At 37.4% G+C, this 144,179-nt stretch overlaps 4 protein-coding genes across 6 annotated transcripts in view; 1 reads left to right on the forward strand and 3 right to left on the reverse strand.

Moving 5' to 3' along the window:
* Positions 1-41,874: 41,874 nt before the first annotated feature.
* FOXL1 (forkhead box L1) lies at positions 41,875-47,694 on the reverse strand. Its single transcript, XM_031950172.1, has one exon. The coding sequence runs from the start codon at positions 44,258-44,260 to the stop codon at positions 43,016-43,018; it is 1,245 nt and encodes a 414-aa protein (XP_031806032.1). The 5' UTR covers positions 44,261-47,694; the 3' UTR covers positions 41,875-43,015.
* A 7,917-nt stretch (positions 47,695-55,611) lies between these two features.
* FOXC2 (forkhead box C2) lies at positions 55,612-58,873 on the reverse strand. Its single transcript, XM_031950173.1, has one exon. It carries the CDS (start codon positions 58,058-58,060, stop codon positions 56,534-56,536), a length of 1,527 nt encoding a protein of 508 aa, XP_031806033.1. The 5' UTR covers positions 58,061-58,873; the 3' UTR covers positions 55,612-56,533.
* A 9,396-nt stretch (positions 58,874-68,269) lies between these two features.
* Positions 68,270-116,824, forward strand: MTHFSD (methenyltetrahydrofolate synthetase domain containing). 3 transcript variants are annotated; one of them, XM_012540358.3, is made up of 8 exons: positions 68,270-68,354; positions 76,043-76,146; positions 86,781-86,894; positions 88,787-88,900; positions 98,718-98,808; positions 101,047-101,159; positions 101,620-101,745; positions 115,289-116,824. In XM_012540358.3, exons 1-8 carry the CDS (start codon positions 68,327-68,329, stop codon positions 115,754-115,756), a joined length of 1,158 nt encoding a protein of 385 aa, XP_012395812.1. In that variant the 5' UTR covers positions 68,270-68,326; the 3' UTR covers positions 115,757-116,824. The 3 variants fall into 3 exon arrangements, with proteins under 3 accessions (XP_012395812.1, XP_012395813.1, XP_023350859.1); XM_012540359.3 differs by lacking the exon at positions 86,781-86,894 and adding an exon at positions 86,632-86,745 and having other exon boundaries at positions 115,289-115,783; XM_023495091.2 differs by lacking the exon at positions 68,270-68,354 and adding an exon at positions 86,632-86,681 and having other exon boundaries at positions 76,132-76,146; positions 115,289-115,783.
* Positions 116,825-144,027: 27,203 nt separating this feature from the next.
* The window catches only part of FOXF1 (forkhead box F1), a 4,726-nt gene continuing 4,574 nt past the window's right edge, over positions 144,028-144,179 (reverse strand). The window contains exon 2 of the mRNA XM_003758471.3: positions 144,028-144,179. This exon is cut by the window's right edge and continues 1,402 nt beyond it. The gene's annotated coding sequence lies outside the window, so the exon portion shown is untranslated.

Below are 144,179 nucleotides of genomic sequence, written 5' to 3' on the forward strand. Positions count from 1 at the left end.
TGGCACAGAATGAGACATTCTCATTGGAATATATGTATATATGAAATGACATATATACTCATATTTATTAAAAACAATTTATTTTTCTTTTTCTCAATGAAGTAAAGCTGAGAAGGAAGTAAAACAGATTTCTGTAAATTAAAAAATTAGTTGGGGAGGTTCTAGCAGATATGGAATTATATACACTTTCTAATGAAATCACTGTTCTATTTGTTTGTGAGAGATCTCTTACAGAGTGGGGATAATCTGTAAAAGTCCATAAAAATATATATCAATACATTTTTTAATAAAGAAATATTGAAAAGATAACTTGTATACTTTTTTTTTCTTTTACATCAAGCCTTCACAACAGAAAATGATGCTGGGTCCCACCAGCTAATCTCTAAAATTCGGGCTATAAAGACAGTCAATCTAGATCATTTAGACAGACACCCCATTTATTTTCTATCTTTCTGTCAACACCATCCCACTGCCCCAGGTAATTGCTAGTCTTTAGCTTCATCTAATGTTGTTGTGCTGAGCTCAACTGAAAACATTAAGAGGAAACATTTTTCTCCCTGAGTCCATTATTAAATATTCACTGTGGATCCTGAAGGTTTGTATCTCTGGAGCTTTGAATTTTGCATTTCATTACATTAATAGACATTGGTACCGATCAACTAAATCATCTTCCCCCTATTTTTAAAAGATCTTAAAGGGTCTTTTAAAAGATCTTCCATTTTGTTTTGTTTCCATAAAAAGTCTTCGTTGAGGGGGGCAGCTCTTGATCACATAAAGAAATATAGAACAGACAAATCTGAAAGAAAGAAAGAAAGAAAAAGAAAGAAGGAAAGAAAGAAAAATAAGACAGAAACTAAAGCTCCAGAGTCAACTCTTAGAATATGGAATATGAGATGGGGCAAGGGAATAAGTCTAAATAGACAAACAGATGGGGGGGGGTGAAGGTGGGAAGGATGGGGGGAGGGAGGGATGGAGGGAAGGAAGGAAAAAGAGGGGAAGGGAGAGAGGGAGGTGAGGAAAGGAACAAGGGGTGGGAGGGAGGGAAGGAAGGAGGGAAAGGAGAGTGAAAGGGAGTAGAAGGAAGGCAGGCAGGAGGGAGAAAGAGAGGGAGGAAGGAAGGAAAGAAGGAAGGAAGGGAGGAAAGAAGGAAGGAAGGAAGGAAGGAAGGAAGGAAGGAAGGAAGGAAGGAAGGAGGGGAGGAAGGAGGGGAGGAAGGAAGAAAAGAGGGGAGGAAGGAGGGGAGGAAGGAAGAAAAGAGGGGAGGAAGAAAGGAAAGAGGGAGGAAAGAGGAAAGAGGGAAGAAAGGAAGGAAGGGAGGGAGGAATGAGGAAATAAATAAAATTTGAGAGATAAAAGCTTAATACCAGAAAGAGAGGAGACTTTAAGTTTTGCAGAGCAACCTTATAAGAATTTATTCTGAAGAAAGTCAACTTATTTGATGTTCACATCAACCCCATGAGAGAAATGCTATTATTTTCCCTCTTTCATAGATACTGAGGCTAAGAAGTTCAGTGATTTGACCAAGATCACACAGTTTAGTTCTTCCTGCCTCTACCACCTATTTATGCCTAATAAAGTTCTAGCTATTAGACCTTATTTTAAGAAAGAGCTTCTTGAATATTTCTTTGTGTCTTGGACCTTTTCTCATTTTGATGAGGCCTATGGACCCTTTCTCAGAATAATGTTTTAAATGGATATAATATATAGGGATTACAAAAGGAAACTAATTATATTGAGATAAAATTATCAAAATATTTTTAAAATAGGTCAAGAAATCCCAGATCTAGAAACTCCTGACAGATTTTAGAACTTTAATACATAAAATAAAATACGTGGAAAGTTTCCTCAGAGATAATCTAGCCCAATCATTCAATTGTGCTGGAGGGAAAACTGAGGCCTTTTGAGAATAAGCAATTTACCCCTGGGGGTCAACAAGTATTTATTAAGTACTCACTTTATGCCAGGCTCTAGAGATGCAAAAAAAAAAAAGGGATTTTAGAAGTCCCAGCCCTCAAAAAACTTACTTTCTAATAGAGACATGCACAAACAGCTGTGAGTGTCCAGAATATATGGTGTTAATGGAAGGTAATTGAGTGACAGGAGCCATGACTTGGGCCTCTAGAGACCGCCTGCCTTGGAGCCCAGAGCCTGCCCACTGCCTCTCAGGCATAATAAATGTGCATCAGTGCTCTCAGGCCCCTCCTTGGTCCCAGCCCCTGAGAAGTCAAAACCAATCCAGTCAGTCCAGAAGTCGGTTTGTTTTCCTTGGGTGCTCAGGATTGCATCAGTGCAGCATGAGCCGTGTTCCAGCATGTGAAATTCAGTTACCAGGTCTGACAGCTCCATCTGGCAGAAAGCAGCAACCAGCTCCATCGGCGCCAGGGACAGGAGAGAATAATTAAGTGCTGAAATCTGCATGAGACAGAGCTGGTTCTATCAGATTGTGTGGGTGCCAGCATTTGATTTCTCTTAACAACAAGGGCACCCTCAGAAACCAGATAGAGAGATAGGATGGCGTACATGACACCTATGAAGGGCTATGGCTCAGGGAGGAGTGTCCCCAGGGTAGGAGCCACCAATCAGGGCTGGTCCTTCCTTATTTTGCAACTTCACATCCTGCTGGTTAGAGGCTCTGGGTGGAGTTCCCCGGGAAAGCCAGCTCAACTGGAAAAAAGTCCTCTCTCTGAGAGGTGAGACAGTGTTGGATAGTGGAAAGTACCCTGGGTAAGGTTCCACTTCTGGCTCTGCCAGTAACTGTGTAGGTCACCTTATGCAAAACATTTTCCTCTCTTTGGGTCTCAGTTTCCCTTTTTGGTAAAATGAGAGGGTTGCTATCAGCAATGAACTGAAAACCCTTATCTTTTCCCAAAAAAATCATGCCCCTTGATTCAATAATTCCATTGTTAAAAACATAACATGTGGGATCAAAAAACAAAAACAAAAATCGAAGTCAGAAAGTCAGGTTCTAGTGTTACTATGGACATACCCAAGGTGTGTGACTATGGTTACTTGCCTCCTAGTCTTCCCTTGTGATTCTCTGAATCTTTATTATGAATATTTTTGTCTTTGTAATTAGATTGTGAGTTCATTAATAGCTTTTTTTTTTTTTGCTTTTGTTTTTGCTTTAATTTGTATAATCAGAATTAGCACAATGTCCTGGTACATAGTAAGTGCTCAATAAATACTAGCTGATTGATCAACATGTAAAATCGCAAAACATAAATCTAAATATCCAATAACTGTTATTCAGCATTTATTAAACACCTGCCTTGTGGCAGGAATACTGGTTATATAAATAGAGGTACATATGGAATAGAATTAAACCATCTAATTTGGTAAAGATGAGTTAGTACAAAGGATGCATCATGGGACAGTGGAAATAGCCTTGGATTTAAGGTTAAAAGGTGGGGGGTTGAGTATCAACTCTGAGAAATTCTACTTACTCTGTTGTGATCTGGGATATATCACATAGGCTTCAGTTTCCTGACCAGTCAAATGAGGAGGTTGCTCTAGAGGGCTCCTGAATTATCTTTCTGTTGTAAACCTGTGATCTATGAATGTAGAGAAATTTGGAAAGACTTTTATGCAACACTGCAAAGAATTGGAGCAACAGAGTTCACACTATATCCATGTAAAAAACGGAAGGAACAAGACTCAACATAATAAATAATCCCAAGAAGATTTAGAGAAAATCATTGGGAAAAAATCATTACACTCCTTTATTCACTGAAATCTGTAAGGTAGAGAGAAGCAGAGGGCATAGGTATAGAGGTCATAAGACCTGGATCCACATCCTGTCAAGCTCTACTATATACTGTGTGACGCTTTAAAAAAAAAAACTCTTAAAGCTCTAACATCTCTTAAGACCATAAATGACAGAGAAGGTGACAATCTGCACTGGCACAGCAATATTTCCTATTCTAATAAAATTTTATATCTAATGAAAATGCATGTGCAGATATGTTTACATGTGCTACATACACACAGAAAGAATTATTCAGAGAGTTTAAATTGGTTATATTGATGTCCAATGTTAAATTTTTAATTGAAAAAATAAACAGGATGGAATATTAGGATAGTGACTAGAGCCCTATTCATCAATTAGGGAAATTTCAGGGGTCAATACAAGTCTATCAATCAGATTAAAAAATAAAGTTGCATATTTTTCCTACCCAACTTCACTAAAATTTGTCCATAGATACTTTAAGGGTTTTGGTATGCTAGGTCAAGAATTCCTGAGCTACAAGATCTCTTCCTCATTCTGCCCTCTCATTGTTATCACAGAGAACATTAATAACCCTTCTATGGAACCATTCCTACCTACGATGCATAACAGCATGGACTCTAGACATGATAATACCCAGTCAAGTAGATGTGGCTACTCTGAGCTGGTCTTACCTTAAACCTTGTTGAATTAATCCAATCTGGAAAAATTTTCTTATTGGATTCTGTGAGATTTAACAACTCCCCATCCCCATAGGAGGACACAGCCCTTTCATGAAGCACCTAGACTACCAGTGAATTGGAATGTAAGCTTTTTCAGGGTAGGAACTATTTAGATTTTGTCTTTGTGTCCCAGTACCAGTGTAGAAGCTCCATACATGGTTGGTAAGACAATGCATGCTTGTTGAATTGACTAAATCTGGAATTAGATGAACAATTGATAGTGTTGGCAGTGCTTCCCATAATATGCTGACTTAACTCCAACCATCCTCATGTCAATCCCACTGAAACCCTAGACTCTGCCCTGGAAGCCAGACTTTTAGAAGGGAATTTTTGCCTCAACTCATCCTTAAGCTCTATTCCACCCTCAACCATCTCCACATGATGACACAATATGTGTTCATCCTCTCTTCTTTCCAGTTCCCTCTTTAGAATGGAAGCTCATTGAGGAGAAAGAATGTTTGGGCTTTGTCTTTGTAGGACTACATTTAGAACACACAAAATACTTATATCCCTCATCAGTTTGTTTAAAACAAGAAGTTTTTAACCTGAGAGGTCCATATTCAGACTTAAGGTGGTTCGTGAATTTAGGTCAGAATAAATTATTATTTCAATATAATGAGTAAATATATAAAAGTATTTTGTTTTATTTTAAAATATTCCAACAAATAATCCATAGACTTTGCCAGACTGCCAGAGAGGTTTATAATATACAAAAAAAAGTTATTATAGATATAAAGCTAGGCTTCTTTTCAAATGGGAAGTTAAAGAAACAAGCCAGAATTATTGACATAAAAATGTTGACCTTCTCCTCTACAAGATTTTTCCCCTGGTGCTTTCATCTTGTAGGAAGAGGTGCTTAGAAATTTAGGAGTTTCCAACCCACTAAAGCTTGCCCCTAGGATCCATTCCATGAGACTACCTCATAGAAGAAGCCATTTTATAACAAAGTCTTTTGGATGAAAGAAGACTAAGGGATCTCTGTCTTGAACTAAAACCCCAAAGACTATATAGGAAACAGAAGCTTAATGAGTTCCATGGATTCTTCTGGGATTCCAGCTTCACGCACAATTTGGCTCTCCTATTGACTCAGCCACAAGGCTCCATTCTCAGACACCCATTTTGTTGAGTTGGGTATACAAAGTATACTAGTGATGATATTCATTTACCTCTCCTAGTTTTAAACCCTAAATAGCTCTTTAATTGCCTCTCCCTCCCAACCCCACAGCCCCAATCATGGTTCACCACTAATGACTGAATGCCCTTGACCACCCTGCCTACACCAGCCTAATATCCACTGGATAGACCTTGCACCTCAATTGAGCTATTTTCTGTTGATGAGTCTGAATTCCAAATGAGTAACGACCAAACCATATCATTTGAGCTGTTTGGATCCTGGTTGGTTATAACAGAAAACCAAAAGGTAAATGTTCCTTCACTACCCTGCAATGAATCTTCAGCTGAAATGACACAGTGGGTGTTGAAAGTGACTTTTCCTTCTAGAGAAAGGAAGCTTATTTTGTTCAGTTTGGAATCTTATATTTGTTTCTAGTGCTTCAAATCCATTCAAAACTTTGGAGATTTGAATGTTTCTGCCCTCAGCAAACCATGGCTAAAATTTTGCCTTAAAGGAAGTTGGCAGACTGGATTGGAGCTAACAACATCAGCAATTGGTCATTAGTAAGAAAAAAATCATTGGAATCTTAGTAAAAATTTGAAAAAAGCTGTCCATCTGTACCTCCGTACTTGTTCTAGGTCTTCATTTATAAAATTAACATTCTACAAGCTTAATTTCTTCCTTGAAACAAGGTTTTAGCTTATTTTGTCTAAACCTGGAAGTAGAACTTATACACAGAGAAGCAGAGAAGCTGATTTATATTTGAAGCAAGGAAAATCTTCCTGACAAATAGAGCTAACCAAAAGTAGAATAAGCTGCTTCAGAACATAATGGGTTCTCTTTCACTGGATGACCATCTGGCAGGTGTATTCAAGAATATTCTTTCTCAAATATGAGGTGAATGGGTGATCAGTCATATCTCTAGCTTTAAAATTCTGCCAACTAATGATACAAGATGCATGAATGAATAAACATTGAAATTTCTGGCCAATTCAAAAGAGTAATCATGTGTGTGTATGTATATATATACATATATATATATATGTATATATATGGTATATATAACCTGTTGACAACAAAAGTGAACTGTTGTTTCTTCAGCTAATATTTTATCTATCCATGAGAATGATCCCAGGGGAAATTGAATAAGGCCTATCCTAGAGATAGGGATTATATATTATATGGTAGCAGTCCACTGTTGTTGTTAGTCCTTCATTTTTGAAGAGGACCAATGACATCATGGAGTAATGTCTTAACTTGTACATGAATTGTATTTAAGTGAGGGACAGATTGCTCATCATTGTCAACCTTAATCTCTTTTCCAGAGTCATAAGAATTCAGTGGCAAAACAAAAGTGGGAATGAATGTCCCAGGATGCAATGGATGACCTTGGAGTCTTCAATAGCTGAACAAGCTCTAAGTACTCCACAGAACTGTTTTAGCCTCCTTTGTGGCTACAAATTGTTCTCATCTGTTCATTCCAAGATGGTAATTCTTCACATGATTGGAGTAGACATGAGATCTATTAGTTCTGGTTTAGTTCATCTGCTGAGACAGTTTTTACCAAGGTGTGGCTGCTGCACATGTTGCAGTTTCTTGGAGATATAGGAGACAGGTGGACCCCAAGAGTAGATTGGCATTCTTGAAAAGAGTCTGGCAAGCAATCACACCAAAGGTGCTAGTTTTTCCTGAATGCCCCCTATATCCCAGTCTATAAGCTCCATTATATTCCCCAAAGAAGTCTATATATGACACAAAAAAGTTTTAAGAAGGAATGTTGTCCTGTGTGATATGATATTTTTCAATGACTTCACTTAAAACTAAAGACTTCGTAGATATACCAGGAACATTAGTTTTAGAAGGCCATATAAGCTATGAAGCTATCTAGAGTTCCACCCCCAACTCCTCATAGCTAACAACAACAAAGTACTTTGGAGATGGGATTCAAAAACAACGTTCAGCTGATACAATTGGGATAAACAGTGCCAAGAACAAATCTGATATCACAGCTATCAGCACTATGTCAATCGTATATGATATGTGGGAGTACTTTAGCAACCAAACCACATAGTCCCTTACAAAGACAAACACCTTGAAATACATAGAACCATGACAACAACACCTAGGAATGATACCCAAAGCAAATTCTACAGGGTCACTGCTGCTACATCCTAGAACTTGCCCCTCTGTTTCTCTCAGTCCTCTCCTGAATATAATGTACAGCTCACCCCAACTGCTCATTTTCCCACTACACTCTTTACACACCCTGGCTGAGTTCCACACCAACCATCTTTGACCATAATGTAGAAAATCTGCCTAGTTCCCAGTTATTCTGCAATAGTAGAAGGAATTTCCACCATGAACAATAGCACCCTGCACACATCTCTCATATAGCATCGCAATCTCTCTGATATTCAGTAAGTTACCCCTTCCAGTAAAATTAGTATTCCACTAGTCAGATAATTTACTATACTCATAAGAGTCAGGCTTTTCTCTCTGATAAATGAATGAATTAAAACACATTTATTAAGTGCTCACTATGTGTCAAGAACTCTGCTAAATACTGAGAATGCAAATTGACAAAAACATGCTTTCAAGTAGCTCATATTCTCAATGGGGGGAGACAACGCATAATAAGAGGTTCAGTTTCAGGGAAGAAGGAAAGATATGATGTTCCCTAGGGCTCACTGCCAAAGAAGATGTTAAGATCCATGGGTATATCAAAAGGTCAGATACAAGTCCAGAAATCTTTTAGGGCAGATGGCAAGGTCCAGTAGTACTATATCTTACCAGGAGGATTATAGTTGTTGTACTTGCTTACAGCTCATTTTTCCTGTATTCAGACAGCTTTTAATTATATGTTGAAGATTTAAGAGATAGCAATTAATGAATAAAATATGATATTAAGATTCCTGTAAAATATACATTTCAGGGAAATGTAAGTGACACATCATTGGCATCACTCATTTGGAAGCTTGAATTTCTAGAACAGTTGAATCAGCATATTAAATCAAGTTCTGGGTTGCTTCCTAAAGTTTGTCAAATTTGTTGACTGTAGGGAGGATATCTACCTATCAAAAAAATGAAATGTTCTTGCTGAAAGTCTTTCTGGCTTCTCTCAGATAGTTCTGTTTGTCATCACTTGACAATTAAAAGAAGATAAGCTATTTTCAGTCAATGAAAGAGTTTGGAATTTTATGAAATATGGGGAAATCCAAGATTAAGTCATACGTGCATTATAAGAAAAGCAATAGACTTTAAGATAAAGGTTTTGGATTCAAATCCTATTTCTGGAACTTGTATATATTATGTAGTATAATATATTATTATAATTATATTAAAATTTGGATGCAGCCAAAGCGGTAATCAGAGGAAATTTTATTTCTCTAAATGCTTATTTCAACAAAATAGAAAAGGAACACATCAGTGAACTGGGCATGCAATTAAAAACCAGAAAAAGAACGAATTAACAATCCCCATTTAAGTATAATATTAAAAATTCTGAAAATCAAAGGTGAAATTAATAAGATTGAAAGCAAAATTAATCAATAAAACTATTGAGATAATAAATAAACTAGGAACTGATTTTATGAAGGAAAAATCAATAGGATAAATAATCCATTGGTTAATTTGATTGAAAGAAAGAAAGAAAAAAAATCTAGCATCAGAAATGAATAGAATGAATTCATCACCAATAAAGAAGAAATTAAAACAATCATTAGGCAATATTTTGACCAATTTTATGCCAATAAATTTGACAATCTGAATTAAATCAATGAATAACTACAAAAAATATAAATCACCTAGGTTAATAGATCAATAAATAAAATGTCTCTAAATAATGCAATCATAGAAAAAGAAATTGAACAAGCCATTAATGACCATAAAAAAAAAGTCCTGAGGGTCAAGTTCCTAAATGAATTCTACCAAACCTTCAAAAACCAATTCATTCCAATATTATATAAACTATTTGGGAAAATAAGCAAAGAAGGAATACTACCAAACCCATTTTATGACACAAATATGGTGTAAATACCTAAACCAGGAAGATCTAAAGCAGAGAAAGAAAAGCATAAACCAATTTCCCTAATGAATATCAATACAAAATTTTGACTAAAATACTAGCAAGGTGATTAAGAAATATATCAGAAGGGTTATATATATGGGATTTATATGAAGAATGCAGGGCTGGTTCAATATTAGGGAAACTATCAGCCTAATTGATTAACCATATCAATAACAAAACCAACCAAAATCATATAATTATCTCAACAGATGCTGAAAAGCTTTTTTTAAATAAAATATTTCATCCATTCTTATTAAAAACAACAAAGAGCACAGGAATAAATGAAGTTTCCTTTTAAATGATAAATAGGATCTATCTAAGACCATCAGCAACCATTATAGTGTATAAGCTAGACGACTTCCCAATAAGATCAGGGATGAAGCAAGGATATCCATTATCATTATATTATTCAATAAAAATTCATAGCAATAGCAATGAGAAAGAGAAAAGAAATCTATGAAATAAATCTAGACAATGAGGAAACAAAACTCTCATTCTTTGTGGATAATATAATGGTATACTTCGAGAAAACCCTAAAGAACCAGTTAAGAAACTATTTGAAACAATCAACAAAATTGACAATTGCAGGATACAAGATAAGACCCCTATAAATCAACATTTCTTTACATGACCAACAAAGCCCATCAGAAAGAGATAGAAAGAAAAAATCCATTGGGAAAAAATAACTGTAAACAATATAATGTACTTAGGCATCTATTTACCAAGACAAACCCCAGAACAATATGAACACAATTACAAACACTTTTCACACAAATAAAGACAGAACAAAACAATTGGAAAAACAATCAATTGCTCATGGGTAAACTGAGTTAATATAATAAAAATGACAATTTTACCTTAACAAATTTACTTATTCAGTGCCTTACCAGTTAAACTATCAAAAAATTATTTTTAACAAATAACAAATTCATCTGGAAGAACAAAAAGTCAAGAACATTAAGGGAATTAATAGGGGAAAATGCAAAAAAAAAAAAAAGGTAGTCTAGCAATACTAGATCTCAAACTATATGATAAAGTAGTAATCATCAAAAAGCTCTGGTACTAAAAAAAATAGAGCAGTAGGTAAGATATAGTACTCAATGACCAAAGCAATCTGTTGTTTGATAAACCCAAAGACCCCAATCTTGGAGATAAGAACTCACTATTTGACAAAAACAGCTGGAAAAACTGGCAATCAATAAGACAAAACTAGTTATGGACCAAAAATCTCATACTGTATAAGTATGGGATTAAAGATACAAGATAAGGTCAAAATGGGTGCGTGATTTAGACAGACATAAAGGAAGATAACATAAGCAAGTTAGAAAAGCAAGGAATTGTCTATTTGCCAGATATTTGGAAAAGGAAAGAATCCATGACCAAACAAGAAATAGAGAGCATTATAAAATGTAAAATAAATAATTTTATTAGATTGAATTAAAAAGTAGATGTAATAGGCTTGATAGGAACAAGTATTTTTACTAAGCACCAATTATATATCAAGAATAAATAAAACACTTTGTAAATGTTTTTGACCTAGACCTGTTATTATACTATGCTTTATCAGAGATACTTGTAAAGATTGTTTCTCAGCTTTCTGTTTTCCTTCTAATGTTGATGGCATTGTTTATTCTCAAGGAGAAAACTCCTACCTACAGAGAAGCAGCTGCTTTATTACTTAGATGTTTATGGAATTGATCATGGCCTTGAGAGATTAAGTTACTTACCCAGAGTCACACTACTAGTTGTGGTTCAGAGGCAAATCTTGAACCCAGGTCTCGCTGACACTGAAATTTCTACCCCTCCTGACTCTTTTCCTGAATTTCAAAACTATGTCTCTACTGCTATTTCATCCTATAACTTCTCTCAGTATCTGAAATAATCACCCTCCTCAACCCCACCTTTTTTTTCTTCTTTTTCCATTGTCATGTTCTTCTTTAAATCCTCATTTTGTAGAGATGCCCAGGAAGATCTACTCCCATTCCCCTACCAATCCTTTTCTTGACTTTCAAGATGTTATAACCATTCTTGTGTGTCTACTACCTTCATTCCCAATCCTTTTCATGTACTTTCTCTCCTCACTTTTGAGTTTCTTTATTTGTATGTACTTCCCCCATTAAATATAAATCTCTTGAGGGAAAAGATCATTTTTCCCTTTTTTTTTCGCTTGAATTTGTATCTACAGTGATTAGCACTGTGCCTGACATGTGGTAAAAGCTCATTAGATACTTGTTTAGGTGTTAAGATCGTGTATTTTAAGATCAGCACGAGACAGGAATTCAGGTTAGGGGAAAATCGTCAGTCTTTATTCTCAGTGAAGAAGGATCGGAGGTGGAAGAGAATCGGCGATAGCAATGTGTGCAGCTGAGTCAAGAAGCTAGCTCGACCAGCAGCCACACAACCAGCAACTCGGAGTCTGGAACCCAGCCCAATCTCTCCCCACTTGTCTTCCTCACTCTCTCTCTGCCTCCACCCACCAAAATCGTCATTTCCTATACAACACATCAGGACTTGCACGGAGAGTGGGCAGGGACCATTCTTAATCCAATCATGTATAGCCCAATTACTATCTAGCCTCATGTACTTGGGACCTCAGTGCAACAGCTCAAACCTCAGCCCATTACATTTAGGAAGTTAAAAGAAGCAGTGAATAGAGCTCTGAATCCGGAGTCAGAAAGACCTGAGTTCAAATCCAGCCTATTAGCTGTGTGACTGTGAGTTTAACCACAATCTAAGTTCCCTCAACTGTAAAATGAGGATAATAATAAGATGTATCTCCTAGGCTTGTTGTGAGTATAAAATAGGATATTACTTACAGAGCACATGGTACAGAGTCTAGCACTTAGGAAAAACTTGTTTCCTGCTTCCTTTATCCACTATAGCAGATATTTCTCTTTAAAATGAAATAGGAATTTATTTCCCATTGGACTCTTTCAAATGGAGTCAACTATTAAATCCCCTTGAGCCCTATCTTTCTGGACTACTTTCTTAAATCTTCTGAATGAACTTTAGATGTGTTCCTCAGGACTTATAAGACTTCCTAGGAACAATTTTATTTATGTGGCAGCAAAAAGGACTTCAGAGAAAGCAGAAATCACTGTTGGATGGAGAAGAGATGTGATGGGGACTTGAAACAAAGGGGAAAAGGAGAGAGAAAGAGAAAGGGGAGAAAGAGAGAGAGAGAGGAGAGAGAGAGAGAGAGAGAGGTAATAAATGGTTAGATATAAATTATATTGATATATATTACCCTGTCCTTCATGTTCAAAAAGGACCAAATTGATATCACTACATTGGAGTCAAGTACTAGCTCATAAGGTTCTACCACAGTCAAAAACAAATAGTACACATGAACAAGTTGGACAGCTCAGTGGGAGCCAAGCATAGTCCAGATACAATACAAGAAGGCAGAGTCACAGTTTCACAAGCAAAGAAACTATTTTATACTGAGGAAAACTTCTTGAATTTCTCATTAAAAAGTGAAAGGGCTTTCAGAAACTTGGATGTGAGTCATCATCCATTTGCTACATGTACACACTTTGAGTCAACTTTACCCTGAACTCTTTGTGTACTTGTAGAAAATATGCTCAGATGAGATGTTTTATAATAATGGTTCTTACTATAATGGCTTTATAACTACTCCCTCTTCAAAAGTTAATTAAAGTCTGGCTGATAACAAAACCAAAATCATGATAGAATGCACACCAGTGGGGGCTCTTGAGCTCCATAGAATTAAAAAAGACACATTAAGCCAACCTTAGAGCCCTGAGGAGTGGTAACCGGTTCTGAGGATCTAGCTCAATGTAAATAGGTATTGGGACAGTCATATCATATCATGTGCTATATAACATTGCTAAAATGTGTGATACAAGCAAAGATTATTTAAAACTTGAGAGATAAATGATCATAAGTAGAGCTAGAAGAGACCCTCAAGATTATATACCCCAACTCTCTCATTTCACAAATAAGAAACTGAAGCTCAGAGAATAAGCAATCAAGATTCTGGATATCAGTCTCTTGAGGCAGTTCTGGGGGTTGGTATGTCATGAAAGAACTGAGCTATACAGTAAATGCATAAAGAAATAGGTCTTTGTTACATTTATGTTAACACAAAAAAGAAAACACAAAAAAGAACCTCAAAGTTTAATGCTAGCAATGAGAGAGCTGCCAAATTATACCTTCAGAGGGAGTATAGGAGGTGTTTAATCAGGATTTGTTGATCAATTAGTGGATGGCTGACACTTCAAAACAGAGCAGAGAAGGGATTACAATCAGACAACTCTAACCAGGACAGCTCAGTGATGTCTATAGCCACATGATGAAGGCTAGAGTCAGGAATTTTATGGGGAGGGGAGGCAGGATCTCATTTAAGTGCATCTAATCAATTCTCCATCTCTGATGTGATGAACAGGAGGAATGGGTCAATAAGTCTCTGGTTTTATAGGCAGGGGCATAGACATTTCAAGCATGGAAGATTCCAGGAAAGAATAGAAGGGAAATTGATACCAGGGCATGCCTAGAGCAGAGGCAGCCTGCAATATATTGGGACTAGTTCCCCAAAATCAAAATAATGTTTTGTACTTTAACAAACTCATTGAGAGCAGTTATGTGTTTTTGGTCTTAGATGCCCAATGTTTAACACTATGGTCCCTAACACAAGATAGGTGTTTAATATATGTTTGTTGCCTTATCTAGGGCCTAGGGACTTCCTATTATAACATATGAAAGACAGCAGATCAAATACCACCAAAGCAGGGAAAAAATAAACTGGCCTAAAATTGTCAGGAAAAAAGAGCATAGACAAGTCAGATTGAAGAATTAGAAGATTTAGAGACTTACAGAAGGATTCCCCTCACTCCCCAGAATAAACAAAATCACAGATCTGATTTTGTTTCATAAAATCTTTGGCAAATTTTTCTACATTTTGCGAAACCAAATATTTCCCTAAAATCTTTCCCCTCTCCAGTTCAGAAATGAGCATTTGATGGAGGAGAGTTAACTTCTTTTGCATCACCATACCAAAGGGAGCTATTAAGATTCCCCACAGCAAGGCTGGAGTTGTATTGCTAATGTGTGAAGGGACCTTTCCATGCTGAGCCCCAGAAGTGTTGGAAACTCTTGTTAGCAGATTAGGATTAATGGTGAGATCAAGAACACGTCAAATAAAACAAAGAGAGATTTAAGGAGCCTGCTTAGTGTAAAAATGGGTTACAGCAAGTTCTTAAGTAGCCAGCCCTTATTAAAACAGCTTTTGCTGTATTTGTTTGTGTGTCAGAAGATAGCTTCTCCCTGAGCTAGTCTCTCAGCATCAACACAAATGAGAAGTCTTAACAGAGTGTCAGATTGCCAAATATTTTGCTTGACCCGTCTCTCGAACTACATGTCAGTCAGGGAAGAAGAAAAAAAAAAAGCTACCAAGCTATGAGATAATGCAGCTTTCCTTATCCATGGGTTTGATCTAGAATAATAAACCAGGTGTTGTTATTATAAACACAGGACTATAGTTAGCTACTTGGACTTCTCAACATGTTGCCAATTAAACATAAGTCATAGGCTCTATTATCCTCCTGAGTATTTTAGACCCCTTAAAAAGAAAGAAAAAGGAGAAGAGGAAGCTTATTTAACATTGTCAATAATGTTGATTTAGGAGCTCTTTAAAAAGAGAGATAGTGAAGTCTACTAAGGTAATAAAAAGGGTTTTCCTTCCAGTTTTTGGAGACAGAGACTTCTTGTTTTTCCTCTCTAAAGGAGCTTCAGAGAGCTCCTTCTTTACTTAACTTTGAGTTTATTATGTGATTTGTAGATGGAAGAAATCTTAGAGGTTGTCTAATACAATGTCTTCATTTTACAGATGAGGAAACTGAGCCAAAAAGAAGTTCAGCATTTATCATTTAATGTCATAAAGTTTTTGAGCCCTGAACTGAAAGTTAGATTTGGGTCTGAGCACAGGTTCTGCCGCTTCCTAACCATGTGACCTCTGGTTAAGTAATTTAATGTCTCTGAGCTCATACTCTTTTTTATAAAACTTGGGGTAATAAAATTGTTCAGGCAGGGGGTAGGTGAGGGAAAGAAGGAGGGAGAAAATTTGGAACTCAATTTTTTAATAAATAAATTTTTCTTTACATCTAATTGGAAAGAATAAAATACTATTTTTTTAAAAATTAAGAATAATAAAAAAAATTAGGGATCTTCTAGGGATTTTCTCAAGGTCACACAGCTAATAAATGTCTGAGGCCAGATTTGAACTCAGGAAAATGATTCTTATGAACTGTAGGCCCAGTGTTCTATCTATTGCTCTACCTACTTGAAACCATGTTAGAACATAGTAGCACTTAATAAATGCTACTTGAATGACTGACTTATTGAATGAATGACCTTCATACAAATAAAATCAGATCTAAACAATTGGTTTATTATCAATTGCTGATGGGCAGGCTGAGCTAATATAATAAAAATGACAATTCTACCTAAATTAATCTACTTGTTCAGTTCCATACCAATCAAACTTCTATTTCCAACTGGTTCTGCTTCGGACTTTCAAGATTTTGCTACTACAGTTGCCCAGAAACCTTAGAATTTCCCTCTGCTCTAGGGACCTAGTCGTTCTGGAACATCCCTCTATTCTTCTGAGTCATTTCTGAGGCCTTCATTTTGGGGAGAGTTACAGTCACCTCTTGGCTCTGCTTCTGACTCTCAGGACTTTGTCACTGTCACTATTTGGGCACTCTCTCCCCCTCATCTTTTCTATGTGTTACATTAGATTTACTTGAAATCACAGGACGGAGAATATCAGAGCCTTATTATAATGTAAGCTCAGGGAAGCGATCCTCAGTGCTTAGCATAATACTTTACATAAAATAAGAATTTAAGATATACTTATTGCCTTCCTCCTTACTTATAAGACCTTCCTCGTGAAATCATAGAATCATAACTGGCCACAAAAATTTTTGGGATGTAAATAGTTACATCTGAAGATGTTTCCCCCTATAAATGGAGAGGAAAAATATAAGTGGTATAAAGTAATGTTAGATTTGGAGTTGAGAAATCTAGGTTCAAATCACATGCCTAATAATGGCCACCCAAATGTCCATGTGAAAATCCCCTCAATGAGTCCAGAGGCATGGTATTGTTTCTTGTTGTTTTGTCTTTTCAGTTACAACCAACTCTTCATGACCCTATTTGGGGTTTTCTTAGCAAAGATATAGGAGTGGTTTTCCATGTCCAAAGGGATTGATGAAAAAAATACAAAAGATTGAGGCCTAGCAGTATCAGACCTAAAGCTCTATTAAAAAGCAGAAGTCATCAAAAACGTATAGTACTGGCTAAAAATAGAGTGGTAAATCAGTGGAAAGGGTCAAATACACATGAGACAATAATCAATGACTATAGTAATCTAGTATTTGATAAACCCCAAAACTCCAGCTTCTGTGATAAGAACTCACTGTTTAACAAAAATTTCTGAGAAAACTGTAAAATAATATGTCAGCATTGATCTACAACTCACATACCATACCAAAATAATGTCAAAATGGGTATATGATTTAGGCATAAAAGGTGATACTATAAGCAAATTGGGAGAGCAAGGGATCATTTACCTATCAGATCTTTGGAGAAGGAAGGAACTCATGACCAAAGAAGAACTAAAGAACATTATGAAATACAAAATGGACAACTTTGATTACATTAAATTGAATAGATTTTGCATCAATAAAAGCAACACAGCCAATATTATAAGAGAAGCATAAAGGTGGAGGAAAATTTTATAGCCAGTGTTTCTGATAAAGGCCTCATTTTTAAAATATATAAAGAATTGTATCAAATGCATAAGAACACAAATGATTCCCCAATTGATAAATGGTCAAATGATATGAAGAGATAATTTTCAGATAAAGCAATCTATAGTTAGATAAATAAAAGCTCTAAATGCAAATTAAAACAACTCTGAGGTACCATCTCACACCTCTCAGTTTAGCTAAGATGACAGGAAAAGATATTGATAAATTTTGGAGAGGATGTGAGAAAACTGGGACCATCTGACCATTCTGGAGAGCAGTTTGGAATTATGCTCAAAAGGACTATAAAACTGCACCATGCCCTTTGATTTAGTAGTGCCACTACTAAGTCTGTATCCCCAAGAAATCATAAAAGAGGGGAAAGGACCCACATGTGCAAAAATGTTTTTTAGCAGCTCTTTTTATACTGGCAAGGAATTGGAAAATGAGTAGATCCCATCAATTGAGTAAGGACTGGATAAGTTATGGCATATGAAACTAATGGAATATTATTGTTCTATAAAAATTGATGAACAAGCTGGTTTTAGAAAGACCTGGAAATACTTACGTGAACTGATTCTGAACAAAATAAGCAGAACCAGGAATACATTGTACACTCTAACAGCAAGATTGTGCAATGATCAATTATGACAGATTTGGTTCTTCTCAGTGGTTCAATGATCCAAGGCAATCCCAATAAACTTTGGATGGAAAATGATATCTACATCAAGAGAGAAAACTATGGAAACTGAGTATAAATCAATGCATGCTATCTTCATTTTTATGTGTAACTGGGGAAAATAATTAAAAAAAAATGAATGATCTTTTGTTCTGTAATTTGTAAATGGAAATGATAATAACATTTGGATCTCATATCATTGTGATGAATACACCTCATTTACTTTGAAGTGATAAATAAAGGTATTTTATCTTAATCTTTGTTAGTGATAACTAATTCAGTTTCAGGATGGACCAGTTAGAAGAATTCCAATGGATGCAGGGTGGTATTGAAGCAGTAAAACAAGGCTCCATCAAAATAGACAAACTTTTCCCAAATGAAATATGTGCTGGATCACATATACTTGCAATAGAATCATAGAATTATATACCTAGGAGGATTCTTTAATTACAGACTCACAAATTTAGATCCGAAAGAGACCTTAGAAGTCATCAAATCTGAACTTCCCTCTTGTTTTCCAGATAGAAATTGAGACATGATCCAAAGTCATATGACTTACAAACTTATCTGAGGCTAGATTTTAACCAGTTCCTCCAAATTCCAGGCCTAACACCCAGTTACTACATCAACTATCATTTTGCAGAAGAGTAAGTTGACACCCTAAGGTCACATTACTTACTCAAGGTCTTGTTATTATTTGATGCTAACTCCCCAGGATTTCAGGACTTACAGCTAGAAGGGATATTGAATATCACCAATATAGTCATCTTTTGTTACAAGTGAGAAAAACAGAGCCCAGAGATAGGAAATGATTTACTCATCAATTTCAGAAGCAAGCTTGTGCTTCCCCAGTAAATGTTCAGAAAAGAAAGGATTGATTTCAGCCACCTCAATATAAAACCTCTTTGGACTTCCAAAAGATGTAAACAAATCTTTTTGAACAAATATCCCCATGAATGTGACCATGAGACAAAGATATTGCTTTTAATTCTTCCTACTGGTAGCACCCTTTTCCTTACAAACTCCCATATTGGTCAAACTATTAAAGAAAGAATTTGTGAGTTAAAATTTTGCTGACAGCAAGGCCAGGCTCCTATCCACTGTACCACACTGCCTTTCTCCTCTCTTTTATGAAGTACTCCAAAATTCTTATGTTAAGAGGCAAATTCATGGCAAATATTTCTACATATAGAATACATTTGAGGGGAGGAAAGAAAAGGTGAAATTTCCAGTTTGGAAGGCAATTTGGTAAAATAGAAAATATACTTAAAATCAGAAAACCTGACTTTCAATCCTGATTCTGACCCTCATTTATAAACTATATGACCACAGACAAGTCTCTTTTCTTTTTTATATTGTTTCTTCATGTGTAAAAATAAAGATAGCAATTAACTACTTAAACTCACAGCATTATTGTAAGATATTTTGTAAATCTTAAATAGTATTGTTGTCATAGTTCAGTCATTTTTCATTCATTTCCAACTCTTTGAGATCACATTTGGGATTTTCTTGACAAAGATACTAGAGCAGTTTGCCATTTCCTTTTCCCACTCATTTCACAGATAAGGAAACTGAGACAAACAGAGTTAAGTGACTTGCCCAGGTCCACACAACTAGGAAAAGTCTGATGGCATTAAAGAGTTACAGAAATACTTACTATAATTAACATAGTAGGGGAGAAGAGTATCTTATGAGTTGTTATGGCCAAAACAAATTCTTTCAGCTAGTAAGTAACCACTTGCTGATAAGCTTCATCTCTTAGTTGGGCTGGACTACAGATGACAGACACAATCTATTGCCAGACTCCTACAGAAAGAAAGCCTTTCCAGTTTTGTAACACTTGCCACAGTTTGAAATCTGCTGGCCTAGTCTTTGGGGCCATCCAAGGGAACATCAGAGGCATCAGATGATGGAAGATTTTAGAGGAGCAGATCATGGTATATATTTATAATAAGAATTTTTTTTTATTCTAGCTTACTTTTAACTTAAAAAATAACTTTAAACCTCTTCTCAGATGATCTACAGAACTTTATGCTTCTCTTATGTATATGTCACATTTTATCTTCAGATATGGACCAACTTCTCACAGAGAAAGATGCTCTGGATCCATGCATCCTGCTGCTCCACCCGTCCCCTTCTTCCTCTCTTCAGACCAAGTGTTTAAGCTTTTAGTCTCAAAAGCCCATGCTCTTCTCAGAATGGATTGCTTTTTTTTTTTTTTTTTTTTTTGGTTGAGGCAACTGAGGTTAAATGATTTGCCCAGGGTCATACAGCTAAGAAGTGTTAAGTGTCTGAGGTCAGATTTGAATTCAAGTCCTCTTGACTTCAGGGCTGGTGCTCTATTCACTACACCAACTAACTGCCCATTGAATGGATTGCTTTGAGAGAAAATGAGTTCTCTTTCTCTAGAGATGCTTGAACAGAGCTTCTAGAATCTTTTGTTGGCATATTCTAGAGGAGATTCCTTCTCAAGAACAATTTGGTCTGACTTCTCTCTTGGGTACTTCACAACATTGAAACTCTGAGTCAATGAAATGTCAACTCAGTGGGAGAGTACAGGAGAGACTCCTCATGACATTTACTGTCAGAGGTGACTGACAAGATCCTTATGATCCTAATTAAAGAAATACCTGCTTGGATTTCAAATCAGGGGTGGATGATATGCCATCCAAGACACATCCAACTCATTTCCTGGCTCCTGATATTCTTCTCTAACTGTTCTTTATGCCTGAAATTCTTGCCCTCTTGGTTTTATCTTCCGGATTCTCTGGCTTCCTTCAAGTCTTAATTAAAATCCCACCATTTGCAAGAAGCCCATACCAATCATTCTTGATGCTAGTGTCTGTCTTCTGTAATCCTCTCTAATTTATTCCGTGAATTTAATTTGATTGATTTATTAATTTATTCTGTGAGATATTTCTTCCATTAGAATGTAAGCTTTTTGAAGGAAATGACTGTTGTCACTTTTTGTATCCACTGTGCTTAGCATAGCACCCGCCACATAGTAAAGACTTAATAAATGCTTTTTGACTTGACTTAATGACTTCTTTGAAGTCTGTTTTAACTGTAAGGTTCTGTGATGTATGTGCATGCTCCCTACTTTACTATAAACTTAGGAGAAATTGCAACCCCCCCCCCCAAAAAAAAAAAAAACCACTCGTCATGGAAATTCTCACATAGTGAGCACTTAATAAATGCTTAGTGAATGGAGTTGTTTTTCTCCAACCTCTTGGAGGCAATGGTACCATTTAGAGACCAGAATATTTGGACTGTGCCACCATGAGAAAGGGCGTTTTGTGGCCTCTAAAATGAAAGCTACAAAAGGCTGAATATAACTTTGGAAGAAAGAAACGTGCTTTCCTTCAACAGAGGATTTCCTCCACAGAGACATCATCAGAAGCTGTCAGGAGCTGGGCATCATTCCAAAGGTTAGAGACAGGGCCAAACCATATAATTTTAGCTTTACTGACAGCCATTTCTGTCTCTAAAAAAATGTTAAATACTGTCTCACCACAGCTGTAAAATCTAGCATTCGCACTCAGCACAGCAGGTCACTATTTCTATTTGTCCCCAACTCATGCTTTTAAAATCTCTAGTTATTAAAAATGACATAAGACAGGAGGGCAGGGAGAGAGACGGGGGAGGAGAAAAGGATGGAGGGAGGGAGGGAAGAAGGAAGGGAAGAAAGGAGGAAGAGAGAAAAGGAAGAAGAGAGAAAGGGAAGGAGGGAGGGAGAGAAAGAGACAGAGAGACAGAAACAGAGAAAGACAGAGAGACAGAGACAGAGAGAAACAGACAGACAGAGAGACAGAGAGAGCTAAAAAGAAAGAGAAAGAAGAAAAGCAGAGAGATAATGGGAGAGAGCAGAGTCAAGAGCAAGAGGACAAAGAAAAAAAGGAAACAGAATAGTAGAGAGAGAAAAATTAGATAATTACTTTAATAAATCCTTGTTGACTAGAATCCATGGAGCCTTAGAATTCATAAGAAATCATGGTATCATGAGAAGGCTTCTGGATTTGAGGTCAGAGAATCTATACTAGATGATCTGTGATGTCCTTTCTGGATCTAAATCTAGAATCCTCTAAGCTCCAACATTTTATATTTTGCCATACTGTGTTCCAAGGCCACTGCCAAGTCAAGTATTTTAACATTTAAGGTTCTTCCACCTTTAATATGTTGTGGCCTTATGCCTATCAAGTAGAATGCATATGGAATCACTTATAATACAGAAGCCTAGTGATTAATTTTTCCTTCTTGACACTATCAAGAATGTAAATAAAGTCATAACAATGTTTTAGTTAAATTCTATCAACACTAGCATTCCTTCCCACCAATCACAAATAAATTTTATTATTACATTTTGCTAATTTTAGAGTAAAATCTTTATGGGGTCTTTGCACTATGAAAATTTCCTGGGAAAGTATTTGTGCCTACACTACCCAGGTATTTTCATAACTTAGAGATATACCCAGAACTGATCTAAGAAATGACTAAATAATACAGTCACTTATATGGTATGATTGGAAAAGTATTAGAAAACTCCCAAAGGACATTTCCATAGAGTCCATATATAGACCATAACCTGAATGAGTATTGTAAAGGAGGTAGAAGTATTTAAACTTATTTATTCCTTTAGGAATTATCAAGAAGTTTCCCAGGTGATTTGATAGAATAATTGTAGGGGTAGATAGAATGCTCCATGTGTAGAACAATGGGCATAATAGCAGCGTAAACTGAGTTCAAATCAACCCTCAGATATTTTATTAGTTATGTGATTTTTAGTAAATCACCTGATTTCTGTTTGCCTCAGTAAACATGCAACAAAATGGGGATAATAATAGCATCTTTCTTGCAGTATTGATATGAAAATCAGATGAGGTATTTTGTAAATGCTTTATAAAACTGGCATATAGTAAACATTATGTAAACATTATATGTGATATATATTATATTATATAAACATTTCCTAAATATTAGTTATTATTATATACTCCTAGTGACCTTTTATAAGCAGTTTAGCCAGTTCTACTTATGTACTCTAAGAGAGTCAGAGAGTGATCACTGATAGTGAGGAAGAGATCTGGCTTTGGAAGAACAATTCTACTTTTGAAAGGGAATTATTCTTTCCCTTTTCACCTTATGCTTAGTCTAGAGAGAAGAGCAGAAAAGGAGAAATTCCTGTTCTGTCCTTCTCACCATATTGTTGATGATGACATACAGCAGAGCATTTGCCCAGTAAGAGACAGTGTTCTCATCAGAAAATATGACTATAGAGTCCTTTCTAGAAGAGAAGCTGCACCCAGAACAAGGCATGTGAGGAAATCAAGAGAAAAGACACAAAGACCTGGTAGAGTCGGGTGTGTGAATTGCCTTTGTCATGTATGAACACTTTATTTGTTCATATATGCTTAATATATCCAGATATATTAAATATATCCAGATACGTGCTTACTCTTCCCATAGATGCTTTTTATCACAGAGAATGCCCCAGATTTATAAAGGAAATATTTTGTTGCTACTGTTTATGCTAAATGATTTCAGTAAATATCTTTACATTGAGCCAATTGAAAATACATGCATTAGTGGGGGACTGAGAACTCTAATTATTGAAATGCAGCCCAAAAAAGTACCTTCTTGAGTAGTTGTCTACTGGAGAGCCTAAATTGCAAGGCTTATTGGGAGTATGCCCAAGAGGAAGCTGCACTATAGTTAGAGTTTTATTCCTTTGGATTAAGATTTCTCCCTCTCACCCTCCATTTAAAGTATAAAATTGACTGAGAGATAGCACATTCAGTCTTAATGCCTATTAATACTCCAATGTGAGTGAATTTATGGGGACCAACTTCCAACAAATAATTGAGGGGAAAGGAGAAAGAGGAAAGAAGGACTTAAGAAGCTTGATAGGGAAAGGAGAGCACCCTCAAGGGGTAAATCAGAGGTCCTTGTCAGATTAATTAGTCCAGGTTCCGGATTAATTATATACTATCTATCTGGTTTTAGCCCAATAATTTATCTTCTTTGGTACTAAGTTTCCTTATTGGTAAAATGAAAGATTTGACAAAATGAAATTCTTTCTAGCTCCAAATTTTAGAATTCTATGATGTAGATAGAAAACAAAGAGAAGCAGAAAGATAAAAATTTTCCTAGAGCAATGGGACTTGACCAATGTCTCTGACCCTGGTCATTACCCATTATCTATTGCCAGGTTCAAGACTTCCAGGAGACCTCAGATAAAATGACACATACTAGCTGCCTCTGAGATGCATAATATAGCAGGCTACTGCCCTTTCTAGATGAAAATATTGACACGAGGACGAGTGCATCAGACATTTGGAGCCTTTTTCATTGTCCCAGATGTAAGGCAACTGGTGGATTTCATAAGCTATAGATAGATAGATCAATAGATAGATAGATAGATAGGTTGGTAGATAGATAGATAGAGAGATAGATAGATAAACAGACAAAGGGATATAGTTATAAAAATATAGGCTTTATGTAAAAATGCCTCTTGAAGCCAACTAATTCTTTCTTCTTGTGACTTCCTTCTCTCACTGTGAGCTCAGAATATACAGCAGTGACTAAAACAGAGAAGGAAACATTTATCTCTATTTATATTTATATTTAAGTCAGCTGCCCCATAAGGAGGCTAGGGCAGCACAATCTGAGTAGACACAACAAACTTTTAATACCTCCACACAACTTATAACCAGAAGCATATTTTTAATCCAGTGAGTCAGTCATTTATTTGTCAATAGAGGCCAGAGGTTGGAAAGACCCAGAGGCCATTTATAAACATCCAGGCTGTTGCCTTATGAGACATCCTTGGGGAAACTAAACTGTCTAAAAAGTCTTGAATTGCCTAAAAAGAATTTTACTCCTGCAATGGTTTCCCAGACAAACTGATAAAAGATATAGGATGAGTGGGTTGTTCTCCCCCCAGTTAAAGTTAGGAACATTGGGATTTGAGGAACTATCTCATAAATTTTTCAAAGAATTGTCTTGAGGAGCTTCCTCATATTTTTCAAAGTTTTAGCTTATTTAATTCTGGTGATGTACAAATATAATAGACTTTTCCCAGGTTCTGTGGGAAATGGAACAGCACTATACAAAATCAAGACTCAAGATGGAGCAGGCATTTCTAGAACTTCAAGCAAGCCCTACATGATGCTTTTTGGGGTGAACAGCACAAAATTTATTCTGAAAACTTTTAAAGACAAATTAATTGAATGCTACAGGGAAGTAGTTTGGGGAGGGAGGAAGGAGAAAGAGAGAGAGAGAGAGAGAGAGAGAGAAAGAGACAGAGACAGAGAGATAGAGACAGAGAAAGAAAGAGAGACGGAGACAGAAAGGGAGAAAGATAGAGAGAGATGATAGGTAGAAAGATGATAGATAAAATAAGCAAATAATAGAAAAAAATTTAGCAGTATAACAGATGGATAACCAGATGATAAAGTATAGATGATAAACTGGATAGATAGATGATGTAGATGACAGATAAATAAAAGAAGAGAGAGAGAGAGAGAGAGAGAGAGAGAGAGAGAGAGAGAGAGAGAGATGACAGGCAGGTAGATAAATAGACCATTTGTTAAGCACTTACTTTGTGCCAAGTATTCTACAAAGTGTTAGGTTTACAAATACAAACAAGAAAGACAAACTTTGCCCTCAAGAAGCTTACATTTTAATGGAGATGGGGGTGAGGGGGAAACACATCACATAAGTGTTTATGGACAATTAAGGGACAGGAAGACTACTACAAGTACATGCATAAGTCCGAAAAAGTACTCTGGGGAGTTTGACGTGAGAATGGCTGTCTCAAATGGAAGTTCTAGGGATGAACGAAAGAATCTACCAGCAAACAAAGCCACTAGAGTTGGAATTAACAGATCATCCAGGTAGTTGTCCTCTAAGAGATCTCATCGGAAAGACTTTAGACCTTGACAACCAATACCATGTGAGATGAAAAATTTGAGTCACCACACAATGGGGAGAGACAAAGAGCCCAGGACACAGGGGGAGCTTCTAAAAAGGAAGAGAGTAGGGAGAGACTGGTATAAGGAAGAGCTCAAACAGAACTCTTATTTTAATTACTTCTGCTGACGTTGCTGAGTTAAGTTTTGAAATAATATAAGTGCTGTCAGTACCCTAATTTTGGCACTCCAGGACAAAGCCCCAGTTGACACACCTTAGTTACAATTCTGTGAGTATCTTAGAATTTGAAATTTTTTAAGCTGGAAGGTTATATACTCTACCTCATTCCCTTTATTTTAAAGAGAAAGAAACAGAGACCGCCCCCCCCCCAAAAAAAAAATAACCAACTCAAAGTCACATAGCTAAGCTAGTTACTGAAATTGGGAAAGTTTCAGAGTATCAGTATCTTTCTGATAGGCCACATGGTGTGGTCAAAGAAAACCTGATTTATAGAAGACTGTGTTCAGTCCCACTTGCACTATTAATTCAGTATGTATCCTAAGGTAAACCACTTAACCACTCTCTAGAACTCAGTTTCTTTATTTGTCAGATAAAGATAATAACACTTATTCCAGGGAGAGAATATAGTGTGGTTAGAAAAAAACACTGAGTTGGCATTCTGGGGATCAGGGCCTAGTCCCAGTTCTATCATTCTCTAGCGGTGTGATCTTGAGTAAATCTTTTCAATTATCAGGAACTCATTTTCTCCATTTTAAAATAAAATAATTGTACCAGAAGACCTCTAATAAAGTCCTTTCCATCTCTAACATTCTGTGACTCTGTGACTAGATTGCCTCCTCTCCTAAATAAACCTTTCATACTTTCTTTCCACCTCATGAAAATAATGTGAGAATCTCAGCGTCATAGTATTAGAGAGTTAGAATTAGAAGAGATATTAGAGTTCATCCTGACCAATTCCATCATTTGACAGATTAAAAACATGAGTTTATTTCTTCACTTACTTTCCACTAACTTTCCCTGCTCCCTTACTTGTCAACTCCCATTTCCAATGAGTAATTGTATTCCTTTCAATTTCTCATTTGAGTTGCCCTCAAATTAGTGCAAATAATGGTCACATTGCTCAAGTGTACACTACGTTTCCATTAGGCTGGGACCAACTACTATATTTTATCTAATCATAACTTCAAATAGCACAAATTCAAATATGTGTGACCATTTCAGGGAATTCCTTATTTATAGTAATTGGGACCTGGCTGTGAATGATTTGTTCAAGGTTACACAGATAATAAGTGACAGATTGGGGGTTTAAACCCAATTCCCCTAAATCCAAAACCAAATGAAATAACATTTGAAAAGTACAAAGAGATATTCAAATGCAATACATCATTATCATTTAGTTTTTTTAAATACCATAGCGCCAGTTGGTAATAATTAGGGAGGCAACATTTAAGATTTAGACGGCTGAACTAGCAATTTGATGGTTCCATTGATAATACCACTGGAGAGAAATACAAATGAGAAACTGAAAGAAATGGAATAATTTAGTGGGGAAAAAAGAGCTGAAACATAGGGGGACAGGGGAAGATACCAGAAGGTGAATAAGTGGGTAGATGAAGAAGATAGGGAGAACTGAGGAAAGAGGAAAGGAAGAAAATATAAAAGGAAATGTAAAGAAGAATGGTCATAAAGAAAATAAAGATTTTAAGTTCCTGGCAGTGCTTTTCAGAGAACTTCTCTCCAGCTTAGTGTTTTAACCCCAATCTACAAAGGGATGTCCTCTCCTTTCATAGACCATAGTGGTAATAATTGTACATAATAATGGTTCCCATTTAAATAGCACTTTATAAAGCACTTCCCTATGCAATCCTGTAAGGCAGATAGTATGACAATTATTATTGCCATTTTACATGTGAGGAAATTGAAACTCACAAAAGACAGAGCTAGGTCTCAAATGTGTCTTTCCCCCACACTATGTGTACCTCGATTGATATGGATCTAAATCTGGATAATGGAAAGGGAAATTTTACGAATTCCAAAGATAAATTGTTTTAATGGATTCAAACTGGATTATGAAAAAGACCTCCTCTCCTCCCAAAAAATTAATTCTTTAATTTTTTTTTTCAATTTCCTTTTCTCCAAGGTAATAAAAATAAATCGATTTAGATGTTCCTTATACCTCTTCCAGCATGGATTTGTAACTGGCCCTTGTTGAATACACAAGTGGTTATTGGCAAGTCTGGGTTACTGGCAACAAGGGGAGCTGTGGTCATGGTACCATATTCTTTGAGTAGAAATTGATATGGAATGGAAGGATAGGGGCTGGAGTGGTGTTTTGCCAATTTCACAACCCATTTAGAATTAACAGCTTTGAAATTTTGAACTATATATGAACCCTTTTGGATCTGGGATCTTTGATGATTGGCAAAATACAACTTTTATTTTTAATTTCAGAGCTGGGCAAAGAAGACTTTAAAAGACCTATAACTTGACTCGAAAGGCTCCTTTAACATCAAATAGCCCTTTCCAAATAACAATTTGATGAGTTGAGAGCAAATGAATGAAAAACATATGGATTAAATTTCCCTTAAAATACACATGGGTTTAAAAATTAAGGGGAAAGGGACTTGGCAAATATCTTTGGGGTTTGATAAAACCCCAAACATTTGAAAAAGAGCATGAGACATTCAAGGAATCCATAATGTAGTTGAGTTCATTCATCCCCAATGTCATGATAAATAATAGCATTCAGAGCTATCACTGTGAGCAAGCCAAGTATTTCACAATAGCAATAGTAACAATGATGATGACAATAAATTACATTTACATAGCACTTTACAGAGTGTTTTCTTGATAACAATCTTGTGAGAAAAGTACAATAAGCATTATTATCTCTATCTTTCAGATGAATAAAGTGAAAATCAATGAGGCTTTGTCATTTATCCATAGTGATGTAGCAAATAAGGGCCAGGCCTAGACATGAACCTATTTACTTTTTCCACTAAATCTTATTGCCCAGTTTGTGATTTGCAATGCTATCTATCTACCATCATGCCCAAAGGGGAACTGGTTCTCCTGGCTAGAGAGAGCCATGATGTCTCTGGTATAAAATCACTGGGCACTTGTTTGAAAAACAATGCCCCTGAACATGGTAGTAGAAGTGTTAGACTGGTCAAAACCAAAAAACTCTCTCCCTGCGGTTGATCACCAGTTGATTCTACTGTTCTTTTGTATCATCAATGTATTCATTTCCTTCCAGACCAGTACCCTGGGTATTCTCAAAGGTACCCCATTTTGTGTCCCCAGAAGAGCATGGATCTCTAGTAATGAGAATCAGTTGTTAAATGTGCCAGGTACAGAGAAAAAGGGATCCAAGATCCATGGGAGTAGGAGGGGGAAAGGAAGAAGAAAGGATAGGGAGAGGAAAAGAAAAAGAAATGAAAAGGAACAAATGGACAGTAAGACATTGTTTAGATAGATCAGAAGGCTGGACAGACAAATGAAAGAGACAGAGACAGAAACAGAGATGCACAGAGATTAACAGATAGATTAGATGACATGTATTCGTACCCAGTCTTCAGAATTCATGGTACTGCATTTCCTGTCCTCCCAAGAAGATTGAGCCACTCCCATATAATAATAAATCGCCATAAAATGTCCTATAAGGTTTCTAACTTTTAAATATTTTCTATGTCACTTTGGGAAATTGGATGGCTTTTTGGTGTGTATCACCAACATAAGACCTCTTTCAAGGGTCATTATCCAGTGATTTCATTTCTTAAACCCCAACTATGGCAAAAGTAGTAGAAGCAGCAATAGTTAGTAGTTATAGAATATTATTAGACTGGCCAAACACTTTACAAATATTAATTCATTTGATTTGGTTAGCATATAGAAGATACTCCACAAATGAATTCTGAAGAATAGAAGGTACCAGTGGCTGATAAGTGATGAAATTATTTTTTTTATTTAATAGTCTTTTATTTACAGGTTAGATAAGTGATGAAATTACTATCCACCTTCTTGTCAGATGTTCACTTTAAAAGGTATTTAGAGCTTCTGAAAAATTAGGCTTCAAACAATGGGTGAAGGGTCAATAAATAAACCATCCCTACCACAATCATAGCTCAGTAGCTGTCCCTCTCCAGTTGTATAGAAAAGGCTGTTCTATGACACAATCCTAACATTGCTATCAGCTAGTCATACAACCTCCCTATCTTCATACTTCAGTTTATCTTTCTCTGAAAATAATGATGCTTTGGGTGGGGCTATGGGATGAAGTACCTTAATCTTGATTTATTGAAATAATAGCTCTCATTTATGTATCATCTTCTGGTTCCAAAGCACTTTATATATATTATCTCATCAACTCCTTAACAACAATCCTGTGAGGTGGACAGTGTGTGTTATGATTCTCACTTTCCAGATGAATAAACAAGCTGAGAAAAACAATGCAAATTGCTAGCCGGTGGCAGAAATAAGTCTCAGACCCAGGTCTTCTGACACTCAATCCAGTGCTCTTCACTACCCCTCAACTAACAACCAAGAGAGCTGTAAGTCCAGTATGTAGTAAATAAGTAATAGGATGCGACTGTACTTGCATTTGCTCAAGATGAAAAGGCTTGTTTAAATATGGCGAGATCACAAATCTATTACATGTATAAAACCCAAGGAGGGGGCTGTATGGTTTTGAAGCCAACATAAATACAACTGTTTAACAGTTTATTTTAATCTACCAATAAGAGCCAAGCTCCTTAAATGGATTCACATTGCCAACAATCTTCCTGCTCCATGGTATTTGTTAGAAGTCATGATTGTACTTAACTCAGTGTCTTGTGGTCTCCTTAGCTTTGTTTCTTAACAGGGTTGTCTTTATGTTAGTTTTCTTTGGCTTCCCCATAGAAGAGTAACAGATTTCTTTTTGAAGTTTTTATTGATGAATGAGCTGCTATAAATAACTCTCTGTGGCAGGAGCCTGATCTCAAAAGTTTACTCTGGAATAATAGTAGCAGTGGGAAGGAAGGAAATTTATGGCAGCGCGTCATGAAATAGTTTAATGGGCTTCATACTGTTTAACTTAATCGTTACAGATGTAAAAACAGAAATACAATTATTTTAACAACTATTATTACATATTGCTTCTCTAGTGAAAACAAAACCTGGGTGAAGCTATTTCAGACACCAAATCAAGAATGTAAAGATCCATCTCATTGTGGACCCAGGCATTAGGGCATTGGGATGCCTTCAAGAGTATGACTGCAGTTCTGTATGGATTAAGATGAAATTGTGGTTTCTAAAAGACAAGAAGAAAAGGGGAGGGATGAAATCCCTCTTTCTGCCACCCTTTAGGAGGGGATAGGAGCCCCGGCAAGGCAGAGCCCTGTCAAACTCGGAACAATGTTGGGATTTCCTTCCTTTTAAACTTTCGGACTCACTTCATCTTCACTGGCCAACAGTACCTTACCCAACCTCCCAAACTACTAAGAAGTCAGTAATTTCTGCACCTCTCAAAGCATTGGATTTAAAGTTATTAGATCTGACTTTGAATTCTTGTATTTCCACTAACTATCTGCATGATTTGGGGCAAGTTACTTCTAGCACGAACTTTCCTTTCTCTGTCTACAAAATAAGGGAATTGAGCTATATTTCCTGTAGGGCAGGGGATCTTAACCTCTGTCTTGTCCACTTTGGTACCCAGTGAAACATCCATATATCTTCCCAAAATAATGTTTGTTGCCCACATTCGTAATTGAAAGAAATCTTAAATTTCAATGACCTGAGATTAATGAAGCTTACAGATGGCATTTTTCTCCTCCAAATTCACAGACTTCCTGGAATCTATCTTTGGGAATCAATGGACTCAGGTTAAGAGTCCCTGCTCTAATATCTTCTTCAATGTGAAGTGTCTGTCTGCTCCTTTGATCCACCATAACTCACCTAAGATCCTATCTCTTCACAGATTCCTGCCTACCACATATATACCAAATAATGGCTAGAGCTCACAAGATCATGGCATCTCAAACTAGACAATTTTCTAATTATGACAACTGCCCCATGCATTTTCCTAATTATTGTGATGGCTTTACAACAGGAGTTCTATGGTCTGGGAAGAATTTTCTGTTACTGGAAAAGGGACTCTTTATCTCCTTAATGGAACACAAAGGATTTGCCAAAGTTCTCACAGATCATATATGTCCTTTTTCCTTTTTATCCTTCAACTCCCAAATAGCATTCCTCCCACCAGAAAGGAGGAAGAATAGCTCATTTGAAAGCCTATAAATTGTGAGTTCACACTGGAGGTCTGCGAAGTACTCCCTATCCCTTGGGGATGCAGTCAGTCCTGCAGAAAACTGCATTAGAGACTAAATGCTAGGTCTCTCTTTAGCTGCCTAAAACTCTTTTCTCTTTCATTCCACAGAGATGACCTGGCCTACAGAAGTTCTTCCAAGACAGAGATATTTTATTGCAACTAATTTCTTTCTCACAGACTCTAGCCTGAAATGCTGGAAAATTGAAAGGGAATTAGGAGCTGCCTCTGCCTGTCCATGCTGTTTGACCTGACAAAAGTCAATTCACTTCTCTGAGTCTCAGCTTTATAATCAGTAAAAATAAGATGATTAGACAGAGGACCTTCTAAGTCCCTTCCAGCTATAACACTGTAGAATTTCATATTCCAGTAACAGCAGGATATGAAGAAAAGGGTTCCTTAACATTAGTACTTTTGTGGGAACTGAGATTCTATGAACTCTGGTAACTATTATTAGGATTATTCAACCATCATGAAATCATCTAGAATCACAGAATGTTAGTATTGGAAGGCTGTCTTAAAAACAATTTAGTAGGAATAGTATTGAGCTTTGATCAAGAAATCTGAGTTCAAATTCCAGCTCTACCACTTCCTACCTTTGTGATGACTGTCCCTCTTTGGATCTCAGCTTCTTTATCTGTAGAATGTCAATAATTATGCTTGCCTATCTTATACAGGTGCTATGAAGAAAATACTTTGTGAATCTTCTAATTCTATACTGTTATCTGATGCCCTAATTGTAAAGATGAAGAAATTGAAGCCCAAGACAGAGAACAAACCTGTGATTTAGTAAATAACCTTTAAGAGTTACTAGGTTTTATATAAATAATTAATTCAAATCTCTAAGACTCAGATCCATTACTCAAATGTCTAATGATCAAAGAGTATGAATAAGCATTTCAAAGGAAAAAATCTAAACTATCAACAGTATTATGAGGTATGCTCAAATCAATAGAGAAATGTACGTTAAAGAAACTCTGAGACTACAACTCACATTCATCCCATTGACAGGGAATGACAAGGATTGGAAGGACTGAGGAAAATAGATATTGTTGATTGAGCTATAGATTGAGATAACTATTCTAGAAGGCATTTTGGAATTATGTCCCCAAAGTTGGTAAACTATATATACCCTTTGACCTAGAGGACCCAATCATAGGACTATAACTCAAAGTGATTAAATGAGAGAAGAGATCAATTTATAAAACATTTATGGCAGATTTTTGTGTAATAGGAAAAAAAGGAAATTAAGAAGTGATTAATAATTGGGGAATGTCTAAAGAAATTATGGAATGTAAAGGGCTGAAACTCTGAATATGTGCACTGGAATCAGACAACTGTGAGCACTTAAAGCTAATTACCAATTGGACAATACTCTCTTAGCATATGCTTGGAAAATGGCCCTTCCCACTGTTCTGTGCTGGCTTGATCTTTTGGTGTATACAGATAATTGTAGGAGAGATTAGGAGGTGGAGCAAGACAAGCCAGAGTCACTTTGGCAGGTAGACATGGAAAAGAGAGGTCATGGAGAGCTTGTGTCCATTCCCTTCACTTCTACCCCTAAAGACCAAGAATAAAGACCAAGGACTTTTGCTTATCATGACTGGCTGATTCTAAGGTATCCAGGGTCTTCACAATGGAATATGAATATAAAGGAAAATTATTATGCCAAAAATGATGAAACAGACCTTTTCAAAGGTAAATAAAAAAAAATTCAAAGGTAAAAAAAACAATTTATATAGTGATAACAACAATAAAAAGAGAAATAACTTTGAAAAATTTTAGGAGCAATGAAATGATCGATCATGATTCTAGAGGACTAGTGATGGAGTCTATTTATTCAATTCTAGAAATTAGAGACTTATGAGAAATTATGGACTTAAGGTGCAGAATGAGACATATTTTTGAAAATAGCCAACATGGGAATTTGTTTTCTCTGATTCTGCATATTTGTTATGAGGCTCTTCTTTTTCATTTTTTTTTTCTAATATTTAATTTAGTGATGAGAGGGAGAGAAAAATAAATGTGTGTTAATTGGAAAAAAATAACAAATAATTTGGAAACACATATAAATTAATTACATTTTTCCTTAAAAAAGAGTTGCTAGACCTTTTTTAAAACAAATCATTGTTTTACCACCAAGCTGGGGATGAATCTGTCCAAACTTAGCTAGACTGGCCCCCAGGTGAAACATAGCTTTTGCTCACAGCTTTCGTAGTTTGTTAATACCTGTCATAGCCTTTGAGAGCCCAAGTGAGGCATCAGAAGACTTCCATGGAAGATGATTCCCCCACAGGCACTTTATAAACTGAATTTATAGTCAAAGCAATAGGTGATTTCTTATATACACAAAAAGAAAATAAATGAACTGTTTCATGTACTAGCAAAGTAATCTTCTTCTTAGGATCCTTTATCTCTAAGGCTATTCCTTATTATTCCCCTTTTTTTGTTGCTTTCATTATAGATGGCTGCCATCTCATAAGCAAACCCCCTAGGAAATCACAGAAATAGAAAATGAAACAGATTTGTGGATCATTATTCCACTGTCAATCTTGTGCCCCTTTTATTCTATTACACTTCTTCCTCTTCCTTATCCAGTTCTACCTTCCTAAGTCATCATCTTTGAAAGCTGCTTAATTCACAGAGAAACCAAAAGGAGCAAGTCTTTGAGGAGCTATCACATAGAAAAAAAATTGGACTTAAAGTCAGGAGGAGGAGGAAGATGAGGAGAAGAAAAAGAAGAAGGAGGAGGAGAAGAAAAGTATTTATATTGAGATTTAAGATTTGCAAAGGACTTTAACATATCTCATTTGATAGTCTCATCTCTGAGAGGTAAAAGTGTTTATTATCCCCATTTTACAATTGAGGAAACTGAGGCAGATAGAGTTTAACAGGGTCACACAACTAGTGAGCCTCTGAAGCAAAGTTTGACCTCAGGTTTTCATAACTTCACTACTACATCTACTGTGTCATTTAACTATCTCACAAACCAGAGAACTAGGTTTAACTAATATCCACCAGCTAAGGATCTCTGAGCAAGTTGTTTCACAATGCTAATTCTTGATTCCCTTATCTATACATGGGAATAATCTTTCTTGTGTTGCCTACCTTACAAGGTTACTGTAAGAAAAAGGCTTTGTAAAACTTGAAGTACTATGTAAATATAAACTTCTATTATTATTGGCATTATTTGTGCCTATCCTATTAGGTAGATCCATTTGTTTTAGACCAAAGGCATTATTCATGATTCCTTTCAGCTCACCCCCAAAACATGCATGCAACATATAAGTCTCAAAGTCGACTCGATGTTCAAAAATGTGGGAAAGTTTATTTATTTCTCTGAACATTCCTGATTCATAATGTGCTTTCTAAAAATGTAACTGAGTTCTAGCTGACTGAGCTCCTACTATATTTAGCGATGCAATTTTAAATAAATGTGCTTTACTCTGTGTAAAGCTGATCCTGAAACCTAGCTTCAAGAAACTGTCTTTTTCTATACCATGAAGTGGTGCTTCAGTCACGTGACTTGACTGATGGCCAAGTCTGGGGAAGAAGACACTCAGATTTCATTCATTCATCTCCTTGTCTCTTCCCTTGTCCTCTTCTTCATATTCCACACTTAAAAACAAACAAATAAACAAAAATCGTTGTCTCTGGGTTTGAGACAACCAAAGATTTGACCCTGTGTTCCTCTTCCTGACTGAGTAAATTGTCAGCTGGGCTCAATGCAAATTGTACTCTTCAGCCTGCCAAGCCAGTCATCTCTCGTTTTTTTCTGGAGATTATGTGCCAAGTTGGGAGAATCTCGATTTGTTTTCTCTTTGTATATTAAGACTACTGTATTGTCCTGATACCCATAAAGCTGAGAACCATAAGTGGGAATATATATTAGAGAGAATGTGTTGCAATGAACTTCAACCTAAAAACCATCGGTTGATGCCTTATTGTTGAAATATTCATTCAATTCAACAAACATTTTATTAAGTGCTTACTTTGTGCTAGGTACTATACTAATACAATAAAAAAGAGACAATTTCTGCCTCTCTGATGACCTTATAATCTGGAGTGGGGAAAAGGGACTAGACTAGAAGATACCAGGTATTCTAAAAAGTCAAAAGGAGAATTTAATGAACTTACCAAGAAAGTGAACATTGTGAAAGGTTTGGAAGGATTTTACTGGTCTGTCCTATAATGCTTCAGTCATAACTGTTGACTCAACACGAACATGATGTTAATTCTTATTTTTATCCTAGATTTAGACCAGGAATGTCTTCAGGGTCATCTAGTTCAACACCTTCATTATTTTAGAAGAAATTTGCATTCCCAAAGGGTAAAAGTCCAGGCACACCTGGAACTCAAACCCAAGACTCAGATTGTTTCCACTACATTAAACTGTTTCTCAGTCATGAGTTTCACTATAGATTTCAAAAGAGTTAAGATACTTTCTCTGTACACTAGGCTCTTCATCTTTAGGAAATATATATTAATGGGGTCTCAAAGAGTTAGGCAACAAATGTAACTTTATAGAATGTTACAGTTTATAGGGACCATTCAGATCATTTGATTCAATGCCCTCTTTTACAGATAGGGAAAATGAGATCCAGAAAAGATAAATGACATTGATAGATAAACTGTTAGTTGGGTGGCAAACCCAAAATGTTAATCTAGGATTTCCAACTCCAAATCCAGAATGCTTCCAATTCACTGCAATAACTAGACATATAGGTGGTACCATGGATAGAGCATGGATAGCCTCAAACATTACCTGCATGACCCCAGACAAGTAAATCACTTAACTGGCTCAGATTCTTCCACAGTAAAATGGGGATAATAATACCATCTACTTCCCAAGGCTGTTGTGAAGAGAGCAAATGAAATATGTGTAAAAATACTTAGCCCAATGCCTGACATATAGAAGGTATTTACTTGATAATGATTCCTTCTCCCCCTCCACTTGAAGGTATGTTTAAATGAAACATCTGAGTATAGATCTACAGAGGACCTCAGAGATATTTAGTTTCAAATCGATTATTTTGCAGATGGGCAAAGGGAGTTAAGAAATTTATCCAAAGTCAAAGAGATGATATCTATCTGAAGCATTATTTGAAACCAGATCTTTTAATTCCAGAGAGACAGTATTCTTCCTATTGTACCATGCTGCTTCCCTTACTATGAAGTATCAAAAAAAAAATCACAAAATAACAACCCATAAGAATTGGAAAAGAACCCACTGGTTCTCTAATGTAGCCCATTTCTATAAAAGAATTCTCTAACATTCTAGATCATTCAGCCTGTACTTGACCTCAAGTGAAAGGGACATCACTATTCTTCCTGTCCATGTTTGGACAGCTATATGTGCTAGGAAAATTTGCCCTTACATAAAGCAGTCCATGAGTCTGTGACTTCCAGTCATTGTTCTTAATTCAACCCACTAAGGACAAACGGAACAAGTTTATCTGACTCCTGCATGAAAACTGATTGACCAACTGTTTGACTATATTCAACTGGTTTCTTTCTTTTTGTATGTGGGGAAGGAGTTAAGCTGTCAGACTACTTGTTATATAGAGATAAATACAGAAATAGAGAATGAGTGTGATGAATACAGCTTGTAAGGGCTATATAACAGAAATAATGTCTTACATTTTTAAATATCTTTCCAGATTAGGAACAATACCTCTTATTCCTCTCCCTTTCCACCCCTATTGTGAGATAAGCAAAGAAGAACTTACAAAAGAGGAAAAATTGTGATTCCTTAAGGAAGCTGAGAATTACTTAATATCTTGGGTTGCATGCTATGAGTAAGACAATGCCATCTTTAAAAATATAGATTTTGTAAAAGTTAATCATTTGTAAAATATAATAATCATTTTTAGTGAAGATATTATGTTAACATTACATAGGATAGGAGCATAAGTGGTCCCCTTCTGATTCAAAAATTTTCTACTTAAGGATTGTCTTCTTGAAGAGCAAAGGTTTTCCTTCAGTACTCAGTTATTCTCAAATTCTTGCAGGCTTCTGCCTGAAAATGTCCTTATTGCTGGCTGATTAATTTCAGTTTATAAAAATTAATTATGACAAACATTATAGTTTGCAGCACTTTCTAAATACTAGCATATGCAAATAATTGAGGTTTGAGGACTTAACAGATTAGATTCATTTCTAGAATCCAGTCTGCTGATTTTTTTTCTTGGGATCCCTTCAACAGTGTTGCCATTATATCTCATTGGTCACTTAGCAGCAACAAGGGCAGAGATTCTGCTTTATCAAGGGTAATCTAAATAAGCTAAATCCCTGCCTAGTACATACCAGGCTTTCAGGATCTCCCCTCCTTCCAGGGTATGAACAAGGAATCTACAAGGATATCATTACTGAACTTAAGGCCTAGGGGAGGAAGAAGAGGAAAGAGGGAGGTGGCTGTGAATACTTGGAAAAAAGAGCATGCACAAAGCATCTGTTATGTAATGCAACAGAATTTCAAAAATTCCATTAGAATGAAAAAATAGAGGTAAAAAAATATTTCTCTATCTCCTTTATTTCCTTCAAATGCTTGGTCCATAATTTTATGATTCTCCTCAATGCATATACGTGTTGGAAATGTACCTATAGAAATCATGAATATACATATCAAGGAAATAAGTACTTCTGTCTTTATCCAGTCAAAATAAAGATTAACCATTCAATAGGTGTTAACGTTATTCTACTAATGTCTAGGTTGAAATTTTTCTCTTTTTTTTTTCAGTCAATTACTTTAGAGATTATTTTGCCTAATGTGAGAACTTACCTGTTACTATGAACTAATTCTCAATTTTAGCTGAAAAAAAACAACAACAACCATGCTATACATTCATGCATATAGTTCCATTAATAAAGTCACAGGCAAAAAGTGGTAGAAATAAACCACATTAATTGGAAAGTCTAAATAACCATACATTCTATGTGCCATACTTAGTATTTTTTCTGATTTCCTGTTTTATACCTAGAGATTCTTAGAGCTGAGGGGCCAAAGGCCCACCTATTTACTGACAATATTAGAACCTCTACCTTAATGAGTTGAGCTACAGAAGGAAGTGTATATGTATTGGTGAGGCAAGCAGGATTAAGTGACATGCTCAGTGTCACAGAGCTAGTAAGTATCAAGTGTCAGAGGTCATATTTGAATTCAGGTTCTTCTAACTCCAGAGCCAGTATTCTACCCACTGTGTCACCTAGATGACCTTGAAGCATACAATTTAAAAGGCAGTACTGAAAAGTTTACTGCATTTGGAATCATCTAAGTCAGTAGGGTCAAAATCAAATAGAAATGGGATCTCTAAAACATACACATAGATCCCTAAAGACAACATATTCACTGAGAAAACCACATAGCAACATTAGCTAAAGTTCTATTATTTTTTTGTTTTGTTAAATATTGATAATTACTTTTTAAATGGTTAAAGACTATACTCAGCAATGTTGTTGGCAGCTTACCGTGGCAGAAACAGTATCTGAACCCTCTGTGGGATTTCAGAGCATCAGACTTTAGATTTAGAGCTGAAAAAAGCCTTGAAAGTCACAGAGTCAAATGCCTTCCCTGCTGCAGATGAGGTAAATTGAGGCACAGAGAGATTAAGAAAAATGTAGAGGGTCACACAAATAATAAATATATAAGGTTAATATTTAACCTAGGTCTTCTTCCCTCCAAGTTCAGTGCTCTACTAAGACATCATTCTCCCCCTCTAAAACTATGTGATGGGAAATTAAATGTAAAAATGTAAGTATTACTATTTCCAATATACTTCAAATAAAACATGTACTGTACCTGCTGCTGAATAGGATAACTGTATTCATTTTTCACAGTTCAGGTAACTGTTCAGAGTTCTGTGCTGAGCTCCTCCCTTCTTCTGTATTTAATTGAAAATGCAGTCTTTGTGATGACGGGAAACCTCCTGACATAGATGGCATCAGGAATCACAGCTGTAACTGAAACTTCATTCCTGTTACAGTGGTTGTTTATTTCATACAGTAATCCCATTGAACCAAACAGATAAAGGTTAATGGAAAAACAATTTTATTCACCAGACATTACTCATTTGGAAGTAAAAAAGTAGATGACAAAAGTATTCCACGATGTTGTAGATAAGTAAGATGTTGTAGATATAGGAAGAACCAAGCTGAATTTAGCACTGAGCACAGTGACTGACATACAGTAAGTACTTAATAAATGTTGGTTGATTGATAGCTGGTGATTTGTATAGGATATTAAAAGCAAGGATTCTCCTGAAAAGCATCAAGTTTGTTTTTTTAAACTATTGTCAAAATCCGAGGCAGACTTCATGAACAACTGTCGGAGCCTAGTCTTTAGATCCTGCTTATTTATGTCCTACTGATTTATAAATCAAAGATTATCTTCTCAGAACCTTTTAATTATCCAATAATGATGTTTCCTTGAAAAGCCTTTTTTTCATTATAGCCAGCATCAGACCTCTACTTCATTTAACTTTTGAATTTATTTTTAATGTTTTAGTAACCATTTAAGAAGTTATTTTAGAAATCCCTTTCAAACTTCCTAAAGGCCATTCCTACCTCTAAAAATTCAATGACTTTCTGTACTTTCCCACATCAGATAAAAGTTATTTGAAGGTTTAGGAAGTCAAGCTTCTGAATTCCAGTGAAACCCAAATATATCCAATATAAAAAGTTAAGACATTTCAAAGGCAGTCTGGGCTGTGCTGAGGCCTGGGAAACTCGAATTTCTGAATTAGATCTTTGTTGCAAACAAGGGTCTTTCCTCAATGAGATCTCCAATCACCTTGTCTAAGTATTTATTTAACTACCAATGACAGAGAGGAAAGGTACTGCTGGGCTTCCAGTCAGAAGCCTTGGATTCTTGTTTCTGCTTTGTCACAGTAACTGAGTCACTGAAGACATCATTTAATCTCTCTGAGATTCAGTTCCTTTATCTGTAAAATGGAGACAATAATACTTGCACTATCTGCCTCTCTAGATACAGTGAAATGATGCTTGTTAAGGCAATGTGAAAACCATAAAACACCATATAAATGTTTAGTTATTATTATCATCAAGATAATTAATTAAGTACTGTGGGGAGAGCATGGAGTAGACAACTGTCGGACAAAAGTTAGGAAATAATCTTTTCAGAGAACCTTAAACGTTTTTCCCTTTGGAATAAGAGAAATTGCAAAAAACAAATCCCAAAGATTTTGCAACATAACAAAGTGTTCCCTCTTCTCTCTCCAATCTTTCTTTCTCTCTCCTTCCTCTGTGTGTGTGTGTCTTTCTCTTTCTTTTTCTCTGTCTCTCTCTGTCTCTGTCTCTGTCTCTGTGTCTCTGTCTCTGTGTCTCTCTCTTCCTCCCTCCCTTCCCCAACTCTGCCATTCCTCAGTATTGCTTTATGTTTCTCCATCTCTTGTCTCTTTCATTCTCTCTATATGTCAACTTGCTCCACAAAAATGTAAGCCTTCTTTATTACCAGATTTAGAAAGCTGTGTGTATGTGTGTGTATATATATATATATATATATATATATATATATATATAATCTTTTAAAGTGAGTCTGGTATAATATGAGTCATCTTCCCCACCCCCTCTTTGGGAGCCCCTTGAAATGTTTTGTTTCTTTAAAAGCTAAACAAAAATAGCAGTTCATTAAATGGCTACTTCCAGTTGCAAAAATAACAAAATGGGTATTCAACAATGAATTGCATAAATGGACAAAACATTTTATTGGCTAGAGTGTACATTCATAGTGAAGATTGCTAATATAGATGTTTTCAAAGGTCGGTTACGATTATTTTTTTAAAAAAAAAAAGTCCACTATTTATAGCAGAAATAAAACATGTTGCTTGAACCGTCTATCTGGAGAAAAAAAAAAAAAACAAAACGAAACAGCCCTATAAAATTGTGACTGATCTTGGTTGTTGTCCAATTGGTAAGACAACTTCCACCTTAACGTCTCTCTCGTAAAACGGCTCCAAACAATCGGAGTTTTCTCCGGGACCTGATTCAGTGAGTGACACTTTCAGCCTGGTACACTCCCCACGAAAGTCAGCCCAACTGACCTGTTCTACAAACAGCTCTAAATCCCCTAGGCCAGAGGGAAGCTACAGTTGAACTTGAAGTTGCCTTGCCTCCCTAATCCATGTGTGTTACAACTGCCGTCTGTTTTATACTCTATCATACCTAAGTAGTCAGGAAGCCAGGGCAAAGGGGTGGTAGTGGTAGTGGAGAGAGGCCAGGGAGTGGGATTATTCGGGATCTAAACTGTAGCTTTGAGATAGACTTATTTGGTCTTGGGTGTGCGTGCTGTCTCTCGGTAGCCTATAATAAAACTTTCAGGGGTATGGGGGGGAGAGAGAGGAAGGGAGAACAAACATCAGCCTCTTGGAATCGGGTTTAAAAACATTCAAAACGTGAACAGAAAGGGGAGGAAGGGTGCAAAGAACCGAGATTCGGATTACAAAAGATAAACCAGCCAGCCCAGAATAGGAGAATTTTTTGAGCTGTTCACATCTCCACTTGGGATTCGCTGAAAATTTCCTGAACAGACAGGTTGGCAAATGTCTTTCAAACAAATAAACAAGCAAAGTTAAAATAATATGCTTTTCACCCGCTTTGGTCGTGGTCAGTCGCTGGCGTCCCTTGCAAGGGACAGATTCCAGGCTTTGGAGAGACAGAAGGAGAAAAAAAAAAAATCCCGCCTCTGTTCCTATTACTGGAAATTAAATACCGTATCAGAGAGCTGGAGGGGGAAATATGACAGAAGAGGGATCCCCAACTGGTAAAGTCGCCCTTGAACGTGAGAATCCAGCATCAGAGAGCCACTGAAAGTCGGGCAAAGACCAGGAGAGCTAGTAAAAAGGGTAGAGCTGAAACATCCCCCGGGTAGCAACTCCCCGGGATATTTGGCTTCCCCGGCCGACTCTTCCCTTCTGACTGGCTTCTGGCTCTGTGCCCGGGCCAGGATACTGTCTATGCTGAAGCTCTTGGGCTTCTCGGTGATTTTGGGAAGGGCTGGGTCTTCCGGGTCCGTGTCTCGAGGGCCAGGGAGCGGAGAAGACCCCAAAGTAGCTATGCTCTCAACTGGCTGTCCGGTTGCCTGGTCTGAGATAGCATCTCTCTGAAGACTGTCCTGGGCGGTGTCCTCCGACGCCAAGGAAAGGAGGCCAGGGCTGGACCAGCAGAGGGGGGAAGAGCATCTAGTGGAGGGGTGAGTGGGGGCCGAGGCAGCGTGCCCCTGGGAAGCTCCCTCACTACTTCCTTCTCTTTCTTCACCTCCTTCTCTCCTTCCTCCCCCTCCTCCTGCTTCACTCCTTCCATATTCTCCTCTTTCTAGACTCCTTCCTCCCCCTCTTCCATCTCCTTCAATGCTTGTTCCTTCTCCCCTTCCCTCCCCTCCTCCCCGGCTGCCTTCAGAACTGTCTTCCCTTTCCTCCAGCCTGACTCTCCGGCCCACCTGGCCTCCAGCCTCCTCCGTGTCCCCTTTGCCTCTCTTGGCCTCCTGGACCCCTGGGCCGGGCTTGGGCTTCCTCTTCCGGCGTCTATAGTTGCCGTGCTCAAACATGTCCAGGCAGCGGGGGTCCAGGGTCCAGTAGCTGCCTTTGCCCGGACGGCCCTTCTCCCGGGGCACCTTGACAAAACAGTCATTGAGAGACAAGTTGTGGCGGATGCTGTTCTGCCAGCCCTGCTTGTTGTCGTGATAGAACGGGAAGCGGTCCATGATGAACTGGTAGATGCCGTTGAGCGTGACCCTCTGCTCTGGGGCGTCCTTGATGGCCATGGCGATGAGGGCGATGTAGCTGTAGGGAGGCTTCTGGGGGGGCTCGGCCCGACCCGCTCCAACCAAGGTAGCGGGAGGAGAAAAGCCCAGGGGCAGGCCGGGACGCTCCGGGCCGTACACGTACAACACCGAGGGGCTGACCAGAGGAGGTAGGTGGTGATTGTAGAGATGGGTCATGGCGAGGCTAAGAGAGCTCCGGGCTGTCCCGCAAAGAGAAGGCGAGGGTGAGCCAGGGAGAGGTTCCCCAAGCCCGAGAGACCCAGCCGAGAGCCTGCAGCTCTAGCTCCCTCCGGCTCTGCCTCTTTCCCCAGCCAGCTCTCGCTGTGTCCCTTCTTCATGCCTTTAAAAATGTTAAATAATTGTTGTAAGTTTGCTATTATATGTTGACTTAGCACTGGAAAATAAATTGTCTATGATAAACAATCGTTGTGTTCTCAGCCCACCCACATTAATTAAAATTTCATTGCTGAAAAACTCCAAGCTTTTCTCCACGTGTCTTTTTGATACCAGCCAATCGTTTTCTGGGTTATTTCTTCATTTGTTTATAGAATTAGTCTGTTGATAAGTCTGCCCACCCAAGTTGAATCAAGCTGTGTTTATTTGGAAAAATTTCCGGGCACCCAATATATAAACGCACTGATCTGATGTTTGAAATATCACGTCCACCCCTTGACGCTGTAAGCACACACAACTCAGCAAAGCAGGATGTTAACTGCTACGGCTCGGCGCGGGGTCCGAGCAGGCCAGAGACAGAGAGAAAGAAGGTGGGGGCGAAAAGATTAATCAAGAGAGAAGCGGACCACGACCAGGGCAGGCTGGGAGGGAGCTCTCGTGGCCCATCCCCACTCCAAGGACAGAGAATCTCCTTTTTCTCTCTATTTTATGAGAAGATGAATGATCCTTATAAAAAGCTCTCAAAGACTTTAGAAGATGTTTTTTAATGGGACCCGGCGGGACGGGAAAGGGAGAGAAGGAAAGAAAAAAAAAAATCACGAATTTTGGGAAGTGGAAAGGAAATGGAGTTTGATTTTTGAGGTGCCGGGTAATTGACAGAGGAGGTGATATTGGAATGTGGGTACGATAGAACTCCCAGGCTTTACACACTTTTTCAGACATTTGTCGCATCTCAGTGTAAATAAATTCAATCCCGGATAACTAAGTCCAGGGGCAATCAGATCGAGTGAACCTACGGCTGAAGCCGGGTTGGAGAAATTGGCGAAGCCTCAATGGCCAGTTTAGAAGATGAGTTAAAATAATGTTGCTCTCTGGGGCTCTGGAAAGGTGGAGGTGGTCCGCGATGATCAGGGAATCGCGAGCTGAAAAGTTTGATCGATCCTCTATTGGAAGTGGGAGAGCAAAAATGGGGTCTTTGGCAAAGCTGAGGTTGCAAGCGAGGAGTACCATAAAAGGGGGACTTGGCAGGCTTCAGGGGGAAAGCTGGTATTTGTGAATGCAGGCCTGTTGCTTTATATTCTGTCCTTTCCTGTTTATAACAAGGAGGGGGATTATAACAACTTTACAAGTGCACACAGCTGGCCGGTGATTACATTAAACATTTGGGATGCTTGCGTGAGTTTTTTTCCCCCCTTTTTGGGGGGTATAAATGTTCCCTCTCTATTTTTTAATTTGCCGGTGTCACGGTTTGAATCAAAGGTCCGGAATGCCTGCTATTCAAGAGGTGTCCGCCCCCTCCCTCGCCAGCACTCCTCCACTCCCTGGAGGCAAAAGGGGTAGATGCAAAGAGCAACACCTAACTATTTATGATCCGCTATTCCAGCGACTCAGATCAGTTTAAACATCATAGGAAAATTTAATTACTGCTGTGCTCAGTAAAACGAGAGGGGATCCCAGGGTGAAGGGGAGGAGTAGAGTCAAGGCAGGGAAGAAGCTGAGTGCATCTTGGTAGAGGGTGATCGTGGTGATCCTCAGATCAGGGCATTTAAAGATAGAAAGGAAATTAGGACTAATCTATGGGACAGATTCTAGTACAACTCCTATGTTTCATAAATAGGGAAACTAAGCTTCAGAGAAAAATCTATCACCAGGAACCAAATCACGATTCCAGCCAAGTTATCCAGACAGAGATCTTTTCACCAGTTGCTTGGTGGTTTTGCCCAAGAGGTAAGGACCAGCAAGGGCTTTTATTCTGAATCAAGGAGCCCTGGTAGACCTGAAACAGCCCATAAGACGTTGCCTTGATAGCAGTTCTATTGGGTATCTTAAAATGCAGTACCCCTCCCCAGAACTCTGTAGCAGTCCAAACCAATTTGTCTTCAGCTCTGAAAATCCACTTTATGTGGAAGGGTCCTTTCAGAATGTCCCAGACCCAGTTTCACCATCCAGCAATTTCCTCCTCAGTCTTGCTGACTTGACTTTATTCCTGTGAAAGTGTTCTTGGATATCCACAGCCTAAATGGAGCCCAGTTTCACATAATCTTAGATCAAATTAAAATCAGGGCTCAAAGTCGAATCATTTCAATTTTATGATCCTCAGTTTTTTCCTCTAAGAAATGAGGAAATTCATATTTGGGTCCTTTTATTATAGAGATATGAGATGTTACCACAACCAACATCATTATTATTATATAAGCATTAGGAAAAAAAGAGTATGGCTTAGTGGGTGGAGAGATGAATCTCTTTCGGGATTCAATCTGGCCTCTAAGATGTGATAGCTGTGATTTGCTAGAGAAATCACTTAACTTCTCAATGATACCCTGACAACTTCCTAATACTATAAATTGTAGAGGAGTTGCCACATCTCTAGTGACAGGAGTTCACTCAATGGAAGCACCCAGTGAAAAATCACAGTTTTGAACAAATAAGTATCATAATATTAACTATTATATTATGATATTTATAATGTATAATTATATAACAACATGGTCACATAAAGTATATGCTTGGATATTATCTATTATATTATGGCATCACAAAGAGAAATGACAGAGAGACTATTGGAAAAAAAAAAAAACCTACCCCACCACCTTCTCCATTAATCCTCTCGTAGCTAAAACGCATTTTAATTGGGAGACAAATATCAAGAGAGGAAGAAAAACGACAACAGTAATAACTCACATTTGTATAGTTTTCCTCACAATAACCCTATGAGGTAAGTAGTGCAAGTATTATTCGCGTGTAATAGTTGGGGAAACTGAGCCTCAGAAAGGTGAAATCACTTGCCCAAGAAGCCACAGTGAGCCCTGTTTCTTTGCTGGGAGCCTCCAGCAGCAGTGGCCATTTAATTTAATCCTCAACAAACAATTCAGCGTCCATCTCCGAAGGTGACTGAGACATTTATCAACGGCTCCACCTTCCTTCAAGCTCAAATTGCACCGTCCTGTGCAGAAGGGGAAAGATTCAGGTAGCTTCCAGGGTATTTCAACATAACTCCATCGCCTCTGCTAAGTCCCTTCTACAGAGTTCAGTCACGCTGAAGGAAAAATCAACGGCGCAACTTTCTTGTCTTGCCTTCGGAGCTAGCTGACTTAGGGCGTCTCCTGGAGAGAAACTGAGCAGGGATTATTGTAATAATAAATACTGCCCTATATGGTCACAGGCCCGGATACAGGCGGAGACACTAGGAGTTACGGGAGGTATTGGGTGAAAGAGAAAGGAAGAGAGGAGAGGGAGAGAGAGAGAGAGAGAGAGAGAGAGAGAGAGAGAGAGAGAGAGAGAGAGAGAGAGAGAGATTGGGAGAACCTAACATTTAATCTTTGGGAAGACACTCTGAGAGTTTCCCAAATGCTTCAGAGTTAGCAGCGCAGATGCAGCTAGCTACCTCTCAAACCTTGCTCCACGTTACAGCTGAGACCAAAAGAAAAGTGTCTACCCCTCCTCACTCCTGCTCAATCTACAATTTTTCACTAATTGCAATGCGGGAGTTCCGGGTTAAGGGGGAAAAGCTGCCACAGTTTCTAACCCAGGCTGCCTGAAGAGGCTGTAAAGACCACTCTAGGAGAGGAGTGATAGCCACTTTTTTTATGTGTGATCTGTAGCTCAAAGATGTGGAATCAGTGCCTCTGATTTTGAATTCTGACTCTACTACTTACTAGCTGTGTGATCTTAAGCAAAAGTCAGTCTCTCCCCTACCCCTCCCCATTTTCATTTCCTTTGTCTGAGTGACCATCTGTATCTGCCCCTAGTTCTGAAGCCCAAACACAGAGGTAATTTTTTATTTTCTACCTAGATGGAGATCAGAACTCTATTTGGGGAGGGATATGCATGGAGAGGGGAAGGAGATATAAAGAGGAGGGGGCTTATCACAGAATATATCAGATGAGATAGGAGGCAGTATGAAAATCCTCCTAAAGATGCCAGAAAAAAATACCTGCTTATCCAGTTTGGGGGTGGGGGTGACATGGAGATCATCTCTCCCTTTCTGCTTGATGTCTCCAGGAAGCAAAAAAGTCCTGTCCCTTGGACTCTGTGGTCACTGAGGTTAAAGTTACTGTCTTAAGAGCGATTGGTGATAGCTAGGATCAAATCACAATTGAAAACAGGGGTATAAAATGGTCATGAACACTTTCCTTTTGAGCTCATACAGAGGTGTCAGAGAGAATGCATACTTTCCCCTTCCTCCTCTCCAATGTTCAAGTGAAACTAAGCAGAATTTTAAAAGAAAGTCATCGAGGCAATTTCCAATCTTGCTTTAATATCCTAAATGAGAAGGAAAAGGAGAAGGGTCAGGACAGTGGGTCCAATTCTTTGCAAGATGAAAGACTGTGTTAAGAAATGGTCATTCAGCAGACTTCCCTGCTGAAGTCTGAAAGGCTATAACCAACATCATATAGCTCCCATGAGAATTCATAGATTTATTAGAGATGGAAAGGCCCTTAGAGATCAGTGAACACTGCCTCATTTACAAAGGATGCTTAGACTCAGAAAGCAGAAGTGACTTACCTAGAATATCATCTAACTTTCAGCCCTGATTCCACAACAATCACTTATAGGAGGGGGATTGTGACAGGGGACAACAACTGCATTTTTGGTAGAATTTTCTACGTTCTCATAATTGGAAGGAACCTCAGAAATCTTCTAGTCCAACAACACTAGAAAAATCTACTACAAATACTTTATGAAGACAACTTTTAGTTACCAAAGCCCTGTTAATCTCCTATTCTAATTTCAGTAATTCTAGAAAGAAAAGCACTTTGGTTTTAAGTGAAAAAATAAGCCATCATCTCCAGTAGTACAAGACTACTAAGATCCAGACTGTATGCATTCTGTATCATTCTTAGAAGTAATAATGAAAGATGTATGGGAAAATAATGGACCCCAGAGAGACAGTCTTTTCAGGTTGCCAATCCCTTGGGAGAAGGCTAAAAAATAATCCTGATTTTCCATCTCCAAATGTTCCAGTACATAGATATTTGGAACATTTGAATCTTAAAACATTCAGACATAATTTGGAGTTTGGGCATAGGCCTGGCCTCTAGTAGAAAAGGGGGAGAGGAAGGCTTGTCTTTTATAGTTGCCAGTGCTTTTTATCCATTTCCTATATTATAAACAAGTGGAGACAAAGCCATAGCTTAGCTATCACTCACAGCATTATTGTATATCAATTGAATTTACAATAAAAGGAATTATGAAGAGCTGAGGGAAAAGGCATAATCTGAAGGACCAATATGGTCTGATAGTATCCTTACACTGGGCTTTTCTCCAGGAAGAATAAGAAAGCTCAATTGAAATGGGCTGGGAAATGTACTGGACTGGGAATCAGGACATGTAGGTTAAAATCCTTGTTGTCCCACGAATAATCCTATGGTCTTAGATTAGTCACCTTCCTTGCCTGCAACTCAGTTTTCTTCCATCTAAAATAAGGGGGGTTGGGGCAAGATCTTTTTTGCTGGGTTAATTTTTACTAGTCCAGTGATTTCTTGGGTATAGAAAATTCATGCATGACAAAACTTCCTCTTCCAAATCATACTGGCATTGGCTCTGTGATATATAATCTTGGAGTTATATAACCTGGGATTAAGTGACTTGCCCAGGGTGACACAGCCAGTATGTGTCAAAGGAAGGCCTTGAATCCAAATCGTCTTGGCTCCGAGGCCAGCTCTGATTCTCAATGAAGATATAAAACTTTAGGAAGGAAAAGAAAGAAATGAAAGAAAACACTTGGGCCTTGTATTTTATGAGTTTGAGATTAAATCCTTTTTTGGGTATTTGGGACTTTTTAAAAACCAAAGGTGCCACCCACCTATAACCTCTATCTTAGTTCTACCTATACACTCAATGTGAAGTGGAGGATGACATTATCCTCTCTTTTCTCTCTGTCTTCCCCTTTCTCACACATTTTTTTTTGTTTAAAATATCCAGAAAATATCCAAGAAAATAGAAGCAGAAAGTATTTTGTGTTGCCAGCTGAATAAAAAGAACCATATTTCACTTGACTTCGTGTAGAAACCAGCTGAAAGGTTAAAAAAAAAATGTGAATGTCCAACTGATGGAAGTAACACTGGAAGAGTTATATAAGAGTGCTTGGGCCAGCTTGCTCATCAGAAAAGAGTACAGGGGAAAAGATGATCTTTACTAACTCCAAAAGAGAGGAAGTGAAAAGAATCCACTGTACAGTGAAGGAGAGGGATAAGAAGGAGGGAGACTAAGAATGAAGTTTTTGCTTTCACCTCTCTAGCACTTTATCTTTTTCCAACAGGAAAAGCTTCAGTCCTACTTCTCTCAAGATTACCTTGGAAGCAGTTGAGCCCCACCCAGGACACGAACGCACCAATTTTCCTGACTGAAGTAATTTCACACGCATGCATTAAGTACACACGCTCTCACTGGCAGTGCTGAAGATACATGTTTGTATAAACATCTATACATACAAACACATAAACATACACATACACATATACATATATAAACATCGATGTGTTTATGTAATTATTTATTATATATGTGTGTATATGTATGTGTGTGTGTGTGTAAAATTTATTTTCTTCAACAATGCATTAAATTGTATGCATTTTGTTTTATGGACATAAAAACATTCTGAAAAAGTATCCATAGGCTTCCCAGTCTGGCAAAGGGATCCAGGAAGCTAAGAATCTCGGCCCTAAAAACAGTAACTGAGCGCAAGAGATTCCCCTCACTCTTCCCTTCTCTTATTCTTTTCTCTCTTTCATCTTTGACACATCTAACCTCAAGAAACGATACGGAGATTAACCCCAGTCTACTGTCCAGGATTGTGGGAACACAGGCAGCTCTCATTCGCTGTCCATTTCTCAGCGTTGATCTAGCCTCAGTCTTACACACAGTAAGTACTTAATAAATGCTTTCTGAATTCAGCTTGGGAGCCTTGCTCTTGGGAAAATCCGTCGCCTTCTCTTCTTCTCGCTGCACAACAAGAATTCGGGAAATGTGAGGGGAAAGGTTTAAAGGTTTAAGATGTGTTATTTTTATCACCCTCCAGTAGCTTTCCAGGACGGCGGAATCACCTGTCTTTGCACACGGTGAGAAACGTTCCCTCCGAGGCGAACTCTTTTCTAAAAACAAAACATTTCAAACGCCTCAGAGAGGTCATTCCGGGCGCCCAGCACAATAAAGACCAGAGCAGTTAATCGAGTCACGGCGTCGAAAGCATGTCAAGTATGTGTGGGGCCGAGACGAAGAATTCGCTGACTGACATCGGATAAATATGCCGCGAAAGGGGAAATATGACGCTCGCTGTCCAAGGAGCACCTAGGGAGCTGAAGCAGCCATCAACTCCTTTGGGAGGGCAGAGGACGTTAGTCTCTCTTGCGTGGGTGATGGCGGTCTGAAGTCCAAAACAGGCTCCAGGTGCTCGAATGGCCTGCGCAGAGCCAGTAGAAAACCTCCTCGAACCTAAGTCCATTACTCACAGTGACACACGCCTGCTATGTTCTGTCAGTCCGTCTAACAGGCCATCCTTCGGTGCGTGTGCGTGTGCGTGTGTTTGTATCGGTCACACAAAAGAAACGAATGATCCGGGACTTGCGCTGTACCTGATTCATGGCTCCAAACCTCCGCAAGAGAAGCGCGGTGGGGGGGAAAGGAGGAGAAAGAAAAGTCTTTCTTCACGTCCTGCGTCATTTCTATTTCGGTGACTTCGGTTAAGGTTATCTCTCCAATTCCTGAAACCAAATCCCTTTGAATCTTCATAGGGGAAAGAGGTGAAAGAACAAATCGACTAGCTAGGAGAGCTCAGTTCAAAGGGAAGATGGGTGCTACTTTTTCTGCATCCTCCACCTCCCCCATCTTTTAATAAAATTCTCAAGATCTGCAACTCGCCTTCTAATAGAAGGACCTATTCAGGGGGCAGGCCCTGTAAGAGATTGTATAAACTGCGGAGGGAAATGGCCCAAACTTTTCCTCTTTCTTCCTATTTTTATCATTTTTCTTTTGTCTCCTGGGAAGCTGAGCAGAAGAAGCGGAGCGCTCGAGGCCTTTCCCTGAAACCATGAAAACAAACTGGAAGAGCCAAACCAGAGACTCAGCCACTGTGCTAAGGGTAAACGTGTCTTCTCCATAACGCTCCTTTTCTCTCTTCCCCTCCCCCTCCCCGCCTCACTTCAAACATACATCATCCCAACTGTTAAAGGACAATCACGTTCCCTTCCTTAGGTCTGGGTGAAGGGAGCCTCGATGCAGACTAATTGCCCTCTAGGCCTGAGAGAAGGCTCCTACCAGCTCACACTCGAACACTACGTTATCTAGGACTGCGGAGTTTGGAAAATTTACCCCGTTTTATCTTTTAGGATATGTTAGAGAAATCCAGAAGTAATTGCAAATTCCTAAAACTGTAATTGTCCAGAACACTGACCTGGAAAAGGACCCATTCTTAACAATGCTTCCGGCATTGTTAGTTAGTTCCGATACTCTGTGCTCATCCGTATTTTTAAGCCGTCTCGGAACTATTTTTTTTTTTTCTTTAAAACTGGCCCAAAGATTCAGAATTTAGAAGCCTAAGGGTTAACTGTCCTAGCCAAAAGAATTATTTCAATTGCCTTCCAGCCTGATTAGTTTCTTTTACGTTTGAATATTGCCCAAGGGTGACTGACTAGAGACTGGCTCAAGTCTCAATACTGCTCTAAGAAAGTGTGGAGAAGTCATCTTCTAATGAGTTCTGCACTTTTACCCCTCACCCCACTTGCAATCATAAGCTTCTTTCTTAGTTTTCCAACGCTCTCCTGCTTCTTCGGTCCAGTGCGATGGCTAAGGAGAAAAGAAATGGCAGAATTGGGGAGGAAGGGGAAAATAGGGGAGGGGGTCTGTCGGAACTGTCCAGCAGAAAGAAAGCACTTCTCATTCAGAGGGCTGCAGTTGTCAGGGATTTCTAGTTGACAACTCCCTAGGTAGAACCCCAGACTATGTGGCCTGAGAACCAGAGGGCCTACGGTTCCTGGTAGATTCCCGGCATCCCCAGAACAGAGTTGAGCCTCCAGATTGGCCCAGTGCAGCTTTTAAATGTTTCCAAGGCCCAAAAGGGAGGGCAGAGGACTTGAGGCTCTTCAGAAATAAAGATTCTTCTAGCCTTCATGTCTGTCACCTGCCCTACCTACTGCTGACTGGGGGGTGGGGGGGGGGCGGGAGGAGAGAGGGGGGGAGAGAAGGGCCTGCTTGTAAGGAATGATGCAAAGTGACTGAGAGAATGATGCAGTTTGTGAGGCCCCAGAAGATCTCCTGCAGCTTCTCACCTCCCCAGAGCTCTAGTCCTGGTCTTTTCAGGGTCCAAGATGTTGCAGGCTACACTGTTTTTAACATATCTGCTGGGCCTTCTACAGGGAACTATCAGCTTAGACAGGCTAACCCTAAGCAGCTGCCATGGCCCCTGCCCCATCTGAGCCACCCATTCACCCAGAGCAATATACATTAATCCGACAGCAGGAATTACTGGGATTTAGGAGAGAAAAAGGACTCTCTGGAATCAATTTTCAGCAGAATTTAACAATCTTGAATATTTTTGTTGTAGCTGTGAGTCTTTTTCTCTGTCATCCCGCTCTTTCTTCTTTCTTCACCCCTTCCCATCTCACTTAAATCTCTCCATTGAATCTCCAGATAATTAAACTCAGAGAGTTTTCCCGGCATCTAATGCAAAGGAAAACTTTCCAGGAGACTAATCTTGAGCATCCCCAGAAACATAAAATTTCCAACACTAAGGGTCTTAGTTATGTTATTTCCTTTTACTGAATGTTTCACTAACTTGAAGAAATAGAGCATCAAACCGAAACTGGACCATCAATTGCCAGTGACATTTTCTCTCCATCCCACTCTGATACACCTGAAACCTACTGATGAGATCTCTCTCCTACTCCCTTAAATAACATTTAGGATAGGAGCACTGTTCCAGTGGTATTTTCTAATGCTATTTTAGCTGTTGCAGCATCTATTCGGCATGTATGCATTTAAAGACGATCCCAAACCAGATAATTTCCCCAGTCGTTTCCAGAAAAAAATTCTATCTCAATCTTGGGAAAATCCATTAAAATAATCATTTTGCCATAGAAATAATATTTTCACAAACACCTTAATATTGGAGAGATGGATTTCACCTGTTTTCGTGGGAATAGGTCAAGATTCTGACTAGAGAAGGGACAGAGGCATTCACTAGAGTAAAGGAAAGTGGGGGAAATTTTTTTCCAGAGAATGAAACATGATAAAATAATCTAATTTCAAAGTGTTTTACACATATTTGGAGGGATCGATAGAACAAAGGAGAAGAAAGGGGGAGAGAATGAAGAGAACTCATAGTCTCTGAGTGTTAAAGTAAGCCCAGAAGGGGGAAATGGACTTCTCAGTTTTTAAAATCTAGAAAATTACTTTTCTAATTAAAAAAAATATATATATATATATAGAAGTGTTTCTGTGAGATGGGGATGAGGGTAGGGAAGGTAAGCGATTTGTAAAAACAAATTAGAAAGTATCAAATACTTCCTATAAGATAGATGTCTGGCTTCAGAAATGGAGCCAGCACTGATTTTGCCACTGAAATGAAAGAGATTTAAATTCTAATGATAGAGCATCTAGGCCTACTCTCGTGCATTTCAGTCTATCATAAAAGTTTCCTAGAACTGTAAGCCCAACTCCATTTAGAAGAACAGGAGAGAATTAAAGCAACCTGGCAGGCTCCATGGTATTTATCATTGTTATGCCCCATTCTCATAAACTGAAGCAATTAAAGTTATCCAGATCTGATGACATTTCTCTATTCAACTGCGCATTTGCAAAATCAGCAATTGACTAATATGCTGTCTTCAAACTGATTTCTAGCCCATTTTTTGGTCTTTGATCTAATTTATTTCCAGCAAGATTTATATGAATGTCAAACTCATTCCTTTTTTAATAAACCAAGAAACCAACCAATAAAATTGAGGCTGTTCCCCCTCGTCTATTGTGTGACCAGTAAAGATAAATAATAAATAAATGGGCACACACATAGATAGTATTTATATAGAAAATGTGCGTTATATATATGCATACACCCATATTTTAAAAAAATAATAAAAGCAGGTGTGGTTTTAGAGCAACCTTTGGGAGATGCAAAGACACAAACACACTGGCCAAACTTTGATCAGGAAAACAACATGGATTTATTTTAAAGTAAGTACAACAGTCAAGACCACGTCAGACAAACAAATGTGAAGCACATTTTTTTTAAATTAGTTTTTTTTTTTTTTTTTAAGGAATGCTCAGGGTCGAGTCTACTATACAAAACATCACACTTTGTAAATAAAAATGACCAGATACTTGACTTCTTTCTCCACCAACAAAATAAATTATTTCCTTGTTCTGTAAGAAGAACGCTAAGTGGGGAAAAAAAAGTCTATTGCATAATTGAACAACAACAATAACAACAACAAAAAAAGGTATAAATCACTTGTATTCAGCTGGGCAGTTAGAGATTGTTGGGGGACATTTAAAAATCCAGTGAACTCAACTTTAAATATTATATTAATGGCTCTGAGTTAGCCTGATTAGAATTCCACACACTTTACAGCACAGTAAGAGAACGTAAAAGGACACAGCATATACATACGCGTATACTCTATATCCTCGCACACAGACCGATGTGCGGCTATAGAGAAAGTCGTATAATGATCGCTATGATATTGGTCCGTAACTTACTTTCTGAGACCCCAGAATTGAGCATAATGAAGCTATTCTGCTTCAAAGGTAAGGGGCTGCTGATTTTTTTTTTTTTAATATACAGATTTTCTTTCTTTCTTTTTAAATATACAGATTGGTTCATTTGGGTTAGTTGTTTGTCTTTGGCAAGTCGGATTGGCTGGTCTGGAATCCCCAAACTGGGACAGCAATTTAAAGTTACCTGCACAAGTCTCAGGGCTCTCTGCTCTCGGGTCCGCTGGTAAGTTTGTCCAAATATTGTTCGTCTCTGCAGCCTTAAGTGTTTGTAAAAGTCACCGGCTGGGGATTGGGGTGGGGGGAGCCATAGAGGCAGGCTGGAGCAGGGGGAGAGGGTTTGGGGAGTCAGTATTTAGTGCAGTCATAGGAATAGGGATTGGTGTGGCGATATATGGAGGGCGTAGATCTATATGGGAGCTGACAGCTCGTGTTGCTGCTCACCTGGTGCTCGCCGAGGGCCGAACTCTCGATTCCCAGCCGATGGGAGTTGAACATCTCCCGGACGTTGGGGAAAGTCTGCTGCTGGGCTGCAAAAGTGTGACCGGGGAGGTGGTTCAGTTCCCCGCTGTGGTTCAGATACCAAGAGGCGGCCTGGCCTGCGGCCCCGCCGCTCTGGGGCGGGGGTTGCTGAGGGGGTGGAGGCGGCGGTGGCGGTGGAGGCTGCGGGTGCCCATGGTGAGGGTGGTGTTGGGGGTGGTGGTGGCCGGAGCCGGCTAGCGCTCCCTCCTGGCTAGCCGCGAGGCCGAGTGTGCTTAGGGGCGATGTGGTGCCGTTGGGGTGATCAGACATGGCCTCCTCTAGAACTGCGGGGCCGCACATGGGCGACGGCCTCTCCCCTCCGGTGTAGAGGCTCATGGCCCGCATGCTGCACTGGTAGCTCCCGCCTGTGTCCACGCCCTGGGGACAGGACTGGCTGTAGGCTGCCGGGGGCGCCTGACCATAGGGCAGCGCTAACGAGGACACCACCAGTCCCGTCCTGCCGGACACCGGGCTCAGGTCCCCGCCCGGGGGCGAAGTTCTCAGGGTCATGATGTTTTCTACGCTGAAGCCCGACAGACCGTTGCCCGACGGGTGATGGTCGGGCAGCGAGCCCTCGGTGGAGCCGGACGGCGTGGAGGCCACGCTGCGGGGGCTGTCCCGAAGTGCGCTGCCGCTCTCCGGGCTCAGCGTCTCCACCTTAGTAATGACTGGCAGGTCTGGTGACGAGGCCTCGCTTTTGATGACCACTTTCTTCTCAACTTCCTTTGGGGTGTCAGAGCTGGAGAGGGGGGCTCCGGCATGGGCAGCGGCGCCTTTGGGCGCTTGGGGGGGCGGTTCCTTGAGGTGCCCCCGCTCCTCCTTCTCTTTGGGCACATCCTTCTTTTTGAAGCGCCGCCGCCGCCGTAGGAAGCTACCGTTCTCGAACATGTTGTAGGAATCCGGGTCCAGAGTCCAGTAGCTGCCCTTGCCCGGCTTCTTGTCGTCCCGGGGCACCTTGACGAAGCATTCGTTGAGCGAGAGGTTGTGCCGGATGCTGTTCTGCCAACCCTGTTTGTTCTCCCGGTAGAAAGGGAAGCGGTCCATAATGAACTGATAGATGCCATTCAGGGTGATCTTCTTCTCAGGCGCGTTCTGGATGGCCATGGTAATGAGCGCGATGTAGCTATAGGGCGGTTTCACCAAGTCCTTGGGCGCCGTGGGCTGGTGGTGGTGGTAAGGCCCGTAGGAGCGGCCCATGCCCGCCCCGTACTGGTCTGGGTGGCCCGAGTAGACGCTCATAGGACTAGCCATGCTGCCGTAGGTACCCGCCGCCCGATAGTAATTCTGCTCGCTCAAGTACGGCACTACTCCCAAGGCATTGGGATCCGCTGACACGGAGTAGCGAGCCTGCATCCTGGAAGACGGCTCCTCCGCGGGCGGCACAGGGACTGCGGGCAGGGGTAGGGGGGAGAGGGGCGAGGGAGGGGGCAAGAGAGCCCCAGAGGAGGCGGGGGAGCCCAAAGCGTCGGTGCGAGAGCAGCTGAGATGGTCTACGGAGATCACCGGAGGGAGTGGGGGAGAGCGAGCCTCGGGCACACGCCACCAAAATCCAAGCGGAGCTCTTTCAGCGGCCCCAGCAGCGAAGAATCAGCATCCTTTGGAGTGACCCAAAGAGGAGCGCCGGCTAAATCGAAATAGATTTAGATCTGCTTTTGGTTCACAGAAATCGAGAGGTCTGGGACGACTTGCCGGGAGGGTCTCAGCCTGGAGCCCGCTTGCTTGGAGGAAGAAGGGGAGGAGAGAAGGGAAAAAAAAAAAAAAAAAAAAAAAGCCAAAAGGCAGGACGAGGGGGGATGGGGTGAGGAATGGGAGAAGAATTTTAAAACCCTCGCCGAAAAGAGCCCCCGGTTCTCGAGAAATCAAGGCAGCTCGCGAACGGAGACCGTCTGTCCGTCTGTGTCCAGTGCGTCTGTCCGCGAGGAGCCAGCAAGTCCGAAAAAGTCAAACTCCCTTTTTAGGGTTTGGGAAAGTTTTCAAAACTCTTCTTGCTGAAAGCGAGTTTTTACTTTCCTTTGGCCACACCCCCTCTTCTCAACTTTAGACCAATCACAAATCAGCCTCGGGGAGTTGTAACCAATCAAGTCCAGGAGCGCTAAGAACACGACGGCGCTAAGACCCGACTCTTCCACACTGAACTGGGATCGTAGCTTCGCGTCTTAATGCGAAAAGGTTTTACATTATTATTGCCGTTATTACATTTCTAATTTTTATTTTTATTCTCTTATTTTTTGGCTGTTACTATACCTAAAGAATCAAGACTAAAATATTGTAAAGTCATCTTTTACCAAACTACTGTTCTCCCTGAAACATGTTCAATAATAATAAAAAAACTACCACCAAAAAAAAAAAAAAAAAAACCCTGATAATTCTTGGATTTATTTGATTATTAATTTAAGAACTGACCTAGAGCACAGATCTCGGGAATCATTTTATTAGTGAATAATTCTAAAAAGAATTCTCTCTCCTAACTCCGGCTTCAACTAAAGTTCACATTTCTCTCATTCTGTGCAAATATCCAAAGGGCCTCCCAGTTTTGCTCTCACGATGTTAATTAAATGATAATTAATCATCCGCAGTCATTTGTCCGGCTTCCAAAAATGCCCGACAAGAATTAACTGTGGGAGGGTTGTTTTTTTTTTTTTTTTTTAATTAAGATCTTATTGGATTTTACTTTTCTCCATATGAAGTGTATACGTGTCTACGTGTCTACGAAGAAATGAAATGGAAAAATATAGTAACAATCCGGAAAATTCGATCAATATTGAGAAATCATTTGAATGTTTCAAGCTATTTCTCTTTCTCCAAAGGCGAAAAAAAATTTTTTTAGGAGTTCAGAAGCGTATTCAAGATGTATCTATCTAGATCATTGCCTCTATTTTTCACTCCTCTCCTATGCACACAAAGCCTGTCAGTGTCGGTTTAAAATTTTTCAACCTTTTATAAAGAAACAAGACAGCTTTTGACAAAATAACTTCTGCGTTTTCTATAGATGTTAATTTTACAACCAAATTGTCTACAGCTTCTGTTTGGTGCAAACCCTGGAGAACGAAGCTGGGGGCTGAGATCTGGATAACTTTTCCTCAGTAGAAAGAAATCCGACTTCCTTGTTTCTGTAATGGTTCCATTAGAGACAATTAAGATCGGGTTAATTAGCGAAGCAACTGAGCGGAGTGCAAATTGGAAGTTTTGCAGGACTGCTAAGAACTAAGCCAGGCTGGTTGTGCAAACAACTGATCTCTAAAGCAAACAAATGTTTTTCAGGAGAAAGTCCCGAACCTTCTTTCCTTCCGAAATCTCTTTGGGATCCAAATATTGAGAGTGAATGGAGGGTGGGATTCAAAGTTGAATTGATGAAAAGGGTTATAAATTCTTTACACTCCTCTATTTTAAATAGAGATAATTGGGTTATATTTTGTTCTTTATCCTAACATAAAAATAAATATCCAGCTGCCTCCTTTCCTCGATCCCCCTCCCCATCACCCTTTGGCAATTTGTTTACGCGTGTGTTTATTTTATTAGCATTAGTCCCATCACACCTTTGTTAATGTGAGCTTCTTTCCTCCTTTCTCCTAGGATTCTATGGCTGAAAGGGCGAAATGTCAGGCTCTTATTGAGGGAGGTTATCTACTTTGGGATGTGTGCAGATAAAGCGCTCCTACTTATTGCTGAAATTTGTACTGTCAGCTCTTCTTCAATTGCATTTTCCACCTCAAAAGATATTTATAGCACCAATCTTTCATTCCCAAGATTCACAAAGGTGGGTAACAGATATTAGGAGATGTTAATTTCTTTCTTCCTTTTAGAATAGAGGGTTCTCTAAAGATAGATGAGGAGGAATTTTGTTTTCATTTTTAGGAAATGTTCCCACTGATAAAAGCAAAATAATGGGGAGAGAGTTTACAGCGAGTTCTTGAGATGTTGATTAACCTCCTTTAGATTTTTTTTTTTTAATGAAAGGTATGAGTACTTTATTTGACTTGACACTCTTAAAAAAAACTGAAGGAAATTAAAATTTCTTTAGAGTTACTGAGCTCCCAGTTCATAAGCAAAGAGGATAAGAGAGAACCCCCTCCCCGCCAACATTCCTCCTCCCACAGTCAACATCACCACATTTGGTGATGGAATTTTAAAGTCGATTCTCAATAAAAAGCCAATTCTAACAAATAATAGTGCCTTTCTCGTGAAGTCCGTGACAGGCACCCTGAATTTTTCGGGAATTTTCTCTGGAAACGCAAAAATATTGATCGATAAACACTCCTGGTTTGGAGACTTCCTGGAATATTATTTTCTCTGATTTTACGAGGTGTTTTCTAACAAATAGCTTTATCACATCATACCTCCTATCCCCAGCACATGTAAAAAAAAAAAAATGTAACGGCTGTGGATGGAAAGTACATGGCAAGTTTGCATTTGTAAGTTTATCTAGTTTTAAACTAATATAATCTTAAAAGTAGAAGGCCTAGTTGCCATAGGAGTTGGGGTGGGGGATGGGGATCCCAACTACCAAAAGACCGAAAAGGTGAGAGAGACATAGTCCTTTTCCCCTGGAATTAGTTCTCTCCCAGTCTCAGTAGGACTCCCAGAAAGATGTTTGTTCAGGTTATTAAAACAACACCTTCCCCACACCTGGAGCTCACAAAAGCTATGCTTTTGACCTTTTTCTTTAACCTGCATGGCAACTTAGAGAATTTCAGAACTGTTAGAGATATTGGAGTTTTAGTCCATTTTCTTATTTTTAACTAAAAATCCAACAAACAAACAGGAAACAAACATCTGCCTCCTCTGCAAAGGTGAATGACCTCCCCAAGGTCACACAGCTGTTTAGCCGTAGAGTTGGTTCTGAAAACTAAGTCTCCTGGCTCGGAGGCCGTGTCTCTTCTTTTCACTACATCCCGCCCACGAAATGCTTTCCAAAGCCAGTTTTCTTCCCCTTTCTTTGAAAGTTCCCTTCATGGACTAAAAGGGGAATCCGACCCTGAAAGAATCATCCGTATCTGAAATAACAAATGACTTTCAAACATTAGCAACATTTCATTTTGGTTCGGGGACGCTGTCTCTCCGTCTCTAAGCCTGGTAGCTGTTCACCTGAAATTGCTTCAGTGGCTGAATTTCTGGGTATTGGCGCCCCCCGGAGGGTAACCTGAGTTATGCTGCAGTTGGGGAGGTGGGGGAGAGAGAGGGTGGAGGATACTAAAGGTTTGTTCCTTCGGTCAAAATGAAGGTGCTGGCACCTTATGGATTTAGCTGGTAATGCACAACACTCTTCGAGCCTGCAAGAAAGACCTCTCTGTCTGTCAGACCTTCTTTTGAGCTCAATGATCGTGTAAAATGGATCGATCTTTCTTTGTCCTCTTTTTTTTTTTTTTTTTTTCTCTAAAGGAAAATCACACTGTATCGTTGCAAATGTTTGTGGAACCAAGACAACTCTAAGAATCACAGGAAAGGGACAGGGGAGGGATTCTGGGTGTTCGACTCCAAGCATATCTAAAGTCTTTAATTGGTAGCTACCTCGGGGACTGGGATTTGAGCCAACGGGTTCTCGGAAAAAAAAAACCAAAAACAAAAAAAACCTTTGCAGCGGAGCTAAACCGAGATCCCCTTGTCAATTTTCTCCTGTTGGAGCTGACGTCGGGGACCCAGGCCTTGAAGGGGGTACGCTGTCGAAGCACATTGGGTGCCCCGAGGGCTGAGGGGAACCCTATCCATTGTCCTCTCAGCTCTGCTCTTTTTGCACGGAATCGATTTGCGGGAGAAATGGATGAAGAAATTTTTCTGTTTATTATACAGTTTTATTTCTCTAAGCAGAAGAGGTTCTGACAGGGATTTGAATCGCAAAACGTGGATCTTCGGCTTCTGGGACAAGTCGGCCAGAAGAGGAATTACCGGGGAAGAGGGGAGGGCTTTTTTTTTTTTTTTTTAATCTCTCAACCTTTTCATTGAATCCTACATTTAAGTTTAAACATCCAATTGTTTTAATTTGACAGTGAAAAAAGTAGTCTTGTAGTCGCAAGAATCCTGACCGAGTCCGGTCGCGATACATTGGCAAAAGAATCTTAACTACTGAACCTACTCTAATAGGGCTTAGTTACACTTGTAACTACAGCCTCCGAGCGATGTTGTGAGGAAGGCGAAATGTAAATGGTAAATCACTACAAAACTGTGAATTGTTATCAGGTTTAGGAAACACTCAATGTTTGTGTTCCGATTCCCTACAAAAGTCTCTTTTGCATGCGCTGAGGCTGAAACTTCAAACTTATTGTCGACTCTGCGAAGTTGCTCGACATTTCTGGGGCGATTCTACTCACTGCACCTTCAGCAAATAGTCTTGCCTCAATTTATGAAGGGGGAAAAAAGGGATGGGGGATCTTTTAGAAGATACTAGCATTGTTCTAGTTCCTCCTGAGGAGGTCGTCTGAACATTAGTGATAAACTGGAAGTCCCTCTATTGGTTTCGGGGTTCTTTTCACTTGCAGCAGCCCATAGCTCTCCTCCTTTTCTCCCCAAATTGGAAAAATAAACAGTGTTTATTCGATCAAAAGGGGGTTAATTTACGGTGTCCGAGTACACAATAATTGGTTTTGAAACTAATAGATTTCTTTCGGTCCAGGCTGGATGGTTAAACCAAAGTTAGTAAGATTCAAGGGAGAAGAAAAGTAATATTTAAACTTCTCCTGTACATTCTACGAATATGTTTAACTTCCTGGAAATTAGAGATTCTTTAAATAGTTAAAATTGAAGATACTATATAAAGGATTGCAACTATGCGTACAGACACAAACACTTAAGTCATACATCATAGGTGTGCATGCCTTATAATTAGAAGGCAGGAATGCCTTTTGAAATATATAGAGACTCAAAGCTCATAAAAGGCCATCTTTTAAATTTCACTGCTTGAAATCCTGTAATTAACCTCAGGGCTTAAATTTACTCCTCCTGGCCTCGAGGTACTAACTTCCCTGGCCTCGAGGTAGTAACTTCTTGGGTGACAACGGTCAGAAAGATACATTAGACCTCTACTCCACTCCCCCTCTTCCCTCACTGCTTCCCGCCCCCCTCACTGCCACGCTACAATTCCCTGAGTTTGGGAAGGAGGATGGAGGGAAACTGAGCTGAAAAGAGTATTTGTTTTTCTGATTCAGAAGAGCCCATCTTTGGAGTCTGGGGGTAGGAGAGCCTTCTCCCAACTAGTGTTCTGCAATCTGAACCAGGATCCGAATTGAACAGCATGAGAATTATGCATCCGATTCTCCAAGCAACCAAAGGGAATGTTAATTGGGTCCTTAGCAAGGAAGACACATGAACTTCAGGTCATTTAGTAAAGAAGTGCCTACAGTGATACCTAATAAGTTCCCCTCCAACAGGGGAAGAGTTCCCCACAATGGAAATCGGTGTGTAACTACTATTTAATGATTAGATTACAAGCACATAAAGAATGCAATTTCAGAAGTACAGAAGAGGGGAAGGATTTTAGAAATCCTTTAATCCAGCCTTCTCATGTTAGGAAAAACAAAAATAAAACATTAAGATCCACATAGAGAAATTACTTAAGGTTACATAATTAGTGACATTTCTCTGAGCTTTGCTTTTCTTGAAAAAAGATTTTCACACACAAAAAGTCAAGTGCTAAAGAAAAGCTTACTTGGATCACCAGGATTAATTATTTTTAATAACATATTCATAAAACTTTAATTTACAAAGTGCTTTAACAAATAGAATCTTATTAGCTCCTAACAACTTTCCAAGGCAGGCAGTATCATCCCCATTTTATAAATGAAGTAACTGAGACTTGGACAAATTGAGGGACTTCTGCAAGGTCACAAGGCAGAAAATTGGGTCTCCAACCTAAAGCTTTTAACTCTCAATCTATTGTTCTTTTCACTAATATATATGAAGACTGTTACCATGATAAAACTTAGAAGCTTAGAGTAAAACTTACAGTATCTATGAGCTAATCCCTAAAACAAAACAATTGAAGCAAAACAAGTACTGAAGATGAGATTCCTCTTTTTCTACCCAAAAATCTATTTTTTAAGCTTACATGATTTTGCCTTTTTTTTTTTTTTTTTTTTTTTTTTTTTTTTGTATCTCCAATGCTTGGTGCAGTACCAGGCACCCAGTAAGGACTTAATAAAAACTTGGGGCGGGGGTTTGACTGACTGCTCTCTTTTTCTATCTGTATCCATGAAAAATAAATATTCCCAATGAAAACTTAATGGTTTTTACAACCATCACACCTCACCTCTCATTGTCCCAGATTTCTTCAATAATATCCAGATAGGCATTCTAGAAAAATTGTGAAAAGTAATTATAATCTGCAAAGAGTGGTGAATGTTGCGAGCTTGGATCAGGTTTAGAATTGAAAGAATATTTTAAACTTTAAGAAATAAAAGTAAATTTGTCTATATCTGTCTCTCTATCATTCTTTCCCTTGATTCATCAAATGCAAAGTGAAAGTTTCTCCAAAATGTCCTTTTATATTCCCTTTTAAATACAAAGAGGTTCTGAAATATTTTCACTTAAGAATACTTTTTGAAAGAGTTAAAAGTAACCTCTTTCTTTCTAACACCACCTGCTTTTTGATATTGACACTGGCAACTTTTCCATGGTATCTCATTACCAGCTTGAACAGCTATGACAGATTGAATATATGGTATTTGAGCTATTGTTTAGAACTGTGTTACCTGCTAAGACAAACAGTTGCCTCAGCATGAGTTTGGCCCTAGGTGATATTGTACCCAACATTAATACATTATTGATATTAGGAAACTGAGCTTTCTTGCAGGAAAAAAATCTTTCCAAAGCCTCTTTATTTTGCCTTGTTAAGAATCGACAATGTTGGCTTTCAGGAAAAGCTGAGCTTCTTTATGGCTGGCACATACACATACAGAGAGAGAGAGAGAGAGAGAGAGAGAGAGAGAGAGAGAGAGACTGCTCAAAGTAAAGTAAAGTCTGACAGATAACCCTGGGATCATTTGAACATTTAAGTCAGTGAGTCAGTGAGTAATTCAAAGGGGTGAGAAACTAGAAGCAACAAGATCAGTTAGGATATGTTTGCAAAGATTCATGATAGTGAGGATGGTATGGCATATTAAAAAGAAAACTCTATGCCCTCCCCTTTAAAAGTGAGGGAGTTAGTGATGATTTGTAAGGTCCCTTCTAGCTTACAGGTTAGGGAATTTGTGGTACTGATAAAAGACTTCCCAGGACTTCCCAGCCTCACCACACAGTTTAAATCATTCAGTGAAGAGAAGAAAAAAAGTCTAATTTTATCCTTATTCATCTAAAATTAATGAGCCAATCTGAATAGTGTAATAAAATGAAAAACAATAGTTTGAAGTTAGAGGACCTATATTTGAATTTACTATGTATTAACTTGTGGCAGGGCAATGAATGACCTCTCTGAACTACAAGTTTCTTAGTAAAAATGAAATCTTTACATCAGATAAGCTCTAAATTGTCTTCCAAATTAAATACTTCTTTGATTCTTGCATATCAGTGTTAGCAGTGTTAGGCAAATTTCATGAGAACTTTTGCTTTAGCTGAGATCATAGTAAATGTGGGTATAATCAGTACAAATGGTATCTGGTTTCTAAAGAGATTTCTAAGCAGTTCTCCTTCTACACTTACCTCTGCCCCCTTTTCACACAGTTACCTCAAGGAACAGAGCTATTCTTTTCCAGCACTGATGTATCTAGCACTTCCTCCTCTTCTCTCTTTCAGTTTTAGCGCCTTACTCCTCTTTAGTCATTGAGGCAGAGCTAAGGAGGAAATGCTGGTCATATTTCTGCACTTTATCTTGAAGCAGGATTCCCAGTTTTTGCACAAGGCAATATAACAAGCAAGATATGGAAGAGCTGGAGAAAGAAGGAGCCTCTGGTAGATAAGTTATTACTTTTCTCAGTCATGAGTTGTTCACTTCTGGGGAGAGAATTTTCTTAGACTAGTAATGCAAAGTGTCATTTAAGTGTCTCCATCCCTCCTCACCTCAATCTTCAACACAAGTGGGATCATCATCATAAACCTTTTTTAGATCTTGAAAGTATTTCAGACAGTATAACTTAATGGAAAGACATCTGGTTTTTAAAGTCAACCATCTTTTCTTTAGATCTTGACCCCGTTGTGAATTATTGGGTGATCCTGGGAAGCGTCTTCCTCTCTTAAAGCCTGTATTTCTTCATTTGTAAAAATAAGACATTTTAAATGGCTGATTTCAAATTTTCATTTTGTCTCTGTAGTTTTGGTGAGTTTATTTTATGCATTCACATGCATATATGTGTGTGTATATATGTATATATCTGTCCTATTATCTATTAATCTGTCTATATAGGTAATCCATCTACTGATCTTATACATCTAGCTTCTCTTTCATCAATTTAATCTTTATTTTCTCCTATCTATATAATGTCATATATCCATCTGGCTAGCTATATATCTAACCCATCTATCTATAGATACATCTATGTTATTCATCTAACCTCTAACTTATCTATTTAATATTGATCATATATCTTGTGAAATATAGGCACAGGACTTTCCAGCGCGGCTCGCCCACATCAAAAAAAAAAAAAAAATTGTACTTTATGAACAAAGCAGAGTTGCAGGAGCTCAAAGAAAATGTAAGATTTGCTCATTTAAAGACATCTCTCCTCCAAACGATCCTATGAACTCCTAGTGCCTGATTTATGAAAAAGTCTCCCAAGTCATCTCGGTCTGATCAACTTCACTTGTACCGTGAACCCAACGTGTCATTTCGGTCCTTCAAGAACGGAGGATAACCACGCCTTGTGTATCTATCCATCCATTGACCAGTCCATGTAATCTATCCAGCCTTCCATCTCAGCCATTTAATCTTTTTTTTTTTTAATGTGAAAACTTACTTTTTTTTTTCTCATTTACTCCTTTTTTTTTATTTAATAGCCTTTTATTTACAGGATATATGCATGGGTAACTTTACAGCATTAACAATTGCCAAACCTCTTGTTCCTATTTTTCACCTCTTACCCCCCACCCCCTCCCCTAGATTCAGCCATTTAATCTTAATCGTCTCCACTGAATCTCTATCATTTCTCTTTTCATTCATCTTCTCTCCATAGCTTCCAATGCTATTATCTATCAATCCGTTTATTGATCTATCTGTAGACCTAGATTATGGATCCACCGTCTATTCCCTTCCCTTATTCTATTTTATCTGTCATCTCCCTTAATTTCATTTATTATCCATCTACCCGATTGTCCACGTGTCTATGAGTCTTTGGATCTATGTATGTCTCTATGTATGTATCTACCTCCCTCCCTTCTTTTCTCCATCTTTTCTCCAGCCTTGCCTAACCCTCTATGTAAGCGTTCCTTTATCGCCCTCTGCTGGAGAACTCCGTTTCTTATTCCCTTGGATTAAGACCAGACCGAAAGGAGGCACTCGCGGGCAGCACAGAATGCATTTAGATTATTTTTGTCCTCTGTGGCTTTCTGTACAGAGCGCGAGCTGTCTGTCTTCTTTTCTCCGCCCTTCCTGGAGACAGACTGCGGATTAGAAAGCGCCGGGGGCTACGACGTCATCGCGCGCGCCAATTTAGAGCCCCGCCCTTCTCCGGGCGTCGCGCCGCCGATGACGTTGCAACCATGGAGCCGGCCTTGCGGCTGGGAGCAGGTAGGACACCTGCGGGCTGGGGCCCAATAGGTGGAGGGGCCGGGACCGCTTCCCCGAGCCGCCGGCTCTCCCCGGAGGGGTGAGGGGGGGAGTATCCTCAGTCTAAGAAGGACTAACCATGAGAGCGCGCAAATAGCGCTGTGAGGTTCGCGAAGCGCTCTCCGCACACCTGCGCTCCTCACGATAGGATTTCTAACATCTCTTTTACGCAGCGAAACTGAGGCGGGGCTTAAGTGCGGCCTTCAAGCTGAGGGGGAGGCGGGGGATCTTCCGCGCCCCGCCCCCACCGCCAGCCGCTTCCCCTGCTGGGAGTCCGCCTCCCAGAGGTAGCAGGGAGAGAGGGCAGCTTTGGAGCGCAGGTCTGACTCGGAATCCAGAGCCTGCCGGGAAACCGGGCTGTGCTCCTCGGGAGCGCCACGGGCAAGCTTATGTGCGTGTGCGCCCATAGGAAACGGCTTATGGGCAGAGATGCACGGACGTACATACGCGTGCGTATGCATATATCTATATGCACTTCTATAGCTTATTTATAGTAACTTCCTAGTTATATCAAATCTCCGTCTGCACGTCCGTGTCCATACGCACACATGCATGTGCATTGTATGACTTTGGGTTATCTCTACATGCACGTGCATGTGTGCTACATGTTTATAGAGATATGTCTATATAGACACATATGTGTAACTTGTTTATATATAACTTCCTAGTTATATCAAATCTCTATCTGCACGTCCGTGTCCATACGCACACATGTATGTGCATTGTATGACTTTGGGTTATATCTCTACATACACGTGCATGTGTGCTACATGTTTATAGAGATATGTCTATATAGACACATATATGTAACTTGTTTATATATAACTTCCTAGTTATATCAAATCTCTATCTGCACGTCCGTGTCTATGCACACATGTATGTGAATTATATGAATGGGTTATATCTCTACACACACGTGCATGTGTGCTACATGTTTATAAAGATATGTCTATATAGACACATATATGTAACTTGTTTATATATAACTTTCCAGTTATATCAAATCTCTATGTGTCCATACGCACATATGTATGTACATTGTATGACTTTGGGTTATATCTCTACACACACGTGCATGTGTGCTACATGTTCATAGAGATATGCCTATATAGACACATATATGTAACTTGTTTATATATAACTTCCTAGTTATATCAAAATATCTGCACATCCGTGTCCATACGCACACATGTATATGTGAATTGTATGACTTTGGGTTATATCTCTACATACACATGCATGTGTGCTACATGTTTATAGAGATGTCTATATAGACACATATATGTAACATATATAACTTTCTAGTTATATCAAAATCTCTATCTATATGTCCGTGTCTATACACACACACATGTATGTGCATTATATGACTTTGGGTTATATCCTCTACACACACGTGCATGTGTGCTACATGTTTATAGAGATATGCCTATATAGACACATATATGTAACTTTTTATATATAACTTCCTAGTTATATCAAAATCTCTATCTACACGTACATCGTGTCTATACAAACATATGTATGTTCATTGTATAACTTTTAGTTATATCTCTACATACACGTGTATGTGTGCTACATGTTTATAGATATGTCTATATAGACACATATATATATAAGTTATTTATAACTTTCTTTTTATCTTATATTTATATCTCATTATATACATAAATTAAATTTTATATGTACACAAACATATATGGTTTTCTTGTTGTGGTTATCTTATACCTCTATGTATGCACATATCTATGCATAGACATACATATATGTTATTTGCAAGTAACTGGTTAATCTATGTGCATATGTATGTTATATGTGTGTGTGTATGTATGTGTGTGTGTGTGTGTATGTGTGTGTATATATATATATATATATAAACTTCCTGGTTATATCTATATATGTACATACACTTGTGTATATATGTGTGTATATACTTATATAGATATCTATACACATATATATGTTATGTATGGTTTTCTAGTTATATTTATGTCTATACATGCATATACATATATATCTATATACACACATATAGATATATGTATGCATATATGTAAACTTCCTGCTTATCTTTTCTCTCTACATATACATGTTTATATATACACATATATGTTCCTGGTTATCTTATATCTATGCACACTATGTATGTATATACACACGTGTGTATCTGTATATACATATATGTGTATATATGCATACAGACATGTAAGATATCTTTGTACGTGTGTATATGTACATATGTAAACATATGTATATAACTTCATGGTTATATAGCTATATACACATGTATGTGTATATGGGGAACAGCCAGTGAGAATGCTGGGAGCCAGGGGCCAGTGACCCTAATTCGGAGTGTGGATGGGAGGAAGGTGTAAGAAAGCTGGAGTGGTTATGGAAGGCTTTGAATGGAAGGCTTTGAATGTCACACAGTTCAAGTAGGGAGCCACTGGACTTTACTGAGTAAGGGAGGGACAGGAGCAAACTTGCATTTTAGCAAAATCATTGGGACTTTTGGTCTGAATATACACATATGATCTGCCCAGAGAAATTTTTTAAAATTTAGGACAACTGATAGTTGTAGAATTTAGAACTGGACAGGGAACCACAGATCTTACTTGACGTCCCTGAACTAGCCATTCACAGGACTAGAATCCAAATAAGGACCTTGTGAGTCCCAGAGTGGGAGGCTTTATTTTTTTGAGGCAGTCCGGGTTAGGTGACTTGCCCAGGGTCACACATCTGGCTTAGATTTGAATTCAGATCCTCCTTACTGCAGGATATCACCACCTTGCTGCTCTGCCCCTTAGTTTGCCATTTTTACATCTTCACTCTGCTCCAGGTTACCTGGACCTGGTGAGAAGAGAGTACATGCCCATTTATTGTGCACATTTCACCAACAAGGAGAAGGACATACTTATAAATGTCCAGTTTATACATAAATATCTGAGGAGGAATTTGAACCCAAGTCTCCTGACTAATGCCAGCGTTCTATCCACTGTCATTCCTTGATAGAAGGAAAATTTCCTCACAATTAGAGCTATCTAAAAATAAGCTGGGCTGTTTTGGGGAAAAGTGAGGATCTTCTAAGTTAGGAGGCAGAACTGGTTAATTGATTGCTGGGGATATTGGAGGCAGAATTCTTGTTTAATTATGGGGTAGGTGTCATGGTTTCTGAGCTTCCTTCCAACTGGCATAAATTAAGAACAGGGGTCCTCAAACTATGGCCCGCGGGTCAGATTTGGCAGCTGAGGACGTTTATCCTCCTCACCCAGGGCGAAGATATTTATCTGTTTCTCTCTTTATTCCTTTGCTATTCTATAAACTCCAGAAGAGCACTTATATTTTCTCTAAACTTAGAATTTTTCTTACTGCCTAAGATTGTTCTGCCTAGTACCAGAATTTTGCTAATGAATTAGTGAAAGGGATATAATTTTTGTGTTTCATCTAAAAAATACTTTCATTTATGTGTTACTCTATAAGTATGTAGCTTTGATAGATTTATTTTTTTAAACTCTCCAGCTTTACAAATATCATAGGTTAGCAGAAAGAATGTAAGAGTTATGGCTATAAATATCCCCTCTAATCCACAGGCAAGTCACTTAACCTCTCAAAATTTTACTTTCCTGTTTTATAAAATAGTGATTTTTTTCTGGATTACCCTTCTCAAAGGGTTGTTTTGAATATCATGTGAGGGAATAATGTTATGTGTAGTACTTTGTAAACTTTATGGCATTGTATAATTTTTATAATCATTAATATAATCTGGTAACAGCCTCAACCAGAGTTAACAAAATAAGCTGCTGACGCTGAAGAAAATGAAAAAAATATGAAACAGAATATCATCATTTAGTAAAGAAAGAAATTGCCCACAACAAAGAAGCCCAAAGAGCCTAGAAATTACCTCTGCCATCAAGCATTTGACCTTCTTAGGAGTAGAAAGATGTGACAGACAAGGGTAATAGTTTGGAATTTAAACTCTTTTCCTAAATTTTACCACAGGGGAATATGAAAAATTAAGCATTATTACTTTATTAAACAATGAAAAGTATTAGAGGGCCTGGAAAAATGAGTTTACTGAAAACTTGGGCTGAGAACTGATTCAGTCATATTTTATCAGTTTTTAAAATGAAATTGAAAGAGGGGCAACAAACAGATGAAAAATGGAATATATTTCTCAGGGTTTCACTAACAAATTATAGAACCACTGCTTTTGGACTCAGCATCTCTGGTCCCACTAGACATTATCCTAAAGAAGAAGAAAATGGAATAAGTGGTTTGACTAGACAAAAAATACATAGGAAACCTTTGTGCTTCAAGTGATACATTTGAAGGCAGTATGTGTTTGATTTTTCAGAGTGTCTAAAGAGGGAAAAATATGGAACTGTAATCATGTAAAAATTATGACCGCCCCAAAATAGTAGTCAAGGGAAAATTGAAAAGATAACTATTTTATCTCTCTGGAGAATGATCTATCCCTATATTGATGATTTCCTTGCTGCAAATATGAGAAAGGAAAAGGAACAACAAGGTTTTTGCAAAAGATATTCTATAGCAAGCCATGTCTTCATAATTAAATACCCAACTGAAAGGTGCAAAACAGATGCCATTATGTTTCTTTGAATGCAGAAGGCTTTTGAACATCTGTTTATTGTCTATTATTCTTTCATACAAAAGATATTATGTTGGTGGTACTTCCTTGACAACAGGAAGTTTCATGGAACAGAAAGAGATCCCTGAACTTGGAATCAGAGTTCCATTGACTATACTAGTTACTACCTGTGTGACCTCTCATCAGTCACTTCCTTTTTCTGGACTTCAGTCTTCATGGCTATAAAATCAGAATTGAACTAGATTAGAGCTTCTTAAATTTTTTCCACTTGAGACTCTTTCATCCAAGAAATTTTTCCTAAGAATATAGGTATATAAAATAAGTATACAAGTCAAACGTATACTAATAATAAATCATAAGTTTGTGACCTCCACATTCAGTTACAGGACCCTGTATGGGGTTACAAACCACTGTTTAAGAAGGTGGGGATTAGACGATTTCTAAATTTTAGTATTCTGTGAGGCATAAAACAGTGAGCATATAAATATGCTCACTAAAGATATTACCTATAATATTTGAATAAAATTATTCTAACATTGATTTTATAGAGATAAAGCAGGCAGTGGTTGATGGTTACTACTGTTCTGTTATACCACCTATGATATTTTCCCAGGTGTTCAGTATTTTCTCTTTTTTTCAAGTAACTTTTCAAGTAATCTCATAATATTTTAAATTACACTACTTCCAACATGGATTTCATTGTGTATATTTGTTCTGGTCCAGTCAGTCTTCCTATCTTCCTCTTCTTTACTGTTATTTACACTTCTCCACATAAGTTCATTGGGATTTGAGATGTTAGAGTCTAGTTAGAGGAGTTCATTATACAAGATACAATCCTCCATATTCTTTTTTCTATATTTTATTGGATCCATCTCTCAAATACTGTACATTATCCTAAATGAATTTGACAATCTCTCAAAAGATTTCAGCATAATGATCCACATGACAAAAAAAAAAAAGGATAATGCCCATTATATAGAATAGATCATGATCCTTTAAGGTATTTAGGTGGTTGGGTAAAACCTACAAACCCTTACTCAAAAATATTTTTTTAAAATTATAATTGAATGGAGTACTACATTTTAGTTTAGTGGTTAGTAAAAATAGCTATGTGATATATTTTCCCATTCAAATTCATGGACCTCTTTAATCTATCTGGTATATGCAATTGAATGTGAACAGTTCATTGAGTTGGTCAATTGGCAAGACAACATAATGAGTTGGGTTCAAAGTTTGATTAGTAGGAGAGCATCTTGGAAGGTATATAACTCTTAGGGCATTCCCATATTGCTCTTAGAAACAACTACTACCACCATAAAAACCCCCACATCTTTTTAATCTAAGTATACTGCAAATGACAGGACAGCCCAATCTCTAGAAAGTCAAAATTGAAGGTAGCCCAAAGGCCATTTGGTAATGTGCATTGTGATTATGAATGTTACTAACATAATAATGGTCATAAATATTACCAGCAATGACTTGCAAGAAATGTTCTAAAAGATAATCCAGAAGATATGTGATTGGAAGAGGAAGTGGACCAGCCAGTTAGTATGTGGGGTAATAGAAAGCCTTCATCACATTGGGAGGACTTAAAAGGATGAAGTGCAGTCTGCCTCTGGCAGAGGAGTCCTTCTGACAAATCATGTATCTCTAGAAGCAACAGAGTGTTATAAGGTATAGGCAACTGGACTGGGAGTCAAAAAGACCTGAATTTAAATGCAGCCTGAGGCACTAACTATCAGTGTGATTCCTTGAGACCCTCAATTTCCTCATCTACAAAATGGAGATTAAAATATCACCTATCTGATAGAGTGGTTGTGAGGGGAAGAGGAATAAACATTTATATAGTACCTATTGTGTGCCACATACTTTACCAAGTACTTTTCCTGAGAAGTAGGAGCTGTTATTCTTATTTTTTTGAAGCAAAAAGAGATTAAGTGACTCAGTGGAATCAGTTAGTATTTGAGATTAGGTTTTAATTCAGTTTTGCCTAATCCAGAGCCAATGCAGTGCCATCAGTTAGAATATTTGTAAAATGTTTTGCAAACTTTATTATTGAAGTATATAGTCTGATCAAATAATTAGGAAGATAAATGTAGTTGTAACTGTTTCAAAGGAAATACAATAAATATAACTGTTATTATATAGTAGTATTTCAAAATATAAATGAATACATCTCAATATATCTCAAAGGAAGATTTGAAGTAATATTGCAATTAATGTAGTGGTCATTGTCAGGTAGAATTCACTTGGAAAGATTTCCTGAGAAGGTAAGTTTCAGAATAGTGCTCAAAAGGAAATAAAACAGACGTGTTTTTTGTCAAAGAGAATAGGGAAATTCATTCTCATTGCCCAGATATATTTGAAAATAATGTGGGTTACTTCAGGTAAAGTATTTCAACTTGTAGCCATATTAGGTAGGAAGATCCATTAAGCTCTAAATATTCATTTGTTCATCCTTGAATAATTTGAATTCCCAGGTGATGCACTGTCCATATTACTGTGAATTAAACTAGCATTTTAAGAAACAAAACTTTTTCTTAGTTTTGGATTAGATTTGGTAGACTAATATTTTATTGCAAGAAGCTACAAGCCAAGTAACTGCTCAGCATATGGACACAATGTTACACCATACCAGGAGCGTTCTCCATTCTGACTATTGACCTCCTTTACTTCGTTTAAGCCCCAACTAAAGTCACATTTTCTACAGGAACCTTTCTGCTACCACTAATTCTAGTGCCTTTTTCCTTCTATTTATCCTTCTATTTATTCTATTACACTTTGTACATATTTGTTTCCACATCGTCTTCCCTATTAGATTATAAGCTTTTTAAGGGCAACATCTTTTGCTTTTTTTTTTTTTTTTTTTGGTTTCCCTAGCATTTAGGACAATGCCTGACACATCGTATGCATTTAATATATGGTTTTTGATTGGTTGACTATAATGTATTAAAGGTTTATATGGTAGTCTTTAACCATATGTAAGATTCCTAGTGGTTTATTTGATGGTTAATTCAAACCTCTTTCATTAATGTTTTAGGTGTCTCCAAACAGGAAATTCGTGAAAAGATTTGGGATTATATGGAAGCACAAAATATAGCTGACTTTCCAAGGCCTGTCCATCATAGGATTCCTAATTTCAAGGTAGTTAAGCTTTCCTAGAGTATTGAAAATAAACATAACACATTCCTAAATGAATAACATTAGTAATACTGTTACTGTATCTCTTCATGGTGGATTAGAATTCTGTGAATACTTGGTAGCAGTGTAAAATTAAAACCATGTGTCTAGAGAATTTATGTTTACTGACATCTTTCATCATGTATTTAACTTTCATTTGCAATGACTAATCATTGTAGATCTAAGAGCACAATTGGGCAGGCCCTGAATATATAAGATGCTGCTTAAAACTACTATTCACTTTTTGATAACAAATAAAATGTTGATCCTGGCTAAGAGTATGTTGTTGTTTATGATGCTATTTTCACAGAGTTGGCTTTACTCGGGAAATCCATGGAAAATAATATCCTTATAAGATAAAGCCCAATCAGGAGTTCCTTTGAAAAGCCAAGAGGGATTTGTCTTACTTTAACTGTAAGCTCTTTGAGGACAGGGAGTCACTTACTACTCTTCCGTGTCCTGAACAAAGTAACTAGAACACAGTAGGAGCTCAATAACTATTTATAGAATTAACATTATTACTGATTTACCATTTTAGGCCTCGGTTTAACTTCAGAGTATTTTTGAAAATAAGAATGTATTAGGGAAAACCAACACAACAACAAAGTTCTTACCTCACACATTCCCATTAGGAAGGGTTTTGCTGAGGTAGGATTTGAATCCAGCTCTCCTGACTCAAAGCCCAGTTCTTTTTCCACAATGCCACACTGTCCTCATGAGGGAAAATGGAGTATTTGAATCATAAATATTTATTATTGTTATTGTGGTGCTGTGGGAAAACAAAGTTTTTAACCTGATCCAATCTGGTAATTTGTTTGTGCTTAATAGAAGAGTAGGAAAGTTTGTTTCAAGAAAGAAGGAAAGAGCCCTAACTCAAACCCTTCAGTTTGCTTGTTTTCAGAGGGAAAGAGTCATCATTCTCTTCAACCAGACTGATGCCTTTTTTAAGTATCATGAGCCAAGAGAGGGATGAATGTGGTTTTGCATATTAGAGTGAGGTTTTTGTTTTGTTGTTTTTTCTAGAAGCTCAGATCTGAAGAGTTTGTTTTGTACAAGTTAGACTAAAACAAGCACTCTTGGATAAAACCACGGACTCTCTGGACTAAGTAACTTTCTGGGCCAGTTGCAAAAGATTGCTGATTTATTTTATTACTACTGTAATTCCCATGAAAAAAAAGTAGAATACCCAAAGTAGGTTTTTGAAAGCTTACTTAAGTCATTAAAATAAATTAAAGGAAAAGATTGCTAAATTATCAAGGTGATTTTCCACCACCACCCCCTTTTCAAATTAAAATTTATGTTTCCCCATCTCATCCAGACTAGAAGTGTACAGTTACTTATGAGTCCTATCCCACTGCTGATTGCACAGGCTCTCGTTCCATTACAATTCTGGCTTGGTTCATCACTCCCTAGGCAGCCTGGTGCTTATACCCAATCAACTTAGAATTTCCAAAAAACCTGATAGCTTCAGTCTCTAGAGGATGAATTACAAGTCTGTGCCCCCATGCTTGCCTATGCTATTTTCCCCCCTAATTTTTTTTTTCTCTCTCTTCCCTATTAGAGTAGACCACTCTACTTGGTGCCTCTTTAAGAAAACAATTAAGGTATAAGATGTTCCATTAAATTTAATATAGCATCATTTTTTAGAGGCAATATAAGAAAATTGCTTTATAATAGTGTCCTACTTATCTGAAGTCAGAATTCTTATGTTAGTCATCATCTATAATATATCTGTGAACCCAAGGGGAAAAAAAAATCTCTGAAAGGCAAATAATTGTCATGTGTACCCATGTATACTATGCAATGATAGTAGAGTCATTCATACTTACTCATGGCAGACCCATACTTCAGTGATTCAGAGATCTTGGACTGTGTGAACATTCCCTCTCCTTGTACAATTTGTAACCTCTCTACAGCTTAATTGATAGTTATGAGCTCTGGGGATGCTCAAGTAAAAATGCTAACAGCTATTATAAGGAGGGCAGCCTGGACATAAAACCTTTACCAGTGATTACTTAGCATTTGCGAATCCCCCAGCTAGTAGTGTCAAGACTCCTTTTGATACAGGTCATTGTGATTTGATGGTCATCAGAGAACCAGCCCCTCACTATTTGTGACAGGTTGGATCCAGAGTGTTACAGAAAGGGTATGGAGAAGGCTATGGATGCAGTTAGCAGGTATGTCGTTGGAGTGATCAAGTTAGCAGTTGTGCGTGTACTGGTCCACAGGCAAGAGAGAATTTCATTTTGTTGATTGGAGGAGGGAGGTGAAGGAAAAAGTTGGTATCTGGGTATTGATAATTGGAGATTGAGGGCATGTCCCGGTGTTGATGTCCTGCAATTGTGGCACGGTCTGTCTATAAATTGTCAGAGGAGCAAGTTGGCCCCCAGAATGAATCTGATTTAGAGAGTGTGGGGAAAGTAAAGCTTAAGGCAGCACATAGAAGTGGAACTGCTCTAGACTATGCAGTGGTGACATTTGTCTCCCTGGAGTTGTAATTCTCTTCCTAAGGAACAGTTTTAGCATTTGGGGAGAACAACGAGGGATAGTGTTAGACAGTAGAAAAAACCCTGATTCTGGAGTCAGAGGACTTGGGTTCAATTATATCTTTCATATTTAACAGTCTGTGTGACCTGACCTCTCATGCTACCTATAGCAAGGCTGAACTAACAGATTCTGGGGGGTGATGTGTGAACTTTAATCAATTTTAATCAGACCCAGCTACCAATATCCTCCCTACATTCCAGGGCCATCTCTAGGTGGTGGAAGTTTGCCCTGCCCACTTCTAGGAGAAAAATCTGCCAGGCCTGTAGCACCACGCTACAGAGCTCAGAACTGCTAGTGCTGAACCAGAGAACTGAGGAACAGAGGGAATACAACAGGTCACTATGACGGGACATTGTGGGGGAGAAGGAGGGGGAGAGGAGTGGGGATGAGCAAGGGTGGTTGTACAGCACTCAGCATAAACCTGAGGGAAAGAGAACAGCATCTAGTCGAGGCCAGTTCTTACTATTTAGAGAGATCTAGACTGGTGAACTTGTGAATTGTTCAGCATGGGAAGAGGCTAAGACACTCAAATCATCATGAAAGAGGAAGGAAACAGAAAACAAATGACAGCGGGACAGGCAGGGGCAGAGAGAGAAACTGAAATTGCCAAAGGTCTCAGGAAGATAAAGTCATACACCTTGAAAATTAGCATATAAATCAATGGAGTAAGCATTAACAACAGACTGAGTCATGGCTTTCAGATCTAGTAAAGGAGTTCCTTAAATGATTCATTACCTGATGAGACAGAGGACACTATAGAATGTGAGGAGAATATGGAATCAACAAGCTGCTGTCCCTGAACAATTCAAAAGAAAAATCAGAATTAGGTGAACAGAATGTTTGATCTGCACAGCAAACATAATGAGTAGAACAGAAAAACTGAAATCTGCTTACCAAAGAAACAAGAGTGAATAATATATTTGGGAATGCAGATTAGCATAAGGGAAGGAGAATATGGAAGAAAAAATATGCTCACTATGCAGACAAAGCATACTGCCCTTGAAGATGACATGCATAGACACAACCTAAGGATCATAGCTCTCCCAGAATAACACAATGGGTCAACAAAATGAAGAGAACTGCCCGAACTTATGAATATAAAAAATGAAACACTAATGAAAAGAATTCATTGGTTACTTTCAGAAGAAATCCCAAGGCTTTGCAAACTCCAATACATATGATGGTTCAATTCAATATTTTGACTCAGAAGAAATAAGTTCCTCAAATCATAAGGAGAAAGACCTTAAAATATAAAGGAAAGAGAATTCAAATAATACAAGACTATTCTGTACCCACCAGAAAATGTAGTAAGGAATGGAATTTTCTTTCAAAGAGCAGTTGAAGCTTAGGATGCAGGCCAGGGTAATCTATTTTTTTTTTAATTTTATTTTATTTAATAGCCTTTTATTTACAGGTTATATGTATGAGTAACTTTACAGCATTAACAATTGCCAAACCTCTTGTTCCAATTTTTCACCTCTTACCCCCCACTCCCTCCCCCAGATGGCAGGATGACCAGTAGATGTTAAATATATTAAAATATAAATTAGATACACAATAAGTATACATGACCAAACTGTTATTTTGCTGTACAAAAAGAATCAGACTCTGAAATATTGTACAATTAGCTTGTGAGGGAAATCAAAAATGCAGGTGGGCATAAGTATAGGGATTGGGAATTCAATGTAATGGTTTTTAGTCATCACCCAGAGTTCTTTCTCTGGGCGTAGCTGGTTCAGTTCATTACTGCTCCATTGGAAATGATTTGCTTGATCTCATTGATGAGGATGGCCAGGTCCATCAGAACTGGTCATCGTATAGTATTGTAGCTGAAGTATATAATGATCTCCTGGTCCTGCTCATTTCACTCATCATCAATTCGTGTAAGTCTCTCCAGGCCTTTCTGAAATCATCCTGTTGGTCATTTCTTACAGAACAATAATATTCCATAATATTCATATACCACAACTTATTCAGCCATTCTCCAACTGATGGGCATCTTCAGTTTCCAGTTTCTAGCCACTACAAAAAGGGCTGCCACAAACATTCGTGCACATACAGGTCCCTTTCCCTTCTTTATAATCTCTTTGGGATATAATCCCAGTAGTAACACTGCTGGATCAAAGGGTATGCACAGTTTGATAACTTTTTGAGCATAGTTCCAAACTACTCTCCAAAATGGTTGGATTCGTTCACAACTCCACCAACAATGCATCAATGTCCCAGTTTTCCCACATCCCCTCCAACAATCATCATTATTTTTTCCTGTCATCTTAGCCAATCTGACAGGTGTGTAGTGGTATCTTAGAGTTGTCTTAATTTGCATTTCTCTGATTAATAATGACTTGGAGCATCTTTTCATATGACTAGAAATAGTTTCAATTTCTTCATCTGAGAATTGTCTGTTCATATCCTTTGACCATTTTTCAATTGGAGAATGGCTTGATTTTTTATAAATTAGAGTTAATTCTCTATATATTTTGGAAATGAGGCCTTTATCAGAACCTTTGACTGTAAAAATATTTTCCCAGTTTATTGCTTCCCTTCTAATCTTGTCTGCATTAGTTTTGTTTGTACAAAAACTTTTCAGTTTGGTATAATCGAAATTTTCTATTTTGTGATCAGTAATGATCTCTAGTTCTGCTTTGGTCATAAAGACCTTCCCCTTCCACAGGTCTGAGAGGTAAACTATCCTATGTTCCTCTAATTTATTAATAATTTCATTCTTTATGCCTAGGTCATGAACCCATTTTGACCTTATCTTGGTGTACGGCGTTAAGTATGGATCAATGCCTAGTTTCTGCCATATTAGTTTCCAATTTTCCCAGCAATTTTTATCAAACAGTAAGTTCTTATCCCAAAAGCTGGGATCTTTGGGTTTGTCAAAGACTAGGTTGCTATATTTGTTGACTGTTTTATCCCTTGAACCTAATCTATTCCACTGATCAACTAATCTATTCCTTAGCCAATACCAAATAGTTTTGGTAACTGCTGCTCTATAATATAATTTTAGATCTGGTACAGCTAAGCCACCATCATTTGATTTTTTTTTCATTAATTCCCTTGAAATTCTTGACCTTTTGTTTTTCCATATGAACTTTGTTGTTATTTTTTCTAGGTCATTAAAATAGTTTTTTGGGAGTCTGATTGGTATAGCGCTAAATAAATAGATTAGTTTAGGTAATATTGTCATCTTTATTATATTTGCTCGCCCTATCCAAGAGCATTTAATATTTTTCCAATTGGTTAGATCAGACTTAATTTGTGTGAAAAGTGGTCTGTAATTTTGCTCATAAAGTTTCTGATTTTCCCTTGGCAGATAGATTCCTAAATATTTTATATTATCAGTAGTTACTTTAAATGGAATTTCTCTTTGTAACTCTGACTGTTGGATTTTGTTAGTGATATATAAGAATGCTGATGACTTATGTGGGTTTATTTTATAACCAGCAACTTTGCTAAAGTTGTGGATTATTTCTAATAACTTTTTAGCAGAATCTCTGGGGTTCTCTAAGTATACCATCATGTCATCGGCAAAGAGTGATAATTTGGCTTCCTCATTGCCTATTCTTATTCCTTTAATCTCTTTCTCAGCTCTTATTGCTATAGCTAGCGTTTCTAATACAATATTAAATAGTAACGGTGATAGTGAGCAACCTTGTTTCACTCCAGATCTTATTGGGAATGGTTGCAGTTTATCTCCATTACATATGATGCTTACTGATGGTTTTAAATAGATGCTGCTGATTATTTTAAGGAAAAGTCCATTTATTCCTATACTCTCAAGTGTTTTTAATAGGAATGGATGTTGAATTTTGTCAAATGCTTTTTCTGCATCTATTGAGATGATCATATGGTTTTTGTTAATTTGGTTATTAATATAGGCCAGGGTAAACTATGCTGCAAATTTAAACCTAACTATAAATGAACAGTGTTGAATATTCAGTTAAAAAAAAAAAAGGTATTTGAAACATCTTTAGAAAGAAAACCATAACTGAAGAGACTATATGCTTCCGAAACAACTCAAGACAAATCAAATGCATGAGGAGTCAATAAATACAGCAGAAAAGGAGAGAAACAGTGACAATAGATCAGGGAAAAAATTCTTAATATAAACAAGGAGACAGGAATGAAGGCAGAAGTCCAGTGAAAGTAACAGTGAAGGGTAAGTGAGGGACATTATGGACAAATTAGTCATTGTTTATTGTGGTTTTGTTTTATATGACTACACTATAACATAGGAGAATACGTGAAAGGTAGAGAGGGAAGCACAAAGCTAGAGAAGAATATGTGGTGTGCTGGGGTCAAATCATGGGCTATCAATGAGGTGAAAATCACTCCACTATTCTCAGAAAACAGACCAGAGAGGAATAGCCGAAAAAAAAAATAAAGGGATTGAAAAATCAGGGAAAGGTTGGAGACCTTGTTTTAGGGGTGGGAGAGGGTTCTACTGATAAATGTGCCAGGGGTCTACCAAGGGAGATTCAGGATCTTTTAAGTGTAGCTTGGGGGATTTTATCTTGAGTAATCATCTAACCTAGAGTAGGGGAAGTTGGTACTCTTGGAGGCAACTGGATGCCTGGGAGGTTGGAGATCCAAGGATGAGATTTTGTATTAAGTAGGGGAAAAAAAGTAACCAGGGGAAGATATAGGACAGAAGTAGACTGCAAAATCAGGGATGTGATGGGGAAGGGATCTTTCTATAGAGTAATATCCTCTTTGACATTTTCAATCATTGGCTTGTTACGAGAGTGAAGTACAATGAAAAAATGTTTCCATCGACAAACCAACAAGGCAATATCAGAAATTGCCTAGATGGAAGAGTCTAAAATAGATTTCCTGAGTTGTGCAGAGAAAAGAGAAAGAGCAGAAAATTATAGTGATAATGAATCAAAGTAGAAAGATAGATGATGAAGAGAATGAGAGAAATCCAAAGCATACAAAACCACATAATCATCTCAATAGATGTAGAAAAACCTTTTTGAAAAGTACAACACTTTTATGCTAATAATTCTACAAAATATTGGCAAGAGAAACCCTTTTTTGAAAATCATAAAAGCATCTATCTAAAACCAAAAGCAAGTATCATTTGCAATGGGAAAACACTAAAATCTTGCTCCATTAAATATAGGAGTGAAGCAAGGATGTCCACTCTCATTATTATTTGATAAAGTTCTGGAAAAGCTAACCAAAGCTATAAGTTAAGAGAAAGAAATTAAAAGTATAAAGATAAATAAAAATATCTCTGTGTGGTGATGATGATTTATTTGAAAAATTCTACTGAATCTGCAAAAATCCTAATTGAGACAATAGCTTCAGTGAAGTTGCAGGCTATGAAATACTCAAATCAATTACATTTTTATATAACAACAAAACATATGAAACAATAATAGAAAGGGAAATCTCATAGTACCCACAAAATGTATAAGGTGTTTGGTGATCCAACCTATTTGTAAAATCAATTTAAGCACATATTCTATAATAGCTAAGAATTTCTCTACTGGGGAATAGCCAAATAAATTGTGATGTATGAAATGAATGTAATGGATTATTACTGTGCTGTAAAAAATGATGTGTGTGTGATGAATACAGAGAAGCATGGAAAGATATGAACTGATACAGAGTAAAGTAAACAAAGTGAATTCAACAATGTAAATTGAAAGCCACAACCACATGCTGAAAAATCAAAAGTAAATGTTACAAAAAAGATCAATTAAAACTCAAATGGAAAGATCTGAGATGATATTCTACTCCATGGTGAAGGTAGAAGGGCCACAGATGTTACACATTCACAGGTTGTTGGACTTTTTCATGAATTGATCAATTTTTGTTTTCTTCTCTAAAAATTACTGTTTATTATGAGCTGGTCCAAAGAGAGGAGAAGGGGATCCTTAGGATAACTATGATGATAGAAGAAGAAGATGTTAATAAGAACTTGTTTTTTAAAATATAAGTAATTCAGCATGTTCTAGCAATTAGCAAGATTCCACCAAAAATGGTTAAAATTAAAAAGTCCTAAATGCTTAAAGGAGTAAACTTCTGTGACCTTGCATATCAACTCAAGTCCATACAGTTTAGACTTAGAACAGACATCAATGAGTGTCTGATACATTTATATCATTTTAGAGATGTGAACCCTGAGGCCCAGGGAGATCCAGGGACTCAAGGGTTTGGACTGAGCTGTCAATCCCAAGCCTTTTCTCTCCTTTCCCATTCTGAGGAGCATCTTATTTTCTGACGTTGTTCTGAGCAGTTGTTGTGTTTATTGTTATTGGGTTTGATCTGTAACTATGATTTCATCATTGTGATGAACTAATATGAACATCCCCTAGAGTGATAAAGACCGGAAGCTCAGTGGGTAACTTGGAGTTCTAGAGACATCTAGGTGGTCCAGAGCACTTGGTTGGGGGCAGCAGAACGTCATGTCCAGTTCAGCCTCAAACACTTACAGGTTATGTGACCCTGTACTAGTTACTTCACCTCTTGTCTGTCTCACTTTCCTCAAGTGCAAAATGGGAGTCATTATAACACCTACCTCCTAGGATTGTTATGAGAATTAAATGAGATAATATTTGGAAAGGCCTTAGCTTAATGCCTGGCACATAATAGATACTTCTTTCATTCCTTCATTCCTTTTTTCCTTCTTTCCTTCTTTAACAAAGAGATGTTAAATAGATTCTGTCCAAAAATGGACTTTTAAAACCAGATCTTCCTGACTCCAAAACTAACTTCCTATTTATTGTACCAGATTGCCTTCAGAAACCAAATCCTCTAACTTTAAATCTCGTTTTAATAGTAATAACAATAAGAGATCATAAAAGAGAGAAAAGGACCCACATATGCAAAAATATTTGTAGCAGCCCTTTTTTGTAATGACAAGAAACTAGAAACTGAATGGATGCCCATCAATTCGAGAACTGCTGAATGAGTTATGGTATATGAATGTTGTGGAATATTATTGTTCTATAAGAAATGATCAATAGGATGATTTCAGAAAGGCCTGAAGAGAATTGCATATGAGCAGAGATCATTGTACACGGCAGTGACAAGATTATACAATGATCATTTCTGATGAATGTGGCTCTCTTCAATGATTCAGGCCAGTTCCAATGGTCTTATGATAGAGAGAGTCATCCACACCCAGAGAGTGTGGATCACAACATAGTTTTTTCACTTTTTTTGTTGTGTTTATTTGTTTTGTTGTTATTTTTGTTTTATTTGCTTGAATTTTATTTTTTTTTCACTTTTTTCCTTTTTGATAGAATTTTTCTTGTGCAGCAAGATTATTATGGAAATACATATAGAAGAATTGCACGTTTAGCATAAAAGATTACTTGCTGTTTAGGGGAGGAGATGGAGTGAAGTAAGGGAAAAATTTGCAGCACAAGGTTTTTCAAGGGTGAATATTGAAAATTATCTATGCATATGTTTTGAAAATAAAAAGCTTTAACAATAAAAAATAATAATTACAATAATGATAGCTGTCATTTACAAAGTGACTTCCAAATGTGCAAAATACCTTATACCCATTATCTCAGTTTAACCTTGGAATCCTCCTATAAGATAATACCACACTCAGTAACTGTACTTAATGAATGCGTAATTCTTTGCAAGGAATTTTTAGTCAAAAGTCCATATTTTAAATCAATAGTTTAAAAGCCAATTTTAAGCCATAAGGACATAAGAATGGTAGAATAGAGACTGCTATAGACAAGAGGTCTACTAGCTACCTATGGAAGGCACTAACCTGTGCACATATGGTCCCATAAGTTGTAGTCACAGGTTTGAGGAAAGAGATGTTGGCTCAGTTTATGTCATAATAGAGGATTGTTAGAAGCTTTTCTTTATTCAGCTTTAAATCTAGGAGACCCTTGAGTAATGTGCTGTTCTCTTTAAAACTAGGGTTCTTCTCATGCTGCTGAAAGGCTGCTGTATTTACAGGAATTTAAAAGGTCTAGCACTGTAAAAGTAAATCCTGATGCTCCCCAGAAGAATGCTCGCTTTCTTGCACTCGATGTAAGTATGATGATGGTCTTTTTTTACCTATGTAGGGGTCTTATGAGGCCTGCCAAAATATCAAAGAGCTAGAAGCCTACTCCAGAATGCAAGAAGTTAAAGTGGATCCTGATAAACCTTTGGAAGGAATTCGACTAATAGTACTGCAGGTAATCATGTCTTCCCTAAACTGGATACTTTGCTCAGATAAAGTCAGTCTACTCTCTGTACAGTCGGTGGCTTCTCCTTGATTAGGAAGAGAGCGCACACACACAGCACTCCTTTAGAATTTATAGAATAGTAGAATTACATATTCTTGGAGCTGAAGCCATTTAATCTGATCTGTCCCTGACCAAGGGTTACCTTCCATGGCAGCTGGCAGGAGGGAGCCCTGATTTGGGAATCAGTGACTGCCTCCTGGATCAGCAGGTGTTCTTGGACAGCTCTCAAGGCCGGGATGTCTTTCCTTCCCTCTGGGCTGAATAGAGCAAGTCTGCTGGCCCTGTCAGCCTCTCTTTGGTTCCCTCTGGATATGTTCTGTGAGTCCAGAAAACCTGAATGTGAATCCTGCCCCAGATGGGTTCTGGCTCTGTGACCCTTAGCAGGCTATTCACTTCTCTGTGGACCACTTCTCTTGTAAAAGTCTGATTCTGACACCTCTGAGATTCTTTCCTGTTCGGAGTAGTTTGTGTTTCTAGTAACCACAGGAAAAAGAACATGGGCAGAATTTTGAGATTAGTTTTGTCTTTGGGTCCTTTCCCCTTCTCTTGGCTCCTCTATTCCCTCATGAGCACCTCAAAAACAACTGGATTTGAGTACAACAGCCCCACAGAAGGCAGTCCAATCACAGCAGGAGTGGGTTCCTGCCCCACACTACAGATTGGAGGAAGACTAAAGAAATTTAGGATTGAGGTCTCTGGACCATTATTAACAGATGTCCCCCTTCCCTCATCCCCATTCTCTAATAATACTCTAGGAAAAAAATCACTCCATCCTAGTTATTGATCAATGATAGTTTTTTCTTTTTTTATTATGGATCGACCTTTATTTCTGTTTTTTACCCTGAATGAACACTTTTTTCCTTCTACTCCTCTTCCATCCCACCCAATTGCAAAAAAAAAAAAAAAATAAAAAAATACAAAGAAAACCCTTGTAATAAATATACATAGTCAAGTAAAACAAATGTCCACATTAGCCGTCCAAAACCTACAACTCTGATTCTTCACTCTTTATGAATATAACAGTTTTTCAGGGATACTTGGCTTTAATAAGAAATGATACCCTAATTCCAACAAACTGGATTTTTAATGGTGCAAATTTTTAGGTATCAATGACAGGCTAACAGAGACATTATGGTCATTCAGATAACAGAGGTAATATACCTGCCAGGGTGCTAGATTTGGAGTTTATGAGTTGTTAATAAAAATAACAAGTAATGACCCACAGATACTGAGATGTATTAATCATTAGACCAGTTAGTTGGATTGGTGGGTCATTATACTTTTGTGAATAAATTAATAAGTAGGACATAACTTTGTAATGAAAATAACACCAAAGGCATGAAGTACCAAAGACTGTGATGCTGAACACAGCAGGAGTTCATGCTGTGAGAGCATGGGAAGCACACAAATATTATAATTGAAATTCTCACACAACTTGATCAGTTTGAATTATTAAAGTAATTTTAGATAAAATCTTTACACTTAGAGTTGTCCAGAATCCTTATGGATCACTGAATATGATTGAACTATTTAGTAAGTACTCTATTTTCCTTGAAGAAATTAATATTCATCATATAAAGCATTAAAGCTAAATCCATGCCATTGGTTTGATATGAGATAGGGTCAAATGGACTATCTTCTAAACGTTTCAGTTAATCGAGTTGTACCACAAACTCAAAGCAATTACTGTACTTAACTTTGTTTATTGCTTACTTTAAAGTGATGGTATTCTGGTCATGCTCAGAAATAACATATGGAAGCTAGGTACTTTATCTGATGTAATTTGAAAAAATAAGGAATACTTTTTCATTTGTAATCTCTTATAATTTTTCCTCTAAAAGGGCAGAAAAACTTTGTTAGTTCCTACACCACGATTGAGAACGGGATTATTTAATAAGATTGTCCCACCACCTGGAGCAACAAAAGAAATCTTGAGAAAGTGTGCCACTTCTCAGGTAAGTATGAAAAATGGACATCCCTGATAAAACAGAATCAGAACTGTTTTGATCTGAGACTTTTAGTAGTGGAATAGTAAAAAAGGAATTTTCATGAGTCAAAAAGTTATCATCCATATGAGATTTTTTAAAAAGTTTTGAGACCTTCTCAATGCTGAAGTCATTTCTCAATATGTTCTTCCACAATTAGCCCTCCCATAACAAATACAATTAAGTACAATCACTATGGGGAGCTGAGTCATCTGAGAGAACGTTCAACACTCTAGACCCCTAGATAGGCCATTACGCTTTCCTCATACTTCTCACTGAGAAGAGGCCAATACCTTTCCTTATTTCTTCTACAGAACAGATTGGCCATTTATTAGTCTGTCTTCCTAGAACTGCTGCAATAATTGACTGAAAATTCCTATCTTTTATCATCTTTGCTGTTATGATAGATAAACCCTTTTGTTTTGCAGGATAAAATCAAAGAGTTAATTTGATTTATATTTCTCTTCTTACTTGTGATTTGGAGCATTTTTTCTTGTGCTTGTTGATAGTTTGAATATTTCTTTGGGAAACTATTGATAGACTTTAATCAATTAGCTGTTTTGAACTAGCACTTGAGAGTATATATATTTGCATCGTGTCCTGTATATTTTGGAAACTAGGCTTTTATCTAACATAGTTTATGCAAAGATTTCCCTCAACAATTTCTTTTATCTTAGGTGCACCGATTCTGTTAGGGTAAAATAATCTTTTGGGGTTTTTTTGAGATTTTTGAGAGTAGGAACTATCTCTGCTTTTCTCTTTATATCCCCAATACTTCGCACGTAATTAGCAATAAATGCTGAGTCACTGACTTCTTCAGTGTTGCTATGAGTATAGTGCTTCATAAGCATTGTTCATTTTATAATTAAATTTATTTATTTTATTTTTCATTATTTTCTCACTCTTTTTGGATTGAGTTCCCCCCATAACTAAAATTATAAAAAGGTATCTAGTCTATTCTCTGATTATTTTATAATATAATTTTCTGTCTTTGAGTGTGGCATATGGCATTAGTTTTAATTTCTGACAAAGTGCTTTACAGTTTTCTTTGTAGTTCTTATTAGACAGTTTTTCCCTAGTAGTTTGTGCTCAAAAATATTCCAAACCATATAATTATCTCAGTAGATGCAGAAAAAACCTTTGACAAAATGCAGTATTCATGTATGCCAAAAATATACACAGATAAATTATTTTGTAGTATTACAAAAGGCATATATTTAAAACCAAGAGTATATATCATGGCACTGAGTATACACTAGAAATTTTCCCAGTCAGTACAAGAATAAAGCAAAAATGATTTCTCTTTATCTAGTATGATTTGATGTAGTTCTAGAAATGCTATCAATAGCAGTGAAATAAAAGGAAGAAAATAATGGCATAAATTTAGGCCCCAAAAGTCTTGGTGCAATTTAAAACTTCTTGTTCTGTAGGCATAGAGGAGATAAAAACCATTTGTTGATGCCATCCTCATTTGCTTAAAAAATCCTATGAAACACACAATGAAAAACAATAGCTTTAACAAAGTTGTAAGCTTCAAAAATAAACCTACAAAAATGACCAGCATTTCTATATAGTAATAACTAATTCAAAAGGTAATAATGTAAAGGGAATTAACCATAAAATTCACCAAATATTGGGATTAATCTACCAAAATACATGAAATACTTATATGCGTTCAATTATAAAACACTTCTTAAAGAAATAGAAAGGATATAAAGGCAAAGGATATTGAAAATTGGGAAAATTAAATTGATTTCATTTTGTTATTGATTTTATTCTGTTTCATCACTGACATTTTTGTAACTGCCAAAGTCATATTTGAATTTTCTCAAAGTTTGAAAATTCAGCTTTCCTGTGTAAGCCCCTGAGCTAAGTTTAGAAGTTCAGATCTGCTAATTACTGTTTTTTTTTTTTTCTTGTCTCAAGGAAATCTGTTATTCTTGAAGGATTCAATTGAAAGCCAGGGAGTCTGGTCTCCTATGCAAATAAGTCTGATCCACTATCACTAAGCAGTCCTTGCTGGTGGATTCAAAAAATTAACATTTCTTAGCTATCAGATGAAAGAAAGGGTCATAACTAATCCCTGACTCTTAATTTCCAGTTAATCTGATTGTTTCATATACCTGTGATGCTTCAAGCTTTGTAACCAATAGTATGGTTTTCCCCATCTTTGATGCTGCTGTTTAGTTTTTGGATGCTCTTCCTTTTTTCTGTAAAAATTATCTCATTCAGAGTCTTGGCTTACTGAAAAGCTAAAGAACACCTTTTATTGTTATTGTGCCTCATTTTATCTTCATTTTGATCAAAACTATAAGGACAAACAAGTTTTTCAAAAGAATAATTACAAACTTTTAACTATATGAAAGAATGTTCTAACTGAATAACAAGACAATTCAAATCAAAGCAACCCTGAGGTTTTACTTTATACCTAACAAATAGGCAACGATAATTAAAAAACAACAATAATCAATGTTGGAAAAGTTGTAAGGAAATAAATATACTAGTGCATGTTTGGTGGAGCTGTGATTTCAGTATAATCATTTTGGAAACCAATATACACATAAAGTGAAAAAAAAAGTCCATATCTTTTGATCTGGACTGATTATAGGACTTTGTATATCATTGATCCCATATATATGAAGATTTTTTTAGCAGTACTTTTTGTGGTAGCAGAGAATTGAAGATAAAATAAACACCCATTGATTGAGGAATGACTAAACAAATTATACAAAAATATAATGGAATATTAATGTGCTGTAAGAAATTATAAATGTGAATATAGAGAACCATGGGAAATTTTACACAATCTGATACACAGTGAGGTAAGCAGAGCCAAGAAAATAACAACTACAATAATATTGAGGAAAGAACTATTATAAAACAGTGAAAAGTAAATGTTGCAAAATTAGAAATAACACATGGCCCATTGAAGATAAATGAGAGGATATTCCTACTCCCACTATTTTATCGTGGTAGGAAGTCCATGAAGGTGGTAAATTGCATATATTTTTCTGACTTGTTCTGTGCATCAGTTTTTATGATTGTTTTTCTACCTCTTTCTTTTAAAAAATGTTATTTGTTAAATAGTTCTCAGGGAGGGAAAGGGAGAATATTCTGGTGTTATAAAAATAGTGACTGTTAATAAATTGTTATTTTAGAAAATCAGAGAATGAATACAACATATATCTTGGGGACACAACTGACATGAGAATTTGTTTTACTTAGCTGCATATTTGTCACAAGGTTTTGTTTTTGTTTTTGTTTTTCCAAAGGAAGTTTGAAATATGAAAGAGACAAGATCGATTTTGTTAATTGAAAAAATTAAATTTAAAAAGTGTCCTTGAAGCAACTTAAAATTCATAGAAAGAATAGAAGTCTGGAAGGAAATGCTTTGTAAAACAGGACAGCCCAGAAATTTAGATGTTGAATTCATTATATACTTAAAAGAGATTTATGGTTTCATTTTTTAAGTGCATCCCAAAAGGAATATCAAGTACTACCCTAGCACTTAGGTAGAAAATTGAAAATCATCTATATGAACTGAATAAATAAGGTTAATTATTTATAATTTTTGTTTGGATTACTATCTTGAGAGTGTAGTGACCCAGATTTTATTCATTGTTATGGTGGTTTTGTCTCATTGGGAAAATCTAGGATTCAGTTTCTCCCAATGGAAGATTACTCAGGTTGGATAAGATCATCTTTAAAGTTCCTCCTAAGGGGACCAGAGAAAAGGATATTCTATAAGATTCTATGAATTCCCCTCTAAAATAAAAAAAAAATTTTTTAAGGTAGATGATCCTCTAGTGTCCCCTAGTGTTAAAATGTGGTAAGGAAATGCTGTTGAAACTTGTGTTTTAGCATTTCGTTGATCATTTGACTGATTTATATGCAGCTCCCGATTGCAGTAGGGGTAAAAGGAGAATTTGGTAAAATGTATTCTAATTCAAATTATTATACTTCATAATTTAAATAACACAAGTAGAAATAACATATAGATCAAATTTCATTATAGCAAATATTGTTACTTTTAAATATACTATCCCTTCCCTTTTTAAAATACTATGCAGTATTTTAAAAGTTGTGAACTATGGTCCTTTTCCAGATAGTTATAGACCTGGCTTTGTGTACGGCCTTTTCAAGGCTTTAGCCAGTTGAAAGAGCTTGGGAAAAGGGTGGGAATAAATGTGGGAGAGTTTGTTGGCCTGGCTACCGGTACTCTGGGGCCTTGAGTTCTGTGGGTGGTGGACTCTCAGCCCAGTGGTCAGAAAATGGGCTGGTGGTTGAGATATCACTCAGCTAGAATGACAATCTGTGCAAAACTTTGGGTAAGTTCTGAGAGTCCCTAGGAATCTCTGACCAGTGGTTGAGACCCCATGGTAGTGTACCCCAGTGTTCACTGTTGTAGGTACAGCAATGACCTTGACCCTGAAACAGGGCAAGTTAAGGGAAAGGCTATGACTCTGGCTTATTTTTTTCAGTGTGTTCAAGGTAGGGGTTAATGGTAGAGTCGTTGCCAAGTAGTCAGGATTAAAATAGCTGTTTGAAGTGTGGTAGATGTTTTAAAAGAGAGTGATATGCTGACTTAAGGGTTGAAGTATGACATTTGCCTTGTGGTAATTATTACCACGGTAATTCAATCTAGTCTGGGACAGACTGTATCGTGCCTTTATCGTGGTAGGCTACCTTGGCTGGTTTACTTGATTGGTTTTTTGATGAGCAGACCAACATTCCTGGAAATATCCTTTATCTTCCCAATATGGTATACAAAGGATTTCTCTCATCCACAGTAGCAAAGAGACAAAAAACAACAAGAAGAAAATAGTGTTTGTACTGCCAGATGTTGTGATACAGGAGCCACCTGTCCCAGTGGCTGCTGGAGGTCTAACTCAGACCTGTAGAATGGATCTTTTCATGTCAGAGGATGATGATGATACAAGGAGACCGAGAAGCAGTTGCGTTCTCTGACTTTTCTCCTCTTCCCTCTTGCCTCCAATTAATTTCATTCCCAATCCACAAGGAACATCTGTAAGGGCTGCTTTGCAACTCCTTCAAGTGTCATAGCTATGGAAGCTTTTGGAGAATTGACCTGCCTCTTCACTTAGGCATGGTCCTTAACAATTCCCCATGTTTTGTTTTATGGAAATGTGATTATTTTCCCCCCCATAGCATGGTCAGTAAATTTTGAATTAGCTGTTATCTAAGTCCACATGCTATGATATCTGAATCTGCATGCTAGGGAGTATAAATAGCACTATAACAGGTATTGAATCTTGTGAGATGTCATGGAGTCAAACTTTCAAATGGAAAAGAGGATTGTAGTCAGAATAGGCATTTTTCATAAATCTCTCATCAGTCTCCTGGCTTGGCCCTTTGATGTGTTGGCCCATTTAATTATCCCGACTAAAAAAGTCTTACTGGGGCTCTTCTCCCTTTCCTTCCCTGTGGGTTACCAGAGTAACTCTCCTGAGAGGATCCTACTCATGAACAGCTCTTAGGTGCTGCTGCTTCTTTGTTTCTTGGGTTTCTTATGCCTCACGTTTGGGTGCCATATGTTGCAATATGGGAGCCACCTGCCAGTGGCTTCTGGAGATCTAACTCAGACCTGTAGAATGGATCTCTTCATTTGAGATGATGATGGTGATACAAGGAGACTGAGAGGCAGTTGCGTTCTCTGACCTTTCTCCTCTTCCCTCTAGCCTCCAATTTATTTCATTCCCAATCCATAAGCAACAGCTGCATCAGTAAAGGCTACTTTGCAACTCCTTCACAGCTTCACAGCTGTGGAGGCTCTCTGAAAGTTGACCTGCCCCTTCACTTAGGGATGGTCCTTAACAAGATGTGGCCATTATAGCTTGGTCACAATGGCCATCCATCTAAGCGGGGAATGGACAAAACAAAATGTGAAATACAAGAGTCCATTACCATTATGGTTCTGAAGCTTCCTGCTCACATTGAAAGTCTTTTAAAGATCACTAATAAAGATCAAGCAGTTATATCTGCAGTGAAATAACAGATCTGATCGCAAATTCTCCAATTAACATTAATTTTTCCTCATTGTAACATAAGGTAGTAACTCAGAATTGAAGATCTCTTTAATATATACATTTTCCTATTTCTCAGTCCTTTTTATTCTATATCCTTTGGTTTAGATGCCAGTGGGGAAAAATATGTTATAGAATCTGAAATTCAAAGTTAATTCCTAATTTATTAAGGTTCATTTCTAACCTGTAATGAATTCTTTCTCTTCTTTCTTTGAAAAACATCTTAAGCCCTTGTTCTTTCATTTTTCAACATTAAAAAATTTTTTTTTAGTTCCAGTTTATGTTTTTCCCTTACCCCCATACCCATTGAGAAGGCAAACATTATAATAACCATTATATATGTGAAATCATGCAAAACATCTCCATTTTAGCCCTGTTGCCAAAAAAGAAAAAAAAAAAAAGGCAAAAAAATTAAAGTGAAAAATATGCTTCAAGGCAAGAGGTTTGGGTTTTTTGTTTCTTTTTTTGTTAATAGTATTGTAGGTCAGCTCAGAGACAAGTAAACTCATAGTTAATTCTTTCTCTGGAGGTGGATAATATTTTTCATCATGAGTCCTTTGGAATTGTCTAGATCTTTGTCTCAATCTGAGTTAGCTGTGTTTTTCAAAGTTGATCATCACTACAGTATTGCAATTACTGTGTGCAATGTTCTGCTCAAGCTGCTCACTTCCTGCTGCATCAGATCATTTAAGTTTTCCCAGGTTTTTCAGAAATTATCCATCTCATCATTTTTTAAGGTACAATAGTATTTCATCCCAATTATATACCATAATTTCTTTAGCCAATTGATGAAGTCCTTGTTCTTTTTGTATTCATTATGAGCCTCAGCTCATCTTTGCTGTGTAGCCAGTCACTATTTTTACATGACTATGCTACTGATATATTCATCTTCATTTATCTTTCCCTTAATTCCATCAACTATACTTGCCTTTAAATCTGAACTGATCAATTAATTATTCTCTTAGAAGCCATATTGACCTTTCACATGACTACCTCTTTTCCTTCTCATTGGAATTTCTCTTGTTCATATCTTCAAAATTTCAATGTAAAATTCAAAATATTTCTACCCATCAGCCCTGTAAAAATCAGAATTATAATCTTTTAAGGCTCTGTTATTAGCTGTGGTCTACCATTGTGAACAAGGCAACGTGGTCCAGTAGAAAGAGTGATGAATTCCAAGTTACAGGACCTGAGTTCAAATCTCAGCTTTGTCATATTATATAATTTCGTTGTGTTGTAAAATTTAAAACATCTATTTAACATTACAGGCCCTTTCTTTACCACAGTTGCAAAATGGACCTGTTTGTAGAATTTGAAACCCAAAGTTATCGACTTCTTAATATATATTTTAAAGAATAAAGTAATCTTTTTTACCTTCAAGATAATTTTTCCTTTTAATAACTTATAAAACAAAGTTTTTAGGCTAAGAGATCCAGAATCTTTCAACAAATATTCAACATTTACTAAAGACCTACTACAAAAATGATATTTGACTTTAAACATATTTTACTGCTAAGGTATAAACAGGTTTAGTTTTTTTAAAAAGGAAGAAAGAAAATTAATAGAAAGCAACATATAATTATTAAGATCATGACCACATGGCAAAAGGTTTAGATTTTTTTTTCTTTTTATTAAAGTTAATAATATAGATCAGCACAGACAAACAAGCAGACTTGTAGACAATCAGACAATTAGTGGTTCTGATTTCATGGCTAAAATAATTTCTTCTGGTGCATCCGTCCCAGAAACTCTGATGTTAGTTAGATTGGGTTTTTTAGGCAGATTGCATATCTTAATTTTGGTCTCAACATTCTGCATGTTTGCCCATCTTCCCACACCCATTGAATCCCATAGAGCCAGTCCATAATACTCACCACCTGCCTCCTGAATTACTCTCAGTATATGGGTTCTTTAAGAGCCCTTCCTGATTCTCAAATTTACTGGACAGAAAACTTGAGTCAGTGACAGTAATATTTAAAGGAAGTCCATCCATGGGGTGGAGTCTAAGCAAAGATAAGTTTATATTTCTAGCCATATGAAAAGATGCTCCAAATCACTGTTAATCAGAGAAATGCAAATTAAGACAACTCTGAGATACCATTACACACCTGTCAGATTGGCTATAATGACAGGGAAAGATAATGCGCAATGTTGGAGAGGATGTGGGAAAACAGGGACACTGATACATTGTTGTTGGAATTGTGAATACATCCAGCCATTCTGGAGAGAGATTTGGAATTATGCTCAAAAAGTTATCAAACCATGCATACCCTTTGATCCACCAGTATTACTACTGGGCTTATACCCCAAAGAAATTTTAAAGAAGTTCGGAAAGGAACCTGTATGTGCACGAATGTTTGTGGCAGCCCTTTTTGTTGTGGACAGAAACTGGAAACTGAGTGGATGCCCATCAATTGGAGAATGGCTGAATAAATTGTGGTATATGAATATTATGGAATATTATTGTTCTGTAAGAAATGACCAACAGGATGATTTCAGAAAAGCCTGGGGAGACTTACATGAACTGATACTGAGTGAAATGAACAGGACCAGGAGATCATTATACACTTCAACAACAATACTATATGATGATCAATTCTAATGGACCTGGCCCTTTTCAAGAATGAGATAAACCAAATCAGCTCCAATACATCAGTAATGAACTGAACCAGCTCCACCCAGGGAAAGAACTCTGGGAAATGAGTGTGAACCACTACATAGAATTCCCAATCCCTCTATTTTTGTCTGCCAGCATTTTTGATTTCCTTCACAGGCTAATGGAACACTATTTCAAAGTCCGATTCTTTTTGTACAGCAAAATAACTGTTTGGACATGTATACTATTATTATATTTAATTTATACTTTAACATATTTAACATGTATTGGTCAACCTGCCATCTGGGGGAAGGGGTTGGGGGAAGGAGGGGAAAAATTGGAACAAAAGATTTTGCAATTGTCAATGCTGTAAAATTACCTATGCATATAACTTATAAATAAAAAGCTATAATAAATTTTTAAAAAAAGGAAAGATAAGTTTAAGAAGACACAGTTTGAGATTAAAGAAAAATGTAGTTCAGCCCATTAGCAGGGCCAGTCACTTAACACAGCACCCAAAGAAGTTCAAAGATTGTTTTGAGGTAACAATCATTATTCACCTGGTTTGTTGGAAATAGCTATCTAGAGATAAAGAATTGTGACATTTTGAACTACATAATGAGATGAAAGGATCATTGTGATTTTAACCATGAATTTAAAATGAACTATATGTGCTAATTTCATAAGTCATTTTCTACTTTTATACATGGCCATTTAATATACTTCCTAATAACTGTTCCAATTTTTGAAAATTAAGCTAATTAAAGTTAAAATTTATATTTTTCTGGACTTTCTAAGAAAGTTTGCTTTCATCCTTACATCATATGTTTTTAGCCTCATTCTTTTTATATAGATTTTCATTAATTAATGACATATATACAGAGATGTGTGTGTTTATATGATATATACATGTGTGTATTACATGTACACATGTGTACTATATATATTAATGACCCTTTTTCTTCTTGATCAAGGAAAATTTTGTTCATATAGACAAGAATTGGTTTTGTAACTTAAGTATATAGCTATGACTTAAATAATAAGTGGTGAATTTCCTCTCCATTTTGTGGTGATAAATAACATTTCATTTGCCCACTTTGTTTTTGCTATTGCATTTGAAGTTTTAAAAACATGTCTTTGCATTTAGGGTGTAAAAAACTACAGCGTACCTATAGGTTTGGATTCTAAAGTCCTTGTGGATTTGATAGTAGTGGGATCAGTGGCTGTTTCTGAAAAAGGTAGGAATTAAACATTTATTAGTTTATCCAAAAAGTTATATTAACACTGTCATCTAAAGTGTTTGGGTTCATGTTTTCTAATATGGTTGTGATTTCAGTTGTTATTCTACAGGTATTTTTTATTGATTTTTCTCATGATTGTATCCCCAGGGACACAATCCCTTGCTGAACATGTGTTTGAATCACTACTGATCATTACCATGGACACATAGAGATTTTTAAGTCCAACCACCTCATTTTATAGATGAGGAAATACTGGTGCAGAATAGACTTTGCTCTCCAAACCCTTATTTAGTGAGAGAAACTAACCTGCTAGTACAGGGCTCTTTCACTCATGTGTTTAGTCTTCCTAATTAAAACAGTCATCGGTGGGATCACCAAGGATTAAGTTGAGCCCTCAAATCATTCACCACTTTCAAATTCACCTACCTTAAAGAAAAGATCTTTCTCAAGTTACCTGGACCTGAAGCTGAATATATTTGCAGTAAATCATTGGTTTTCAGGGGACTTGAACAGTGGAAAAGCCTCAGCTTTTGAGCTTTGTTTTTCTTGTGATCAGCCATATCCTTAACAGCACAACACGTCCCTTACACTCCTCGCCAAACTTTCAGAAGCCTTTGGTCCTTTGCCAGGTGAGCTGAACCATGCCACCTGCAGGATGGCCTCTAGCAAAGCTGTGCTCCCTCTGCCAGGCAGCTCACCCCTCAACTGCCCCAAACAGTTAAGCTCCTGTGGTTAACAGTGGACTTTTTCCCCATGCTGCTATTTCATTCCACAAGGCCATCTTGTATGCTTCAAAACCAGGCACTTTGAAAATAATCTGTTTAAATTGGCGAATTGGTGGGTTCCACCTGAGGTCGGCATATTAACAGAGATGTTCTTTTAAAATAATGTTTTGACTGTGGCTAGGAAGGCTTTTTCCTTTTATCTCTTAAAAAGAGAGACAATTGCAGGGGTGGAGGGAGAGAGGGAAGACGAGAGAGAGACAGAGAAACAGAGAGAGAAATGGGGGGGGGGGTGGGAAGGAGAAGGGCAGTGGGAGAGAGAGACCTGAGAGACAGGACATGTGAGAAAGAGAGAACTTTGTAAACTGAGGCCTTGTATTAACCTCCCTCAGGATCAGAATTATCTGAGATCTTTGTGATCAAGATTTCCAAAATAGCTAGTGTTTCAGAATGGTAATAATTTAAAAGAATGAATCTTTTGAAATTTTTAAAAAATCCTTTCCCTTCATATTTGGTCTTTTTATAAAAGTTAAAAGTAATATATTTCCTTAAGAAGCTAGAAATACTGGGTTTGAGTCCCAGTTCCATTACTGAACTTTAGATAAATCATTTTACTCCTTTAACTTCTGTTTATAGAAAAGTACATTATTATTTGGACTGCTAGGTGGCGTCATAGTGCATAAAGTGCCGGGCCTGGAGTCAGGAAGACTCCTCTTCCTGAGTTCAAAGCTGAGCTCAGACATTCACTCCTTCTGTAACGCTGCACAAATCACTTAATCCTGTTTGCCAGTTTCCTCGTTTGTAAGATGACCTGGAGAAGGAAATGGCAAAGCACCCCAGGATCCCAGAAAACATATCTGAGAGGCAAAAAGCCTCCGGGGTCAAAAGATGTAGAGTCAGGGCTCTGCTCTGCCTTGTGTGACATTGGCAAGGCTGCCTCACTTACCAGAGTTTTACTTTTTCATTTGTAAAACAAATAATATTTATATGACCTACCTGATAAGATTGTTCCAAAGAATCACACAAGATAATTTACAGTATAGTAAGTGCTTCTCAACTTAAAACGTAATATAAATGTAATTATTTTAAGTGACCATCATTACAAGCTCAATTTTGAAAAAAAGCTTGACTTTTTCTTCCCAAGAGATTGTTTTGTTAGAGATCTATTCAAGTATGTTTCTAAATTGCCACTTAATTATCTTAAAAGAGGATCTTTATTGCCACAGATTAATGGTGAGATATTTTTGTGAAATTCATTTTTCTTTCTAATAGAAAATATATTTCTAATATTATTCAGCAGAATCAGTGTGAGCTACTAAGGTTGAAAGATAAGACATGTATTTTTGATTATTGGAGGTCCATCTTAGATTAGCTTCCTTTGAGAATGGACTCAGTTGGAAGGGACAAGCATCATTTTGAGTTTTAGCCCTGACACAACAAAATTCAAACTATTCTTTACTTTTATCAATACCTTATAAGCTATTCTTTATATTATGGCTTTGTTTACTGACAGGATGGAGAATTGGGAAGGGAGAAGGTTATGCTGACATGGAATATGCAATGATGGTATCCATGGGAGCAGTCAGGGAGGAGACACCTGTAGTAACCATTGTACATGACTGCCAGGTAATTTCTGTTGACTCTGTGTGTGTGTGTGTGTGTGTGTATGTGTGTGTTTATCTCTGCATCTGTTTTACTGCCCTCATATTGTCATCAGTAATGGAATAATCACCATTAGTTTAATCGGCTAAGGCTGGATTCATTTAGTAATATCGCAAGCAGGCCCCCATCTAAAATGTGGATTTGGGTATGCTTTCCTATAACCAGTGTATTCTGTTCCTACTGATGACTCCTTCAGTAAACCAGAGATGGGCATCAGGTCTTTTCAGATAATCCACACCAGAGGTTTCAAGCTCACCAACTGTCAACAAATTCTCCAGTGTGGCCAGAACCAAATTAAAATGTAATTGGAACATATTAAACAAAATAAATAAAAATACAGAACCACATAGATAATATTAGGCCAATAAGGATCCATTTCTATTAGAGTTTGCCACCACTGATATTCCTCTTTTTCTTCCATCAGGTTATTGATATACCTGAAGACCTGATTGGTGCTCACGATCTAACTGTGGATTACATCCTCACTCCTACCAGAATAATTGTGACCGGCTGCACAAAGCCCAAGCCACAGGGCATCATATGGTCCATGGTAGGTAACAACCATGAAAGTTAAGTGGGCTAAGAGTTCTTACAGAGTTCTGACTCTTGCTCTTGGAGCGATTCAATGACTTTTTTTTTCTGCATTGTTCTTTTTGCATCATAAAGTACTTTTTTCCTCAAAGCTTTACACTCAGAATTACCACCTCCCTGCCAAAAGTGACCTTGGGTCAAAATTTGGCCTACTGTTCCTGGTTTTTCAGTGTTATATTTACATTTCGGTACAGTATAATAATCAGTCTCAAACATATACTATATATATAGTTTTTACCTCTAATATTGCTTCTGAATTCTTTGATCTCCCAGGAAAAATAAACTTACCAAGAGATAGGGGATAAAGCAACTGTTTATACATATTTTTAGCCCTGTTGTTGAAATATTTTATCTTTTCAGTATATAATAATGAGATCATTTTTTAATTAGTTTGCAATAGATTTTCATCTTTTGTAAACCATTCTGATTCAGTCATACTTGAGGGATTTCTTGAAATTAGAGATCCTGTATTTGGAAATATATAAATGACAGGAAGAGGTTCTGCTTAATTTGGAATGAAACTATAAGAAAAAAATAAGCATTTTTGTCCATATTTTCCATTCTTAAGCTTGAGTTTTCCAGGGCTTTTTAGAAGCCTCAGGACATGGAAAAATAAACAGCACCCACACCAAAATATGAATATTAAAATGGGGCATGCCAGTAGTTTTATATTTGCTTATTTCTTTTCATTGTTGACATACACAGTCTATGTTGGGCATGTGTATGCCTTTTGCCACATGAACCCTAGAAGGAGAATTCTGTGAAACTAAAATATCAATTTCTTCTATCTTAATCTTTAATAATTTTTTTATAGACACCAGAAATAAATATCAATAACTCCTCATACCCCACCAGCTATACTAATTAAAAGCTCAAGTTTGTGAAGTATGGAGGTAGTCATATTTAAAAAGAAAATCAGAAATGTCTCCACACTTGGTGAATGTGAATAATCTCCTGGCATCTTATTTAAGGTGGGTTTACCTCAGAACCTTGGGCCACGACTCACATTAAAGTGGAGACAGATGAATAAGTTACAGAACTAATTCAGATCATAGAACTCTCTTTCTGTGCAGGCTAAGGACCAGTCTTTAGAGTCAATTTGTGAGAGCAGATCTACCACATCGAAGCTGGAGCTAGTTTCCTATTCCAAGATTACCATTTTATAAGAGTATTTATAATATTCCATATTAGGAAGGTTTTCTAGTTAGGGTAGTTGTCTCTAGAAGGGCAGAGAGGCATGCATTGCCTTAGGGAAGAACTATAGTTGATGTTGTGGATTTTGGGGGAAAACAACAATCCAAATTGTGGTCATTCAGACATGGTAGAAAAATGTGAAATCCTTGTTACATAAAAGAAAATCAAACTCAGGCCTAGGCTTTAGAAGCTGCTTGTTCTACTTGTTTGCTGAAACTTAAGCTTTCCCATTACCTTTCCAGGAAGATTGTAGTTTCTAATATTTTTTTGAAAGATAATTCCATAACTTAGATAACCTCAGATCTTCTGCCAAATAATGATTATCTTGTACTAAACATTGTGTTGGACCTACAATATGTCAGTAAGTCTGAACTTACTTGCCTTTGTTCACTAGTCTAAGTGAGTCTGCTTTATTATCTATGAGGAATAGATAATATTCCTCAAGAATTGTGTGAATTTGATTTAAAGGTGAGTCATAACTCCCTCTCAAGCTACTTTGAGCATAAATATTGATTTATTTATCCTATCAAGGCCCTCTTCCTCTATCTTATTGTAGCATACTTAAAACAATCTAGGTTCCACTGGATGGGCCAATATGCATTGGTAGTGGCTGTGAAGCTCAAGGAGCTTTCTAGTATGGACCCCAGAGATGAACTTAGGGGATAAGCTAACTATTAAATTAGCTAAGGCTGTCAATGAATTTTCTAAAACTGTCACAACATCAGTGGAGAAAATTTATGCTGACAGTTTATATCAACTTATGCTGACATTCTTTTAATTTAAATTTTTTTCACTTAATAGTATTTTATTTTTTCCAATTACATATAAAGATAGTTTTCAGTATTTACTTTTGTAAAATTTTGAGTTCCAGTTTTTTCTCCCACTCTTCCTTTCCTCCTCCTCCCCAAGACAGCAAATAATACATATACTATATATGTATAATATCATGTTGTATTATACACTATATCATTTATACATGTGTAAATTTCCATACTACTCACGTTGTGAAAGAAAAAACAAAAGAGAAAAACCACAGGGGGAAAAAATGTGAAAATAATATGCTTTGATCTACATAATTCTTTCTCTGGGTGTGGATGGCATTTTCTGTCCTAATTCTATAGAACACTGGATCACTGTGTGGTTGAGAATAACTTCAGTCATTCACAGTTGATCGTCACATCATGTTGCTGTTACTGTGTATAATGTTCTTCTGGTTCTGCTCACTTTACTTAGCAGGAGTTCATGTAGGTCTTTCCAGGCTTTTCTGAAGTCAGCCTGCTCATCATTTCTTATAGAACAGTAGTATTCTATCACATTCATTTGACATGTTCTTAATGTGCTAAAATGTCTGCCTGACCATAATCTTTAGTCATTTGTTCTTGAGATCAGATAATTCAGCCTTCTCTGGTGCCTGGAAAGTCTGCAAGAATGTGAGTTTTTAAAGCTGGTACCTAGAAGAAAAAAGAAACCCACTTAGAAAAGTATCAGAGGCCAGTGTTATTTCCTTTTTCTATCTCAGAGAAAGCTGCATAGAGGTACATAGAGAATTGTGTGAAATTATTCTCACTTAGGAAAAAAAAATGATTGCAGCTGTGAAGTACCTGGGAGCATTGTTGGAAATGTGGTCCAGGGCAGAGATGGTTAAATGAGAAACTACTGTTTCAAAGTCACAGCTGCTTGCCCTCCACATGTGGATCATAAAAATTAAACAGGATATTGGAGAAGTCATTTGTATTGTTGTTTTCAAAAAAAAGTGAACAGTCTGACAGGAGAGATCCTTGGGAGACCCCAGTGGTTCATGAGGACAACCTAGATGAAGATCCATCAGAGGAGAATGAGTAGGAGTAATGAAATAGTTAGAAGAACTATGAAAAAGAGGTGACCCAAGAACCTAGAGGGGAGAGAGAATCCGGAAGAAGAAGGCAGTTGTCAGTGTCAGAGCTTCAGGTCAAGAAGGCCATTGATCTGACAGTCTCATTCTCTACAGGTTCCTTTTACATGGTAAAGTCCTATAGGGGTTCCTTGTTGTGCATGATACAACTAACAAGCCCAAAAACCTTGCAGTGCCCCCTGGAAAAATCTATAACCAGCAGAAAAACCAATGGATGAAGAATATCCTTTATGATATGTAGCCAGCTAGACAACTTAGAACTCATCTGTCAGAATATGTCTCTTAGAAAGACAGTAGAGAGGGAGAATGAGTGGGTGCAGAATTAAATAAGAGGAAGAGAGAGCAACTGGAATTGCCTCCAAGAAATTGAAAAACTCCTTTAATAACCAATAAATTTCTCACAGAAATAAAGGTTCAATTTTTCACTTCATTATCTTATCAGGTCTTTTTGAAATTAGCCTGCTCATCATTTCTTATAGAACACATAGCATTCCGTTATATTCTTATACACTAAACTTATTCAGCCATTCTCCAACTGATAGGCATCCACTCATTTTCTAATTCCTTGCCACCACAAAAAGGGCTGCCACAAACACTTTTGCACATGTGGATCCTTCCCCTCTTTTGTGATCTCTTTGGAATACAGACCCAGTGAGACTGACTGCTGGATCAAAGATTATGCCCTGTTTGATAGCCCTTTGGTCATAGTTTCAAATTGCTCTCCAGAATGGTTGGATCATTTCATAATTCTACCAACAATGTATTAGTGTCCTAGTTTTATCAAATTCCCTCCAACATTTGTCGATATCTTTTCCTGTTATCTTAGCCAGTTGAATAAGTGTGAAGTGGTACCTTAGAGATGTCTTCATTTGTATTTCTCTGATGTTATTATTACTATTATTATTAAGCATTCTATGTGTGACCTCTCTCAAGCTCACTAGACACTCTCTTATTTGGGTAACACTCCTGGCAGCACTTTCTTATGTTCTGATCAACCTGTACTGCACAGTGCTATATATATGAAAATAATAGGTGATAATAATATTGTATTAATAATGTAACACATTTATATAGGACATTCAGATCTACAAAGTATGTTTCTTCATGCTGGCACTGTTGAGCTAAGTAGTGTTTTGATTTCCATTTTACAAATGGAGATATTTGAGGTTCTGTGAGACTACATGATTTGGCCAGAAGCACACAGCTCATCAGTTCTACCTTCATGCAATGTTGAAGTGAATCACAGATGTCATTTCGTGAAATCTGCCTTATGTCACCTCCAAGAAGAATGAATTCATGATGTCCAAACATCTTTAGAATGATAAATTAAAATGAGAATGGAAAGTGTTAACTTTGAATTTTGTCAGGAATACATTGGCCTATATTCAGCCACATGGTACAGCATCCTGGGAAATGGCAGCCTCATCCATTATATTAGACTCTAGTGTAGTTGAACTACAATTTAACATTCAAGAAAGAATTATTTAAAAAAAATTCTTTAGAGTGACCACAAGATGTTTATAGGTAGAGCTGCAAACCTCCATAAGTACTGCTAACAGTTGCCAAAACTGCATTATCAAAGATCAGTCATCCCATGTGCCCACAGTGGAAAGAACTCTTAGTCACATATGGATCCTTTCAGCCACTCTCACAGACCCACCATCAGTAGCTCCATCCTTGATTATGGAGGCCCAGAGCACATTGCCCATTCAAGAACAAAATCTGGAGAGTTTTTAACTTTGCCAAGTTGATTCATTTATCTCCCTAATTAGGGAAATTGTATCTTTCCCCCCATATTCTAGGCTTAAGAAAATAAATAATTTCATATATTTTAAAAGCTTAGCATGTTCAATACCACATGACCTTCTTTGGGACTAGTGCTTCTCACCCATATGTTCACAATATGGTGAGCTTATTTATTTCATCCAAATGACTGACTCAGAAGGGAAAAGGGGATCTTTAATGTCCGAGAAGTACTTGCTTTCAAGATGAGGTTCATTTAAAGTGTAACTCTGGGTTTCTTTACAGGCACACTCTTTGTAAGCCTAGATGAACTTTAGCCAGAAACAACATCGAGCTGAGGGCAACAAGTTCCCTGTATTCTACATCATGTAAATTGAAATGGATGATACAGAAAACAAGCTTTATACTGAATTCAATTAACACTTTGGGATGGCTACATTAATCACTCTAAAATGTTAGGAACATCTCTAGAGTTTATGTCGCATTACAATGCTAGAGACGGTCCCTGTAGTGGCAGTATTGCATGGTAGAGTGCTGATGTACTGGTTTGGAGTTAGGAGGCTCCAGACAGGAACAACCTAGATTTAGATCTCATCTCTGATGCTTTCTAGTTGTATGGCTAGAGACAAATAATTTAACCTTTCTGATCCATGGTTTCCTCACTTGTAAATGGAAATAATTTTCCTTTGCATTTCACAGGGTTGTTGTGGGGATCAAATGTGTTTATTTGTGTAAAGTATTTTGTAAACCTTAATATGGTGTATTAATATAAACTTTTGCTCTTAAGTTAGCTTAATATACAGGGAAAATAAATGGTAGAAACTCTGTGAAACAGTAAAGATTTTTAAATGAAATGAGCAAGTCTCATCATCTCCAGATTTCTGACTCTATCGTGTGTGACAGGAAAGGATATGAGAGAGACACTAAGTAATTGTTTTTATTTACAATACTGGTTCGTGCCAAGTGTGCAAGTCAGAAAGCAGACCCCTGGCAACCTCTTCACACAGGCCCACCAGCAACTGCTTCCCATCCTTTACTTACCACAGATGTAAGACAGATCATGACAAGGAAGTGATCATTTGCTATTTTCCTTAGGAACAAATTGTTATTTGCTAACTAGCCCACTTTATATATAGCATTTGACATTTTACAAAATGCTTTCTCATACTCACTCTGTGGAGTAGATAGTGTATTATCATCCCCATTATATAGATGAAAAAAGTTGTCCTCAAAGACTGAGTCATTCAGTTACAGGATCATAGAATTTATTTCTTTTAAAAGTATTTTATTTTTCCAAATACATGCAAAAAGAGTTTTCAGCATTCACCTTTGCAAAACCTTGTATCACAATTTTTTCTGCCTCTCCTCTCAATCCACAAGACACCAAGCAATCCAGTGTAAGTTAAACATGTACAGTTCTAAATACATTTCCATAGTCATCATAGAGTCATAGGATTTAGATTGGAATAGATAAAAGATCATCTAGCCAATCCCCTCGTTTTATAGATGAAAAAGTTCAGGCCCAGGAGGAGTGTCCCCTCCACATTTAAATTCAGGTCCTCTGACTCTCACTGTACCTTTGTCACTGCATGCTTTACTCTATATCTGAGGGAAAACATGGACTCCGTCATCTAGTGCAAATCCTGAATTCCTTAATGGCCTTAGTGGGTTATTACAACCTTCAGAAATGGTCCGTATTCTGCCTCCATCTACCTGGCCCAGGGATGACACTGTATGGCCTCTTTATGATCTTGGTATTGAGAGATGCAAAACCACCTCCTAAAGACTTGATGTTTACCTCCCTTTGTTGTCGTTGATACTTTACTGCATGGACCATATTGGTGACATATTAAAACCCTAAAATATATGCTAGGTTACAATGTAAGCTTCTCAAAGACAAGAGCTGTATCTGTGTTGTGGTGGTTCTCTCAGTGCCTGCCACAAAGCTGGCACACAGCAGGTACCTAACAATTGCCTATGTGAGAATAAGCCATGCTCTAACAAAATTCTTCTGTTTTGTGAAGTTATAGATTTTCCAAGTTGAGCAATAGATCACTTTATTTTATTTTCTCTTCTACAGCCCACTGAGAGAGCACCAAGGTCTCTCTGCCTGAGCCTGCTTATGAAAAGACTACAAACATCTTTTTCACCTCTGTAACAAAAATTTCCTATGCTCAGCTCACACAGAAGAAAGTTGTATTTCTATTGGGCTTTTTTGTTGTTTCCTAAAATTGACATTAGCTTTACTTTGTGGGATTGTTACCATCTTTGGGCATCATTGCCAAGCTGATAATAGAGTTAAGGATTTTAGAGCTCACATTTATATAGCACTTTAATGTTTGCAAAATGTTTTACAAATAAGGAAATGAAAATACTGAGAGATGAAGGTTCACACAGCTGCTAAGTATCTGACACAAAATTTAAACTTGTCTTGGTGATGTAGTAGGTAGTATGTCTGGCCAGGAGTCAGAAAGACTCATCTTCGTGAGTTTAAATCTGACCCCAGACATTTATTAGCTGTGTGATTCTGGAAAAGTCATTTAACTCTGTTGGTCTCAGTTTCCTCATCTGTAAAATAAGCTGGAGAAGAAAATGGCCAGCCACTCCAGTATTTCTATCAAGAAAATCCCACATGGGGTCATGAAGTGTCAGTTACAACCAAAACAACTGATTAACACCTTCCTGATTTTAGAGACAAGTTAATCTGATTTCTCATTTTACATTTGAGAAAATAGACTTAGAGAAAATAGCATATCCTAAGACACCCAACTGGTTTATCACAGACTTAGGAACAGAGCCCAGATCTCATCTTATCAGGGTCAGTAATTATTGTTTTTAAAAAGAAAACATTTTTAAAAGATTACTAAATATGTGTTTCAACAAAAAGTGATTTATCCTATGAGAAAATTATATTTAATATATAACATTTTAGAATGGAATGATTAGCTACAGAAGAACAAAATAAAAAGGTTTTCATGTTTAATTTAATAAGCAACAAGCTTTCATTTCACATGGAAAATTGACAGAGCCCAACAAATGTTCCTAATTGCCGGCCAGGAAAAAGAGAGTAAGATGGCTAAAAACTAGTCAGAAGTCTTGAGGTCCATTTGTTTTATAAAGGGAGTTTCTGTCAGCTGATCCAGAGTGACTAACTCTAAGAATTTTAATGTAGAGTCGTCATTTTTCAAATATAAAAATGGCAATCATCTGTACAGCTGCCAAGAGCCACATGATCATCAGGTAGCTTTTCCACCTCTGACTTTGGCGCCAAAATGGAAAAAGCAGCAAACACTTTAAGGACTTAGAAAATCCTAGGGCAGAAAGTATGGGATGTTTGCACCTGCAAGTGACCAAATATACCTGAAATTAAAACTCTTAAGATAAAAGGAAATATGTTTCTGTCTCTGAAGATATATTGCATGTATAAGGATGGGGAGTGTGGTTTTTATTTTCTAGTATTTCATACATAATTATGTGGGGTTTTTTTAATTTTTAATATTCTTTCAGTTGATTATGTTTTGTATATGCGCCAGCAGAGGACAAAAATAGACTCCCTGTGATGTGAGCAAGAAGTCTGTATTTTGGTTTTTCATAACATGATCTGAAAATGCATTTCTGCTGCAAAGACCTACTGTGGCTCAGATTTCTTTGGAGCACTTGTGTTCAATTAGACAAAGACAAATACGAGCTACAGTGATTGTAGAAGTGGGAAAACTTAAACTCAAGAGCTATGTGTTAGTCTCTTTAAGTGGGAGCTCTGTAGCATCCCTTCAGGGTGGAGGGAATTAGCCATACAGTGGTTCACTGAATCCCTGGCCTTCCAGCACAGTCCTCCATCTTTGGGGCCATTGTTTCTGGGGTTTGTGTGGCAGTTTTTGCGAGCCCTGCTGTGGGCTCAGAATTCCCAATAAGCAGAAAACAAAGCAAGATTCATATTCCACTCAGGTATTTGTAGTTCTTTTAATCCTTACTCTCAGTACAAATTAAATACCCTTGTTTCATACTTAGTAAAAGTTCTAATCATATAAATATTTGTTTTTCCTTATACATCAAAGTTATCTCTTTTCCATTCTTGACTGCTCTAGCCTATTTTTACTTGTTGGAAGAAATTAATATTTGTGCCGAACTCACTCACTTTGTCATGCTAATTTTATATTTTCCAAACTTTTTTCCTAAAAAAGTTGCACACTTTTACCACTGAACATTTTTAAAGTAACTAGACTGAAGAAACCAGGCTTAAAAATACATGCACTTATATACACATATATGTGTATACAAATATATATATATATAGATAGATAGATAGATATAGATATTATATATATATTTACATGTTGCTAGCTTAGGTGATAGAAATATCATTATCTTCCATAATGTGAGAATTTCTTTTTCTAGACAAAGTAAATATGTATTAAGGGAGTTTGCTTAATTTGCTTAATTTGAGGAAGGCAGGGGAGTAGTAAGAGGGATGGCTTCATAAAAAGAAGGGGGAAAAATTATCACTTTTTCTTGACCCTCACTCCACATATCTTCGCATAATGTCATCTCTTGATTGGCTTGTGAGGAATGGTTAAGTACATAGAATATCCACAGAGCTGCTCAGTTTGCATAAGCCCTGGATCCTTAATTCCTATGATGACTTATGGCTTTAGTGAGATCAGGTAGGGCTGCTCTTTTACTGGCACTGCCTTTTGTAAAGCCCTGCCAAGCACAGTGACTTAAAGTTAAATAGACAAATCCTAAAGATTTGTTTGTGACCACTGTTTACATGGGTAACATTCCTGAGAATGCTAGAGCTGTTTGTGAATGAACTTGTGTTTCCCAAGGAGGAAAAAGTACAGCAACGAAGCTCAACGAACCTCAGTCACAACTTACCAAAACAAAACAAAACAACAACAAAAAAAAAAAAATAGGAGCCAGGGAGATTATTTACATTTAATTGAGCCTTTTCTTCTTAACATCCCTTGATTTTTTCCCTTGGATTTGCCTTTTGGGGTACTTTCTCCTCTGCTTACAGGAGTTATCAGAAGAAAGATTGGAGGTAGGGGATACTAGGGACCAAAAGACCTAATTAGGAGTTCTATCTAAGTCCTACTCTTTAACTGAAAAGGTGATCTCCCCTAAGATGTACTAAGACCCTCATACCCTGAGGAAATGACCTCACATTCTCATTTGAGGTTGCTGGCTGTCCTATACATAATGTTCCATATAAGCCTGGCCTGGAAACTTGGCATTTCTTCCTAAGCTCTTCCAGGAACTTCTAGGACAGCCCAGAAGCCTTAATTGTGGTTCATACCTTGTCTTCATGTGGAGCAACAGCTGATCTATGTGATGTGGCTTTGGGAAGTCTAGTCATTCTTTGCATTTTTTTTTCTCCTTCTGGATCCAGATTTTTCAGTTACTAGAATAAGGTCCCAAACCCAGTACCTTAAAATGAGCTTCACACTATGCAGGCCCAGCATGTTTGAATACTATAAATGTCCTGACATATAGTGGGAAAGCTAGTTGATTTAGAATGCAAAACCCGAGTTTGAGACTCAACTCAGCTGCTTAATAGAACATTGGGAAATTGAATTCTTTAATCTCCAAGAGCCCCTGTTTCTTTATCTGTAAAGTAGGCACACCACTCGACCTCCCCAACTCACAAGCTTATCATATGGACTGAGACTCTATATAGAAATCCTTTTTAGTCAGCAAGTGCCATGGAGATGTTCAATTGTTTAATAAGCACATGTTAAGTCAAAACAAACCAGTAACTTAAATGGAATTAGACCTTAGCATACATATCATGGTGAGTTATAAAAAAAGATGTACTCATTCTACCAAAGGGGATTATATCACACTTATGGATGAAGAGATTTTCCTAGCTGCAAGAGATGAATATAATAATCTCCACATTTTTTTTGACCATCTAAAAACCACATATATGTTCACTAAGATTTATGGTTTTTTAAATTCATATTTGAACGTATCCATTATACTAGAACCCATAATCCTGCAAACAAAGCATGAGATTCCACATTGTGAGAGTCTGACTCCAAAAAGTTTCTAGCTTCTGTGAACTTGCCCCAAAATATGTATGATGCTGTATTTAAAGCATTTTACTGATAAGAATGAGTAGCAACATAAATTTGTGTATGCATAGATCTTTCTGGCTCCCAGTTATCTCCAGACTAATTATCCATAGAGATATTTTTCTTTAGGTTGTTTGCTCTACACTGTCCATTTCAAGCCTGCCTTGGCCATCCCTCAACAGAATTGTGAGATCGATGGAGTTTGCTACATATAATTAGACACCTCCAACCTCCAATTAAAACTTCCCTCTCTTTGATTTTCTTCTTACTATCAAAGGCACCATCATCTTCCTAGGAGCCTGGCTCTAAACCTAGTACATCATCCTTCATTCTTCACTCTCACCCTCCCAACCATCTCTCTCACATAGCTCTCTCTTTCTCTCCTCTGGCACTGCCCCCACTTCATTGCCTTCATCACCCTACATCTAAAGAACTTTCCTATTGGAACAGTCCTATGCTTGGCCCTCCCTGCCTCAAGTCTCTCCTTAATCCATTCTGAATTGAACTTCCTAAAGGGCAATTCTGACCATGTCAATAAACCCCAGCAGCTCCCTCTTACCTCCAGGGTCTAACATAAAATCCTCTGGTTGACTTTTAAATTCCTTCATGAACTGGTCACTTGCTACTTTCCCAGGCTTCTTATACTTTACTTCCCTCTACACGTCAGGATCCAGGGACACTGGCCCTCCTGCTACACCCCCAACAAGACATTCTGTCTCCCAGATTCCTCCATTTTCAGTGACTGCTCCTAAGCCTGGAATAATCTCTCTGCCTTCCAGTTTCCCAGCTCCCTTCAGATTTCAACTAAAATCCTACCTTCTTCAGGAAGTCTTTCCCAGTCTTTCTTAATGCTAATGACTTCCCCCTAAAGATATTTCCAGTTTCTCCTGTATATGTCTTGTTTGTAGATATTTGTTATCTTATTGTCTCTCTCCAGTAGACCAAGCTCCTTCAGATTAGGGACTGTACTTTCTTTGTATTCCCAGGACTTAGCATGATACACATAGTAGACGTTTAATAAATGCTTCCTGATATGTCTATCCTATGGATGTCACTATGAGCCTAAATGCAGCTTATGTTGTGAAATTCTGAAATTCATATTTGTAAGAACAACATTCAAAGCAGAAGCCACAAATAAACTAGATTGGAGAGTTGGAGTTTAAAGAAAAACAGGATTCAATGAATCTTCCAATTAATTTATTTATTACAAACATTAGCTATCATTTAAACTGAAGCTCTGACAAATAGATAATCTATACAAGGGTAAGAAATGAATAAAACATGCAAGTATGTTTCTGGAAAGTTCCTTAAATATAAGAATAGCATGTTATCTAATTGTCTAAACCAACAGTCTGAACAGGTGTCAAAGGAATTCCTTTTGCAAAACCTCATTATCATTTATTTTCTTGTTGAAATATTGCTATGGAAACAAAAGAGAGAAAAAAATAATAAAATATTGCTGTGATCATGGAATAATCAGGATGGATGTCCCCTGCCCTCCTTTGTACACTTATCAAGGATTTGCATACATTAGGTACTCTCCAAGTGATCTGTTGATTGATTGTTAAGTCTTGATGAACTCAGAACTAGCTGAATTACAAACTTAGAGGAATTCTGATTTAACTACAAGTCCCACAAAAGTCACAGCCTCTGGTCACAGCCTGGAAGCTTTCAGAATTTGTGCATTTATACCTGGCTCTGGTTCATTTCAATAACTTCTATTGTCTAGTAAAAGAACTTGGCTTCTGGGCCATGTCCCAAAGCTTTAGGCCAACTTGCCAGTTCGTGAGAGAACAGGGGCTAAATGAAATTCTTTGCCCACATGAAATCACAGGATTTCAGTGGATTCATCTTATCTTAGAACCTCATCTGGGGTATTCAGAAAGGGAATTCCCTCTTAGGTTCTTACAAGCATCCCCACTGATGAAGAGAACTTCAGAAATCCATGGTTCTTCCCTTTCTGCCCTTCCTAGGCCTTCCAGATGCTGGGAAATACCTTTTCTACTTCTGCATATCTGCTGAACCACAGAGGGCAGATACTATAGAGAGGCTGTGTGGGAAATCCAGTGTCATTCAGTTGAGCTAGTTAACATTTACCTTACCTAGGTTCTGGGGGGGTCTTATATTTAAACCACTGGGCACTCCACACAGTAGAAGGTTGAACTGTTTTTTGAGCTGATAAATCCATGAATGTGGTCAAATTTGCCCAGGTATTTTTGAATAGCAAAGCTCCAAGACCAGTTTACTGTTTGTGAAACATTTTGAAACAATCCTTTCAAATTGATTGTGCAAATGCCCTCCTATTCTGTAAGATGAAGAAGATGCATCTCTGAGAGGTAAAGACTTGCTTGTAATCACATGGCCTGAGGGACCAGGGCTCAACCCCACACCACTCTGATGCTTTTCTCCCTCTATTGCACTATCTTTTAGTTGCCACAGAGTTTTGCTGTAGCTCATTTTGCCTAGTGACTCAAGAATTCAATTTTCTTACTTGTAAAACAGAGGAAATTGAAGTAGGTAAACCTTAAGGTTCAGTTCTAAACCTTGTGATTCTTTTGGGGGTTAACCAGGAAAAGCTGAAACTGTTTTACATTTTTCAGATCAGTGAGGAGATGATGGAAAGAATCCCCATCTTAAAGAATCTTCGTTTTCGAGAGAAGCAAGCAGGGAAAGACGTCACCTTACAGAAGACGCACCTGGCACATTTGAAAAACAGCCAGAGGCAAGCACCCCTTCAGAACGCTGGACAGATTGCCTCTGACAGTCCTGCAGATGTGGCCCATTCTGCCCACTGTGACAATGAGCATGGAACTTCAAAAGCAGAGCCCTCCAATGTCACCACTGTCTATGTGGGTAATATTCCCAAGGATGCTAGAGTGAGTGATCTGAAGAGAACTCTTCGGGAGTATGGTGCTGAGCCTTTGAGGCTGAATTGGCAAGGAACGCAAGGCCGGGCTTTCCTTGATTACAAGGACCTGGCTACTGCAGAAAGCATCATCTCTTCCTTGAAAGATTTAAACTTTAGTGGGAATACTCTATGGGTTAAATTAGCTAAGAAGCAAAAGTGATCAGATAGTAGTAAAGGGGAAAGCGTGTCTTTTCTCATTGTAAAGATTTGGGCTGACATTTAAATATTTTTCTTCGTTTGAAGGGCAGTGGCATTGGAGGATGACATGTCTGAATCCCAAGCAAGGCCAGAGTACCCTGTAAATCACTTTCTGTTCTTAAGAGATCATATTGCTATTTGGTACTTCATACTTACATTTCTCAAGCCAAGGTTAGGATGTCACAGGGGGTTAATAGGATTTCAGTGCCTACCATTTTTCTTATGACTTTCCACTGTCTGATTGGAATTTGTCCATTATAGGATAGTGAAAAACATTCTTCATTCAAGAAGAAAATTCACCTTAAATCTGAATATCAAAAGAGAATTAAGGGATTGGAGGAGGCAGGGATGAAGAAACATTAAAGAGCATTAAAGAATGTTAAAGAGCAGATTTTGGAAGTTGTCTTCTAAGGGAAACAGCAACCCTGCAACAATCCTAGAAAAACTTAACAGTAAATTGAGAAGATGAATGGACTCAGCACCAGCAAAGCTAAATTGGATCTTGACTCTAAGGTATTTGTATCAAAATGTATACCCATCCTTTACAAGAATCATCTTTACCTCACAGTTTACCTCTGCAGACATGATGCCAGACAGAGAGCCAAGTTGATATGTTCAATTAAATATGAACAGTGAGTCTTTATAGGGACATAATGTCTTTGAATAATGGATTTTGAAAAAATAATAACAACAACAAAACCCTTCACATACACATGCTTGCTTAATACCTCATATTTTCTTTCCAATTCCCTGTTCCTGAAAAACAAGCTGGATTTTGGCTGAACTGTACTTTCTAAACAGAAGCACTTTTGCAATTGATCCTGGGCAGAAAGTCAAAATAAGCATCTAAAGGGACATTTTATTATTATTTTTTAAATGTATATGAGTTGGAAATGTTTTTTCAGCCAGAGGGTATTGCTAAGTGTATTTTAAGTAGATTATTATGCCTCCAGAGGGTCAGGCCTTTCATATAACATTGAAAAAACACTCTCAAACCTATCAAGTTTTCCCTAAGGAAAAAAAAAAAAAACTTCTTAAAAAGTATTTTGTCTCCATTTTTATAATGAAAATAAAGAAGTTACTTTGGAAAGAAAATTTATCCTCAAATTATTTCCCTCATCAAATACTGAGTTCTTTTCCCAGTTTTCATTTTGAAAATCTCTCTATTGAAAGGTCAAATCCCTATATCCTTTTAAAGGTAGATGTGACAACTTGCTTGACCATTACCTCATGATCACAAAGTCATTCACATTTCCTGTTTCATCCTTTCAACTAGCATCCCTATGCGAGTTGGAAGGCAGAAACAATTATGTACTTTTGGAGGCCCAGAAAATTGAAGGGCCTTGCTCACCACTACATGCTGAGTGATGGTCAAGTTGTGGGTTGCTCATAATTTCTAAGATTCTAAGCTTTGTATCCTTTTCATTACACAAACTCTATCCAAGAAGTTCAGTCCTGTAAACAGATTATTCAGGGACTTCTCATTCCAAAAAGATGATCCTGGACTCCCAGGGGTGCTTCCAACTGTCCTCAGGCAGCTGACATCCATCTAGGAAGGCTATGAGTCTGCACTTGATGACAGACGTTGCTATTCAAGGGTTAGACTAGCCAATTATAGAAAGACCAGTTTATACTAAATTTACCATTTTGAAAGGAAGTATTTGTCCATAGCAACCCCTTTCCTAGCTATGAGATATCTTTAGTCTAGAAGCTCAGTGGTATTATGGTGGATAGAATGCTGGACCTAGATTCAAGAAGATGAATTCAACTTTAACTTCAGACACTCACTAGCTGTGTGATCCTGGGCAAGTCTCCTAATCTTTGTCAGCCTCAGTTTCCTTATCTGTAAAGTAGAAGTAATGATAGAGTCTACCTCCTAGGGTTATTATGAATACCAAATGAAATAATGTACACACAGCACTTTACAAACTTTAAGTACTTAGTTATTATTATTTATTATTATTCTTATTATCCACACCAAAACTTTTTAAACTGTGGGTCACAACTCCGTGTAAAGTCTGATCATTGAATGTGGAGCTTGCAAAATTATGACTTATCATCAGTAAATGTTTGATTATACATCAGTAAATTTACATGTCTATATACCCAAAATAAAAAATAAAAAATTCTTGGGCAAAAAGGGGTTATGCTGTGCTTTAGACAAACAAAAATCCTATTTTTCCCCTAACCTGATTGCTTATATGGCTGGTGTAATAAAACAATAAAGGAGAGAATCACAGTTTTCCCTTTCCCATAAATAAATGCAGTTTTGAGACTTCCCTTTCATAAGCACAGACAGATTGTATCCTTTGCTTCTTGTGTACCTTTCCTATCAATCAGGCAACCTCCTCCAGCTCCACAGTAGAAGACATCATGTTGACCTCATGTAAGCAAACATTAGAAACTTTTTTGGAGCAAAGTCACTCCCTAGAATAAATCCCAGGGTAATTTGAGCAGATCCTGGTTTTAGGAAAATAGTGGTAAACACAGCTTTTGCATTATAACCAGCTGGCATTCACATAGCAGTGACTCAGAAACTAATGTGGATTTTTTTTTCTCTTAGTTTATTGCCTCGCATAAGACAAAAAAAGAGGCTTTTTTAGTAAAGGATGCCCAGCACATAGGACCTCTAGTAAGTGATTTTTTCTAAAATTCAGTAACATGATTTTACAGAATACGCAAATGTTTTCATTTATGTTATCTCATTTAACCTTTATTTCAGTCCTGTGCTTTGTGCAAACCAGAAACATCTTATCTGAGTAATCTTCAGCTCAAAATGATAGCAATAACTGACTCAAGGCCACACAGCTACTTGGTGGCAGGCCTGAGACCTGAACAGGTCTTTGTCCTCAGTCTTCTGTCCTCTTCTCTTCCACATTCCCTCAGAATAGTTCCCAGAATGGTATCATCTTAAAAGGAGAAGAGCAGCAATGCAAAAATCCAAGACAATTCTAAAACCTCATGATGGAAAATACCTTCCACATCCAGAGAAAGAATTGTAGCATTAAGAATTGTAGAATCTGAATGCAACCAACTATTTTCACTTTTTTTGTAGCTTTTTCATGGTTTTTCTGATGCTTTTGTTCTGATACATCTTTCACAACATGACAAATGAGGAAATATGTTAAAAAAAAATAAAAGGAGAAGGGATTCAACAAGACTTGTCTTCCCATCACTCTTTTTGAAAATTTTCTATAAGGAACATTTCTATATCTATATCACTTGCCTCTACCACACCTATTGCCATCCTGTGACTTATTTTGTCTATTTCTATCAAAAAGAATTTGTTAATTAGACAATATGGTGTGACTGGCATGTAGTAGGTGCTTAATAAAGGTGGATTGGATTGGATTAAGTAGTTTGGGGGCAAGTGTACTAGACTGGGAATTGGGAGACCTAGATTGGAGAAGTCACTTCTACCAATCAAACTCCCAAATAACTTTTACTGAGTTAGAAAAAAATAATAAGGTTTATCTGGAAGAATAAAAGAAGAATTTTAAGGGAATTAATGGAAAAAATGCTAATGAAGGTGGCCTAGCTGTGCCAGACCTAAAACTATATTATAAAGCAGCAGTCGTCAAAACTGTTTGGTACTGGCTAAGAAACAATACTCGAGCAGTGTAATAACTTAGGTTCACAAGACACAGTAGTCAAGGACTGTAGTAATCTGGTGTTTGATAAAAAGACCCCGGCTTTTGGGATAAGAACTCACTATTTGGCAAAAGTTGTTAGGAAAATTGGAAACTGATATGGCAGAAACTAGGCATTGACCCACACTTAACACCATATACCAAAATAAGGTCGAAATGGGTTCATGATTTAGACATAAAGAGTGATATTATAATAGTCTACCTCTCAGATCTGTGGAGAAGGAAAAAATTGTGGCCAAAGATGAACTAGAGTACATTATATATAAAGACCTAACGGCTGTGGTCCCTTATTCTGGTGTGGACAGGGAAAGAAGGGACAGCATGGGCAGCATGGAGTGAAGTTCAGGCACTTTTATTACTGGTTGGGGCTGGCCACTGGCTCCCTTGCTCTCGCCCCACAGAGGCCACCTGCCCGCTGTACACCCTTCCTTCTTCTCCCCCAAAAAAACTACAACAGAAATAGCGCAGGTTCAAGACCCTGATTCCCTGTTGGTAATTCACTCCACTTTTCAAATGAAAATCACTTTTATTTTATCCCTTTTGTTTTGTTTTGCAACAAAATCCCCCTGTCCAGAGTCTGACTGCAACTTAACTGTTCGGACTAAGGAATGGAACAGGCCCCAGGTGCCCCTGGTCACTCTCAGGCAAGAGCCTCCCTCCCCCAGGGACCGAGGCATGGCCAGCTTGTTCTGTGGCAGCTGCTTAGCCATACAGATTATCGTCATTGTCTTCCGTGTACATGTTGCTGACTGTGCCTTTTTGATTATATTAAGAGAAGTCACTTCTTTCTCTGAGCCCTGGAATATAATGTGTGTGTGTGTGTGTGTGTGTGTGTGTGTGTGTGTATAAACAGATATATATTATATATTATAATTATATATCAACATTATAGACTATAGACATAAAACAGATAGTAGTTCACAGAGTTTCAGTAAGAACCATGATTCATAAACTTAAAAATAGTAGCTTTAATCTATGTAGTGCTTTAAAATAATATTTATAAATATTTCACTTGCAACAACCTGAGAAGTAATTGTTATTATCATCCCTATTTTCCAAATGAGAAAATCAAGGTACTTATCCAGAGTACCATAGCTAATATGAGAATCTGAAAAAGAATTTGAACTCAGCTCTCTGTCTACTATACTACCTACTTGCCTGTAAAACTTAAGGTGATTTATAAATGTGAACTCTTATTTAGCCATACTTCCAATATTAAATTGATCTCTGTATATCATAATTAAAATTATTTGATGAATGCAATTAAAATATATAGGATGAATGAAAAAGCATACACTTTTATTATATCTCAAGCACTGAACTAAACACTGAGAAGAAAAATAGAAAAATTACTCAGTCCCTGCTTCCAAAATATATATATAAAACACTAAGGTTTGCAAAACACATGACAGATATTATTTCATGTTATCCTCATAACAACCATAGAAGACAGGTGCTACTATTACCCCCATTTTTCAATTGAGAATACTGAGGCAAACAAGTAACTGGTAAGAGTCACATAGCTAGTAAGTGCCCTGAGGCTGGATCTGTGCCTCCTGTACTTCCACACCTAGCACACCACAGCATGACTAGAAAGGCCCAGTGGTCCTCCAACTTCCTTTATAGACCAGGTAACAATGCCCACAGGCTCAGAAACCATAGCTGCAGGGCAAATGTAAAAGCCCAGTGGTCCTTTGGCTACAGTGGGCCATAAGTTCTAGGGACCCTCCATCTTACCAGTAGGAGTCTATTCATTGCTTAAAGCTAATAAATTCCTTCATTATTTGTCCATTAAATACAAACCAGACTATTTACATGTTGTTGTTTGTCCTTGGCTTTCCAAGAGGACCAATGACATCACAGGAGATGTCTTGACTTGTGCTGTGAAATTAGATTTAAGAGAGGCAGAGCTGTGCAAAGTCAACAAGCTGGGTCTCTCTGTCCCCTGAGTCATTCGGGTCCAGTGGCAAGATGAAAGTCAATGACTGGAGATGGCCCAGAGTGCAGGGGATGACCTTGCTATCTTCAGTGTCTGACCAAGGCCCACTTCAGCCAGGTTCTGGGCTATGGTCCCGTCTACCCATTCAGCTGGGGGAAGTCTTCATGTGCTTGGGGTACACCGGCCCCTACCCACTCATGAGGGTTACCCTCAGCCTCGTTTAATCTGTCTGCCAAGCCAATTTACTGCAGTGTGGCCGCTGAGCAAGCTCCTACTTCTTGGAATCACAGATGAAAGTTGATTGAATCAGGTGGACACCAAAACTGTATGAGCAGCCCACAAAAGGGCTCGGCAGACTTCCTACTGGAGAAGATGGTCCTTCTTAACACCCCAAATAGTAGCACAGGATCTTTTACTTTACATCTCTAAGAAGAGAATTTTGGTCCATGAAGACATTGTTGTGAACTCTATAGTTCATCTTTCTTCTCAAGAAATTTAATTATTTACATAATTATAATATATATATATATATATAATTATATATTATGTATAAATACAATTTAATAATTATATAATTTTGTTATAGGATACTGTCAACATGTATTATCTTTAGTATAATTCTGACCCTGAGTCAAGGGTTATGTTTATCATTTTCTTTCCTCCTTTCCTTTATCAACCTTCCTTAATGATTCCCCATTTTCTATACTGCTCTAACAACGTCTTCACAAAAATGCTGACAGGAAGATACCTCAAGGATACAGAGAGTCTCAAAAGTCTTCATGCTTAAGCTTTAGTTGATGGCTTAAAAATGCACCAAAACTTTTGGAACATTGGGTTTTCTTGATTTTATAGATATGTAAACAGATGCTAAGAGGTTCAGTGACTTGCCCATTATCACCTGGAGCTCTTTTCTTTTCTTTTCTTTTCTTTTAATAGCTTTTAATTTACAAGTTTATATGCATGGGTAATTTTATAGCACTGACAATTGCCAAATCTTTTGTTCCAATTTTTCCCCTCCTTCCCCCCACCCCCTTCCCTAGATGATAGGATGACTAATACATGTTAAATATGTTAAAGTATAAATTAAATACAAAATAAGTATACATGTCCAAACCGCTATTTTGCTATACAAAAAGAATTTCAAAGTGAGGGAAATGACTTGCACTTAAGGACACGTGCAGGGCCCTGCCCTTAGTGGGGGGACCTGAGCCAATGTAGGAAGATCTCAATACTTACACCAATGGCTGACAAATTTGATTCATAGCAGGGCTTCATGAGCAGAACATGGATACTTTTTCAAGCTTGTCCAGTACCTGTCCAGCTCAGAGAACTGTTTTGAACTTGTCCAGTTCTCAGAGAATAGGTGGTGGTCAAAGCAAGACAATCATCCAGAGGGTGAGTGCAAAGGACTGGTGTTAACTTAGGACACAGCTTAGCTCTAGAAAACAGGATATCTCCTAATATTTTGACATGTTCATTTAAGAACTTTTCTAGATGTAGCAGAAACAGGCATGTGATTACTTAGAGGACCAAATAAGCAACTACTGGCTTTTAATTTTATGTAGAAGTTTCTAATGTAGTTTTAGGACTGTAGGCTGAATTTCCGCAGGGATCCTGGACAAAATAAATCACCTTTGACAGTTTTTATTAACTCATTTGGATCATTGGGGGCATTAGAGAATAAGCTAATATAATATCCAAATCACCTCACCTTTTTCTTTAATACTGATGTTTTTAAATCTTCTAAATTGAACAAGAGGTTGAAGGAAAGCAAAAATGAGGGGTTTCCCAAAGCTTTATAGATAAAATTGTTGTTGTTTATGAGTATATTAGAAAAAAGGAGCTCTAAGAAAAAATACTGATAAGATGGAGGAAGAGGAAAAAATATTCTGGAAAAATTTTTTACTGTAATGCTTTTGGTGGGGTTGGGTGCAGATTACACAAGTATTCTCTTACAGTGCCTGACTTTTTCTCACCTCAGTGCTTTTCCTTATATTTTCTTATCCTCACCCTTTCCATGGCTGTCTGTCAATATGTTGCTTAGCTGAAGTATTACCTATTCCATGAAGCCTTCCTGGCTCTTCCCAGTCAGATATAATTTCTCCTTCCTCTAATTCCTCTAGCCTTTTGTCTCTTTCTTTGGCACTTAACATATCCTACATTTTATATAGTTATTTGTATACTTAACAAGTCATATCTCATCCCTTTCTGCAGTGGTTAGCACAATTCCCTTATCTTTGTATAAATCATAAAAGACTGTTCAGATTACTTAAAATACTTGCTCTATCACAAAACCATATAAGATCTCTTGCCCAAACTTCCTCTTGAAAGGAAAGTTTCTTAAGGAAATGAACTCCCTGCTCAGCCTGAAGCTTGCTGCCTCATGAGGAAAATTGGAAGAGTCCCTATGATGTGGTTTTGGTGGGTTACTTTCCAGGCATAGTATCATCCACACACATGTTAAGTCCCCCAAGACTTTGCCTTTCTGGGTCAAGAAGAATGGGTTGAGACTGTCCCTGCCAAGAGGCACTGTGTGTCCTATTCAGTAATTTGAGAGAATAATTTGAGAAAACAGTCCTGATGACCTAACATGACATGTGAACTCTAGTATAATTCATAGGAACACATTGAGGATGGTAAAACTTTGAAGAACTTAACATCTAGGTGTATGTCCAGCTTTGCATAATGCCTACCAGCTTTGCAAACCATCTGTTTGTCATGAATGTGCATCCCATCACCACTCCTGATGATATTAGGACTTGGAGATCTTTAATTAAATGTAATTTGGGTGCATACTGAAAGTTTGGAATATCTTCCCTAAAATAAGTGTTAAGGAGCATTTATATGTACCAAACTTCATTTTAGGCATGAAGGAGATTTGGTAAAGAAGGAGTTAAAAGGATAATTAACCACAGGGCAAGCTAGGAATTATACTGTAGCATATTCCCTCCACTAATAGGAATTGTCCTCCTAGAGATTCATGGACTCCGAGTATGTTGGGGCTGACAGTTGGGTTGATTTTGTCCAAGTTTTTCATTTTTGCAAAAGAGGCCATGGACTTGAAGAACATAAGCTACCAAACCATATGAAGACCATATGATGAGACTAAGGATAGTTAGGCTCAAAAAGAGAAGACTTTGGGAAGAGATAGGTGCATACATGGCCAAGTAATTGAAGCATCAATAAATGGAAAAAAACATAGATTTGTATGACTCTGGCCCAATTGTCAGAACTTGGGGTCATACGAGGGAGTGATTAGGAGGTTGATTTCGGCTTGATGTAAGGAAAAATTGACACAATTAATTTTTCAACAGTGAAATTGGTCCATTAGACTTGTAAGGGTTGTAATTGTAATTTATTTGTAATTTGTTATTTGTAATTTATTATCAGTAAATGTTTGATTTGTTTACCTATTTTATATATCTATATACTCAGGGTTGAGTAAAAATTTATCAGGTGAAAAGTTGTGAGTGGAAAAAGTTTAAGAAGCCCTACTCTATAATTACATTGAGATCTCATATTTTTAGACTACTTTGCTTTGTATTTTCCCATTAGTTTGATATTTTGACTTTTTGTTCTTCTAGATGAAATTAGTCATTATTTTTCCTAGTTATATCAAATAATTTTTGGTGGTTTGATTATTATATCATTGAATAAACAAATTGGTTTAGGCAGAATTGTCATTTTTGTTATATTGGCTTGGCCTACCCATGAGTAGCTGATCTTTTTCCAGTTGTTTAGATCTCAATTTTATTTGTGTGAGAAGTATTTTGTAATTGTGTTCATATAGTTCCTGGGTTTGTCTTGGCAGGTTGTCTCCCAGGTGTTTTATATTGTTTTTTTTTTTTTTCTTTTTTTTTTTTTCTTTAATAGCCTTTTATTTACAGGATATATACATGGGTAACTTTACAGCATTAACAATTGCCAAACCTCTTGTTCCAATTTTTCACCTCTTACCCCCCCACCCCCTCCCCTAGATGGCAGGATGACCAGTAGATGTTAAATATATTAAAATATAAATTAGATACACAATAAGTATACATGACCAAAACGTTATTTTGCTGTACAAAAAGAATCAGACTCTGAAATATTGTACAATTAGCTTGTGAAGGAAATCAAAAATGCAGGTGTGCATAAATATAGGGATTGGGAATTCAATGTAATGGTTTTTAGTCATCTCCCAGAGTTCTTTTTCTGGGTATAGCTAGTTCAGTTCATTACTGCTCCATTAGAAATGATTTGGTTGATCTCGTTGCTGAGGATGGCCTGATCCATCAGAACTGGTCATCATCTAGTATTGTTGTTGAAGTATATAATGATCTCCTGGTCCTGCTCATTTCACTCAGCATCAGTTCGTGTAAGTCTCTCCAGGCCTTTCTGAAATCATCCTGTTGGTCATTTCTTACAGAACAGTAATATTCCATAATTTTCATATACCACAATTTATTCAGCCATTCTCCAACTGATGGACATCCATTCAGTTTCCAGTTTCTAGCCACTACAAAAAGGGCTGCCACAAACATTCGTGCACATACAGGTCTCTTTCCCTTCTTTATAATCTCTTTGGGATATAATCCCAGTAGTAGGTGTTTTATATTGTTTATAATTATGTTCCATTGAAAATAATGGAATTTCTCTTGCTGCTGGGTTTTGTAGATAGTATTTAGAAATGGTGATGATTTATGTGAATTTATCCTATATCCTATAATTTTACTGAAGTTATTATTTCAAATTTTTAGTTGATGCTCTAGGTTTTCTATACCATCATATCATCTGCAAAGAATGATAGTTTTGTTTCCCTATTGCCTATTTTAATTTCTTCTATTTATTTTTCTTCTCTTACTTCTAAAGCTAATATTGTTTGTATTATACTGAATAACAGTAATGGTAATGGACATCATTGCTTCATCTCTGAACTTAGTGAGAAGACTTCTAGATTATTCTCACTACAGATAAGGTTTGCTGACTGTTTTAGATAGATTCTTCTTAGCATTTTAAGGAATACTCTGCTCCTATGCTTTCTACTGTTTTTAATAAGAATGGGTGCTGTACTTTGTCAAAAGCTTTTTCTGTATCTTTTGAGCTAATCATATGATTTCTACTGGTTTTCTTATTGATATGGTCAAGCTTTCATTCCTGGTATAAAATGTACGTGGCCATAGTGTATAATCCTTGTGATATATTGCTGTAATCACTTTTGCTAGTATTTTGTTCAAAATTTTTGTGTCAATATTTATTAAAGGAATTGGCCTGTATTTTTCTCTCTGTTTGAGCTCTTCCTGGTTTAGGTATTAGCATCATATTTGGTCATAAAAGATTTTTAGGACTTCTTCACCTATTTTCCAAATAATTTATATAGTACTGAATTATATTCTTAAAATGTTTAGTAGAATTCACTTATGAATCCATTTGACTCTGTGGGGATTTTTCCTAGAGAGTTCATTAATGGCTTGTTCAATATCTTTTTCTAAGATAAGCTTATTTAGGGTTTCTATTTCCTGCTTTGCTGATCTAGATAAATTATATGTTTGTAAATATTCATCAATCTTTCTCAGATTGTCAGATTTATTGGCATATAATTGGGCAAAAATATTTGCTAATGATTGCTTTAATTTCTTCTTCATAGTGATTTCACCCTTTTCATTTTTTAGTGAATATTTTTTTAAATCAGATTAATCAGTGACTTACTTTTTTTTCATAAAACCAACTCTTAGATTTATTTATTAGATCCATCACTTTGTTTTTTTTTTAACTTTCAATTTTATTTCTCACCTTTGATTTTCAAGATTTTCAATTTGAAGCTCAATTGAGGGTCCTTAATTTCTTCTTTTCCAAGTTTTTTTTTAATTGCATACCCAATTAATTGATCTGTTCTTTTTTCTATTCTGTTGAGTTAAGAATTTAGAAAAATAAATGTTCCTCTAAGTATTGCTTTGGCTGCATCCCACAATTTTTCAAAATTGTCTCATCATTCTTTTTAATGAAATTGTTGACTGTTTTTATGATTTGTTGTTTGACCCACTTATTCTTTAGGATTAAATTAGGTAGTTTCCAAATAGTTTTAACTGAATTTTCCTTGGACCTTTGTTTAATGTAATTTATGTGATGCTTTGATCTAAAAAAGAATATATTTAATATTTCTGTCTTTTATATTTTATTTTGAGGTATTTGTATCCTGTCACATGGTCTATTTTTATGTAGGTGCCATGTGCTATTGAGAAAAAGGAATATTCTTTCTGTTTCCATTGTTTTCTCTGAAGTTCTGTTATGTCTGAGTTTTCTGATACTCTATTTACCTTCTTAGTTTCTTTCTTATTTTTGTTGGTTAGATTTATCAAGTTCTAAGAGGAACAGTTTTTATTGTATCCCTTCTGCTGATTTAGCCATGCATAAAGGCTTTATATAGGTAAACTATAATTGTGCTCAACTCTATTGTGTTATACTCATATGATTAAGTTTCTTTGAAATATAGTGAGGCAGAGAAAAACTGAGTTTTTCCAGTGGATCTGGGCTTGGTTTGAGTACACACTGAGTTCACACTCTTAAGTAAATTGGAAAAAAAACTGCTGCCTAAAAAAGGATGGAGATCAAAGGAGAGACAACAGCTTTCTGAGAATCATAAAGAAATTGACATTTTCCCTGGTACTGGGAGGAATATATAGTCTCTAAGAGAATCATGAGATTATTGAAAAGGGTCATTAAGGCAGAATGTTAGTAGTTAAATAATTTATACTCCTAATGAACTCATGGGAGCTGAGGTTTTGAGTCTATTCCATTCTCTACTAAGAGACACCTCTGTTCCAGACCAAAACATATGATTCAATTGTGTTTAGTCCTAGAGACCCTGGCCATGAGATGACAGATAGACTCCATTATATCACATTCTTTGGCTTGCTAAATCCTCATCCCGATTCCCTTGGGACGATTTGTTGAAATCTTAGGTTTGAAATTATAAATAGAATGGAAGTTGAATTCATTTATAGAGACCATCTTAAGGAACATGCACTTTGAAAACTTTTGGGGTCTCTGGGGATGTGGTGATTCAGTACATTGGAGATAACTTACTGGTTGCTTTCCACCATGTAGTGGCAGAGTACTGGAAAGCTTTGGTATGATGCAAAAAATCCCAAGTGGTCCCATGGTTCCCCCATGACAGTGCTGTATAGTTGGAGAAGAGAGGGCATATTTATATTAAGAAAGGCATTGTCTGGCTGGCTCTCTCTTCCTTCAAGTGGTATCTTGTAACCTCTGAACTTTTACTGAAAGATGAGAGATTGGCTGGTCCTTTCCCACTCAGACATTATGACCACTGCTTTCATGTGTCATCTAGAGTACGAATGCTACACTAATTCAAGAGGTAGTGTGGTGCGGAAAACATACTAGAATTGGATTCAAAGGTAATAGGTTAGGTAATGAGGTTTGCCTTCTCTCAGTACCATCTTCAATGAAATGAAGTTATTGGATTAATTATTGGATTAAATCATCTATAACATCTTTTCCAACAATTTAATGAACTTAGAAGGAGGGCTTAAAACAAATTATTTCTATTGGCCTTAGTTTTATAATCTTAAATGAAAGGATTATATAAAATGGTTTCTGAGATTCCTTAGAATTCTGAATCTTGTTATTATTGATTTATTAAATGATCCCCTTAGAGGACAGTCAATTACTGCAGCTACCAAAGGTCATTCTATTTCAAGGGGGTGGGGGTGGTCTGGGGAAGAATGTGATTTATTAGTCACAGAATTTCAGCACAAAAATAAAAGCCATGTTTGTGTAAAATGTCATGTAACAAAGCAAGTTGCCTACCTGATCTTATTGTATTCTCACAATCACTCTTGGAGTTAGGTCATACAAGTAATATTTTCTCCATTTGAGAGACAGGGAAATAGGTTTAGAACTATGTAATAACTTACCTGAAACCACACAGCCAAGGAAGTGGTGAGCTAGAATTTAGAAAGAATGGTGAATTTTAAAGATTGCTAGGCTTCTGACTCAAAGTCTATCCAAACCATAGATCTGGAAGGGATTGTAGTTTTCCCGTTTTACATGGATTTTATGAGATATTATTCCATGGTATTTGTGTTGCAAAAGAGCTTCATATTTTGTTTGTGTGATATGAGTCAAAAAATGCCCATTGAAAGAAGCTTCCTCTCCTCTTGTAAGGCCCTATAGAAAGGCTTATATATCTAATGTTCCATGTGGAATGGTTTCATCATTAATCAAAGGTGCCTTTCCATGTGCTTTGCTAATGCTGCCCCCTAAGAACTATGGGATCTTTTCATTTGACTTTCAGCTAAAACTTTCTATAAGTAATGTTTCATTCTTTGAGTACAGAGATTATTTTACTTTCTTCTTTGTAATCCCAGTGCTTTGAACATAATAGCTTCTTGCTAAATGCTTTCTCGTTCATTGATTCACCTAAGAAAGACCTAGATCAGAAAATTATTTGATTTGCTCAACATGAATTACTGGTGAAACCAGAATGAACAACTACATCTTTATGGTTCTCTCCATTGCACTAGATTGGCTTTTTCCATATTCCTAAGTAACAACTGTTTATCACAATGATTTTTTTCTTTTCTCTCCCAGCAACGCTTTCTGGCTGAGATTAATAAAGGAAATCCAACCTTGGAATGGACTTGTTGTCTAAGTGAATCCCCAAGGTCTTTGTGAGAAAAAAAAAATTAGTTTCCAAGGGAATCTTTAACTCCCAGAGAACAGTTAAGGCCCTGAGACAGTGTGATTCAATATATAAAGAAGTCACCTTAAATGTTACAAACCTAAGACCTTGTCCAAGGTCTGAAGAAAGAAGAGTTTTCCTGAAATAATTCTTAACATCACATTGATAAAATCTGGAGCTCTTCTGCAAAACCTATGGGATTTAGGATCAACCCCAAGTGTTGGACAGAGGCAGAAAAATAGTTGATATAAAGTGACAAGAAAATAATTTCTTCTCTTAAGAACAGGCCCTGCCTTCCCTTCCTTCTCCCCCCCAAACAACTGTGCTGACCTGACCCAGTAAGCTGCTAAAAATGGGAACAACATTCAATTTGGTAATAACTAACAGACTTATTCCCTGGCCTCTCCTTTCCAAGTTGAGATGCCTGGAGCTTTGGAGTGTTGTGCGATCCCACTTCCAAGCCTTCAGAAGTACAAACTGCCTAAATTAAATTGTCATATTTAAACACCCATTTTAACCTTTATGATTTATGGGCATCAGATATAAAGGGTTCCATTCACATGAAGAAACTCTTCTGTCAAAAGGAGAAGGGGAGAGGAGGAGCTCTCCTATTTAAAATTCTGGTTGGAGGATTTACCGGGCATTTGCCAAACAAAAGCATAAGACTCAAAAATTGGCAAAATGATGAAATCAGTATCGACTGGTCAAAATTTAAAGGTACAGTACTAGCCAGTTTAACTTCTTCATGAAATAAATACAGACCCATAGAATTGCCAAGAGAGCATTCTTGATGTAATGATGATCATCACTATCCTACCCAGGTATAACACTGCTTCTTGCTCAGTTTGGGTTTCCTGCATAATCTATTGCTTTATATATTCAATTACACCAGCTTAGGTAGTAAGGTGAGGCAAATAAAATATACTTCCTCTAGATTTACATGAACTGATGCTAAGTGAAATGAGCAGAACCAGGAGATGATTATATACCTCAACAACGACACTGTCTGAGGATGTATTCTGATGAAAGTGGATTTCTTCGACAAAGAGAAAGTCTAACTCAGTTTCAATTGATCAATGATGGACAGAAGCAGCTACACCCAAAGAAAGAACACTGGGAAATGAATGTTAAACTGTTTGCATTTTTGTTTTTCTTTCCAGGTTATTTTTACCTTCTGAATCTAATTCTTCCTGTGCAACAAGAGAACTGTTTGGTTCTGCACACATATATTGTATCTAGGATATACTATGACATATTTAACATGTATAGGACTGCTTGCCATCTGGGGGAGGGGGTAGAGGGAGGGAGGGGAAAAATCGGAACAGAAGTGAGTGCAAGGGATAAGGTTGTAAAAAATTACCCTGGCATGGGTTCTGTCAATAAAAAGTTATAATTATTTAAACAATAAAATAAAATATACTTCCTCTTAAAAGAAAGGTTTTCACCTACTTCAATCAAATGAAATCTTCTTGACAGGTTATTTGACTCAATTGCCCTCTTCTATGTAAATTATCCACTATCCAATTTTATCCAATTTGGTATAAGATGAATATCAGCTTCTCTACCTTGCAATTACATTGTAACAATGGCTTCACAATCTCCAGACAGCCTGGTGTAGATCACCATGTTCCAGCACACATGAAAATCTGAGATTTCTGGGCATATGCTTCTAAGTTCTGCTTTTAATGTTATGTGCAAACTTTAAAAGACTATACTGTCAATTTTCAAATGAAAAAATTAAAATCATTTATAGTTATATGAAAAAATGCTCTAAATCACTATTGCTCAGAGAAATGCAAATTAAGACAATTCTGAAGTAACACTACACACCTCTCAGATTGACCAAGATGACAGGAAAATATAAGGATGAATGTTAGAGGGGATGTGGGAAAACTGGGTCATTAATACATTGTTGGTGGAGTTGTGAACTGATCCAACCATTCTGGAGAGGCATTTAGAACTATGCTCAAAGGACTATCAGACTTTGACACCCTTTGATCCAGTAGTGTTTCTATTGGCCCAATATCCCAAAGAGATATTAAAGGAGGGAGAGGGACCCACATGGGCAAAAATGTTTGTGGCAGCCCTTTTGGTAGTGGCAAGAAACTGGAAACTGAATGGATGCCCATCAATTGGAGAATTGCTGAATAAATTCTGGTATATGAATGTTATGGAATACTATTCTTCTATCAATTATTCTTCTATGATGATCAACAGGTTGGTTTTAGAAAGACCTGGAGAGACTTACATTAAGTGATGCTAAGTGAAGTGAGTAGAACTAAGAGAATATTGTACACAGAAACAGCAAGATTATATGATGATCAATTCTGATGGACGTGCTTCTTTTCAACAACAAGGTGATTCAGGCCAGTTCCAATAGTCTTGTGATGGAGAGAACCGTCTGTATCCAGAGAGAGGCCTGTGGGAACTGAGTGTGGATCACCTTTTTGTTGCTGTTTGCTTGCTTTTTGTTTTCTTTTTTCTTTTTGACCTGATTTTTCTTGTGCAGCATGATAATTACGGAAATATATATATAGAAGAATTGCACATGTTTAACATATATTGGATTATTTGCTGTCTGGGAGGCGTAGAGGGAAGGAAAAGAAAAATGGAATACAAGATTTTGCAAATGTGAGTGTTGAAAATTATCTGTATGTGTATTTTAAAAATAAAAAGCTTAAATAAAAGAGATTATGATGATATAGTAATAATGATGATAGTGATGAGCCTCTAAAAAATCCTTTCACTTTTCAGTGCCTAAGTTTTCTTATCAGTAAGTTGGAGATCATTACCCATTCTTCCCTGTTCCATGTAAATGCTATTCAACATTCATTAGGCATTCAATAAATTTATTCTTCTTCTACTTTGAGGAGTAAAAAAAGAAAAGAATTCAGATCTTAGTAGAACCACAGAAACAATCAGAATCCCAAAGACAAAGGCAAGATAATTTAGGATATGATTTCCATTGGAAATTAGCATTGAGAAATTAAAGCACTTTCTTTCCTTGTTTTTCATTTTTTAAATAATTCTTGCAAAATTCCAATGATAAATTCTAGATTTAAAGCCAAATAAGACCTTTGAGATCATCTAGTCCCAAACTCATTTTAAAATTGAGGAACGTGAAATCCAAAAAAAAAGCTTATAAGAAAGTCATCCAAATAGTAAATGACCCCAACATTCAACAAGAAAGCCCACTTATCTTTGAGTGTAGTGGACAAGTAATGTGAGCACAGGTATATCAAGATGTATGAGAGGTCATATCCAATATCTATTAAAAATTCATAACATGGACATTTGTATCTAAACAGCAAAAATATGTTTTTCTGTAATGGTGGATCTTCTAATTTTAAACCTTTAAGGAGTCAGCTGGTTGCTCAGTGTTTAAAGCATTGGGCCTGGAATCAGGAAGACCTGAATTTAAGTCCAACCTCAGACATTTTCTAACTGTGTGAGCCTGAACAAGTCATTTAACATCTGCTTATCTGACGAAGGGATCTACTGAAGACGGCAATGGCAAATCATTTTAGGATCTTTGCCAAGAAAACCCAATCAATAGTTGCTCCACAAAGCTTTGAACAGCCGGACACAACTGACTGACTGGAAAACAACAATATTAAATCCCTTGATCTTACAGATGAAGAAACTGAGAAGGGAAGGAAAGGAAAATGATAACCAAAATCAATGAGGTGCTAAGCAGCAAAGTCTGGATTCCAAAGCAAATTCTCTTTCTTATATACTACAATGCCTGTGGTAATGTTCATACTCATCAGTAAGATGTACCATATTCTTTGAAGTGATTTCCTTCATGTAAGGGTAAATTTGAACCATTTACACCCTTTCATCTAGATCCCTTTGTGGCCAAGAACACTTATATATAAACATGAGTACTAATCATGACCCTTGAATGGAGAAAAACTGACTATGTGGAATTCTAATGTTCCAGTGGTTATGTGATCTCATCAGTATGAGCACAGGGTACCATCATTTATGTCTGCTTAGCCTGTTTGACTCTGGTCCATGAGTTCCTGAAAATTCACCACAAGAGGGCCACCTAACATTCTATGAAATTTGCTTTTATTCTCTTGCCCTTGTAGAGAATACAAATTCTGTGCGCGCGCTATCTATCATCTCTTACACCACTTTTCCTGCATAATTCCTCATTTTAATGTGCTTCAGCCTGCTCATATGAACCTTGCCATTGACACTTGTGTGAGCTTTGACTTCATTATTTGGGAAACTACCTAGTATTCAATGGCTCAAAACCATATGACCAAAATAATATCATTACTAAAAAAAAAAGATGGATGTTCATTTCAGGAAGAAACTTGAAATTTTTAAAGTAAGAGTAAAATTTTCCAGTGGTGAGCCAGCTCATTCATCTTCCTCCTGCTTAATGCTGAGCTCAGCTCATTTCCCATTTACATTGTCTTCCCAGAATATGGATACTGATGGAGGAACTCAATGAATTGTCCACTCATAGACTGGACTTTATTTTTTCCTATGCAAATAGATATGCCAAAATCCTTTGAATAGATGTGGATCACAATTCTGAAACTCTGTAATGATGTGGGGATTGATACAATCATAGAAATTTTTATGAGAATAATTAACCCATAATGTACATCAAGAGCATCTTTGAAAAAGTATGAGAAGGAATATCCCACTACAATCCACACTCTTATAGTCATAGGATCAACTGGAAGATGCAAAACATATAAGATGCCAAAATGCTTTTTTGTTGACTATTTGAAAGGCATTGGATTTAGAATAGCAGAATATCATTTTAAAAGACTTTCCTCCAAAAAAGGTCTTCCCCATTCATAAGTAAACCTCATTCAAGATTCCTGGGAAACAGTTAAGACAGATAACTTTATGATTGTCTGGTTATCCATACCAAATGAAGTATAAAATATCCTTGCTAATGGTCAGTGTCATGGTGGCTATCCAGCAGAGTACAAAAAGAGTGGGGATTTCATACTGATCGATGATATTGTGCTGATTGCATCAAGACCTAGTCTCCTAAATAAGATTATGGCTAGCAAGTGTAGGGACCAAATCCATGTTCTTGACCTCATTAGCAATGATTCTGAGACATAGAGTTCAACTTTTTTCCATTGAATTCAATAAATATTTTGCAGGACCATACCATGAACAAGACCAGATGCTAGATGCTTGTGCTAGATGCTAAAGATACAATGACAAATATAGCACAATCTCTGCTTTCAATGAGCTTGTATTCTACTTAGAGAGAGAGGTATATGATGGAAAATTCAAATACATGCTAGTTCGATGATGTTGGCTACATCATTTCATTTCTGAGTTTCATCTGCCTTGTTTCCTCAATTGTCAGTTGGAGATGATAATGTTTACAATTCTTTCTTCATGAAAAAAGTAGAAACCATAAACTGCTTTAGAAGTATAAATTATTGTTCATATTATTATTACCATGATGCATGAATTTATCTCCTGAACTAGTGATTATATATATAATAATATAATATTATATATTATAATCTAATATAATAATACCATTTTTCAAAGGAGGGAAAAAGCAGATGAACAATCATACTTTCTCTTTTATCATTGATTAATATCTGGATAATTTTCTATTTAAATAAAAAAGCCAATAACATAGAAATGTAGTTATGCCAGACATGATGCTAAGTAATGGGGGTACAAAAAGAGACAAAAGACAGTTCCTGACGTCAAAAAACTCATAATCTATATCAATGTATGTGTATGCATATTTAAACTTTAAAAATGCCACAAATTTCCATAACTACAATTTTATATAATTGCTTTTCTATCTAAGATAAATAAGTACAAAGAATTATTTAGACAGAGATATACATTCTTAATAAATGTGCAAATATAATTCAGTAGATGCCGTTCATTTCCTTGAAAAAAATTTTAATAGCCCACTAATTCAGGAGAAAAAGTTCAGGAATAATGACAATTATCATATGAATAATAATTTGAAACCAGAAAGCATGACTCCCTCTCTTACATCCCCCACTACCTTAAATCTCCTCCATCCAATCCCCTGAATTTTTTAAATTAAGGAATGGGCAGCTTTAAATCTAGGATCTTACGATTCTCTCAGAATCATTGAATGCCAGAACTGGAGAAGATCTTAGAACATGAAATTTTAGAAGTGAATCTTAGAGATCATTTAATTCAAGGAAGAAGATGAGGCTCAGAAAAAGGAAATTATTGCCCAAATATTGTATCGCTAATTAGTGACAAAGCCTGCAATGAAACCCTACACTTGATCCCCTGTTAAAATTTTACTTTAAGCTTACTACTTCCCTCCACTTACAATTAATACCTTTCTACTCCCTTTAAAAGGCCATTCACTCCTAAAATCATCTAAAAAATCATAGTCAGAGTGATCTCTTTGCAAACTCCCTTGATACATAGAAGTTTGTTTTCTAAATTCTGTTCCTGAAACTATTTCCTCCTACTTGTCCTTTCAAGAAGTAGACAGCAGGTGGCAATGTCTCCATTAAAGAGGAATTTAGCCTTACCATGGAATATATTACCTTTGCTTTGCCCAGAAAAATGCCTCCTCTTGTAATGTATTCCCATTCCTTTCTCTAGGCCAGGGGTTCATAACTTGTTTTTGTATTATGGATTATTTTGACAGTCTGGTGAAGACTATAGACCTTTCCCCAGAATCATATTTTCAAATCATTTAAAATAAAATATATAGATGGTACCATGGATAGAGTGCTAGGCCTAAAGTCAGGAAGACCCCAAGAAGCTTCAGTACTGACTATGTGACCTTGGTCGGTTGCCTTGACCTTTATTTGTCTCTATTTTCTCATCCTTGAAATGAGGAAAATAAAATCTAACTCCCGGCATTCTTGTAAGGATAAATGCAGATGATGTAAAATAACAATAATATAATGCATTTATGTACTGTGATAATAATGATATCAACTGGCCTTTACCTCGTACTTTATTTTTGGTATCAAAGTTCTTTTATTTGATCCTCATAGTAATCTAACTTGGTAGTGCATGCATTGGAAGTATCAAGCCATTGTGGAAAGACTACTGGATTTGAAGTTATAGGATCCGAATTCAAATCAAAGTCCTACAATTTACTACTAACAAGTCAGTTCCTACTTTTATCCTCAATCTTTTCATCTGAAGGATGAAGGTATTGTGTAATATAAATATAAAGAACAACCCAAAAAAGGAACCTAGACATTGGATGACCAAGCTTGGCTCCTGAGTACGGTATTTCTCTCTTTTCTTTGCAGAGATGGGGGAATATAGATGTGAAATATTGCCTTCGATTGTCAGACATAGTTCTTATGTTGGTTTTGCTGAAATGCTTTCCTCTATCTCTTTTTTCATCTTTTTCTAAGTTGTGGCTCAGCAGATTTGGTGAGGAAAAGGATATATTTGGAAATGAAAGTAATATAAAATTAAAGATATCAATAAAATAAGATTTCATTGTGAAATTGGACAAGATTAGATTTAATATCCTTGCAGCTCTCAAATTGTTTTATCCTATGATCTTCAATTAAGCTCTTTGAACCTGATTTCTTATCTGTAGAATTTCTTGCTAAAAGTCCTCCAACTAACAGAGAAGAACTCAGATGAGTCAACAGGGTTTATCTCATTACACCAGAATCTTTTGGGCACAATCCAATAAATTATTAAGCTTGATTTTCATATTTGTGTACTAATCCAGAGCTGATTCAAGATATTTTGCCTTCTCTAGTAGAGTGAGTTTCCTGCTTTTCCTTACTAGAGCTAATTGTACCAGAGGATGGCAAAAAACAAACAAACAAACAAAAAAACAACTTGGTGGGTCATACTTAACCAATATGCCAACCCATGATTCCCTGCACTGCTAAGGAACTGGACAGAGGAGATAGCAACCCTTTGAGCCCTGACCTCCAGCTTGATATTCCAAGGCCTTTTGTGACTGGCTAAGAAATCTCTCTTTTGATGCTTATGCAATTTACCTAATTCTTACTTGGTCCATAACATTTTAAAATAGAATCTTTTTGAAAGTGGAGAATATGTGTCTCCATGATAAAAAAAAAAAAAAAATACTTGGCTTTGGCTACTATACTCTTCATGTGTGTATATGTTTGTGGTGTGTGTGTGTGTGTGTGTGTGTGTGTGTATGTGTGGTATTCCATCTTGGGATATTATGTAAGAAGTTTTGCAATGGATTAAATTATTCCTTGGGCCTTTTTCCTCTTCAGTCAATGATCTGGGTAACTCAGATTTGCTATATTTGTTTGGTTTGTTTTAGTCATTTTTATTTGTGTAGACTCTTCATGGCCCATTTTGGAGTTTTCTTAGCAAAGATTCTGGAGTGGTTTTCCATTTCTTTCTTGAGGAAACTATGGTCAAAAGAATGACTTGAATTGCCCAGAGTCACACAGCTAGCAAGGTATCTGAATGGAGATTTGAACTCAAGTCATTCTGACTCCCAGCCTGGCATTCTATCCACTACACACCTAACTGCCTCTTTTTGCTTTATGATCCTCCTTAATATGTCCTTTTGAGTTATTCTGCAGGAAAAATGTTTTATGAGGGTAATATCATAGAATCATAGACTTTAAAGTCTATGTAATTCACTGTATATCACTTCATAGATGAGAAAAATGAGATCAGGAAGAATAATTAACTTACTAGAGAGGACCCAACTAGTAAATGACAGTGCTAGAATTTCACCTAAGTCCTATGGTATACTATAAATTATTTTATTCACACTACCTATTGGATCAATTATTTCCTCTTTCTTCCATCTCTGTTTCAGCAAATTCAAGCCAATATTTTTAAGTGCCTACTAGATTCAAATTGGCAACTAGGTGGCACTGTGGGAAAAGAATGCCTGGAAAAAGGAAGACCCATTTTCCTGAGTTCAAATTTGCCCTCAGATACTTAGCAGCTGTGTGACCCTGGGAAAGTCACTTGATCCTGTTTACCTCAGTTTCCTCACCTGTAAAATGAACTAGAGAAAGAAATGGCAAGCTACTCCAGTATCTGTGCCAAGAAAACACCAAATGAGATCACAAAGAATCAGACGTGACCGAAAATAACTAAATAACAATTCAAAATCCTATGTGAAGGCCCAGAGATACTTGCTTTGACCAACAATGAAATCTAAGTTTTGACTGAATGAGGATTGGTACCAAATTCTCTTAAACCCCAAACTCAAAATTTATATGTTACTTTAGGCCATAGATATCAAATATCAATTATTGATCCTGCAAATGTGGTCCAAACCAGATTAAAATGTAATTGAGATTTTTTTTAAATAAATAAAAGTACAAAAGAACATAGAACTGATATGTGGTTTTTCACTAGCTCCCCATCCAAGATGAGCCTTAGAACAGACTCTTTCTGGGTGCGTATATATATTCTCTTCCAGAGAGACAGAGACAGTGAGAAAGAGACAGAGATAGAGAGACATAGATAGATACAGTGAGACAGAGAGAGAGCAGAGAGTCAGAGACAGAGAGATCATCTCCTCCCTGGCTATTTTAGCATTCCATGAAAAAAATATGAATATATTTACAATACAAACATTTTTAATTCAGTGAACCTTTGGGCTCCATCCTGGATAAGGCACATATTGACATATCCAAATATATTTTTAACTGCCTCAATTTCCTTCTTTATGGAAGAGCCGACCACGCAAGGTGGAAAACTTGGGGAAAGTCAGATCATTTCAAGGATACACCTGGTGTCCTTGGTATTCATACCCAAGGTGTGTTAATGACCTTGATAAGTCAGAATATAATCTTCTATGGCTTAATGCCTTGAACATGGTCACCATTTCATTTTGCAGGATCAGAGGATGGTACCTTGGAGACAGCCTTCTCATTTTATGGTATCTGAGCACCAGAGAGGTAAAGTGATTGCCTACTTTGAATGTACTTCTATTAACTCCAGCTCTGGGGTACTTTCCCTAAGGTGTACTTGAGGCAAGTCATGAAGAGGTCAGTCAGGGGCTCCATCCTCCTGGTTCTTTGGTGTGAACAAGGCATGTGCCAGTGTCCCTGAGTAGATATCCATGCTCTCCTCTAAGGACTGATCTCTGGACTCCCTCTGTCTCCTACAAGAAAGAAGCTCTTGTGTCCTTCCGTCCACCCTGACCTCTAGCCCAGAGTGCACTCCTCCTCATATGTACAAGCTTCTATATAAAGTATTTCAAATGGGAACCTCACAACCTCAGGGAAAATATGGGATTTAGGGTGAGGCACCTTGGATCAAGTCCCAGCAGCTCTACTACTTATATTTGTGACTGGGGGTGAGCCACTTCCTTCAAGAGACCTCACTTCTCTCCTCTGTCAAAGAGGAAGGCTGGACAAAATGACCATTAAGATCCCTTTCAACTCTAAATCTTAGAGACCTATAATCTTATAGAGTGGCAGGGCTTAGACTTCCCACCCAGAGGGCAGAGATAAAGGAGGGTGGACTGTGGTAGAAAGAATATTGGATCAAGAGTGTCAAAGGACTTGGGTGGGAATTCCAACTCTGCTCCCTGTGACCCTGCAACAATCAACCTTTCTCAGCCTCACTTTTCCTCATGGACGCGGACAGGGGATTGGACAAGATGACCTCCAAAGGGACTTCCAGTTTTCAGACTGAGATCCTTTATTTATCACTTCTCTACACATCTCTGTGGCAGTAATTATAAGATTATATCTAGTGAACCAGAGTTCATCCAGTCCTATTTCTTCTTTGACAGAGATGCTAGCATGTAAGTGAGCCAGTCTCCTGTAGTTCCTACTACCTTCAGGCTGGGGGAGCCCAGGGGCCATCCCAAAGCTGAACTTCCTCACTTAAGGCTTGTCTTTCCCTTTCTGTCAAGTTCCTGAGGCTGGACACAAGAATTAAAGGCTAGAAGATCCCCCCTGGAGGCACCTAAATATATATACACATGTGTGTACACATATGTCTGTATATGTATATATATATATATTGCATATACATGTTATATATACACATATGCATATGTTATATCTTTTAAAATAATTTAATATCTCTATAAATAAAAATATTCTTACTTTCACTAAGTATATATATTGCATATGTTTATAGTCTATATTATAGACAATATGTCAGAGTAAATATCTTCATTTCATATAACACATCTTTTTAATAGAATGTATCTTGTTAGAATTACTGAATGTTCGAAATAAAATTAAGAAGAACTATGGAAAATATCAAGAATATGGGCTCATCTAGTGGTCGAAATCAGCCTAAATGATAGAGAGTCATCTTTGGAGTATCTATCTAGCTTATATCCCCCATCAACACCAGAAGAAGGACTTCAACTGCATTGGGTGGGCCTTCTCTGGCCTTCTCTGCATTTGTGAAAATTATACCCATAACAATAAGATCACAGAACTATTTACATACCAAAGAGTAGGAGCCTCCTAAGTGACCATCTAGTACAGTATTCTCATCTGAGAGAGGACATTCAGAGAGAGAGAACATGATTTACCCAGAATTTCAAAGCTAGATATCCATGGCTGGGTCTAGAATGTGTGGCCCCGATGCCATACAATCTCATTTCCTACACACACCATTGTCTTCCAGCACAAACCTAATACTGAAGCATTCTGGGATAGTGTGTGTGTGTGTGTGTGTGTGTGTGTGTGTGTGTGTGTGTTGGAAATGATGTGTTTACAGCTGTGTACTCTCAACCTTCAGGTGTGTACTCTCAGGATCTCCTATGTCACTCCCACATTTGGTCACCAAGAGAAGGCACAGGCAGTGTTTGGAAGCCATTTCCACAGCACTCAACTCATTCTTTCAGAAATTCAAAAAGCGGTTTCTCTCTCTAAGCTGGAGATAGTGTGTATTAGGTTGGAGAGCCAGGTTGGAGATTAGACTCTTTCCCTTCACCAGAAGAAACTGGGCAGTCCAAATGATAAGGGCAGGCTTACTTTCCCCCCAAAAGGGAGAACATCAGAGGACTTCCCACCTCATTTTGCTAGCTCTTGCCATTCCTTCCTAGGATTGCTTGGTTAAGGCCCCAAACTGAGGCCCTGCTCCCCATCTCTTTCTTCACTATACCAGATCTGGGTGCTTGTCGCTGATGATGAGAAGTTAGCCAGATGGAACCCAGGTGGATTGGGCCAAGTTGAAATGCAGAGTTGAGTTTTAAATATGGGGAACTTGGGGAGAGAGAGGAGTTCTTCACTCCGGGAAGAGTTCTGAAAAGCAACAGAATGTCTCCTGAGCCTCTGCTTGCTGGGAGAAGTAAGTTCGGGAAAGGGTGGGAAAGAACAAATAAACAGGGAACACCCTATGGACTCATGGGCCTGAGAGGGTGGAGGAAAGCAGAGTTAGAGACCTAGAGAAAGGTTGTAGGGAGGAGTGTGCCTTATCTGGGGGAGTCCATAGCGCAACTAGGTCCTCTTTTAAGATTTAGGGTTTCTGCTCATCAAACACAGCTTCCACCAGCACTATCCTCATAATGGAGAAAAATCTATTTCTCTGTGGGGCTTTCCCATGGGGAAATAAAATCTGAGGGTTTTTTTTGTTTTGTTTTTTTTCCTTCTTGAAATTTTGGTTTAAAGGATGGGCTTGAGGAAGGGCAAAGATGTCTCTCCATGAGCTCTTGGGGATTGATGGAAGGTGGGGGAAGGGGGCTCAGTGGGGGGAAATTTCACAATTTGATGAGACTTTTCTTCCCTGTGGACTCCAACCGATCTTCCCAAATTAAGTGAAGGTAGTCTGAGGAAAAAAAAAAAAAAAAAAAAAACCTCTGGTTTTTTTTTTTTTTTTTTTTTTTTTTTTTTTTTTTTTGAGAGAGAGACAGCAACATACAGAGAAAGATCCAGGGGAGAAGGGAAGGGAAGAAGGGCCAGTGGAGCCTGCATTTGGTCCTCCCTTTATCTCTGGTTTATAGACAGCTGTTTGTTCAGGGCATTAATTGTCCGGGTGAGTTTATTGATAATTTTGATGTAACAGAGCTCGGAAGAAATTACCCTTCCGTCCAAAATGTCAAGGCTGAAAAAAACCAGGTACAGAGCTCACGACCCTAAGACAGGGAGAAACTGTGGTGGGTCTAAACGCTGCAACCCAATGACATCTACTTTATTCTGTTTGTTTTACTAGAAGGGAAAGGAGCGGAAGGCTACAAATTGGGGGAGGGACGACAGGGAGCATTTGAAAATCTTTTTTTCCCTAAATTAAAAAAAATGATTTGGGGAAAATGTTCTCCTATTCAAAATAAAACCCTCTTCTTTTCTGCCCTTTCATCCCATGTTCATTCCAGGCGACCATGATCCGGATCTGATTTTAGGCATTTCCATTTTGGGGAAACCGAAAAGAGGGACACAGGAAAGACGCCTTTAATTTCTATTGGCCAATAGACCCTCTATTTGCAACATTAACCAAAAGAAAAAATCCTTTGAGCATAGATTAAAAATATGAAAATCTGAAAATATATTTCTTTTAAAAACAATAATCATAATAAATTTACATATATATATATATATATATCGCTTAAAAGTTTCCAATGCTGAGCCAACGTGGCAAATCTTAATGGGAAGGGGAGAAGTAAAGATTCATTTTCACTTTGGAATGGGAAAAAGCAGGTCTCTGTTTTTTTCTTTGAATTTTAAGTGATTTCTTTAAAGCCAGAGATACAATTTAGAGAGGAGCAGAGACCTGGGCTAGAATCCCAGAACTTGAAGCCTGTAAAGGACTCTTAGCTGCTAGATATGTAATAGCTGTTAGCTCCAGGCAAAACTTCCCTAAGAGAGTAAGCAAATGGGACAATGGAAGGATTGTTGAAATGATCGGGAATCACTGGAAACAAAAAATCTGGAGTGGCTCCTTTTCTTCCCGTAGGAGTTTGCGCGATACTCTGAAGTCCCATTTCTGGTAAAATACTCGTGGTGTTTTATTTATGGTTTATACAAGTGTGAAGACCATGTACAAATGCTATACATGTTTTTATTTTTGTTCTATTTTTTTTTTTTTTTTTTTTTTTTTTGGAAAAGGGTACACAAGGGGCATGTCATTAATTACCATTTTATACAGTGCAGAAGAAAGCTTAAAATAGGTGTCACAAACGCTGCCCGACGCAGCCAACATACAAAAAAGGGGGAGAAATAGTCCT

The sequence above is a fragment of the Sarcophilus harrisii genome, chromosome 2 (assembly GCF_902635505.1).
Source record: "Sarcophilus harrisii chromosome 2, mSarHar1.11, whole genome shotgun sequence".
NCBI classification, from domain to species: Eukaryota; Metazoa; Chordata; class Mammalia; order Dasyuromorphia; family Dasyuridae; genus Sarcophilus; species Sarcophilus harrisii.

Bases quoted from the DNA above. Each gene is read 5' to 3' on its own strand.
- FOXL1 (XM_031950172.1), bottom strand. From the start codon at position 44,260: ATGACCCATCTCTACAATCACCACCTACCTCCTCTGGTCAGCCCCTCG.
- FOXC2 (XM_031950173.1), bottom strand. From the start codon at position 58,060: ATGCAGGCTCGCTACTCCGTGTCAGCGGATCCCAATGCCTTGGGAGTA.
- MTHFSD (XM_012540358.3), top strand. From the start codon at position 68,327: ATGGAGCCGGCCTTGCGGCTGGGAGCAG. The intron at 88,901-98,717 runs GTAAGTATGAAA...CTTTGCATTTAG, and splicing joins GAAAGTGTGCCACTTCTCAG to GGTGTAAAAAACTACAGCGT. The intron at 101,746-115,288 runs GTAGGTAACAAC...TACATTTTTCAG, and splicing joins AGGGCATCATATGGTCCATG to ATCAGTGAGGAGATGATGGA.